This window comes from Oncorhynchus clarkii, chromosome 31 (genome assembly GCF_045791955.1).
Source record: "Oncorhynchus clarkii lewisi isolate Uvic-CL-2024 chromosome 31, UVic_Ocla_1.0, whole genome shotgun sequence".
Classification (NCBI taxonomy): domain Eukaryota; kingdom Metazoa; phylum Chordata; class Actinopteri; order Salmoniformes; family Salmonidae; genus Oncorhynchus; species Oncorhynchus clarkii.
In genome coordinates, this window is record NC_092177.1 from 33,777,198 (window position 1) to 33,921,376 (window position 144,179).

At 43.5% G+C, this 144,179-nt stretch overlaps 1 protein-coding gene across 1 annotated transcript; it reads right to left on the reverse strand.

Moving 5' to 3' along the window:
• Nucleotides 1-13,466: 13,466 nt before the first annotated feature.
• Nucleotides 13,467-110,138, reverse strand: LOC139390646 (protocadherin Fat 4-like). The gene is made up of 17 exons (XM_071137911.1): nucleotides 104,877-110,138; nucleotides 58,793-58,924; nucleotides 54,897-55,158; nucleotides 54,203-54,553; nucleotides 49,211-50,133; nucleotides 48,266-48,440; nucleotides 33,483-33,663; nucleotides 32,231-32,481; nucleotides 27,657-32,003; nucleotides 26,378-26,482; nucleotides 25,796-26,103; nucleotides 23,407-23,492; nucleotides 22,692-22,871; nucleotides 22,175-22,299; nucleotides 21,849-22,066; nucleotides 20,265-20,526; nucleotides 13,467-19,251 (listed from the first exon to the last, which is right to left on the reverse strand). The coding sequence occupies exons 1-17, from the start codon at nucleotides 109,980-109,982 to the stop codon at nucleotides 17,348-17,350; spliced, it is 14,916 nt and encodes a 4,971-aa protein (XP_070994012.1). The 5' UTR covers nucleotides 109,983-110,138; the 3' UTR covers nucleotides 13,467-17,347.
• Between the last annotated feature and the right edge of the window lie 34,041 nt (nucleotides 110,139-144,179).

Below are 144,179 nucleotides of genomic sequence, written 5' to 3' on the forward strand. Positions count from 1 at the left end.
AACTCTGGTCTGCAGAGAGGAACCCAGAGAATGTATGCTGCCCAGAGAATGTATGCTGCCCAAACAGATGGCCCAGATAAGTCTACATCATTGTGTAAAAATAATAGAGAATAAAAAAAATCGAAATTTCCCCTTGTTTTTCACCTTATCTGTCGAGACATCATCTTAAACATTCGACAGCTGTTACCACCTTTTTCTCCACAATTTATTGATATCCAATTGCGATTCAATTACGATCTTGTCTCATCGCTTATCTGTCGAGACGTCATCTTAAGTGTTCTACAGCTGTTGGATTTTTTTTACCCCCTTTTTCTCTCCAATTTCATGATATCCAATTGCGATCCAATTACGATCTAGTTTCATCGCTGCAAATCCTCAACAGGCTTGGGGGATGTGAAGGTCGAGTCATGCATCCTCCAAAACATGACCCGTCAAACTGCGCTTCTTAACACTGGAAGCCATCCGCACCAATATGTCGGAAGAAACACCATTCAACTGACAACCGAAGTCAGCCTGCAAGGAGTCGCTAGAGCGCGATGAGCCAAGTAAAGCCCCCCCATCCAAACCCTCCCCTAACCTGGACGATGCTGGGCCAATTGTGCGCCGCCCTATGGGACTCCCGGTCACGGCCAGTTGTGACTCAGCCTGGGATTGAACCCATGTCTGTAGTATTGAGGAGTAACTATGTTGTAGATCCATCCTCAGTTCTCATATCACAACCATTCAACTCTGTAACAGTTTTAAAATCAACTTTGGTCTCGTGATGAAATCCCTAAGCAGTTTCCTTCCTCTCCGGCAACTGAGTTAGGAAGGAAGCATGTATCTTTGTAGCACTGGGTGTATTGATACACTGTCCAAAGTATAATTAATAACTTCACCATGCTCAAAGGGATATTCAGCATCTGCTTTTTTTATTTACCAATACAGTAGGCATTGAAAAACCTCCCTTGACTTTGTGGTTGAATCTGTGCTTGAAATTCACTATTTATTTGAGGGACCACACAGATAATTGCATGTGTGGGGTACACATGAAGTCATAAAAACACTATATTAACCACTATTGTTGAACATGGAATGAGTCCATGCAACATATTATATCTATTTTACCTTTATTTAACTAGGCAAGTCAGTTAAGAACAAATTCTTATTTTCAATGACGGCCTATGAATAGTGGGTGTTTAGGGGCAGAACAACAGATTTGCACCTTGTCAGCTCGGGGATTCGAACTTGCAACCTTTCGGTTATTAGTCCAATGCTCTAACCACTAGGCTACCCTGCCTCCCCATATTATTTGTTATGCAAATTTTTACTCCTGAACTACAAAGTTCCACTTTGACTGTATGGGGTATTGTGTGTAGATCAGTGACACAAAATCTAAATTTAATAAATAATTTAATTTGGGCTGTAACACGGCAAAATGTGGAAAAAGTAAAGGGGTGTGAATACTTTCTGAAGGCACTGTATACAGTGCTTTCAGATCTACATACTGTCAAAGTAGAATTTTGTAGTTCAGGAGTAAAAAAAAATGTTTCCTCATCAATTGAAACACAATACCCCATAATAACAAATCAAAAACAGGTTTTTATAAAATGGATCCAGCATTGAAGAATGGAAGAAGTTTGGAACCACCTAGACTCTTCCGCCTGACCAAATTGAGCAATCAGGAGAGAAGGGCATTGGTCAGGGAGGTGACCAAGAACCCAATAGTCACTATGACAGAGCTTCAGAGTTCCTCTGTGGAGATGGGGGAATCTTCCAGGAGGACAACCATCTCTGCATTACTCCACCAATCAGGCCTTTATGGCAGAGTGGCCAGAAGGAAGCCACTCCTTAGTAAAAGGCACATGACAGCCTGCTTGGAGTTTGCCAAAAGGCGCCTAAAGGACTCTCAGACCATGAGAAACAAGATTCTCTGGTCTGAATACCAAGCGTCACGTCTGGAGGAAACCTAGCACCATCCCTACGTTGAAGTATGGGGGTGGCATTATCATGCTGTGGTGATGTTTTTCAGTGGCAGGGACTGGGAGACTAGTCAGGATTAAGGGAAAGATGAACGGAGCAAAGTACAGAGAGTCCCTTGATAAAAACCTGCTCCAGAGTGCTCAGGACCTCAGACTGTGGCAAAGGTTCACCTTCCAACAGGAAAACAAACCTAAGCTCACAGACAAGACAACGCAGGAGTGGCTTCGGGCCAAGTCTCTGAATGTCCTTGAGTGGCCCAGCCAGCGCCTGGACATTAACCCGATCTAACATCTCTGGAGAGACCTGAAAATAGCTGTGCAGCGATGCTCCCCATCTAACCTGACAGAGCTTGAGAGAATCTGCAGAGAAGAATAGGAGAAACTCCCCAAATACAGGTATGCCAAGCTTGTATTGTCATACCCAAGAAGACTTGAAGCTGTATTCACTTCCACAGATGCTTCAACAAAATACTGAGAAAAAGGTCTGAATACTTATGTAAATGTGATATTTCAGTCGTGTTTTTTTAAATAATTTTGCAAACATTTCTAAAAACCTGTTTTTGCTTTGGCAATATGGGGTATTATGTGTAGATTGATGAGGGGGAAAAAACTATTTTATCAATTTTAGAATAAGGCTGTAACATACCAAAGTGTGGAAAAAGTAAAGGGGTCTGAATACTTTCCGAATGCATTGTATGTTGTCAAGCATGTCAAAATTCCAAGACAAAGATCTGTCTTCAAAACCCCCTCCATTTCTTGTCGATTTCATAAGAGGTCAAAGGTTAATCCCAGGGATAGAGATGAGAGACACATATCCAAACAAAATATTGATTTACTTGTTTTCACCTCAGAGACCTCTGACTGGCAACATAAACATCATTTAGCATCCCTCCATTGCAGTCTTACTTCAAAAAGTGTGTTGATTTCTGCATTGAATCATTGTTACCCTCTAACTTGTCATTAGAACTGTCTTCGCCCTTGTACTTTTAAATTGTTGCTACTCGGCCAAGGAGATTCTCTCTCCCTCAGTCTGTTCTCCTCACTATGTTTGTCCTTGACTTTTGGGGAGGCTCTAAGGTTTTTCATGTACTCCTGGGAGAATGCCACAGAGCATCAGACAGGGAGGGCTTCTCCAAGGTGAGGGATGTGATGCGTTTAGCAGGAGTGTCAACCTTTAAACTGTAGAACAGAGATGTCGGCCAGAGAGACTACTCCACAAAAAAAAAAATCAAAAACAATGCCTCAAAACTGAATTGGTTGTTTATGTACGGTAAGACAGAGTCATTCAAAGGTCATGCCAGTAAGTAATTCCAATGTGCATGGTTAGACTTCGTGAGATTGATAACAACGTTCATAGGGCCCTGTTATTAAATCGACGTCAAGGTGAGGATCTGCACTCACACATGGCCACTGAGAGTGAGTAACCAGGTCGGCATGCCCAATATTCCTGGTATTCTGTTCTCTCCCTCTTTATGTCTTTTCATCAATACAATGGAACTGTTGTCAGAGAGGCAGAAACCAATAAATCCTATAGAATGGTGGACGAGGCCTTGCTGACTGAGTTTTACCACTTTTTCAGCTTCCATTTATAGTGTGGCAGCGTTTCCTGTCATTGTGTGCCAGGAAAACAGGCCTCTTGGCTGCTCTCAAACTTCCTGCCCCTCTTGTCGCTCTTACACCCCCCCCCCCCCCCCCCCCCACCCCCACACTCACACACACACACTTCTCAGAGGAGTACTTCTTACCACCAACTACATTACCAGATAAACAATCACTTGAACAGTCTTAACCAAGTGTATTCTATCACGGAAAGGCTATGATGTGGGGAAAGTTGAACGGCTAAGAAGAAAACAACTCGTGACAACAGCAGTCCCTTTTCCTTACAGTGTCTTCATGAGGAAACATCTAATTGCTGTGCCTCATCGATGGAGGCTACTGATTCAGGACTTGGGCCTAACAGACAGTATTGACTTGTACACTTTACATGCATTTATTTAGTTATTCACTCTGCAGTGATTATCATGGTGGACATAAGTATGTAGCTTTGAACAAGCGAGCCGGAATGGCTCATAGGAGCAGGAGCCTATCTCCTGTTTGTGTAGCGTGAGGCAGCTTGATGTAAAATTACACCCCCTGAACAGGACGCTAGTGTATTGCAGGACCTTACCCTCAATCTGTCTCCTTAATGCTGAGTGCCAAGCCAGGACGCACTGGTTCCCATTTTCACAGTCTTTGGCATGACTCGGCCAAGGATCGAACTCCCAACCTTCTGGCAGACACTCTAACCCACAAGGTCACTGAGTTGGTTTCATAGTGGTTATATACCACCCCATAGACACATAAACTATAGGGAGCATAACCAAACGTATTGTAGTGTCTAACTCAAGATAACAACACTGAACACCATCATCTAGTGCAATCAGTTAACCTCGGAGCCACTTCCACTAAATCCGAGGGAAATTACAGAGGATGTAAACGTTGACAGACTGATACAGTAATATGTAAATCTCAATTTCTGCATCTTTATGTAAATATGGTGCCATAAATATTTTGATCTAGTCTATAAAAAAATAGCTGAACAGACTCCAAGGTTTACTTGTTCAAAAAAGCATTAATGGATCCCAGTAATTGTATAGTAAGGCAGACATTGTGCGTTTCTGTCTCGTCCGGAACAGTTCTAATGCTGAGATTCTGTACGCTGAAGCCAAAGGCATATAATAAATCACTTTTCCAAACGGTTCAAAATGCTGCTTTCTACCTCGAGACGTCCCCTAAGACACTTAAGTAAGTATCAGCGTGTATTTTATATCTCAAAGAGCTGAAATCAAATAAGAGGAAGATGTGGTGTCCAAAGAAAGCAGATTGTGCAGATGGAATATGAACCAGGTGCAGAGTTTGGAGGCTCTTCACAAGAATCTCACCACTGAATTTAATAGCATGGAAATATTCGGGGTAGGCCTCCTTAACTAACCTGTTGAACTTCGAGACACTCCCTGGTAAACCTCTTACTTGCTCATTGCCACTACGCAGTCATTTGATAATTGCTGTAGGAACGGCTACCTTACAGAACCATACCACAGCCAAAGACAACACTGAATCCAAAATCATTTTCTCGGCTGTACCTGTGGTATCTTTGTTTTAGTACCCCATTTGGTCCCACTTTACATTAAGTGTCGCTAAATAATTACATAAGTATGTAGAATGTAACCACAGCACAATGCAGGTACACATGCCAATGTTATTCAAACCCCAAAAAGGTTTCTCAGTTACAAGCAACAATGTCCACATGCAATGTGTTTACATTGTACCTGCCTCGGTGTAACAACTATATAAATGCACTGTAATTAATGACACTTGCTATGAATTTGGAATTGTTAAGCCATAATTGCTCAATATAAATGTTAGCGAATCAGGGCTTTCTAATGTTGCTGAGGAAATATGAATTGAAATAGAGAAGGCTGTTTCACCTTGCCAAGAGAAGGCAAAATCAGAATATGTTTCAACAGTTCAGTTGGTGAGGGGAGCATTGTGAGGTTAAACACGTCAAACAAGGATTTCACATTGTTAGCGACCATTCAGGTATACACACGGTACATCTTCCTAGCCCTGTATCATACTTTAGAACTCTGTGCAACGATTACAATGCGTTTCTAATTGGGACTTTTTATAACCATGTCTTTGATTTATAGCTCAGCGTACTCTTTTGATAAGAGTATCTCCTTGCAGCACTAACAAAAGACTGATGCTTTTTTTCATGCCATAAAACCTGTGTTATTGAACCATTTCGAGAGGATTTTATTCGTGTGCTGTTTTACGGATCTTCTCAAAGCTGCCCGCATAAGCAGTTTGGACGACTGAGTGTTCACAGCTGGAGACATGAAGACCTGAACCAGGACTAGCAGATTGAAGACCAAGCATCACTCCACACTGTGTAGTCAAGCCTTAACATTAGTGTTGTGAACCCTGTATGGCTACCAAAATCCACAGAAAGCAATGCTCTTTATAGCACGAGTCTCATTAGCTATTATTAAGTAATTTCTTCTGTTTTAGTACCACATTGGATATGCGTTTATCACTCTCTTCTGAAATAGCAGAGTTATACTATGTCTTGAGAGTCATCTGTTTATGTTGGCAATCGCGATGGGACAGATTTGAGAAGATCAGCTTCAGGTCAGCCACGGCTACAAGAGACGCATTGAACTTTAAACATCTATACTAAAGCATTAAGACTCATTTATTCACATTATTGTTTGCCTTCATTGATAAACATTTGAAGGTGCTTGTTACGTTCCCCACCAAAAATGTTGCTCAAAAAGAAGGGGGAACTAACAAAGAGTCACTGACCAACAACCAAAACAAAAACATACTTGGATTTTTAGAAGGGTTTCTGAAATACACTCATTGGGGTGTCCACTGAAAGTTGACTAGCAACAACAACTGGAACCTAAAAGACACCAACCATGGGCTCCCACTTAATTTGCCCAAGAAAAGGCAAACAAAATAAAAACCCACACCAAACTTAAAGACAGGAAGCGAACCAAAAAAGGTGGAGCAGAGAAATCAGACAAAGAAATGTTTTTCTAGAAATCAAAACAGGCGAGCTACCTAAAGGGGCTGACCCTCCATATCTCTCAAGACCACAGGAGCACTGGGCCAGCCACTCTTAAATAGCAACTGGGTCAGCACAGGTGAAACGCCTTCCAACTAACGAGATGGCAACCAGCACATGTGTAACACATACTGACTAACAAGGTGATACCAATTGGTGCGTCCTACGCGCTAAAGAGCTATATGTCCTGAAGTGCAACCTCGAAACATAAATGGAAGAACCAAAACCTGTGACAGTGTCATAGACGCTGTACACAAGGTCTAACTAACCTCTATTCTATTTCTTGGCTCTTATTTCTGACGCAAAACAAAAGCCATTGTTTATCATTTAAACTCTGTAACTGCTTTAAAGTCACCATTGGCCTCATGGTGAAATCCCTGAACGGTTTCCTTCCTCTCCTGCAACTGAGTTAGGAAGCACGCCTGTATCTCTGTCGTGACTGGGTGTATTGATACACCATCCAAAGTGTAATTAATAACTTCACCAGGAACATTCAATGTCTGCTTTTTTTGTATTTTAACCAATCTACCAAAAGTTGCCTTTCTTTGCAAAGCGTTGGAAAACCTCCTTTGCCTTTGTGGTTGGATCTGTGTTTGAAATTCACTGCTCAACTGAGGTGAAGTAAGTTGTCATTTAATCCTGAACGGCTTGTCATAACACATGGGTTGAATACTTATTGACTGAAGTCATTTCAGCTTTTCATTTTTTATTCATTAGGAATATTTTGGAAAAACATAATTCCACACATCATGTGGTATTGTGTGTAGGCCAGTGGCACAACATTTTATCCCTTTTAAATTCAGGCTGTAACACAACAAAATGTGCAAATACTCAAGGGGTGTGAATACTTTCTGAAGGCACTGTATGATATGCATTCTCAACATCCTGATGCAACATTTAAACACATCCCACAATTTAGAAAGGCTTTTTTTTCTCTCTTTTTTTTAACACCACAGAACGACCTGAATTATCATGTCAGTAGAGCAATAGACAACAATACGTTTTTTTTCCCGCCAAAGTTGGATAGAAATCACAATGAAGTCATTTCTGGCGTTTTAATGGCACGGTGACTTCAACAGTGACCAAGGAAAACATTCAAACTTGAGAAAAGAATTACGGTTTATTATTGTAACCTTCCATGCTGGAACTGGTTATTATAAATTGGAGTTACATGAATCGGAGTGTGTAATGAAAACTAAACCAAACCCACAAAAGAGAACAAAAGAGACTGGAAGTCAAAGGCTCAAACTTCAGCTCACTCCATCTAATTGTGTGGGAGTAGACATTTGACCATCTTTTTAGGTTGAGGTTTCAACCGAAAGGCGTCAAAGGAAGTCTTTATAGAACGTAATGCTATTCTCCGCGCTTTTTGAGGAGAGCCAACAATATAGCCCTATCATTAATGATATCCAGGTCAATTAATCATCAGGAAATAGAGCTGTTTTCAAAGCTGTTTTATCCATTTTTGGATACGTAGTTTAGTCTGTAAAAACAAGAGGTTGACTGAGGACATTTACGTTTGGACAGGTTTTTGTATTTGAAAAAAAAACAAACAACCCATCTATTACAATGGTATTTTGGTAATCAATAGAATGGGTATCTTCACATCCCAAACAAGTAACCCTTCATTTACTCTTACTGTCCTCTCCTAGAATGGTCCTGACATCATGCTCAGAACACATTCATCTCAATAGCTGCCTACAATTAACTTCACACCTACTTCTAGTCTACTTGGTAAGAGAGGTATTTTTCCATTGCTCCATATCTATATTTGGTCAGGTCTCCTGTGCTCCATTAATTAATTGGCAAGAGCTACAATCAGGAACATTTATTGAGTCAACACAGACTCTCTCATAACATTCTATAATTGCCTCGATGCTCATTACATCAGAGGAGAAATACATCATAGTCACTGATGTCTCATTGAGGGCTCCCTGATAGGAGTCTAAATCAATACCTAACTTCATATTGTAATAATTGCCCTCGCCGACAGCACTCTGACCATGAATCAGAGAAACAAAATCATCTGGTTTTTGCAACTGAGACAGCATGAGTTGTGTGTCCCAAAAAAACAAAAGCAGACTTGGATATTGCAGTAAAGTAAATATTTACCCACCAGTTTTAATTAGGCCGCTATTTCGCTATGAAATTAAGCATCTCCATGATAACACAGCAAACATTACACCAACGTTGAATTGTTTAAAGTGAACATTAACCCGAAAATTCGGAGAAAAAAAACAAGAACTAATATAAAATGTAAAAATAGCAATAATGTGGGAGCAATTTATGCTAATTAGGCTTTTATTTGCGGTCCAATAATTGGGCACATTTGAATTGTTGATGATGTTTTTTCTCTTCTATTGGTTCTATCGCTGTGTGCTCCCCATTGTTCCCTCTGCGAAGATCAAAGGAACTCCAATTGAATAGATGGTAATGGTGCGTGGCTGTAGTCTCAGTGCCGAGTGGTTGAAGAAAAACAGCCAATTTGGGGTCTACGTGGACACAATTAGCACAATTTATGTGCGCCTTTCACCGAGGTACTTTCACTAAACCCACGGAAGGGGCTAAGCATCCACTTCTGAGCTATGATTTTCATAACCTTAAAACCTCTTGTGTCTTTTCATTACACTGCTAGCAATAGAGTCGTTGTGCTACTTTGTAAGGTGTCATTGAGGATAATGCCAAAAGAAACTGCATGACAGCACTGCCATTTGAACTGACGGGTTTTGTCAATTATGCTAATTCAACCGTGCGTAAATTGAATCCGCATAATATGCATAATCCCCGTCGAAATCCATCCGTTTAAGCTAGAGAGATGTTTTTCTTTTGCATGGGCCTCGTCTCAATCCATTTGCCTATGTAGGCCTTCTGCATCTGTTGTCGAAAGTGGCAGAGCTACAGCGTTGTTCGTCAGACCAGGAGTCTGTAGCATCTGAACCGATTTGGCTGCAAATGAATATGACCCTACTATGGGAATAGGAGACTCTCACTAACACGATGGGGTTCTCTGTTTTGCTCTACGAGTGTCTCGTCTGAAGGTAACGGATAAAGGTTAAAACAATTTATGGAAGTAGTTTTGTGCCAACAATTTTAAAAAAAAATATGTGTCCACAAAAAAAAAAAAGAAGCTTTCTTTTATATAGCATAGACACTTCAAAACCTTGTTTCTTATGATTTATTTTTGGACTGTCTGATTTGCCATTTATGAATGTATTATTCAATGCGTTTCTATGGGCTATAGTAGTAATGGCCAAATGTAATGTTTTATCAAATAATGTTTTAGTTTTTTTATATATACCTATGGTCCTTATATTAAAATTCAAATAGCTAAATGATCCATATTATGACCATCTTAAAACATTTCCATTTGTTATCTTAGTAACCCCCCCCCCCCCGCCATCATGTGTGAATGTTGCTGTTTATATGTTTACTATATATCTTTATCTGTTTCCTATCTGACTTGCCCCAACTGAAGTTCCTTCTGGAGAAATAAAGTAACTCAATTCAATTCAATGCAGTGATTGACTCCCATCCGAAACTAAGCTACCCGTTTCCCTGAAAAACAAGACCCCCCTAATCACGTTTTTATTGTATCGTAGTTTACATCAAACGCTCGGGGCATGGCTTATACAGTCTCTTTCGTCTCCCCCTATGTTCTAATGAGACCGCAAATGGTCCAGTCCAGATTTGAGCTGAGGAAACAAGGTGCATTATGTAGGTGGGAGGTAACCAAACCATTGACACACAATTAGCATGAAGCCCAGACCTTGGAAATAGCATTGAGGCTGCCGAGAGCTCGCTTGACAGAATGAAAAGATTAAGACATGGGGAAAGATATAGAGGGCATGGGAAAGTCCATAGGGGATACGGAGCGACTGAAGTATGCCCAATGAGTGAAGGCCGACAATTAGGCAATGAATGTTATTGTGAAAATGTATGTGCCTGAAACAGCTGTTAAGTGTCTGTGCACTCCTCCATACTAAAGAGAGGCATTTATTTGGACATGGCTTTTGTTTACCCCCCTCTATATATACATGCAAGCCTGTCAAAGAAGGACTGATGAAGTAATAGACAACTACAGAAGTACAAAATTCCCTCAGGTACAGAATTAGGTCAACTTGGGATGCAACCCAGTGCAGTCAAATTCAAACGCAGGAAACAAATGATCCATGGTGGTATTTTACATTATGATCCTCATCCAGAGTACAATACTACAAGTCTATAAAATACAAGTGCACAGGAAGTACTGAAAAGGTCCTCTGGAATAGTTGCTGGCCAGCAGGTCATTGTGTGTAAAATCCCCCTATAGAATGACTTCATAAACATAACAGCCATGCTGAAATATGTGGTAACTACATAGAAGGCAGCTGTTTCTACGTTTCTTACTGTAGTTGAGAGAAGGAATCAGCAACACATAATTCAGAGCTGTCGGGTCTGGGCTTCACAATCACTGAAAAAGGGGAATATTGTAAAGATTGGCAATACACTGAGACTGTGTGCACCTCAACTTAAAACGGGTGTCTTCTTTCCCCAGTGTTAGTGTGGAAATAGTTATGGGGAAATGACTACCTGTGAGTGCGATAACTGACACGTGTCTTTTTCAATTCGCACAACGATTAATGAAATAAACCAATTCCCACAGTGCATTCCGAGTAATTGCTTGACTTACTTAGGGAACTCTGTGAAGCAATTTTTATGGAGCAGTTTCTACAGTTCTGTGTTCTTTGCCAACTTTGGCAGGTCTTGGCACCAGTAGCAGCATTGATTTGGTCTCAGTTGTCTTTCTTTGCTCTATAGAGATTCCATGAAAAGGGATTTAGCATACACTCCATAAATGGAGGAATGACTATCAGTATGCATTCAATGTTATATGATGAGGTGGTGGCCAGCAGAGTGAGTAAACATTTAGATAGGCGACCCACCCACATATGCATACTTGGCAGTGTAAGGACTTGGCCCATGCAGATGTTTGTGTGTGTAGTGCTATGTGCTGTGGCTTTGGCCTGACTGGGGATTACTTGTTGACCATTGCTTGTAGACAATCACTTTTTCCATGTTTGTGTCTTGAAGCTGAGACCATGGATGTCTTGAAGGAGACCTCTCTGTCTGATGGATAGCCGACTCTGAGTAAAACCTCTGAACTCAAACATTTAGGTTGGAGGCACTGTAAATGTCCACTATAGTTACTGGAGTCAAATGTGCCTTTATCTCACCCCAAATCAATGTCAACCAGACTATCTTTCCAAATCTAAGACAAGTGTGTTATTTTTTCCACAGGGGACAGGACACTAGTTCAACCGTTAGCCAAGCACAGAGAGCTAGGCGGCAATTAAGTCAGCATCCCCCTGAATTAGAAAACAAAACAAAATAAAACAAAATGCTGAGCCAGCAGTTTAACGTCGTAACTCATACCAGATGGGAAGTGTTGTCCTTTTAGCGTCTGCAGATGAAACAGGGCGTGTAGTGGCACTGCAACGGGACGTTTGATACCAGTTGATGTTTGCTGCTTAGCACTTATCAGACGCTTCTGGTAGCATTTTCAAGAGGGTGGCATATAAGCAGTGGCTTGTCCAGAACATTTTGAATGGGGTGACCAAGGTGGGGCACAGAACCAGTTTAGGGGGGCCATAACATTTTGAACATTAATCGATGCAAGATGGATTTTTTTCAATATAATTGTTATAGTTTGACGCTTTAAATGCTTAGTTTTGGTACATTTCCCTGTTGAGGTAAATCATAAATCAACTTGAAAAGTCTTGTTAAAGTGTTTGCGTTCAAGGTCAGGATTTTTGTATGAGGGCATTATCATACAGGAGTAAATTCACTTTGTGAAAGTGCCATCCAAAGTGTGAATTCTACCGTGACTTTTTTTATTTATTGGGACCTCCTATGCGTGCACCATCTTTTTTTCATGGGCTTTATAGTAAAGATGTTATTTAACTGTAAAAATGCATGACCTTTTCATGTGTCATGAACACAACCAGTCATGATGTCTTCATCTGATTGTCAAACTAATCACTTCAAAAAGTAGGCTACCGTAGCACCTTCATCTACCTCAAAATAAGTCCAGCATCCCAACAGCGCTCCGTGCCACCGCCATAAGAATGGAAAGGGACAATAATTACGAACGCCGTCAGTGTCACGACGTTCGGGCCTACAAAGTGGCATGTATCCATGGATGCCAAGGGAAGCTAGGCTTCCAGTGAAATGTTTACAACAAAAAAGAAACGTAAACGTAAAAAATGATTTCCCAATGCGTGTGTATCCGTGTTTCATAATGTTCCTTCAATTCGCGAGGTAAACAGTGCCGCTCTGTCTTGGTATCTGTAGCCCATGTATCTGGTGCTGTCTGGCCAAAAACAATATGGCATGTCGTACTCTTTTTTTTAACGCCTTGGTCAAAATGATCAATATATTCATAGACAATCTATCAGATCTCAGAATGCTGGCAGGGGGCACTTGGGTGGCCAATCAGAATTCAGGGGTGGACGTAGCCGCCCTCTGGACACGCCCCTGCATACTGTATAAGCCTACATAATCCTTCCCTTTGGACGAGAGAATGTGCCAGCAAGTCATAGAAACAATATATTATATTCCAAAGATGCAGACATACAAAAGTATGTAAACCATTTCTCTCTTTACCCACAGTTTATTTCATTGATGCTTTCATGTCAGTTGAAAGGCATCGACTTGGCTGCGTTAATGCACAGCATTGAGGAACACTACTGAAGGCAACGACACAGCTTTGATGCAGATGTGAACTTGAACACTCCTCATTATGTAGATCTCTTTTGCTGTTATTTCACGTGCAAGTATTTCACCAGTGAGCCAGCGATTGTCCTCCATTTTATCCATCAAGGCCTTAAGATTCTGTAAGCATAAATGAACACCTGCCTCAAAAAGCTAGTCATTAATGAAGAGTTTAATTGCAAAAAGCTATATATCAATTTTCGGGAAATGTTGGTAAATGAGCTTTTATTGTTTAAATAACCTCACTTTCTAATCGTGGCAATGGGGTTGTTTAATGACAGACATGTATTAGTTTGAAACATATCACTAGATCATTTCATTTCAGAGAGATAAATAATCTATGTTTTGTTGCAAAACGCTACATATATGCCCTCACTCTGAGAAATGTTTTGCACTGATAGTTTTGACATAGTCAGACAAATAGTCACATTTTTAACAAAGACCGGTACAAATGATACATTTGTGACGTCAATATTTTAACAAAATAATTTATTTAAATGAATCAATACAGTAATATGAGTTATGTATGTAAAGTATACAGGAAACAAACATTCCATTCCAGCTAAGCAATGTATACAGCATATAGCGTTTTGCAACAAAATCCATTTTAATACACATTCAAAATCTAGGAATTAAAAATCTGAGAACAGTAATATATTTCACAGACAAAACAGGTACCCAAAAGCAATCATTTCTGATAATAAAACAAACAAATGTGAAAAGTGAATGGATATAGCGTTTTGGAACTAAACTCTTCGTATGATGTTCCAGTCAGTAGATTATCCTCTTGCGCTTTAACTACATGCAAGATAGGCAGGCCACTTCCCAGAATAGATTTTAGGATCAGCCAACAACTGAGTCTTGTTAGTGAATAAGGCTGATGTTCCTCTGACAATGCTTTTAATTAAAAGCCACATCATTTAAGCCTAAGGAAAGCTGTTATAGTTTCATCGTGCCTCATGACGCCGGAGTCTTAGGAATAATCAATCTTTATAAACAAGCTCTGGGAGGATTTTGAACGAACTGGATGATTTAAGAAAGTCAATAATATTGCCACACCACATCCTCTTATAAACATCGAGGACAAGTCAAAGTAAACAGAGTAGATCAAAACCATTGTAATGGCAATTTCATTCGATGACACTTGTTGACTTTAAAATGGTTTCGCTCACCACTAAGCTGCATGGGAAATTGCCTCTAGCTCCTTTCGCGCCTTCAGTCAAGACAAAAAAAGTTTTGGCACGGGGAGATACAGAACATCAGGAACGCCTTGTTGGCATCTCCGTCATTATCACTCGCTTGGAAAACAATTTGTTCCAATTTTAACTTGACACGTTGATAACTTCATGTGGCGAATGTTGATAACTTCATGTGGCGAACGTTGATAACTTAAGTCACCCTGCACTGCTAAACTAACAAATGTAATCATGTGAAGTTGTGCTTGACTAGGGGCCTCTACTAAATCTGTATCTCTGAAGCGTGACGGATTGCGCCTTAGAAATGTAAAGGTCATTTCAGATTGAGCCGACATATATCGCTTACTGTGAACGCGGCCTCCGCTAACGCGGAAATTCAGCCGTAAAGCCCAATTGAAATTGAAAGTCAATGTTCCCGCGGAGACGGCATTCACAGTAAACGCTGCATTCGTCACCTCAATCGGAAATGATCTTTCACATTTCTGTCATGAAAACTGTAACGCGTCAGCGTTAAGGGTTGGAGAGACCCCCTAATTTTCAATCACGCTGTAACGCTGAACTTCTGCGATACGGATTGAATAAAGCCCGACGAGTGTTTGTCCATTTGACTCCATTGAAATAACATTAACGGTGTTTATCCAGTGTTCTATCTTATGTTCCGCAGAAATATACGGTATACACTGTAGCAATTCCATTTCATAACCAGCTAGTGGCAATTATTACGATAAGACAATTCAACAACACAATTTTGGCAACTTTTCAACTACAACAAATCCTTCTACGACAAGTATACAGTGTCTACCCATTTCTCTAGTTTTATTTAGTAGGACAATACTCCCTTAATGCAGCCCTGTTTCCCTCTCACCTATAGGCGTTTGTCTCCCTTTCTAATTCACATATAGTTGGAGTGCATTGCTACGCAATTTTTGACCCCTCTATTCAATTTGATACCCTGCCATGCCAGTCTCACAAACAGTAAAGAGAGATGCTGTGAGGTTCATTTTGAATTCATCTTCTCTTGTATTTACTCCAGGTTCTTTTTCACGTGCTGTCATTGTCATTATGCGTGTTATTATTATTTCAGCATCAGCATGGTACAGCATTCCCAAGCAGGCTTCGTCAACATTGGCCTCGGCAGGACAGAACCTCTCCAGGAGCCCACAGTAATCCACCAGATTTGAGTTGTCACTCCTTGCTTGGTTCCATGGCCTCTCTCTCTCTCTCTCTTTCTCGATGACAGAGAAGATAAGCATGTTGCATACCGGATCACCAGGCTACGAAAAAAATGGTTCTGCTGAATAAGCCAGATGTAAATAATTGTTGAAAGCAATACAAGGGCCCTGCGTCGCAAAGTCCGCTGGATGTTGTGCTTGGCTGCCAGCACCGTGGCTCAGTTTCATTTAGGTACTCAATGGCCTTTTGAAATGTTTTGTTCAATTCAGCCCACAACAGGCTTAGAGTCCTTAGAGTATAAAATACCTTACTACCCACATTATTGAGCTGCTATATAAGCTCAAAGGTTCCTATTTTAAGTTTGCGTTATTTTTAGACAGCCCCCATAGGATTGCAGTGAGATTGCTAACCGCATGGTGTGCTCACCTTGTATTGAAAGAGACCCTTTAAATAAATACTTTTTATTCTGTTATTGGCTTTTTACATTTACAAAGCATGTTATAGTTTTATCAAAAGTGGAAAATATTGATGTTACATACGTAACAAATGTAAAAAATAAGTCTTTGATCTTACTTTCCCTGAAAGTAAGAACATACACTTGAGCAGGTGAACATATCCATAAAACACTGCTTAAGTCACTTAAGTTAATAAAACAGTACAAAAAGTAGAAACCATACATTTAAAAAGAATGGACAAAAACACTGACAACTATAACTTCCATGATTTCCCATGAATAAAAAAAATGTACACAAGTTCATAGTCTTAGTAGGGCGGGGTCATGTCAAGACCGGATGGATCAGCTAGCCTTGTCCAAACCTTTTGGCTGGTCGAATAACACTCCAGCTCGGAGGATTGTGACCCAGACTATTCACCCCAGAACCTTCCCACCCCCAGCCAACAGAACCAACAGTAACCTCCCCATTCTCCATCCTCAAATGTCGGTAAGGCAGGGACTTGATTAATCTTAGGTCTTGGAGTGCTTAGCCGGTCATCTGTGAGCACATACAGCCAGAGAAAGTGGTTACTTGTGCTCGTGTCATAACATTGGCAGGCCTCGATTACCGTGCGAACAAAGTGGTGCGCTCATTTTCGCACCTAGGGCTGTATCTTGATGCTTACAGGTGCAGTGGGATCAAAACACACATGCTTCCTTTTAAAAATGAGAATCGGGACAAAAAAAAAAGACCCCGGCTGGGTTTCTATTGCTATGGCCTTTGGAATTTCTCCTGCAAAGTGTTTCAACGTTATCGCTTATCTCTCACAAGTGAATGTAACAGAAGTCTTGCAAAGGAGTGGCATTATTGGTAATACAGACCAGAAACATTTTGATTAAGATAAAATGGAGCTTTGCAGTACCTAAATTGAATTCAGACACAGGCTCTTTGTTCCAACCATTTGGTGTTAATGTATTTCGCATAATGACGCCTTAAAGAGATGAATGATTGTACAGCTACAGTATGAGGTCTGGAAAGGACTGGTAAACTCTTCCAGGAGGTTTACACTCCGTTCGAAGTAATATTACAGGTGTCCCTTTCTGCCTTACTGCACAAAGACATTAATGGAGACTGCTAGTCCAATGTTCTCTGCTTCTTATATACATTGTCTTAGTTTGTCTTTCAGAGAACATACCATATTGTACGGGATTGTAATAAATAGTCTTATACATATTGCTCGGCCTCCCCTTCATTCAGAATGGTCACTGACCCGTCCCCACTGTTCATCTCAATGTCCATCTCTTTTGCAGCTGCGTTCTCCGGCAACAGGGCCAGGTCCTTGAACACATCCACGTAATGGCCGAAGCCGGGGCCCCAGTTCAACAGGTTGTCCCAGTTGAAGCCCCCGGCTTGCTGGCCCAGTTTGTGGGGCAAAGTGTAATGGTCCGTCATCGGCGCCTGTGCAGCGGGCCCGCCCTCGGCCCACCGGCTAGAGTAACGCCTTTGCTTGAGCCGCCCGCCGTAGTCCTCATCGTCGGCGTCCGACTCGTTGACCTGCGACAGCTTGGGAACCCTGGAGCTGTAGGCCACGGGCTTCTCCCGGTCGTACTCCATCTCGGAGCAGGTGAAGGAGTCGTGCGAGTCACTCTCAGATGATGACTCCGGGGGGGCGGGGATGCCGTCGGCCGGGTTGCGGACCCGCGACATGGGCCTCCGGCAGTCCTCCTCGGATGAGGAGCGGCCGTGGTCGGCGCTGCAGATGCTGGGGTTGCGGGGCCGCGGCGTGTTGAGCCGCTCCACCTCCTCGATGGACAGCCCCACAGGGGGTCCTGTCTCCAGAGGGATCTGCTCAATGGGCTGCTTGAGCCGGCTGCTTGGCCGGGAGCCGTGGCCCGCCATGGTCTGGGGGCTCTTGCTGCGGCGGCCCAGCCGGGTGGCGTAGTTGAACATGGCACCCGGCTGGCCTATCTCGTTGTGGTGCAGGTCCAGGGGGCTTCCATCCCGGCGGGCCAGGTTCAGCTCCCTAGTGGGGGTGTTGCGGTAGAAGGACGAGGGCTTGGTGAAGGGAGCCGGGCTGTGCCTGGAGAGGGGGTTTGGTGTGGGGCAGGCTGAGTGGCTGAGAGGGGTGGACCTCAGGGCCTGGCTGTACTGGGGCTGGTAGTTGTAGCTAGTGGCCCCCAAGGGCAGGGGAGACTGTCTGGCGAAGCCCAGAGGGCTGTGTCTCTGGATGGAGAACTTGGGCGTGTGGCTGCGGAACTGCTTGTAATGCTGAATGATGTCGGCGTCGGACGGGGCGATGCTGCTGGCATTGTCTATGTCATAGTGTTCGATATCTGCCTCAGGCATCTGGCAAGGGGCACACGGGGCGCTGGGGATGGTCTCGTTGTTGTGGGGGATGTCTGTCTCGTCATAGATCAGGTAGGGGTTCTCCCTCTCGATGATGTCTGGCTTGGGGTTGCCCTCAGGCTGCTTCCTCACAGTCATGTCGTCGCCGTACGGCGGGATGTTATCTGGGTCGTCAAACGCCACGTTCTCGCTCCCTTTCTTCTTCTTCTTCTTCTTCTTCTTCTTCTCCTTGGGCTGCTTCTCCTCCTTTGGCACGTTGGTCTTGTTGCGGCCCTTGCAGTGGTTGCAGAGGATCAGACTGAGCACCACCAGGGCCAGGGCTGTGGCACAGCTGCCCACAATGGCCGGTACCGCCCAGATGGGCAAGGTCAGCTCCGTGGCCGTGGGGCTCGGGCTGCAGATGAAGCCGCCGTTGTTGGCTGTCTTGCAGAGTGTGCCCTGAGGGCACTGAACCCCCAGGCACGCCACCAGGGTCTCGCAGGTCTTGCCAGTGTAGAATTCAGAGCAGACGCAGGTGTAACTAGAGTGGGGGCCAGGGACGCAGCTCCCTCGGTTCTGGCAGGGGTTCGAGGCGCATTCGCCGGGCGGGAGGCACTGGTAGGTGTACCACTGGTTGACGCACATCAGGCCGTCCCAGCATGGGCTGCTCTCACACAGGTTGGGCCCTCTGCAGCCGATCTTGACAGCTGGGCTGGTCTTGGAGATGGTGACAGTGCTGTGATCTCCGCTGAAGGGAAGATTTTCCCCATTGTACTTCACATAGGCCAGGCAGCCGTCGAAGCCTGTGGGAAGAATGGGGAGAGGAAGAGGTGTTCAAATAACAGGAAGCACTCCTGGACGACTATTAAGACAACACAGTGATAATTTCCGAATTAAGTTTGAGCGCTTTTCAGATTGTGCCAAGTGGCTGGGATCGCCAACTTGTAAATAACAGGAACTGAAAGCTATAATCAGAACTGGAGGAATTTTGTTTAGTCGGCAAATTGGTTAAGCATCGGCCAAAATCTCAATGAAATGTCCTCATGGAAAACACCTCGACAAATCACATTCTCAAACACGTAAATAAATCGTTGGCAACTCTGAGAGAAGCCAATGTAATTATTTTCAAAAACATTGGAGGTGGATGCCAGACAATCTTCAGACCTCGTATCGCTTCAAGACATCCATCTGGAAGAAATGTTTTGGTGACTAATTCAAACCTTCACTTTCATTTTGCTTCACAAAGTTCCCTCACAGATGTAAACACATGTTTATTGAATTTATCCCATTTTGTTCTATTCATTAGATCCTTACTAGTTGAATGCACACCAGACCACAAATGCTTCTACATGCATATTAAGCGAGGGTCAGTTCCTATTTGGTGTAGTGTGGCCCCAAGAAACCGGGACCAGATAATCTTTGTGCTAGGCAAGTCAGCCTGCCATAGGCATGCACGTTTATTTTGAAGTATATCTTTACCTTATTGTGTGAAAGAAGCCAACAAATCATTAAAATTGCTTTTCTTTCATTTTCTTTCATTTTCTTTCCATTAAAAGTCTGAAATGTACAGTGGTGTATCCCTTCCCCCTGGAAGCCCTCTCGTTCACCCTATCCAAACTATTTTCAAGTCCAAAAATATTTGATATGTGACATCTGATCTGATTTAGAACACAATTTACACTTGCTCCAGAGAGCAGGACTGCAACATCACCTAATATGGTCTGATTCAACAGAATACCTTATATTAATTGAAAAAGGTATTTACCATTCACATACTGTATGACAATAACAGAAACTTCACACATCACCACCTCACCTGATGCAATTTTCTGCTGGGTGGGCCCAGAGGGGACTCCACCGAGGGACATGGTCAGGACGTTGAGACCCCCGAAGTCCTGCGTGGGGTGCTGGATGAGCTTGAGGAGTGCCCCGTCCACGTGGAGGGAGGTTGAAGAGCCGTTCTTGAAGACCTGCAGGACGTGCCACTGGCCATCTGATAGGACCATCTCTCCCAGGGTCCTCTCCACCTTACCCCCCACACCAGCATCAGATATGTAGTGGACATTGCCGTTCTTCAGCTGGGAGGGAAAAAGACAGAGACTGAGTTAGATGGATGGACAGATATGCAGACGTGGACAGACGGATGGATTGGACAGACGGATGGACACAGACAGACAGGAATGCAGGCCCGGTAGACAGACTGATACTGTATTGTACATGTTTGTTGAGAAGGAAAGAGTGGAGAAATGTGATAAGCATGATGATGTGATTGTATGCTCTGATAATTCCCAACTCAAAGATGTTGTTGATGTTTTGTTTCAGTTGGAGAGCTGTTCTTGTTTTGTAATACTAATAATCTATTTAATTTACAGTATCGTTATTATACCTGTTACGTTGATTGAAAACACATTTTCCTTTACAACAACGACTGTTGCGGTGCAGAGGTAAAGGTTGCATATGCCAAATACCAGTATTATTATGATGATCATATTAGGCATGCAGGAACTTTCATACTATTACCTTCAATATGCATAAACTATATCCATACGCAACAGAGTGAATCATATAGAAGTAATTAATCAAAATGACAGTGTGCCAGGCATTGTATATGGTAATCTCATATATTTCAGCCTAAAGTGGAAAAGTAACCTCTTTTGCCTCCCCTTCAAAGAAACAAAACATCAGCAATGGTATGTAGCTTCAGGAAGAATTGATTTTAAAGGCCCACAACGAAAATCTGGAAATGGAAAAAAATAAAATCACACGAGCCAAAAACACAGGAAACGAGATCTGGAGAACCAATTTAACTTATCTCTTTTACATCACGTTATTTATACCCTATGCATATATATATATATTTTTCTTTGGGGGGGGGGGGGGGGTTTGGGCCGTATAGTAGTAATGGTAGGGGGGATTCTGGGGGGACACGCACTGCACCGGAAAACACAACCAGAGAGACCCGGTGTGTCCTAGAGGGAAGGGAAGCGGACTGGGGGAAAAAGGAAAAGGATGAATAAGAGCTTGGGCCCTCGGACAGCTGCCCCGGATCAGTCAAAGCCTTGAACTCTATATCAGCAGAATGAAGGAGCGTATATGTAAGGGTAATGAGAGGAGGTGATAAAGACACAGATCCCCTTATAGCTTTGACTCAGGGGGTGGGGGTTAAAAGGGAGGATTGTGCATACGTGTGACATGTTTAAGTGTGGACCGAGTGGCAGATGGAGAAACAGACACAAATGAACGCGTGTGAGTGACAAATCTAAGTATAGAAGAATGGTTTGGGAAAAGCAAAACAGACAAACACATTAGCACTAGAAGCGCATCTCTGCATGCATACAGTATTTGTACTGTGTGTGGCTTGTTACCCGATAGGGTTTCGCTCCGTGGAGACTTCCTTTACCTTGATGGTGGTGTAGTTTCTGCTCTCCTGGATGTGGAGCAGGGTGCCACTCTTGCTGCGGGTGCGGAACTTAACCTTGAGGCTGCTGGGCCCAGAGAGGTCAGAGGTCAAGCCCATGAGGCTCTGGCGCAGCAGGATGTCCCGTTTGGGGCTCTGGCGCATGGCGTAGTCAAGGCGTCCAGTCCCATCCAGTGAGAGAGCCGTGTCGGCCGTGATGTCTATGAAAGAATGAAAAGCACAAGTCAAAGGAAATGATACCATCTGCCTTCTGAGTGATGGTCAAATTCAGAAGTGTATGACAAAATTCCCCTCCAAATTATTCGTACATTTCTCGCAGTATTTTCCGGTGAAGCCCTCCATGCATTTGCACTGCTGCCAGGACCAGTAGTCAATGCAGGTGCCCCCGTGTCTGCAGAGGTTGGCTGTGCAGGCTCCCTCCAGTCTGGGACATCTACAAACAAACAGACAGTCAGACAGGCACACACAAGTCTGCCCCCCTGGTGGACAGCCGGCCCTCAATAGGACACGGCAGATGAGATTCCCACAATACAAAAAAAACATAAAAGATCCAGGGAATTAGCATATTAAAAGATCTATCCTCGCCACTATTCACAACAAACTAAGAGAAAGAATTTCCATTCTACGATTACTATTTAAAAAAACTGTACATCTGCTATTTATATCAAAGATGGCTCTTCAGCTGTTCTTGAGGGTTGAGAGCTTCAGAGAATGACCAGATATCCTGCTGGGAGAGTTTGGGGTTTTAGGGGGATTGAGAGGGATGGAGGGGGTGTAGGGAAAGACAGAAAAGAAGAAGAGAAGGAGGGAGGGAGGGAACCAGACCTGTCAAGGATGTCATGAGATACCAGGGCCTGACTGGGCTCCAGCGGGCGGCCGTTGACAGCAAACTCCATGATGCAGCCCACAAAGTCGTGGGTGGCAACCTGGCCGGGGCGGTGAAGGACGGGCTCTATTGACCTGACGCCTCCCACCGAGAGCCTGTTGGGCCCAACATCCAGGATCCTGCGAGAAGGAGAAGGAGAAGCCGCTGGAGGTCAGCACCTCTCACAATGACAATGACCTTCCCGGACCATTCCTCATCTGCCAGATCGCTCGCACAGAGTCTCGCATACCCCCCCCCCCCCTCCAGACGGCCTTTCACTCTGGGCATCTCACAATGCTAAACGGTACAAGTGATGTCCATGTACGTGTTTACATACACTATGATTTACACTAGGCTAGCTGGATATGCAAGGGTTCATTGAGAACAGTCAAGGTGATGGATGTGCCCACAGATTGTTCCATTCTTTGCAGAGATTTGAGATATTGCTGCATTGTTTAGATAGTGACTAATGATGACATTTGCATACATTGAAGGTGGTAAGCCACTCTGAAAGTAAACAGCTTCAAATGGAATTCTGTTTTTCTCTCTCATTACTATAGATACAGTATACTATGAACATTTGCATATGGAAATAAATACTTCCTCTATACCCAAATTCTCTTCTGTGTGTACTCTGCCAGGGTGTGTGCTAAGCTCTACTTTATGTGTTCTTACCAGTCAGTATGCACAGCCACGTTGCTCACAGCACAGTAGCCTGGCTCCTGATCGTCTCCACACAGGTCGACTGTCAGGGACGCAGCCTGCATGACGAGGGGAGCAGACACACACACACACACACGTTATTCTCCTTGGACTGTACAGTACATATACTGTAGTAGCACACAACAAATCACCACACACGTTGTTCCTTCCTGATAGTTGTACCAGCTCAGACGGTCATATCTTACTCAGACGAGCACTCCAGTTTACAGATAACTACATGACTGATCTTGTACGTCACAATCAATGTCGTTTGATAGCATACTGTATTTGAAACCATCATTATGAAGATGGGAGGTACAGTAGACTTAAATATTAATCTGAGAATCCCTAAGATATGACTTTCACCCTTAGCCAATGCTAATAATTGTTCTACTTTCCCTATGTGTCTCTGAAGCTTGACTGATGTGGAAAAAAAAAGAGGTGGCAAGAGAAATGGAAAGTGTGTGAACGTGTTGAAAAACCATGACCGCATGCTCCACCTACACCAGGATCTTAGGTAAACACGGAGCGGCCTGCTTGGAGCGTGAGCACAAATCATCCAAGAGATGGCGGAGAGCGTGACCCCTCCCCTTCTCGGTCTCCTGAGGTAATTGCTAACACAGAAACGTTTTACGAAGCGAAAAAGCAACAAGGGAAACAAGAGTAATTTGTCTCTGGGCTTTGTCGCTATTGTTGAAGGGCTAGACCTACACGTCAGAGCCAGATGGGCATTTTATTAATGCCTTTCTCTCAGATCAAAGTCCCTGCAGCCAAACCGCAGCATACACACACTGTCAAGTGTCTCACACGATTGGAAAAGGGTTTTTCTCAAGGAAAAACCCTTTGAAAAAAAAAATAACTACCAGGAGGATTATTTTTGTTTGGTTAACTTGGAAGAAGGTAAATGAAACAGGGTAAACAAAATCAGTGATGTCACTGAACAGCATCATTTTCTCATGACCAACCTTCTAGATGACAAATCCAGAAAGACGGCTGCTGTTGAACACTACAGAAACATGCCATTGTCTACAGAAACACACTATTGTTGGATTATTTGTGTGAAAAGGTCAAGTTTAACACTTGTTGAGGAGGAAAACAACAGAATGTAGATGCTAAAGGGTGTAAACCAGTTGTAGATTTTTTTTTATGTGAGGCCTAAAACCACTCTCATTCATGACAAGACAAACAGAAATAAGGCAAAAATAGCCTTGAGAAGAATGAGACCACAATTGTTGCAGTTAAATTGAGACAGGACTGTATAACAAATGTAAACTACATTAGTGTTCTTAACTTAGTGGTCATACTATTCTCATTGCCATTGCTGTAATAATAAAGCTATAATAACAGAGTAAAAACAATTAAACAATGCTTGTTGGGGTGCCGATTTCAGTAGGGTGATCTAAAATATGCTTCTCATATAAACAACAGTGTCCTTGACTCTCGGTGCGTCATACATTACTACGAACGGTGTCTGGTTTTCATCTGCTCAGAATCCAAAAGTGGAGGATCTGAAAAAAGAAAGGCCTTCACGGGACAACCTCCATGACCCACATCACCTTCTCCAATCACACTGGTCAGGTTCGTTTTACACCGCCTCAGGGACTTGGCACTTCAGGCACGAAACGTGCCCGCTCTGCTTCCATTCTTCTAGCTCGGCTAAGAGCCTCAACATGGTCATTCCTCAACCTACGCGTAATATTTGCAGTGCAGTAAGGGCAGCATCGCATTTCTCAATGCATGTTGTGTACCTTGCCATTCTGTCACACCTTTCCATTCTGTCACTCTGCACATCTCAACGCGGACAATTGAACGATTTTACCAGTTTCCTATGAAATCCCAGTGCAGGGTGAGAAATGACAGATCTGATGTCCAGCAGGAGACTTACATTATACAACTTTGGACAGGCTGCTGATTTTTTCTCTCCCCGCCATTGAGAAACTGGCAGAGAAATTACTAGATTCAAATACAAGGAGTTTCAGTGTCTGACGCTATTCTGGAGGTTATATTGTAAATCACAACAAGCAATCAAATATAATTACAAACTGTGAAAACCCTATACAGAACTACCACTGTGTGGGCAGTTTAATTATCATCTTTTGGTGCAAAGAAAGACGACGAGGCCAAATGTGGACGCTGCTCTCGGCTATAAAAACCCAGGAGGTCATAACTGCTATTGAATCATAAACTAATCTTCTATGTACATCTGGTGGCTTTAGGATTTTCCCCTCTACATTTTTGCAATTAAGGTCCCATCAAACCATTAAAACTTACAATAAAATATATTTTCCCAACCGTTTATGGTGCAAAAACAAATAAAGACAGCTTGGTACAGCCATATACATAACATAGAAATGACTCTCACCATTCCAGCTCTCCTTGCAATAACCGTGTGGAACTGTCCATCTGCAACCTTTATCATGGTCATTAGTTTATAGGTCCCGCTACCCAAGTTAAACGAGAAGCGCATCTGTCCCTCAAAGATCTCCAGAGCCAAGAATTCCGCCTTGTCTCCGGTCTGGTTGTCATGGTTGTACATGAGGAGAGCGTTGCTCTTCAGTGTGGCAAACTTGATGTAGATGTAGTTATTGTTGGGATCCAGGCTAGGAAACTCCATGTAGGACAGCTCCTCAAAGCCGTAGCTGTTGAGTTCACAGTGTTTTCCAAAGACCCCTGAGGACGAAAGGAATGAATACAAATCAAACAGGGAAGTCATGAATAATTCACCATGCTGCATCTACTAAATCAGCACATAGCTAGGAATCTGTTGCCATCTGCCATCATAGGCTAACGCTAATCATGCTAAGAAGAGAGAAACGGTTCAACAACATGTGAATAAATGTGACATGGAGACATACAATAAATTACAATGGGGATAGCAACAGTCATTTTTGCCAATCCAGATAGTTTTCAATCATCTAGCAGTTGCCCCTACGTTAATACTCACCAAATGGACAATGACAGTAATATCCATCCACTCTGTTCTGGCAGGAGCCGCCATTAAAACATGGGTTACACTCACAGTGATTGATGATGGAATCACACGTTTTGCCTGGGTTCACAAAACAACACAAATTCAAATGAACGAGGTGGGGATGACAAAGGAAAATGTGGGGGGGGGGGGGGGGGTCTATGCTATTGTAAACTTAAGGATAATCTATTTGAAACTTAGATGAGTGAAAAAGTAATACATTGGGAGATTATATATATAGATTTGACAACTATAGCCTCTTCATTGGATCTCTGGGGCCAAGAGACATGATGAAAATATGATGACTTAAGGAAAAACAATATTAATAGACACAGACAGAACAAGGTATGCAAGGGGCGAGACTGACAATGACCTGCACCGTCATGTATTTTTAGGTACTGACTCCTGCAACATGAGACAAATAGTTTAAAGGAGATACATTCTTTCACCACAACCAGGCAGGGAAAACAGGAAGTGTGGAGTTCAACGTGAGGGCATGCAAACTACTGTATGTCAATAGGTGCAATTCTTCAGGAGGGCCATTTGTCTTGATGAAACGCAACAGGTTTGTGGTCATTTGTTAAGGTCATAGTAAAAAAAGGCAAAACATCTGCTGTTGATCATTGGAAATGTCTTTCAGCAACTACAGCCAGCAGCTGACCAAACAGACATGATTCAAACTACTGTTCTCATTTTGCTTCTCCATGTGCTCTCCCTTCACTAAGAGTAATATTACTTTATTCATCATATCATCAACTTAGCATTACATTCAAGCAGGGAGGGGGTGATTTACACAGTGGCTAGTACTATTTAGTTCACTTTTTGAAATTAAGGAGAGCAATCTTCAATACATATTAAACCTCTAAATGCTTGACCAACAGAAAGATAGAAAGAACCTTAAACATCTCAAATATGCAGTACTGTAGAAAGAAAGACATGGAGAGGAATATGAGTCTATATGAGACTAAGGCCCTTACTGGGTTCAATTTCGCATCATCCTTTTTATTAAAGTAAACATGACAAGATGATATGCATCAAAGCTGATACCCCCCAACTAGTAATTGTAAAACCCAAAAATGTTTGGCAGTCAGGCCTGTATGCTAGGGTTACAACACCTCTTGCAATCGTTTGGAGGCAAATACTTTACTTGGACAAGCAGGATTCATGTGCAGTGTGTGTATACTTGAGCCTAGCTGAACATCTGTGGTTGTGTTGCTCATAAAATCCAAATGACTCCTAAGGCGTTGTACAGTACCTGCAAAGCCGGATTTGCAGAGGCAGTTGAAGCCACCGGGATAGTTCTGGCAGAGCGCCCCGTTCTTGCAGGGGTTGGAGAGGCATTCGTTTACGTCCCTCTCGCAGGCCATGCCCGTGAATCCCTCAGGGCAGGTGCAGGAGAATCCCCCCACCAGGTTGTGGCAGGTCCCACTGTTGTGGCATGGGGACGGCAGGCACTCGTCTATATCCGTCTCGCACAGCGCCCCCGCGTACCCTGGTCTGCAACTGCAAGCGTATGGCTGGAGGGGGTGGTTTGTGACAAGGATCACCGGGACACTCTCCTCTGTCTTCATATCTGGCCCCACGCTAAGGCGCTTCTTGCAGCTGCCCCCGTTCTGACATGGGTTACGTGTGCAGGGGTCATGATCCACTGAGTCTACCTGCACCCCGCACTGCCTGTGCAGAACTTCTTTGATGCTCTGAAAGAAGGTGGCCACTCCACTGGGGTTGACATACTGTCCATGGCTGCGCTTTATGGCGGCCATCAGGAAAGTCTGGTTGTTGAGTTCAAACGCACCATACAGCTGTACTCCAGTGCCTAGCCCCGCCAGCTGTGAGTTTGCGATGCGAACAAAGCTGAGGTAGTGATTGGTGAGGAAGGTGGTGACCCCCTGGGTACGGAGGCGAATCAGGATACTGTTGTCCACAGTGGCGTTGGTGAACCCCATGAAGAAGACGCGGACGTTACTGCTGACAGAGCCATGGACACCATCACTACTCCGGACAGCTAATTCGAATGTTCCGTCTGTTGAGCGGGCCTTGGAGTTGAGATCACAGGTGCCCGTTGGGATGGTGAACAGACTGGATGAAGGAGGGGTCAAGGAGCAATGGAAGCTGTCCTGGATGTCTGGGTCTTGGGGCTTCACAACCCCGAGGGACCCTCCGGGGAACATGTTTCCGAAATAGTGGACATAGATCTCCACTGAGCGCGGCTCTGACGGGTTATCATTCTGATCACTGACTTTTACGTGGACCGTTCCGGTGGAGGACATCTGAGGGACGCCGGAGTCCTTGATCACCACCAAGAGGTAAAAGTCACTGATCTGCTCCCTGTCGATCTCTCGACTGGTGGTCAGCACTCCAGTGGGGCTGAGGCTGAAGTAGTTGTTGGCTGAGCCGGCGCTGAGCAGACTGTATGAGAACGGACCTTGATTAGGTGAAAGGTCTGGGTCGGTTGAGGTAAGAGTTGCAACGTCTGTCCCGGCTCGCTGGTTCTCCATGACCTCTGCATTCACCGTCATCAGAGTAGGACCGTTATCATTAATGTCCTCCAGATTCACGATCAGGGTTGCACTTCCAGTTGCCGAGGGTGAGCCAGAGTCCACAGCTAGCAGAGTCAGGCTGAACAGAGGAGCGGTTTCTCTGTCCAGCTCAGCTGCAACAGACACTTGGCCAGTCTGGGGGTTGATGTTGAATACATTTTTCTTGAAGTCTGAGACTATGGAGTAAGAGAATCTGCTCCAGCTTGGGACCGAGTCAGAGTCCTGGGCACTAACAAAGGTGACCAAGCCGCCGGGGGAGAGACCCTCACTGATCTGAACATCATACAGTTCCTGACTGAAAACAGGAGGATCATTGGCATCCAGGATGGTGATATTCACAAAGACCTCGTCGATATCCGCCCCATGGATGCTTCCCGCGTTCTTCGCCAGGACTTTGAGGGAGATCTTTTCCTCTTTCTCACGATCAAGCGGACCTGTGACATAGATCTGTCCTGTTTTCCTGTTGATGCTGAAGCCCTTTCTTCTGCTCTTCCCAAAAATTAGGTAGTAAACCACTCCGTCATGTCCTTGGTCGCGGTCACTGGCGAACACCTCTCCCACCACTGTGCCTCTTGGAGCTGCTTCAGAGACTTCAAAGTAGTACTGCTTGGAGACAAAGCGGGGAACGTATTCATTGGCCCCCTTGAGCTGAATGTTGACGTTGGCGAAGCTGCAGCGCTCCTCGTCTGGGACATTGAAGGCCTTCACTGTTAAGTGGTAGACCTGCTTGGCCTCATAATCCAGGAAACCCTGGGTGGTGATTACACCGGTGTTTGGATCAATTACAAAGAGGTCACTGTCTGAAGACTGGATCACGTAAGCCATGACGGCATTGGGCCCAGAATCTCTGTCTGTGGCATTCATTTTCACCACTGTGGTGCCACTGGGAACGTTCTCCTGTACCACAGGGAAATACTCATCAGGATCAAATATAGGTGGGTTATCGTTCACGTCGGTCACATGGATTGTAACCATGACGTAGCTGGTCTTTGCGATCCATCCCCCGTCAGTGGCTGTCACTCTGAGCTCATATCTTTGCTTTTCCTCAAAGTCCAGATGATTGGCCAGAGACAGGATTCCTGTTTTACTGTTCACGGCAAATAGGCCCTTGTCATTGCCCGAAGTGATGTTGTATGCGATGAGCCCATTCATCTCTTTGTCCTTGTCCCTGGCAGAGAGAGTCCTGATGGCTGTCCCCACAGCAAGGCTCTCCGGTATGGTAGCTGTGACTTGGCTTTGGGAGAACTCTGGTGTGTGGTGGTTCTCCTCAGTGACTGCCACTTTCACAGTGGTTCTAGCAGTCAGAGGGGGGTTGCCTTTGTCTCTGGCTGTAACATCCATGAGGAACACCTTGTTCATATCTGAGGTGAGTGAGGTGGCGACAGTGACCCATCCACTCTGCTTATCCAGTTTGAACTTGCTAGAGCTGTTCCCTCCTGATATTATGTACTCCACCTCAGAGTTGAGGCCAAAATCTTTCTTGTCTAGAGCTATGACCATGATAAGTTTGGTGCCAACTTTGACACTTTTAGTGACAGGTGTAAAGTAGCTAGACGATTCAAACTTGGGTGGATTGTCATTACTATCTACTATGTTTACAATGACTGTAGTTTCACTCATCAATGGCTTTGGCGCACGGTCTGAAGCAGTAACGATGAAACTATGACGATTTATGTTTATGTTGCTGCCAGTTGAGTTTTTATACTTTAAATGCTGTTTGATAAAGATTTCTCCAGAGCTTGAATTGATTCTGAAGTATTCTGACTGGGACCTGATGAAATAGAATATTTTGCCATTGAAGCCCTCGTCGGGGTCTGTCGCAGACACCTGAGTAACAAGTGACCCCACATCTGTAAGTTCAGGGTAGTCCAGATAGTAAGATGGCCGACTGAATCGGGGGGCATTATCATTGACATCTGTTACAAATATTGTGACATCCGTGCTAACTGTCCAGCCAGAATCATGGGCAGAGACTTTGGCAATGTAATGGTCAGTGTCTTCTCTATTGAGAGGTCTACTGATTGTTATGTCTCCTGTACTTGGATTGATAGTGAACGGTAGACTTGTGTCTGTGATTGAATACTTGCTTATGGCATTAGCACCTGCGTCCTCGTCTGTGGTTGTAACCCTGGTGACAGTGTACCCCACTGGGGCGTTTTCGGGCACTGTGGCGCTAAAGATCTTAGAGAACCTGGGAGCGTTATCATTCACATCTAGCACGTTTATCAGGACTTTAACAGCCGTGCTTTTGGGAGGGTTACCACGGTCGGTGGCCTTCACTTTAAGGGCATATTGAGCTACTTTTTCCCTGTCAAGAGGCCTGGTCGTTCGGATTTCACCAGTGGCCCGGTTGACGCTGAAGCTGTTCTCCTTGTTGCCGTCGATTATGGCGTATTCCAGCTGGCCGTTAAGGCCACTGTCCTGATCCACAGCAGACACAATGAGCACCCGCTGAGGGGACAGGTTCTCCAGTATCTCTGCATGTAATGGTTCCCTGTCAAATACGGGGTGGTTGTCGTTTACATCCAGCACTGTGATCTCCACTTTCTCATATGAGGAATAGGGGGGGAATCCTTGGTCCCTGGCCTCAATCCAGAGCACATATTTCTGAATGTGTTCAAAGTCCAGTGAATGTTTGATTGACAGCTCTCCAGTCAACTGGTCGATGTGAAAGGCATTATCCAGGTTTCCACTGGCGATGTAGTATGACAGGGCCCCGCCACGTGTCGAGGACCCGGTCACTGTGGTAATGATCGTGTTTGTGGGTTGGCTCTCTGGGAATGTGAAAGTAGTATCCTTCAGCTTGATGACAGGGAAGTCTCCCCCGGTCACAAACCGGACGGTCACGGTGGTCAAGTCTGTTTTGGGATTGGTTCCGCCGTCTTTCACTCGGACAGTGAGGGTAACCTCCGAGCTGCCTGTCAACCTCTCATTGGCTGTGATGGCTCCTCTTAAGGGGTCAATCTTGAACTTGTCTGAGTTGCGGCCAGTTAGAGAGTAGTGGAGCTGAGCATTGGGTCCCGCGTCCTCATCTGTCACTGTCACAGCGAATACCAAGTTGCCTGAAAAATACAAAATGAGACCAAATGCTTCAGAATAACTTGTACAGCAGATGTATGCTTAATCATCAATATTTTCCACAAAAGTAATAATTTCATAGGAGGTAAAATAAATACTGTTGATACTTTAGTTATATAATCACATATTATACAAGCATAATATCATTAAACATATACTGTAAGTACATGAATATTTGAAATGAATATTCATGAATAAAATCTGAACCCACCTGCTGAGATGAAGGCGGGGATGTGTGTGACGTAGGGGTGGTGGTGGAAATGGGGAGGGTTGTCGTTGATGTCTGCCACCACCACCGACACAGTGGCAGAGCTGGACATGCCCAGGGGCTGCCCTCCGTCTGTGGCCACAACTAGGAGCTGATAGTTGGCTCTGGCCTCCCGGTCCAGTAGGGAGCTGGTGATGATCTGGCCTGTGGCTGGGTTGATGGAGAACTGACCGTTGCCTCCAGTCAAACTGTAACTGTAGGGATACATAGAAGAGGACACGTTTTAGTAACACACAGTGGGGAAATTATAGGATTTGTACAGCTTGGTTTTAGATGAGATGTTTCATTTATTTTCAATGGAACATATATGTATATACGTTATACACTACTTCGAGACAATATTTGAATATTAGTTTTAGTCAATACAATCTTAATACTGTTACTATACTGTCGCCAGGAGGAGCAGTTTCCTACATACATTACATTAGATATTGTGATAATATGCAGCACATACTGGTAAGCTTTCTACTGCCTATACATGCCCAGATTCAAATATCTTGTTCAGCATTGCCAAAATAATCCTACGGAGGGCACTGTTTTAAGCTTTAAAGAGGCAGAGAGTATATTTCATTGAAAAACACAGACATAAAATAACTTAATACATTTTCTGTGGTTTTTGTTTGATGAAAGCACCATGTATAATGTATTGGCCAAGCGTTACAATATTAAGATGAATACCTTAAGAATTGGGTATCTCATTCCATTTTCTCCTGTGTTTTGTTGCTTCTCACAGAGGCTTTAATTCAAACAGCTCACAAGAGCACATATTTTGAAAATGCATCCTATAAAATGGGGACAAATTATGGAATAAAGTGTGAACACAGATGGAACACAGACTTATTGGGACCACAGACAACCAAGCTGTCTACAACCAGAAGTGGTTCAGACAGTCCAGAAGCAGAAGTTCAAAAAAAGCCCAAGTTAATGGGCTGTGAGAATGGAAACTAATAACTGATGGCAACTGGTTATGCTCTCCATTAAGGCCTAGAACCCATGGCACCCCTGATACTAGTTCTGTCATAGCCAATTAACATCCTCATTATGATGTTTTGGGAAAGTGGGGCAAACTGACGTACCCCCCTGCGCCTCCCCATTGGGGGTACCAGGGCGAGGGGGGATCCGAACCAAATGTTCGGCTTGGGGTACAGGAGCCCCGCTTATGACTCTAGGGATGGAATAGGGTGGGGGACTGTACCTTACGACACCGTTGAGGCCCACGTCTGCGTCGGAGCTGTTGACCAGGAGCACGTCGGTGCCGGTGGGGGCGTCCTCGGGGATGGTGGTGTGGAAGGTGGCCGAGGTGAACACGGGGACGTTGTCGTTGACGTCATCTACCAGGACAGTGACCGTACCCGTTCCACTCAGGGGAGGAGAGCCTGGTCATAAAAGGAGAGAGAGAGAGAGAGAAAAAAAAGAACGAGGGAATGAGAGCATATCAAAAGACCAAGAGCTTTATTTGAAAGACCTAAGGGATAAGTGCAGACCAACAAAGTACCATATGAGATGACTTATTGTGCGGGCTTATCATTTACATGCTGAAGCAATTTATGTCCTTACAGGGACTCAAGCAAGAGATCCCTGCATTTAATCCAGCAAACGTCTTCGGTCACCACAAGTCCGACTTCCTGAGCCATACTGCCACATCAACACAAAACACGTCAGAAGAGTTCAATAACTCTGAAACAGAATCTTCAGAACGTGTCCTTCCTGGGGTCTTGCATATCATAGATTCAATCTGGTTGCTGAGGTACTGGTATCTATTTTGAGGCAAGCAGCACTCGGTGAGTTACTCTGTGGAATTCGAGAACAGAAAATGCTATTTTCAGCAGAAATCTAACCGTTCTTTCCCCAAGCGAGTGACGAAATAAGGCTCTCTGGGCCCTGAGGGATGGATTTAAATCCATAGCAGATGAAAACGAACTCCAATGCAGAGATTCTAAAAGATTCAAACATCTGCTGGCTTGAAGTGCCACTTCACAAACCCTTCTTTAGATAGCACGTTAATTTAAAGTGTTACCAATGAATTCGCGGCTCACATGAATGTATATTCAGCTGTTAATAGCATCAAATACTTGAACCTTGCCTAATGTGCGGAGGCACAGATGAATAAGAATATAATCAAAGACATCTGGAAAAAGTGACCATGAATAATCTCTCTTGGTCTGGAACCTGTGCATAATCAAAACATCAAGAGACTCCAGAATCTCACGCAGAGGGACAAGATGGAGTTCATCCCTTAGAGCCAGGAGGGGCTCTCCTGATTTGTAAAGATCAGGATCGTTCAAAACATGTGCTCATAAGCTCTTTGCCGCATAACTAACACTTATCTGCTCGTTTGGATGACAAGGGGATTATGGTCCAGTGAAGAGCCTTATATTTAGCTAATGAGCGGAGGGGTGATATCTGCTGTCATAGAACCTTCCTGTGAGAAACAATCCGTTCCAAATAACTCCAAAGACAGAACTTGCATTTAATTCCTGCAGATTCAACTCAATTCTTAATGCATCCAGCTGCAATGATTAGCACAGCAGTTAGCACAAACACACTTAAAATAGTTAAACGCCCCAAACAAAAAATGCATTCCAGCACAAAATAAATGATACATACACAGGGAAAAAGTAAACAGGTTTTTATCCCAAAATACCGGGCTCAGAAACCACAAGCTCTAATCTTTATACTGTTGAGTCATTACAAAGATGAGTCATCCGTTGTTGTCCCTTCAGTAAAGTAGACCATGTTCACAATGTTGTATTCATTACCAGCGATAGGCCTTAGACTTTGAAAGGAACATATGACAAGGTAATTTATGATCATACAGTGCATCATTTGAAGGAAGGTGTTTTAAAGTAGAAAATAAGGCAGCCTTTGCTTACATATTCGCTCATTCAAAGGCAATAGATTTAAGACCCCCCCCCCCCCCCCCCCAAGGCCCAAATGAAATGCATGGAACACTGAATACTATAAATATCATTAAGTTGGATTGTCCTCATTCAATTACATAACCAGTGGCACCAGTATCAAAACATATGAGTCAGCAAACTGCCTAGTAGTGGTGCGATGTGATTGCCATACAACGTGATGAGGACGCGGGACCCAATGCCATACAACGTGATGAGATTAACAGGAATGAGTCATCATTTCGTTTTCGCGGGTTGTTATGGAAGCAGAGGGTGGTGAGTACGGCCCGGTAAATCACTGGAGTCGAGCTCCCTGCCATTCAGGACCTCTATACCAGGCCCAAAATGGTTTTCAAAGACTCCAGCCACCCAAGCCATAGACTGTTCTCTCTGCTACCGCACGGCAAGTGGTGCCAATGCACCAGGCCCTGAATCATCATGTCCCTGAACAGCTTCCAACTCCAAGCCTTAAGACTGCTAAACAAGGCTGCTAAATAGCTAATCAAATGGCTAACCGGGCTACCTGCATTGACCCTTTTTTAAACTGACTCTCATACATTGGACTCCCCTCACACATACTTAAACTGACACCTCAACACACACTACATAAGCCCACACAGATAACATGTGCACACATGCACACTGACGCTAAACACACACACACACACACACACACACACACACACGTTGCTGCTACAGCTCAGTCTATTATCTATCCTGTTGCCTAGTCACTTTACCCTTACCTATATGTACATAGTTGCCTCAATTACCTGGTTTCCCTGCACATCAACTCGGTAATGGTACTCCCTGTATATAACCATATAATTTTGTACTCGTTATTGTTATTCATTAAATCACTGTGTATTATTCCTGGTGTCACTATTTAAATTTGTATTTGGTATTTTTTTAAATCTTTCTTTCCAACTCTGAACTGTTGGAAAAATACCCATAAGTAAGCATTTCACTGTTAGTCAACACCTGTTGTTTACATAGCATGTGACAAATACAATTTGATTGATTGATTGAAGCAGATTAAATGGCCGTCACTCTACAACTGATCCTCTTAATCAAGGAGGTTATTAAGCAGCATTCCATGTCAGACAGTATCTGTATTAGTTTAAGGTAGCGAACGCTGAGCCAATGTTATCAGGCAAGCTCTGTTTGACAGACAACTTGCGAGAAGCCCTGCAACGTCGCCGGCTAAGGATGTTCTGGTCTGCAGCTCCTCGACCGATTTAACGGCTTATAAATCCAATTGGCGTTTGTCTCCGAGTCACTAACTGAGTGAAGCGTGGATATCTGTTTAACCTATGGAGACGTAGTTCAATGCAGACATGTTAAGTTGAAATACACAGTGTTCTCCAAAGCCAAGGTGAGTGCATGTTTTCCCAGCACATAGAATTGGCCCCTGAGGGTCAGAGTGGAGCCACTGCAGTGCAATAGCATTGTTCCCCTTTTGGGAAAAAAACGGAAGACAATGGGGTTGGAGCAGCGTGTTTTTGTTTTTCAGGTGGGATACTTTTGGCCTCCGTCCAAACCTTTCACTTTTTTTGGTAGGATGTGAATTCACAACCTGTTTACTCGCTCGGGAGAGAAGAAAGACTCGGCCTGCCGCCACCGGAGAACCGAAGCAGCCGTTGCACTTGTGTGACCCTTGACCCCATGCCAAGCGCCCAGCGCATCAGGGGCTGGGCGCTAGGGACAGACTCTGTTACCCCAGCTAATCTGTGGGTAAGCCTGAAGGAAGCCCCCCCCCCCTTAAACCCCATGAAACACTCCTCTCTCTGACCCTGACACTGCACTGAACTCACCCTTGTTGACAGCCAGGGTTCAAACCATGGCATTTTCCACATCTTTCTGTGTGGATCAGTCTCACACCATCTTACTCTCTCCAGAGTCTGCTTCTTAACCTCCCGGGGATCATTGCGATCACATAACAAGAGCAGCTGTTTCTTGGATCTGCTGTCAAAATGTGTACATAGTTCTAAATCTCTCTCGTTACATTCTGTGGGCTCACAGATTCAGTCATCATGGAATACAATATCTTAGCCGGTATGCACATGTACGCAAATAATGGTGATTATGCATAGTTTTGGTTAGGAGGAAACGTTCCATGACTGCTTATGTGACATTGAATCAGGGGAGGAAGAGACCATCGATATTACCCACACCCATACTTACAACGCTAAATTCCTAATTCTCACCCATATTTGGTAACAAGGCAAGTTAATAATTGGACTCCATTAGTTTGACTGTGACTGCCGAATAAAACAGCGAGAAGGTTATGCAGTTTTAAAGGAAAGCTCTTTCACCCCAACATTTTTGTCGTTGAAAATATCAGCATCTCACCCAAACAGCCTGCACTGGGATCTAGCAATCTCACTCCATTAGCGTGTAAAGGTCAATGATTTCTTTTCAGCTGACTTGTATGGCGAACGTTACCACCACTTGTGACCAATGGCAGGAGAGATATGGCAGAGCTAGGCATACAGCAGGTTTGGCTGTAAGCAAACCTTGTCTCGCCCACCGACACATGACAAATGCAATCATTGTTCCATGGAAAGAAAGCCGGTGGAAAGTATCACCGGGACGTCTGCAGAACCGGTTGTGCTGCCATGCATTGTGGTTAAAAAGTATTGTTTCCATAGGCAAAACGTGTTCCCAGAAAGCTCTTTCTTCCTGCTGCACCAGCAGTTCTGTGTATTTGACACTATTTACGAGTTAGTATGAAACCGCAACATGTTTTTTCCTGCCATCTCCGGTGATACCCCAGGGTAGGCCCTAACTTCATTACATCCACTGGGAAAAAAGGCATGGTGCATAGTTAGAGGAACACACTGTTTCGGTAGACATGATCCCAAAAATGTCTTGACTAAAGAAATTAATTTAAAAAAATTAAACATGGCTGAAAGGAACCATGGGTACGCTTGAGCAGTGGGAAAGGTGCCTGATAAGGTACCAGATAAAGCCATCTGACACCACTTCTGCTCTATTTGAATCGAGTTTGACTCGTTAGCATAATCTTCTATAGGGGTTCATCTTAGGTTGTGTAGGAAAACAAACTGCTCTGACCCGACGTGCCCCTGTCCTGATGATTACACTTTCATACATCAGTATTTACGTCACACTGGGACATATCAACAACACAGCGACACATTGTATATGCTACATGGGGGACTTTGCTGTGATTACAAAATGTTTTGCCAGCAAGCGCTGACTGGCTCAAAGTGTATATATTTAATCAAAATATGTCTTGAAGATTACAGCATGAGGAAATGGTATTTGGACCCAAGAAATGTGCTCTTTCAATCAGCAAAGAAAATATTTCATCTCGTGGTACCGTGTTTCCAAGACAAAGATTGGCCCCTGAGACTCGTAGTGGAGTCAGCAAGCTCTGCAATAGTGTTGAGACACGATGAACCCAAGCTAAGTCCTGACGAGAGACTTGTCTCCACAGTTAACTTTTTAGTTTCCAACGGAAGAATTCAGACGGATGAAATTCAGATAACCTTGTAGATGCCATTACAGTACGGGAGAAAAAAAGAAAAAAAAAAGATAGAGACGTTGCGTCATTATGGCCCATTTCACACGCAGAAACACGACACCTCAGCTAAATTCCTTAAGCACAAGCGCAGTATTTAATTCAATCAAAAAAAGCAATACCATTTAAGCGTAAAGCATACTCCCCAGGGCTTGTTCACTGACAAAATGTGGGCAGCTGAGACCAAAACATAACTGTCTATTTGATATTTCTAAATTATACCTAATGGTTATGAGAAGAACGATGTTCAGTTCCTCCCTAATATGCAATTATTCCATTTGAGCCTGGGCTCCTTAAAGGTCTGTTATTGGTGGGGTCAAATGAGCGAATAGGAGAACCCTAAATAACCCTAAGTGTCAGCGTTCAAAATAACAAGCTCTGAAGACTCACTGGGAGTGCTGTGTTCCATCTGCTCAGCTTGCTCGGCCTTAAACACACACAGACAGTTTTCCTTGTAAGCCGGCCATAAGCCCTCCCCTGTAAGCAATGTCTAGCATAAACATATGGCCGAGTCTAAGCACCTTATTAGTGTACATTACCAGTGGACAAATCACATTAGCCCTGGAAAAGGTGGCATGGGCCATACTTTCGGGGCTGGAGGGGGTACAAAATACATAGGTAATTACAATTAAACTATCTGAAGATGGTGGGAGAGCATATGCCACACATGGAGATCTGTGCAGGGGGTTGACTTGGAGGAAATGGCTGCAACACCCTGAGAAGTGTTGTAACCTCCAGGGATTGGCCAGTCTGAGCTGTGGTAAGAGAGAGGTTTTGGATGTCTTACTGGCACTGGGGATAATCTCTTCCTTCAATATCATCCAGTGATCTATTGTTGAACACTTCATCAGAAGAATAGCATCGTTGTCCAAACTCTTGGGTTCATTAAAGTTGGAAGTTCCCGGACAGGTTGACTTAGGAAGATGGATGAATGTGTAAATTTATGAGACAGCCATCTGTAGCTGGGAGCTTAAGGCTAAACGGTTAATTACGCTTTATGGACTGCAGCTAGATTGTGTTCTTTTGGGACAGTGTAAATAAAACACATCATTACTCACAGTGAATTGGCCGCCATCTCGCCCCAAAATTGACATTTTTCTCCTTCTGAGAACCTGTTGCTTTGCGACAAAGCTCCTTTTAATGCGCCCGCTCCAACACTCCTGAATGGGGATGGTGAGGCTGTGTGTGTAGGTTGCGAGCTATCCCACCGCTGCGCTTGCCAGAAGTAACAAAGTAAACAGGGATTTTTCTCACAGCTAATGAGTGAGAGAATATTAAAAGGCTATTCCCAGCTATAAAACAACAGAACACGCCACTCCCTGTTTCAAAAACCCAATTTCAATCTCAGACGTATTCATCAGATTATACCTAAAATGTTATAGAACTTTCCAATTATTTATGGAGTGCCGAGTCTGAACGGTTTGACATACTTTTCCCCATATGTTATGGATAGGGTTTGGAGACAGACAGACAGACAGACAGACAGACAGACAGACAGACAGACAGACAGACAGACAGACAGACAGACAGACAGACAGACAGACAGACAGACAGACAGACAGACAGACAGACAGACAGACAGACAGACAGACAGACAGACAGACAGACAGACAGACAGACAGACAGACAGACAGACAGACAGACAGACAGACAGACCATTCACAGACAAATTGCCATTTTCTTCTACTGCAGGGCACATACTAAGAGTTTATGAAGTGGTTTTCCTTTTGTGATGTTATTACCATAGCATGTTTAGTTTTTGCTGAACTGTTCAATGGTTCTGACATTGTTGTCGACCAGTAAGCCCGTACAAAGGTCCCCCCCATTCTATTGTAACACAACCTTACCAAGGAATCTTAGTGCAAATGACAATGACTGTTGTTTCCAAAAGTAAAAAAGAGTGACAACAACTGAAAAAGATTTTGGCAGCTAATTGCTCATTTGAGATGAACTGATTCTTTATTTTTACCCTTAAATTTACCAGTAAGTTGACTGAGAACACATTCTCATTTACAGCAAAGACCTGGGGAATAGTTACAGGGGAGAGGAGGGGAGATGAAATGAATGAAGCCAATTGGAAGCTGAGGATGATTAGGTGGCCATGATGGTATGAGGGCCAGATTGGAAATTTAGCCAGGACACTGGAGTCTTACGACAAGTGCCATGGGATGTTAAGTGACCAGAGTGTCAGGACAACCGTTTAACGTCCCATCCGAATGACGGCACTCTACACAGGGCAATATCCCCAATCACTGCCCTGGGGCATTGGGATATTTTCTTAGACCACATAACACAAACTGTGATCACGGTTGAAAAGACCTGCTCAGGGTCACAGAGAGCCAGAGTTTTTAAAACATGGATCTCCTGGCTGCCGCAGAGCACAAATTATTCAACCCACACCATCTCTTTAAGACTCTTATCAGACACGAAAGCTATTTTGCACAAACATTAAGTTCCAGAAATTGTTAAGCGGACCATAAACCATGATTGGAAAAAGAGGCATAGGGAAAAAGCTCCTCCACATTATTACTGCGCTGGTTTTTAACAGTTGATATAGAATGTTACAGGTCTGTTAAAGTTCATTTGGGGGGGCTGATGTTTTATTTGGCCTCGTCTTGTGTTGCCACTAGTCTGCATGGCTGAGGACTTCAGAAATGGTCCCATTAAAGATTTATTGTGGCAAGATTTGGACAGTGATTTGGCAAGGTCCCTGCTAAGCTTTTACAACACCTATTACTTATCAGTCATTCTCAAGACTTTGTCAGCTTCACTTTCTGTTGAAATCAGTCTAAGGAGCTAAACACTAATGCGGTCAAGCAAGGTAAGGACAAAGGTGAGGATATTTAAAAAAAAACATTTTTAATAAAAAAAATTAAAAACATCTCGAAATAAATCCAAGATGGAGATCATTTTTAAGACGACCAGACCGCTCATTCCTAATGGATGAATCCTATGCTGGGACATAGTATAGAAACCTAAGAAAATGTACAGACCAGATTCATGAGAAGCCATTGAACAACATAAAAGATCCTGTCTTCAAATGGGATGGCCATTACAATCCTTTATCTACTAAGGCGTCATTTAGCCCTGAAAAGGAGAAAGTAAAAACACTTCGGCCCTAATGGCGAGATGTGAAAGAGGGGATCTCTATGCGACGGTAACCGCCACCACAGGCATGGGCCGGGGGATTTACTGTGCCTCTTTAATAAACGGGACCAAACGTTGTGCATGTCAATGTTCCTCCGGGACGTTTTACCACACGCACATGCACTAGACTAGTCCAACTCCCAGCACGGTTGCCCCCACTGACAGCTTGATCCTCAAGGCAATGGAGATATTCTTGAGTATGAGGGTGAGCACAACTAGCTAACTTCCAACATCATACAGCATTACACAAAGGAGGTAGTCTAATGGGCATTATAATTATTGCTATAAGCATTCATAAAGGAGCATGGCTCGATGGACAGCCTAAATGAATGCATGTACAGTGCCTTCAGAAAGTATTTACACCCCTTGACTTTTTCCAGATTTTGTTGTGTTACAGCCTGAATGTAAAATGTATTAAATTGAGATGTTTTGTCACTGGCCTACACACAACACCACATAATGTCAAAGTGGAATTATGTTTTTGGAAATGTTTACAAATGAATTAAGACTCAGTCAACAGGTATTCAACCCCTTTGTTATGACAAGGTTAAGTACAAACGGGCAAGACTAAGTAAACATGTGCTTAACAAGTCACATAATAAGTTGCACTGACACTGTGCAATAATAGTTTCACAATATTTTAGAATGGGTACATCATCACCTATACCTCACATACAATTATTTTCAAGATCCCTCAGTAGAGCAGTGAATTTCAAACCCAGATTCAACCACAAAGACCAGGGAGGTTTGCTAATGCCTTCCAAAGAAGGGCACTTATTGGTAGATGGGAGATTTTTTTTTTTTTTTTTAATAAACAGACACTGAGTTTCCCTTTGAGCATGGTGAAGTTATGAATTATACTTTGGATGGTGTATCAATACAACATTGTAGTTACACCACAATACAATTGACGGAGTGAAAAGAAGGAAACCTGTACAGAATACAAATATTCCAAAACATGGATCCTGTTTGCAACAAGGCACTTAATTAATACTTCAAAAAATGTGTCAGAGCAATTCACTTTTTGTCCTGAATATAAAGTGTTACGTTTGGGGCAAATCCAATACAACACATTACTGAGTACCACTCTCCATTGCATAGTGGTGACTGCATCATGTTATGGGTATGGTTGTAATTGTTAATGACTGGGAAGTTTTACAGGATAAAAGGAAACAGAATGGCACTAAATAAACTTCAGTTAGTGCTAAATACAGCTGCCAGAATCCTGACTAGAACCAAAAAATTTGATCATATTACTCCAGTGCTAGCCTCTCTACACTGGCTTCCTGACAAAGCAAGGGCTGATTTCAAGGTTTTACTGCTAACCTACAAAGCATTAAATGGGCTTGCTCCTACCTATCTCTCTGATTTGGTCCTGCCGTACATACCTACACGTACGCTACGGTCACAAGACGCAGGCCTCCTAATTGTCCCTAGAATTTCTAAGCAAACAGCTGGAGGCAGGGCTTTCTCCTATAGAGCTCCATTTTTATGGAACGGTCTGCCTACCCATGTCAGAGACGCAAACTCGGTCTCAACCTTTAAGTCTTTACTGAAGACTCATCTCTTCAGTGGGTCATATGATTGAGTGTAGTCTGGCCCAGGAGTGGGAAGGTGAACGGAAAGGCTCTGGAGCAACGAACCGCCCTTGCTGTCTCTGCCTGGCCGGTTCCCCTCTTTCTACTGGGATTCTCTGCCTCTAACCCTATTACAGGGGCTGAGTCACTGGCTTACTGGGGCTCTCTCATGCCGTCCCTGGAAGGGGTGCGTCACCTGAGTGGGTTGATTCACTGATGTGGTCATCCTGTCTGGGTTGGCGCCCCCCTTTGGGTTGTGCCATGGCGGAGATCTTTGTGGGCTATACTCAGCCTTGTCTCAGGATGGTAAGTTGGTGGTTGAAGATATCCCTCTAGTGGTGTGGGGGCTGTGCTTTGGCAAAGTGGGTGGGGTTATATCCTTCCTGTTTGGCCCTGTCCGGGGGTGTCCTCGGATGGGGCCACAGTGTCTCCTGACCCCTCCTGTCTCCGCCTCCAGTATTTATGCTGCAGTAGTTTATGTGTCGGGGGGCTGGGGTCAGTTTGTTATATCTGGAGTACTTCTCCTGTCCTATTCGGTGTCCTGTGTGAATTTAAGTGTGCGTTATCTAATTCTCTCCTTCTCTCTTTCTTTCTCTCTCTCGGAGGACCTGAGCCCTAGGACCATGCCCCAGGACTACCTGACATGATGACTCCTTGCTGTCCCCAGTCCACCTGGCCGTGCTGCTGCTCCAGTTTCAACTGACCTGAGCCCTAGGACCATGCCCCAGGACTACCTGACATGATGACTCCTTGCTGTCCCCAGTCCACCTGACCGTGCTGCTGCTCCAGTTTCAACTGTTCTGCCCTATTATTATTCGACCATGCTGGTCATTTATGAACATTTGAACATCTTGGCCATGTTCTGTTATAATCTCCACCCGGCACAGTCAGAAGAGGACTGGCCACCCCACATAGCCTGGTTCCTCTCTAGGTTTCTTCCTAGGTTTTGGCCTTTCTAGGGAGTTTTTCCTAGCCACCGTGCTTCTACAGCTGCATTGCTTGCTGTTTGGGGTTTTAGGCTGGGTTTCTGTACAGCACTTTGAGATATCAGCTGATGTACGAAGGGCTATATAAATACATTTGATTTGATTTGATTGGAGCTGAGCACTGGCAAAATCCTAGAGGAAAATCTGGTTCAATTTGCTTTCCACCAGACACTGGGAGATGAATTCACCTTTCAGCAGGGCAATAACCTAAAAGGCAAATCTACACTGAATCAAGAAGACACTAAATGTTCCAGTGTGGCCGAGTTACAGTTTTGACATAAATCTATGGCAAGACCTGAAAATGGTTGTCTGGCAATGATCAACAACCAATTTCACTGAGCTTGAAGAATTTTGAAAAGAATAATGGGCAAATGTTGCACAATTCAGGTGTGGAAAGCTCTTAGAGACTTACCCAGAAAGACTCACAGCTGTAATCGCTGCCAGAGGTGATTCAAACATGATTTTTTTCATAAAAACTTTTTTTTTCAATAGATTTTTTTTAAATGTTCGAATTTTTCTTCCACGTTCACATTCCAGAGTATTTTGTGTAGATTGTTGACAAAAAGTGACAATTAAATCCATTGAATCCCACTTTGAACAACAAAATGTGGAAAAGGTCAAGGGGTGTGAACACTTTCTGAAAACACATTCACGTTATATCGATGGTTAGAAACTGCTAGCATCCAACCCCGCAGACGACACAGCTATAGTTTGATGTAAATTACTTTAGGAGATGTTTAACATCTGCAGAGTTAATATACGTACTGCACTGTAAACATATGGCCTTCTAAAATATTTTTTTTGTGAGACGCAATGCTATGACAGTTCACGATGCATGCACAAGGCCAACATGTCATACATTAAATGTTCATTTTATTTGGTGTGTGTGTACACGTGTCACGTGTGTACCTCCTTTTTTACGATTTTCTATTGTCCTACAGCCTTCTATGTGGGGGAATTACTTGTACAGGTATGCTGGTAGGCAGTGGGTTACAAATCGGATTTTCCTTCAGTTGATCCCAGATGTTTGCCCCATATAGCTATTACAGTTGCCTGAGACTCAACAGTTCTATTATCTCTCTTTTTTTTGGTCACACTTTTCCCTCAGAAATTATGCCAACAACTTTCCACTGCAAGCGGATCTGATCTTCAAGTTTCCCTTCAACAAGCCTCCTTGTAAAACACCTTTATGCAGCTTGTATTTGTGCCACATTTCATGCCGGAGCGCAGATTTCCAAATAATGACAGGAGCGTGCCAAACTCCCTGCTCCCCGGCCAGGAACCATTATGAGAACCAGGACCAGAGAGCTCTTTTGTTTCCATCCATTTCATGACAGATTTCACTCAACAGAGTCAGGCCTGAAACTCCACTCAGCCACTGGTTAACGAGTTTACCTTCGTTGAAACCCTCAGACAGGCCCTGGAACAGTGGCAGCCACAGGATAGAGCAGCAACACAAGCCCTTCCAAATAAGTGGAATTCATTCCATGATCCATGATCCACATCAACCATATTTCAACTACACAACTATTATTAGGCCTACTGTGTGTCACCCAAAAACATCATTGATTTGACAAGAAGGCTAGCTCTGAAATGTGCAATAAATTTTTTTTTTAAAAACTACTAAGTATTTACTTTTCTTTTTACTTTTTCTTTTTCTTGCAGTAAATAAAGTGTTAAAATGAGCTGTACTTGACAGTGATAACATGGGATAAAGTCTTCAACATCTACTGTACCTTAAAGATGTCCGGCCAGATAGTAAATGGGATAACAATTTCCCTCCGTGTCTCGGCCTCAAAAATGTGAGGGTAATTTAGACTGCACTATGATTATGGGTTTTTCGATATTTTGATATTCTAGTCAAATCCCTCTTCATGCATCATTTTTTCTTCATGGGGAAACTTCCAAAGTGTTCCATCAAATATTTTGGATTTGTTGAGTAATAGAATCTTGTGGAGCATTCAAAAAGGACCACAATAATTGCCATAATTCATTTAGAATTGTCTATAATTGAATCATAGTATTCAATGTCTCTGAATTTGAGAGTAAGTCACAAATCAAACAAAATCAGCAAGGTTGTGTTACATTTCGTGACTTTGACCATTTTGACTGGAGATGAAAGGTACAGATTGTGCTTTTAAGCCCTTGGCACTTCCAAAACAACCATGAGGGCAAGATGCCACCCAGGTCTGACACCATATATAGGAAAGGAAAGCCCCTTATTATAATCCAATATCCCATTACACGCATATTATCGCGGAGTACAGAGAGTGAATCTCAACCTTAATTACTCACCAAAGTCTACACCAAGTCAAAAATATCCAGCATTTCTGCTGGTCACATGGTCAGTCCAGGGATGAAACAGAACAACCCTTTGACCATGATGACCATGCCAGAGTAGCCCAAAGAAACATATGCTTAACTAACCATACCATGTGATTTGGCTCCAACAAGGATACACATGTACCAACTCAACTGCACATTTACTGACCTCTATGGAATGACAACCTGACTTTTATCTGGATAAAACAAGCTCCACCACCGTATCCAAACAAACAGAGAAGGGCCCTGTTCTATCAAATGCAGGATATACACTGAGTATACCAAACATTAGGATCGTACCCCAGTCCTTTTGCCCTCAGAACAGACTCATTTCGTCGAAGCATGGACTCTACAAGGTGTCGAAAGCATTCCACAAGGATTCTGGCCCATGTTGACTCCAATGCTTCGCACAGTTGTGTCATGTTGGCTGGATGTCCTTTGGGTGATGGACCATTCTTGATACACACAGGAAACTGCCAGACGTGAAAAACCCAGTAGCGTTGCAGTTCTTGACACAAACCGGTGCGCCTGGCACCTACTACCATACCCCGTTCAAAGGCACTTAGATATTTTGCCTTGCGACTTCTGTGGCGGGCCGGGCGCAGTGCACGCTAACCAGGTCGCCAGGTGCACGGTGCTTCCTCCGACACATTGGTGCGGCTGGCTTCCGGGTTGGATGCGCGCTGTGTTAAGAAGCAGTGCGGCTTGGTTGGGTTGTGTTTCGGAGGACGCATGGCTTTCGACCTTCGTCTCTCCCGAGCCCGTACAGGAGTAGTAGCAATGAGACAAGATCGTAACTACTAACAATTGGATACCACAAAATTGGGGAGAAAAGGGGGTAAAATTCAACAACAACAACAAATATTTATATATATATATATATATATATATATATTATTTTTTTTTTGCCTTGCCCATTCACCCTCTGAATGGCACATACACAATCCATGTCTCAATTAAAAATCCTTCTTTAACCTGTCGCCTCCCCTTCATCTACACCGATTGACGTAAATTAAACAAGCGTCATCAATAAGGGATCATAACTTTCACCCGGATTCTCCTGGTCAGTTTATGTCATGGAAAGAGTAGGTGTTCCTAATGTTTTGTGCACTCAGCGTACATAAAAAGCCTGAAAGAATGCATGTTTAGATGAATTTACTCTGAGGGGAAAAAAACAAGGCGTAGCTTCTAGTGTGAAATCCAGACTGTTCAGATATGTGTTCTATGTCAGGATATTTTGCTCTATGACCATGTGATGCAACACAGATGCATCCTAAAGAGGAGCGCTCATCCTTCGCCAGATATATGCTCCCTTTTCAAAGAGATGATAGACACTAACATGTTGAATATGGGATGCATTTGCACAGGAGCGCCATACTTCAGAACACCAATGAGACGTAATAAAACATTGCGGCCGCTATCCATCTTCATGTTGTCTTGTTACTAGACACATTTCACGAGGATTTTGCTTTGACCTCCCCTCACAGGTTTCTCTGCTGTGTTCTTACCCGAGTCGGTTGCCGTGATGACGAGGGTGTATTTTCCCTGCGCCTCGCGGTCCAGGGTCTGGGTGAGGATCAGCTGACCATTGGACGACAGACTAAAGGCTCCTTCCTCGTTCCCACCGCTCAGCATGTAATTCAGCTGGCCATTGGAACCCAGGTCATCATCCCTCGCCATAACCTAGAGTAAAAATAGACACTATTTCAGAGATTCCAAAAAATATGACAATACCTAATATTGCCTGACAAATGGGACCATTCAAATCTGATATTGGTCTTTCCCAACCCCCGCTCCTATTGCTGCGAGTTTGGGCATAAATCTTGAGACTGAAAGGACTCATTAGTGAGTGCCAGCGCAGTATGGGCGCTGGCTGCCGGGGCACAGATAGAGGGCCACAGCCAGGTTGGCACAGGGATGTGTTCTTGGGTGGCGACCCACCCCACTGGAGCTGTTCCCACATAGCTGCAGACTCATTTCCTCGTAGGTACTGTACAGTATACAGGCAAACTACACTTCATTTTTTTGTGGCTGCTCACTGAAGTGGAGACAGGTTGTTTTGAGAACTAATTTAGTTCAATTTGGTTTTTAGATCGTAATGGGTCCAACAGGTTAACTCTGTACAATTTCATATACCAATGATATTTTCTTAAGCAATTATTTTTTTATCTCAAAAGAGTGAAACAAGAAAACTGATTGGTATCATATATCATGTATTTAATTCGCATAAACAGGACCACCATGCTTGATGTTTTTGTAAATGGATACCATACACATACTTATTGGGTTAATACTACTACAAATGTAGTTAAGCCATTAGCTCATTGAAGGTCTTAGGCCTGGCATATCAATTAGTGCTTTGTTTATGGCTCAAAAGTCCAGTCCAGAAATGTGAATAATGTTTGACCATAACAGTTTAGAATGGTTGACTGAAAGTGAAAGACCACACTGACCTGTAGTATGTTCCTGGGGAGAGTCCCCACATTCTCCTGAACGCTCACAGAGTAAGGAGAGAGCTCGAACACCGGCGGGCAGTCGTTCATATCCAACAGCACGATGTTGACCGTGGAGCGGTCCACCCTTGGGCTGCTTCCCCGGTCGGCCGCCTGGACCACCAATGAATAAGACGACTGCACCTCGCGGTCCAGCTGTTTGGCCACCGAGATCACCCCGGTGACAGAATCAATACGGAAATTTGAGTTGGTGTTGCCACCAGCAATGGAGAAGCGGATCTGCCCGTTGGTTCCATCATCAGCGTCGCTGGCAAACACCTGGATGACGTCGGTGCCCGTCAGCATGTTTTCCTCGATCTCGATGTCGTAGATGTTCTGCGAGAAACTGGGCGTATTATCGTTAACGTCCAGCACCAGCATTGTCACATCCATGGCTGAAGACAGCGGCGGCTCGCCCTTATCCGTGGCTACCACCGTCAGCGTATAATTCGACATCTCCTCCCGGTCCAGTTCGCCCACCAGCCTCACGTCTCCATCGATAGTTCCTATGCTGAACGTATTCCCAAAGGGGCCTTTCAGGGAGTACTCCACGTAGCTGTTGGGCCCGCTGTCTGCATCGATGGCATGGGCTGTGAAGACCACTGTGTCGACTGGCGTATTCTCCTGGATATAGGTCCTCTTCTGTGAGGTGAAGGTTGGCGGGCAGTCGTTGACGTCCAGCAGGATGATGGACACCTGGGCCGTGCTGGTGAAGCGGGTCATGGGGGCGAGGGCCAGGTCATGGACAGTAACCACCAGGTTGTAGAAGGACTGGGCCTCCCGGTCCAAGGCCTTTCTGGTCTGGAGTACCCCCGCCTTGGTGACGTCAAACTGGCCCTGAGGATCTCCTGATGCAATGGTGTAGAGTAGCTGGGCATTCGGACCTGGAAGGCAAGCAATAGCAATTGATTTTGAGTCATTGATCTTGAAGTTACTTGTACTAGAAAATGTGAAGTTCTGAAGAAGCTTTGTGTGCTTGCTTCAGCTGTTTTTGATGGTAGGGGGGTCGTTACAGTATAATGGACCCTTGTGTTTCAAGACAAAGTATTCATCTGGAAAACGTGGGATTAGACTATTTTAAAATAGACCCAAGAACATGTCACGTGATATACTGCGCTGTTCCTAGAACATTTTGAATGGCATCTACTGATATTGGGTTGCTTAGATAGGACTGTTACATACTGTATGTCTGGATTAGAATTGTATATTTAAGCAATAATCGATAAGGGGGTGTGGTATATGGCCAATATTCCACAGCTAAGGGACTGTTCCTTAAGCACGACGCATCACGGAGTGCCTGCATACAGCCAATAGCCGTGGTATATTACCCATATACCACAAACACCCGAGGTGCCTTATTGTTATTATAAACTGGATAACCAACGTAATTTGAGCAGTAAAAATATTTTGTCATAACCATGGTATAAGGCTTGATCTACCACGGCTGTCAGCCAACCAGCATTCCGGGCTCGAACCACCCAGTTTATAAATGCTATCGACATGCATTTCCACAAATTGTCTTCACACAAACAACTGCTGCTCAGTAGCCTTCCACTTTCTTCCTCCAAACAGACAATGCTTTTATGCAGCGTGAGACACAGCACAGCAACTAAAAATCATCTCCTTTACTGAAAGCCCGCAGCATTCTATAATTTCAGATTTTCCTCACAATCTAAACATTCAATTTCAATTACATCATTAACTACAGTAACTGCACAAATGCAAACTATCAGACCTTGAAATCTAGTCTAATCCTCAGTCCTCCCCTGGAGCCGGGGAAAACTGAACTTAAATTGAGCGGCTGTAATTCAAGTCATTGGGGTATTCATGTGGAGAGCGGCCTGGCACCTTCCCACACTCCAGCTGAGTTTACTGTACACAAGCAATCCCTTATCAAAAGGCCAAGTCCCCAGTTTACAACCACGTCTACAGGGGGTCAAGGATGGAGGAACTTCAGGAAGTGCTAACAATGACGTTTAGTGGTGCTGATAACACAGAGAGAACATTGAGAAAACACCGACTATCAAAAGTGAGGGTCAATGAGAGCGAGTGGACAGTGGAATAGAGGAAGCCTGACATTGGGAAAAAACAAGACAGACTTCTGCCCCAGGAATGTGGGTTACAGTAACCACATTAGGCCTGGTCTGGTTGGAGCGGTAATTGCAGTCGGAGAGGGACGGTAAGGGCTGTTATAATAGCATGAAGCAGCCTAACCGTAACCACCTGAAATGGACGAATATCTCAAGCCACTTATAGGCCTAATGAAGCATATTTCACAATGTGATTCTAATGTGACAGGAAGTAAAGATGTCAAATAAATGTACGGCGAAGATTTTGTTTAGTGAACTGCCCTATCATCACAGCATTATCATTATAGGTGTTGATGTCATGCAAAAAGAGTTGCGGGCCTTGCATAGTATATGCAATTGTGGTTTATACATTTCCCCCTAGAGTGGATGAAATTGCATCCTCAAAATGTTGTAACACAGCTACAATGACCAACATGCTGGAAAACCATTTGAACCTTACAAAAGCCGAGACCATAATGTGGACACAAAACTCATTTACATTTTTAATTACTCTGCCATTTTTAAAGTCGTGCTCCCCTCCGCCCTTGACTTTTCATAAATACGTCTTAACATCTTGCAGTTTTTAGAGGTCATTGTTTTTAGAGGTCATTGTTTTCTGCCCCTCATTCAACACCAGTCATTCACCGGGCAGTACGCCTGCACAGCTGATGGCTCATCGAAACTAAACCTAAACTATATCGACACCTGTTTCACATATATAATATTAGTAAGCAGAAAGGAAAGAGGCTCTATTCAATCTGTATAGCCGAAGTGTTATCGATTCCCACGATTGAAATTTGAAGGGAATTTCAGATTGAGTTGTCATATTCTAATTTTATTTAACTAGGCAAGTCAGTGAAGAGCAAATTCTTGACAGCCTAGGAACAGCGGGTTAACTGCCTTGTTCAGGGGCAGAATGACAGATTTTTTACCTTGTCAGCTCGGGGATTCAATCTTGCAACCTTTCGGTTACCAGTCCAACGCTCTAACCACTAGGCTACCTGCCGCCCACATTCAGTGTTCATCGTGAATGCAGTCTCCGCTAAAGCGGGACCATTGCCTTTAAATGTCAATCATCACGCTGTAACGCTGACCATCCGCTATGTGGATTGAATAGAGCCCAATAATAAATTGACAATTGTCTGATGGGTGACAATTTGTCAATGGTTTGTTCTCAGGGCACTACTGACAAAGAGACCCTGGTCTCAATTGGGCTGCCCTGAATAAACAAAGTTAAATAAATAAAGAAAATATATATATATATATTATCAATTGTCAAATTGTATATGAAGAGATGGGCGCTGCTTGGAATTGACACAGTGGCAGAAAACAGAGCACCACAAATAAAAAATGTCAAATCCTCCTACAGAGTCAAATGCAGGTAAGACTCTGAGGTCTAAATAGCATAGGAAAGAGCAGATTCTGCAATCCCTAAAACACTTACCTGTGTCAAATGCCAACATCCAAGAGGTGAGCTCTATTTCAGAATATCATTTCCAAGAATTACCGCTGTTCCATGAGCATGCGTCAGAAAATACTAGTGATGTAATTAAACTCAAAGGGGCAGTCAGCAGTTGCTACATCTATTTTTGGACTTATAAATTCGTTTTTTTGTGCCCCATTGATTCTTGAAGAAGATAACATATACATGCCTCATGAGCTGACATCAACTGTCGTACCCCATCAGAACACAAAATATAAACTTGTTTTACTCCAATGTTCATCCAAAAAATAAATAATAATAATGTAAACAAACACTGTATAGCCTAACAACAGAATTTGGATACCGTGGATGGTCAGTCCTTGCATCCATAGTCTTTGAATTTGAGAGTGATTACATTTCTCCAGCCCCATCCCTCTGTTTTGTTTTTGCTAGAATGCTTTGTTATTGTTTTAACTGCCGAATGCCACTTTAAAATATGCTACTCTGTTCTTCTGAAATGTCCAATTCCCATGTTTCTCAAAGCCCCCATGCTGTCTTTGTATGTTTAAATCATAACCGCTCATGAAAATAACAAATATATTTTTTATCATTTATTTCCCCGAGCTTCCTTGGCCATTGAAATACTCAGTTTGATCGTGTGGGCGTGTTGATACAATTGTAAATATATTGACATACAAAGCCCAGATAGAATTGTCTAGACTCTAGGGCCTACCCCCCCCCCCCCCTTACCCATTCAAAGCAGGATACACATGAAAATAAAAGACGACTGGTCATTGGTAAGAAAAACATAGAATTAGGAATGATAACAATCAGTCATTTTATAGGACCTCTATGCAGAATAATCAGATCAGATTGTGTTTTTTTGCTGTGGGACAAAAACTCCATTCCACCTGAACAGGATGAAATTCCAAGGCATTTTTTTTCTCCAAAAAGCTTTTACACTTAAAGGTCATTATCATAGTTTTCACAATTTCTGAGTGTTATTTCGACCTCAGAGAGGAAATATCATCCCAAAAAAGGGGAGGGGAATCACGTGTTTAACTGCACTGCCCCTTTAAGACCTGCCAACATTAAATTATGTTTTCTTTGTGATGGATTTAACCTTTGAATTGTGGTGTTTTTAGTGTTTTTTTGTTTTCCATATAACCTACAGTAACATAATCTAATGAAAATACTGTATTGTAATTGTATTTCTGTAGTCCAATGTCACCTAAGACTTTCATAAACACAACCAAAGGATAATTTTTCTGATAGCATATATGCCATTTATTTATTAGACTGTTAGAATGTTGACTTCCAAAAGAAGCATAATTGTCTCGAATGGAGGTTCCTCAAAGGCCAGGCTTTTATAGTGTTTTCAGTGAACCATCCATTGACGTCATTGCTGTGACAAATTACCCACTTGTGGACATTAGCAACTGACACAAAGTACAAACATACCATCATCTTCATCACTGGCCCCTACAGTGATGATACTGGAGCCAGGGGGGAGGCTCTCGGTGACCGAGGTGCTGTAGGCGGTGGTGTTGAAGACGGGCGGGTTGTCATTGACGTCCAGGACGTTGAAGTAGACCCTGACTGTGCTGGCCTGACCACCGCCATCCTGAGCCCTCACGGTCAGGATGTAGTACTGCTGGGATTCGTAGTCCAGGGGCCGCGTGACGTTGAAGACCCCCGTGACGGGGTTGAGCAGGAAGGTCCTGTACTCGTCGTCGTCCTCCAGGGAGTACGTGATCTCACCGTTCACCCCCGAGTCCGAGTCACTGGCCAGGATCGCCGCCACGATGGAGCCTGACAAGTCAATATGCAGTCAGTCAGACAGTGAGGATTTGAGAGGGCTTTTTGAATGACTGGATTGGGATTCCCTCACGTTTGCCAAACAACCCCTTCAACTGCCATATTGGGAAAAAAATATATACATATTTCATATTTCAAAAGTGCCACATTTTGATTCCCTGTTGACCTAGCTAACTAGAAAACGTCCGGCATTAAAAGCCTTTTGGATAAACACATGGCATTCAAGAGGAATGGCATAAAGTTTCGCAGGAATTCATTTGGGACCTTTCACAAGCTGAGTAAGCATGAAATAACCTGGTAGTCAACAAGCAACGCCATGTGACAGTAAGCCTTTTACCTGGCGCCATATCCTCGGGAATGTCGAAAGAGTAAGTTCCACGGGAGAATTTTGGCGTGTGATCGTTGACGTCACTGACGGTGATGTTCAGCTTCATATCCGAGGATTGCTTCCCGTCGTCAGCTCGAACCAGCAGGGAATACTTGGAGCGACGTTCCCGGTCCAGCCTCTTGGTGGCAATCAGGTCCCCCGATTCCGGGTCGATCCGGAAACTGTCATCAGCACCGCTGATGATGGTGTAGGTCACCAGTGCATTAGGACCCTGGAGAAATACAAACGTGAATTATTCTTTCTAAGAGTATAAAGACGCCATATAGACTTTATATTTGACCTTTATTTAACTAGGCAGCCTAGGGACAGTGGGTTAACTGGCTTGTTCAGGGGCAGAATGACAGATTTTTACCTTGTCAGCTCGGGGATTCGATCTAGCAACCTTTTGGCTTTAACCACGAGGCTACCTGCCGCCCCTATATTATGACGTTTTAACGTGAGACTTTTATGATTAACATACGCTTTGGTTAGTCAATGTTCAGTCCTAAAGGGAGAGGGACATCATATGATGAATCTTAGTGAGAGTGAAATTCATGTTCACAACCACCCACTACTTGCTTTCACACTTGAATCAAATACTTTATTCTAGGGATAAATGCAGAGTAGACATTCTAATACTATACATCGCAATGAGTGAAATATTATTATTTTTTAAACACTACAACATTGTAGTTGTAGCTTCCACTTAGCATGCTCCCCTCAGAATACAATGGTCATACTGGTGAGGAAAGAAAAACTCACAGGAGCTGAATGGCAGTATTCTCTTGGGGCCTTACTCTTTGAACTCTGGGGCTATAGGGTTCTTCTATAAATGCAACTAATAGATCCCTTGATACTTTAGACAAGTACAGCCCAGTACACATGTGAAAGCCATAGCGGTCCTTTGCAATTGCAGTAGAGGACTGAACGCGATATGAAAACCTAATAACAGCGGCGACAGATCTTGACATTTAGGTTGGCGCTGAGGACAATACCAGAGCAGACCACCATCTCCTGATGTCTGATGCTAAGTGAGGGGGGGGGGGGGGGGGGGGAGTCCACTTCAAAAGCTACTACTTTTCAACAGAGGTCTTTAGTTTCGACTGGTCAAAAGCTAAAAGCATTTTTAATTTCATGTATACTTTTGATCTTGCCAATATACTAGTTTATACAATATACTAGATTCATTTCCAGAGAGCCCATCCTCAGACCCAGAGAGTGTGTTTTGAATTTTTAACCCGACACCCTTCGTCTGCCAATTAATTATCGTATATGATTCAAAAGGAGAGAGAGGAGGACAGGGGAAAAGAGGAGGAGAGGGGAAAGGAGTAGGGGGTCCATCGTCTCCCCCTGACGCTGACCGCTCCCCTGACCTTCCCTAGTAAAGACTTTGACTAGTTTACAGCCATCCCAAGGCACAGTGGGAAGAAGGGGGGAGGGGGAGGACCAACCAATTAAAGAGCAGGGTTCCGGGCCAGACTTGGGCACAAGGAAACTCATTTAGCAGATGAGTTTCAGCAGCAGCAGCTCAGGGGAAGGTGAGAGGCTCATAGAGCTGTCAGGAGACTGAGCTTCCTGAAACACGACTAGGCCGTTTGAGCCAGCCACAACACAGGTGTTAAGTCTGACTCACAGTAACGTGTTGAGAGGTGATGTGTACTAATGCCCCTATTTACAATCGCATCAATCTAATGATGTACATATAGCATAACGATGTACTCTGAAACTGTTGTTTTAGGAAATGAGTCTTCGTATATTTACATTTTGGGGTGCATCATTCAAGGCCACAGTAACGGTGTCTTGTAGCAACCCACTTCAGTCACACTCATTTGTATTTTCAACAGACTTTTTGGCTGTTCCGCTGTTGTTTTGCTTCTTTAGCACCCATTGTTCTAGATACTTTTCTTAGTTAAGCTCGCTCCTGGTACCTGCATATTTTCCACTATGTCAGAATGCTAATAAAACGAGAATGTTCTCTCTCTCTCTTCTTCTCCTAGAGAGGCCTCCACTATGGGAGCGAGCAAAGCGCTCACATTTTTTTAATTTTCCAAACTGAATGCAACCCAGGGTGGAAATGGGTGTAGCAAAAAAAACGGATGCGTAGAAACAGCATTTTAATACGCTCACACATGAATCCCACATGTAGCACTGTTAAATTGGATGGGATCATTATGATGTCTGAATTCAGCCAGTCAGCTGGCCAACAGCTTGCTGCGCTTGGCTACGCCTCCGTGGATCACACATGTGGCTTTCTGAATCGGGCCCGAATGCATTCCGTACGCTTAGTGTCAGGGCAACTTAAGTTTCCTGCGTTAGGATGTGGGCAGAAATTGGCCGGCCCTATCTGGACCGAAATAGCTGGAACCGAAATGTTATGTTCCTACTATTTAGTGACCTATTCATTTCTGTCTTTAAGTCCAGGATAAACGTCTCTTTCGCCATAGTAAGTCCATATTGTATCGAAGTTTGTTTAATGATCATATCGGAGTGCAACTACCTCGTCCGAGGCTGCGTCCCAATACTCTAAACTAGTGCCTTTTCCTTTCTATAATTGTCTTAATGACTCATAATAGGTAAAAAGGACTGGATAGGTTTCATCATATTGCTTTTCCCTGAAGATACTTTTGGATCAGTGGTCGGGAAGGAGAGGAAGCAAGGCAAGGAAGCTATTCGATACTACTGAAACGCAGCTCAAGTCCTTCTTCCCCTTTGATTTTGACTATGAGGAAAAAGTGAGAAGGAAACGCACAGAAACCGGCCGTCCAATTCGATACCATATATCACATCCTTCAAGATCAGAGCTCTGAGGTCAAGTTCACTTGAGTCCAAAACAATGTACTCAAATGATGCCCTTAAAATGCCCTATTAGTCAAAATATTGACCTAAATCTAGGATTTACAGTCAATGTTATATTCCGAATACAATGACCATTCCAGAAATGGATTGTGCATGATTTGTCTCACATTCTAACTGGCGAGGTTGGTGAGGTAACAGCTGTGCAATAAAAACGTGTGGCCTCATAAGTTAACGTTAAGTATGAGTCCATATTCTCTCACACACTAATCCCTCCTCACAATGGCCCCAGTTCTTTCCATTCAGTTCCCTTGTCTCATTGGCAGGGCTGAGTAACCGCAGGCCTTGGAGATGCTGGGAGGGCCTGATTTTCGCTCAGTGCTGGATTTTATGTCCACATCCTGCCTAAGCTGCGAAAGATGGAGCCTTTTTCTAATCGAGGGCGAAGCCAATGATGTAATGTGAACTACAGAGGCCGTGGAGGGACAATCTGCCCCTTGTGAGGAGACAATCTTTAGCCGCTCTCCTCAGGGCTTTGTGACACTCGTGGCCCCTCTGAGGTAACGTCAAAACTCACGATCACTGGGGGCCGTGTGTATGTGTGTGTGTGTGTGTGTGTGTGTGTGTGTGTGTGAGAGTGAAAGCAAAAGTTCTCCGACTGCTTCAAGAGAACTTCAAGCCGTGGTCAAATACTTGGTAGGAGAATTGCAGAGCGCATGACTTGGACTGGAAAAAAAAAATGATGGGTATCAGAAGAAGAAAAAGAATCTTCCTGCAGCCACTTTCTTTTGTCTCTTTGACCTCTTTGAGGTCAATACATGCAGATAAGAGCACTGGAATGTATTCGGGAGGTTGAGCGCTGTAGGTGTAGGTACGCCACCCATGCACCCTTAAGCCCTGGTTGTCTTCACACACTAGTCGCAATGTACATCAGAAAACACATGCCGATGGTGACACAGAGATACCGATGGTATCGCTGTGTAAAGGGGACAGAGGGAACGTATCTCCCAGAGTTGTACTCAAACAAGGAACAGACAGAATATATATACAATTTTTTTTTGAAAAGGCTTTACCTCATCGGCGTCTGTGGCTGTTAGCTGCATTATCTTGAAGCCGTCGCTGACGTTCTCTTCGACGGTCACGTCAAGAAGATCGTTTGGGAAAACAGGTGGGTTGTCGTTGACGTCCTGGAGCGTAATTTCCACCTGGAGGGAAACGAAGAAGAGTATGAATGGACTTATCAATGCGTTCGACTGGGACAGTTCCATCCAGAGTACGCAATTGTGTGTTCGAACACACCATAGACGTCGCGGTTCGAATTCTAAAATCGGACAGGTCATCTTCAGTTGAAATCAAAATCAAACTTTATTTGTCACATGCGCCGAATACAACAGGTGTGGACCTTAACCGTGAAATGCTTACTTATACAAGCCCTTAACCAACAATGCAGCTCAAGAAAGAGTTAAGAAACATATTTACCAAATTAACTAAAGTACAAAATAATAAAAAGTAACGTTAAAATGACAAGGACAAGGCTATATACAGGGGGCCCGGAATCGAGTAAATGTGTGGGGTTACAGGTTAGTCGAGGTAATTTGTACATGTAGTTAGAGGTAAAGTGACAATGCATAGATGATAAACAGAGAGTAGCAGCAGTGTAAAAGCAAAGGGGATGGTCTGGGTGGCCATTTGATTAATTGTTCAGCAGTCTTATGGCTTGGGTGTAGAAGCTGTTAAGGAGCCTTTTGGACCTAGACTTGGCGCTCCGGTACTGCTTCCCGTGCGGTAGCAGAGAGAACAGTCTATGACTTGGGTGACTGGAGTCTAACAATTTTTTGGGCCTTCCTCTGACACCGCCTAGTATATAGGTTCTGGAAGCAGGAAGCTTTGCCCAGTGATGTACTGGGCCGTACGCACTACCCTCTGTAGCGCCATACGGTCAGATGCCAAGCAGTTGCCATACCAGCCGGTGATGCCCACCAGTCAGTACTTTTTGAGGATCTGTGGACCCTTGCCAAACCCTACTTTAGTCTACACAGTGTACAGACAGTGTCTAACTACTGCCTGGAGACACACTTCTTATTTGCATCTACCTCATTTGATCAGAGAAAGAGAGACAGACAGAGACAGACAGAAAGAGAGACAGAGAGAGAGAGAGAGAGAGAGAGAGAGAGAGAGAGAGAGAGAGAGAGAGAGAGAGAGAGAGACAGAGAGACAGACAGACACAGAGAGACAGACAGAAAGAGAGAGAGACAGACACACATAAAGAGAGAGAGAGAGAGACAGAGAGAGAGAGAGAGAGAGAGAGAGAGAGAGAGAGAGAGAGAGACAGACAGACAGACAGACAGACAGACAGACAGAGAGAAGACAGAGAGAGAGACAGACAGAAAGACCCAGATAGAGAGACAGACAGAGAGACAGACAGAGACACAGACAGAGACACAGACAGAGACAGACAGACGACAAGAAACAGACAGACGGACAGAAACAGAGAAACAGACAAAGACAAAGAGAGACAGACAGAGAGAGAGAGATGGACAGACAGAGAGACAGAGACAAAGAGAGACAGACAGAGAGAGAGACACGGAAAGAGACACAGACAGAGAGACAGACAAAGACAAAGAGAGAGACAGAGGCAGACAGAGAGAGAGACACGGACAGAGAGACAGACAGAGACACAGAGAGAGAGAGAGAGAGAGAGAGAGAGAGAGAGAGAGAGAGAGAGAGAGAGAGAGAGAGAGAGAGAGAGAGAGGCAGAGACAGACAGAGAGAGACACACAGACGGACAGAGACAGCCAGCCAGCCAGAAACAGAGAAACAGACAGAGACAAAGAGACGGACAGACAGAGAGACAGAGACAAAGAAAGAGAGACACAGAGAGACAGACTGAGACAGAGAAAGAGAGACAGAGAAAGATAAATAAAGATAAGAGACCTACACATTACGGTGTCAAATTGTGTCTAGCCCAGGAATACTGCCTTTCCACTCATACTCCGCAATCACATCTAATCCCCTAACCCAAATATGCATTTCAACGCCAGTAAACAGTGTTTGCTTTAAATCACAACAGACATTTGCCTTTGCATTTTTGTTTAGGGCTTCTATAAAAAGCCAGGTTTGAATTCTCCAGCGTTGCAATCTCCATTAATGTTGACAGTGATTATGGTAATTATTCGCTAGACATAAAAACTCAAACGCGAGTTGCTTTCTCCTGAGCATGCCTATTCAGTCTTATTCAGTCCTCCAGTTGGTTCTGCCGCTATGCGGGTTGATGTGGGTTGCTGAGGCGCAATAGGAAATGGGAAAAGGAACAGCTGTGTCACGTCCACAATGGGACTGGCCAAGTTTTTTTTAACCAACCCAAGTTTCCCCTCACAGGCATTTACCGTGCAGACAATGAGCTTCAAGGCCACAGGACCACCAAGAGGGGTGAGATACAGGAGTCTATTCAGGCCTGCCATTGACAGGAAAAACAGACCTCACGTGCTCCTGCAAATCCACTCTGAAACAAGCAGCATGCTGGAACTACCAACAAATGCCAACATCCAGACCCTTTTCAAACGCGGCAGTCCATTAAAGGTGACCCAGTAGGGAAAGCCATTGAGACGCCTAGAGAGAGAGAGGGGATTCATGTATGGCAATTGAATTGAGAACCTTCTTATTGATGACTTAAGCGCTATAATTGCTTTTCTATAACTGTTTTCATTCCCAGCCAGATGAAAATCATTTTTTAAAGTCTGAATACGTACTAACACTGTCCAAAACCAAGAGCAGCTTTCATAAGCCTATGATTACAACGTGTCTCCACGGTGACCGCTTACTAATCTGATCCTGAATCAGTGGTTAGGGCTGTTCAGTGGTCTCTGTCTGGGATGAGGATGTGGTGGATCTGACCCTGGATCCAGATGATTAGGAGGAGAAAAAAAAGACGGATCAGATTTAACGCTGGGCCTTGCCGGCCATCCCGGTCGGGGCGCTATGTACCATGTAAAAACAAGACGGAAAACGACAGCACTTCCAGAGCCGAGGGACTCGGCAAAGTCAACAAACAATTAATATTTATCTTCCAACCCGTGTCCTCTTGATGTGTAAAAAATGCACGGCCCATTTCTGAGGAGTGAACTAATTAGAGAAGAAGTGCGGTTATGAGAAATAATTACGCCTTGCGCTTATAGTTTACATTACCCAAGCTCCCCTGGGGGAGAGATATCAAAGAGGCTTGGTGAAACATTTCATCGGAGGAAGAGGAAGCAAGGTCAGGAGGGAGGGAGGGAGGGAGGAATGAGTTTTTTTTGTTCCCTTGCTCAACCTGTCACTCAGGCCCAGACGCCCCAGTGTGGTGCAGGTGAAACACATTAGTTTACAGGGGAAAAGATTGTGTTTCAGGCCACTACTGTTTCGAGTTGCAGCTGCTATAACTGGCTGATAGGCTCCATTATTTATGCCTGACATGAATGATTCAAAGGCCGAACGGCTCCTGAGTGCTGTCGATTATGATACCTTAAGTGATCAAGGACTATTTGCCAGGGTCTAAGCCTGTCTATGCCTGCAACATGGCCAGAGGATTTCTTATCCGACAGGAATTGTTCACAAAGTCTAGTCTGTCAAATCGACTAAGATACTGTGAGTGGGATGCCTACAGTTGAAGTTGGAAGTTTACATACACTTAGGTTGGATTCCTGGCAAAACCTTCCAGCCCTCTTCCAATTAAAAGTGAGGAATTGCACACACGTCATCCATTGATAGTAGGAACCGGCATTTGTGGGATTGAGACCCTTCACAAACTCAGTTTGCCATCTCAACAAGCCATATCTTCAAGCAAAAAAAAGGCTCAGGCTGCAGACACTGAACACTCCCAACTGTTTCACTTCTCTTCCCCTAACAGTGACAGAATGTTCTGAAACGGCCACTCCCTCCCGGTACACATACCCTTTCCCTTATTATCGTCCTCCTATTGTAAAAAGGTGGAAGCACTGGCAGTGATTCGCGTACACTTTCCCCCAATCATACTCGCAGTCATGCCAAGATGACTGCACGAAGATGGGGAGATGGGGGGGGGGGGTCATGGAGGAACGATATGCAGTCTTTGAACATGACCCCCTATAGTAAGCACATATTTAGTGAGTTACTGAGTCAGTCAGCATTTCCTACCAGTGGGTAGCGCCAATTAATTAACTCAATGCTGGTCTGCATTAAAGATGAAGTAATACACGACACAATTTCTCCTACTCATTGCTGTGATCACGAAGACTCCACTTGAACAGAGTAAATGAAACATCAACAAAGTATCGTCTCTTTTCTAAGAGAGAGTTCCAAAACCAAAACACATTATAACCTCTGATGCAACATGTCGGGAAAGCTAAATCTGGTTCATGTGATCATAAAAAATGGAAAAGGGTGCGTCTCATGCAGAGAATAATCATTTCCAAATGATTACATGTGTCATTAGACCTGGTTGACGACTTGAGGTGAAAGTTCGGGGAAGTATCAACTTCCAACACTAATTATCTATTGGCCTTTTGAAAATTGAACAATTCCATTCTGCATCACCAAAAAAAGGATTTCGTAGCAGCAGAGTACTTGGAACTCATGTGTCAAAACCAGGATCACCAGAGCTATTTTACTGTAACACTTCATCATAGCATAGGGACAAAATCACGAGCCATTACAAGAAATGACTCAGACGTTGGCTCGGAATTAAATAAAAGAATACAAAGAATGTTTGTAACGCCAGAAAATGAGCTCAACACTAAAACCATTAAAACATGCTGATTCTATAAAAAAAAAATGATTAGACAAAAATGATAGGCAGAATGCACTATTTATTTGCAGGGAAACGACATTTATCCGCGATCACATTTGGCCAATCATTGGATAGGGCCTTGAGTTAGCTGGCGTACGGACAGAGAGCATGTTGGGAAAGATTAATACTGGGTCCTCAATCTCAGTGGTTCCCAAACTGTGGGGCATCTCCACTGGGAGGGGGGCGCGAGGGGTTGGCGGAAGACATTTATATATATAGTCAAAAGTCAAAAGTTTGGACACAGCTACTCATTCAAGGGTTTTTCTTAATTTGTACTATTTTCTACATTGTAGAATAATTGTGAAGACATCAAAACTATGAAATAACACATGATGCAGTAACCAAAAAAGTGTAAAACAAATCAAAAAATATGTTATATTTTACATTCTACAAAGTAAGCTTTGCCCACTCTTGGCATTCTCTCAACCAGCTTTATCTGGAATGCTTTTCCAACGGTCTTGAAGGAGTTCCCACATGAGCCCTTGTTGGCTGCTTTTCCTTCACTCTGCAGTCCAACTCATCCCAAGTTATCACAATTGGGTTGAAGACAGATGATTGTGAAGGCCAAGTCATCTGATGCAGCACTCCATCACTCTCCTCCTTGGTCAAATTGCCCTTACACAGCCTGGAGGTGTGATGGGTCATTGTCTTTTTGAAAAACAAATGATAGTCCCACTAAGTGCAAACCAGATGGGATGGCTGATCGCTGCAGAATGGGGTAATAGCCATGTTGGTTAAGTGTGCCTTGAATTCTAAATAAATCACGACAGTGTCAACAGCAAAGCACCCCACATCATCACACCTCCTCCTCCACGCTTCATGGTGGGAACCACACATGCAGAGATCATCCGTTCATCTACTCTGCATCTCACAGAGACAAACAAAAATCTCAGATTTCAACGGTCCTTTCCTCGTGTTTCTTGGCCCAAGTAAGGCTCTTTATTATTATTGGTGTCCTTTAGTAGTGGTTTCTTTGCAGCAAATCGACCATGAAGACCTGATTCACGCAGTCTCCTCTGAACAGTTGATTGTGAGATGTGTCTGTTACCTCTGCAGCAGAGGTAACTCTGGGTCTTCCTTTCCTGTGGTGGTCCTCATGAGAGCCAGTTTCATAATAGCGCTTGATGGCTTTTGCAACTGCACTTGACGAAACTTTCAAACTTCTTGAAATTTTCTGGATTGACTGACCTTCATGTCTTAAATTAATGATGGACTGTAATTTTTCTTTGCTTATTTGAGCTGTTCTTGTAATAATATGGACTTGGTATTTTACCAAATACAGACATATTCTGTACACAGTACCACCCCTACCTTGTCACAACACAATTGATTGGCTCAAACACATTAAGAAGGAAAGAAATTCCACAACTTAACATTGAACAAGGCACACCTGTTAATTGAAATGCATTCCAGGTGACTACCTCATGAAGCTGGTTGAGAGAATGCCAAGAGTGTGCAAAGCTGTGGCTACTTTGAAGAATCTCAAATATAAAATGTATTTTAATTTGTTTAATACTTTTTTTGGTTTCTCCATATATGTTATTTCATAGTTTTGATGTCTTCACAATTATTCTACAATGTAGAAAATAGTAAAAATAAAGAAAAACCCTTGAATGAGTAGATGTTCTAAAACGTTAGAATTTTTAAAGAAACTCAGTCCAGCTTTAAACTTACTCTTAAAAGTTGCAATAGTAGATTGCACAAGGTGCAATTGGATAGTGCATCATCAGTTCCTCTTTTCATGTTAGTTATTGCATACCTTAGAGAGACATTTATAACTTGTCAGAAATGTCCAGATCAATTAGCCCATGTCAGCTATCGATTTTCTCCTTTTCCTTCTTCTTTTGAGTCACTCAAATATCACATAAACACACATTAGACATGGCAAAATGTGTAGTATTGCGAGAAATAAGCTCCAAAGCTGCAAAAATGTGTGGTGCGGGACGTTCCCCAATGCTGGTGGAGGGGCCCTGAGTGAATAAGTTGGGGAACCACTGCTCTATGTGACAAGTAGTCCCCAGGAAAACACATTACAGAGAAGGGATCCAATTTATTGCCATGTTTCCCAGAGGGAGAGGAAGGAGCCATCACTGGAGCTTCTCACATTCACTTCAGTAACTCTAAGACCTTCTAACTATACCACACCCATCACTAAGGTCTACCAGGACACTTATACAAACAAAGTTGTTCATTTCATACAATGGATAAACCTTCCGAAGCTCTAAGCAACCCTATGCGTGGGTAAAATCATACTCTTCTATGAGATCCAGTAGTGTTTAAGAGGCACTGCATTGTTTAAAGGGATCTGTCATCTTCCTGATTCGAGGAATGGATGAACCCTCTAGAAAACGCCAGGCCCGATGTCTATGTTTGCATTGCTTAATCTGAAAAGCGTATGGCATGATCCGTGCAAGTCTGATGAATGTCCTGCTATAGCTCAGAGAAATGTAAAGGCGGACTGGGGTGATATAACGGCACATTCAACATTATTCATTTCCTGGGGCTCCTGAGACTCGCTTACAAAGACCATCTTTATCTCTCTCTCTCTCTCTCTCTCTCCCTCCATCTCTCCTTTACTCATTTAACTGTTTAGATATAACGTCAGGGATTTTTGGGCCTCAGATTTATGGTGATGCTGGCTTAAGAACTCCAAGTACCATTCCAGTCTCTGTTTTTAAGAGCAAAAGGAAATGTAAGCAAAAAAAATAAAAGGCAATGGGATCAGGTATAAATTATCTGATCCACCTGCTTTTTTTTTTTTACACATACGCAATCATTGAACCGTTTGATTTGTCAAACAAAAGCCCCCGCAACAATCAATCTTCCTGACCGCAGTCGGCAGTGTGTGCTCTGGAGAGGAGAATTTGACCGTGCTGGGATGGGGAATGTGCTCGGGAAAACCTAGACAAAGCTGGAACACTGCCAGACCCCAACGAACAGTGCCGGAGAGAAGTCAGGATAGGGTCCTGTCCTCCGAGCTTCCAAATCTTCTCCAGCCAGAAAAAAAACATACAGAGACAAAACTAAACATAATAGGAGTGCCTGCAAACGATCACAAAGCACCTAGTTCTTATGAAACCAACGGGTGGAGGAGAGACAATGCCGGACAAGTGGTTTTAATAAATAGGATCACAGTCCTCTCAAAGGAGAACTGCTAAAAGATAGTTTGTCTACACTTGGTCCTCCAAGCCCCCTGCAGCCTCTGTCAAGCAAGGTCGCCCTCAATGTGTTCAGGAGGAATATATAACCCTGCAAAACTAATAACCCACAGTCTGTTTGGACCAGAGTATTCTTCACGGAGTTGCTGGACTCGTTGTTGACATCTCCCCACATAAAGCCTTGAAACAAATCATGATGAATTGTCGTTGTATTTAATGTGGTAATATTTCTTCCCTCTTGTTGACACCAGGAAGAGTTGGGTGGAAAGTTGAATTATTAGTTGAGCTATAGCAGAGCTAATGGAACAGATGAGAGACAATGTTCACCTCTTCAAGACTCCAGCCCAATACAAAGCAATCCTCATAACCACCATAGCCCACTAACTACTATATAAAGTTTTAGAGAATTTAAGAACATCAAACAAGCACACCTCATTTCTCCCCAAGAGAGAACGGTAAGGTAAAAAAAAAAAGAAGTAAAACAAGATTTGCTTGTTTTAAAGTATGCTTTGACAAAACGGAAAGAGACCTTTACGGGAGTCCATCTCCATCTTGGAGCTACAAGTCCTGCGTGAGTCTATGGCCTTATCACAACAGCGTATCCACCATTACCGTCCATTACTGCATTTAAACCACGTCGAGCATGCAGGAAATAGGGGTAATCAAGTCAAAATAGGGCTAATAAAACACTATGCTAAATGATCATTTAAAAAGACTCACAAAAAAAACTATTTCTGACTGGTAAGAAAGAACGAGAGAACAATGCAATTGTCTTTTCCATTGCCAACTGATGTGATTTGTATGATTCAGAGTCATCATAAATATTTAAGAGTGGAAGATAATACTGAGTGCCCCTGCTTGCAGTTTGAAGTTCAACCCAGGGGATTTCAACAAGAGAACTACTAAATCTAAGGGATACAGATACAAGGCTTGTCTCTTTCAAGCCAAAGTTGGTCTCCAAGTCTTCTGGAAGGAGAAGGCCTGGCTTTAAAGACTATTCCGGCATCCATTTAATAGTAGCTGTCCACCAGTGATTAATGTGTACAACTTTAAGGCACAGGGAGCAGAAAAGGCACTGGTGATATGCTCATCTGGAGTTGGCCAAACTACGCATGAAAGACAGACAAATCTGCAGAGGTTGCTTATTTCTTTTCGGTGACGTACACCACTCTGTTAAACTATTAAGGAAGAAAAGGTCATTCAAAAGTAAGGGCCCTGATGAGGCTTCGAGGGCACCAGGGGAGGCAAGAGTTGACCTCATGACCTTTCCATGGACAACTAACAGAACGTGATTGAGAAGGTGAAAAGGGACAAGGGCTTGGGGTGGGTGGAAGGAAAGACAGCCTACTGAAGTCTTGTGTGCATTTTATTCTACACGGGTGAATGGAGGGCAGTGTGTGTGTGTGTGCATTAATGTGTATGTGTGTGTGTTGTGTGATTAAATCTAAAACAGGACCAACTCTGTGTGAGAACAGATCTGGGAACCCCCTGCAGCCTCTGTTTATGTGAAAACCGAGAAAACAGTAACAATGGTCGGTACCTAATCAGGAATGGTTGTGCATGCCGGCGACACTCCAAGCTCCCCGACTGTTTAACAGCCTTAGAGGGAGGTCGGACTGAGCAGACACACACACACACACCACACACACACACACACACACACACACACACACTCTCTGGCCAACAGTTTCTCCAAGAACAGAAACATGCACCTTTATGTGTTTACTAGACACGAACAGGCAGTGGTTTAAAGTTCTTAAGTAAAAATACTTTAAAGTACTACTTAAGTAGTTTTTTGGGGTGTACTTTACTTTTTATATTTGACTACTTTTTTCTCCATACATTTTCCCTGACAACCAATACTCGTTATATTTCGAACGCTTAGCAGGACAGGAAAATGTTCCAATTCACGTACTTCTCAAGAGAACATCCCTGGTCATCCCTACTGCCCCTGATCTGGCAGACTCACTAAACACAAATGCTTCATTTGCAAATTATCTCTGAGTGTTGGAGTGGAGAAAATGGTGCCTTCTGGTTTGCTTAATATAAGGAATGTGAAATTATTTATACTTCTACTTTTGATACTTAAGTATATTTTAACAATTACATTTACTTTTCATGTTTAAGTATATTTAAAACCAAATACTTTTAGACTTTTATTCAAGTAGAATTTTACTGGGTGACTTTCACATGTGTCATTTTCTATTCAGGTATCTATACTTTATGACAATTGGGTACTTTTTCCTCCACTACTAATGGGTTGTAGTAACTGTTGATGAAATACAGTTCTGAGAGACAGGCTGCTAACGTTTTGGTAAAGAAATACCACTGAAGTACATAGCATTCATGTGTGACAGTATTCTCACACTATACTAATGTTGCACACAGCAGTAATAACATCGAGAGCTTGGGACACTAAGGTAATATCTGCAAAAAGATGATTCTGAGATAATTGGCTTGAAAGTTCCCGAACCCTCACTGTTTCAATGGTGTCAGCAATTTTTATCGAGTATTCTTATGAACTTAAAGTGGCAATCAGCAGTTACAACAACACACAAAGTGTTCTCCCCACCACTGTTTCAGTAAAAAGAAAGGTAACCACTCTCAAATTCAAAGACAGAACTATGGATGCAAGGATTGACCGTCCATGATATCAACATTGCAGTTTTAACCATGTTTTTAGGCAATACAGTCTTACATTTGCTTCGTTTACAAACATGGAAGTAGAACAAGCTTGTTATATTTTGTGTTCTGATGGGGTACGACAGTTGAACGAAGCTCATGATCCATTTGTAAGAATCAAATGGGTAAATATCTTTAATGTATTTATTCATTTCCCCTTTAACATCATCAATTGGGGTACTTAAGAGTACTACACAGGTACAGAACATTGAACGGAACAAGGCTATGTCGATAACTGCATTTTGACAAAACTGCAGATAGAAATGTGCACTGAGGGTTGAGATTTTTGTTTTGGAGGGAACATTAGTCTACTACTGCAGCTACGACTGAAGAGCTAGCGCGAGTTGAACACGGCTTCGATCATAAACTCCCACATTGTCATTTCTGATCCAAAAGAATAACCCATTTTTTTCTTTCTCCTCTTCCGTGGCCATGCAGCTATCATTCATTTCGCGTCCCATACATCTGTGTCGGTCATTTAGAAACCTGACAGGAAACATTTGGCAAGATGGCCTGATCCAAAGACATTTTGAGAGGTGCAAAAAAAAGGAAAGAGAAATGTTGATGCATTTAACATGAGGCTGCGTAAAATATATATATAAAAAATATATTAAAAAAAGACTTCTGCCAAATAACTTGACAACAAGAGATGGTTCCCCCCCCCCCCCCCCCCCCCCCCCCCCCCACCTAGACCATTCATAGCAACAGATTAAGGGTTGGAGCTAGCCTCTCCTATCCACTGAAAACTGCTTTTCAACCTCCCTCACAAACCTCCCTCACAAACCTCCCTCACAAGGAAGATTTGTAAGCTTCACATGTTTAATATTCACTTGTTTTTTAAAATATTTTTTTATCATGAAGACGGACTCGCTCGGAATACCATCCGTCTTGATTAACTTTCCATTTGTATGCACATCAGCCGCAGTGAATGCTAGCATGGAAAGCAATTGACTGGCTAAAGAGGAGCTCTCAAAGCACGGAGAAATTGTTACCGGATTAAAATGTATACGGCCCCATCATGTTGCCTGTGCATTTCATTATCTTGTTTTGTTTAGTACTATCAATAACTTTAATTATACATAAGCCTTGTAAAATGTAAATCCTTGTTCCTATAAAGACACAATGCACATCTTCCACATACTGAAACACTACACTATACCATCCATTCTAAATTATTCTGAGTAACCCTAATTTGAAGGACTCTCCTTTTGATTTACTGTCTGTAGCATGAAGGGCTCACTGTCTCTATAGCATAAATAAATCATGTACACCATGTCCTGCAGGAACCCCTCAAATAGGTAAATATAATTACTGTCTGTTTAGAATAAACATGTCAGACTCAATTGGACCGGTTTCAAACCAGAAAACACGGTTTAAGAAGCCAAATGTTGGATTATTTGAATTAGCATTCGTTAGCATGTTGAGTTTGGCATACATTTAGCCGACTTGGTCACTACCGCTGTAGGGGCTTCCCTTTGGGCCTGTCTGAGGAACAAAAAGGAAACGTTTCAAAAAAGATCCAGCTTCACAGACACCCTGTTTTGTCTCGTGGCGTGCTTGACTGCAGCCAAATGGCCCCAAGACAATCCATCTCAATTCCCATTCAAGAAACGTATATAGACGATTAATTGTGAACTCATAAACCCACAGAACAATCCTTAGGGGAGGAAGCCACCCATACGTTCCATACGTTCCCACTGAGCTTTAGCTAGCTACCGCTCTCCTCGCTATGTCTTTGCTATCATCCCATAACACCTATGGGCTTCCTGGGGGGTTTTGGGGTCACTTCAGGGGGTCAGAAGGTGATGATTAATCCCTTGGAGCAGTGGCATTGTGGGAGCTCCTGGGTAGTTGGGGGTCAGGACCCCCGTTTAGCGAAACGCTGTCATTTGTTAGTTGACCTTCAATGCCGACCCTGACATCTATATTGTGTCTCTATTGTGCGTCCACTCCTCCATTCTCCAGTTTTCCAGAGGATGGAGGAAAAGGGGGGTGGGGGACTGGTTATGTTCATTTGTATCGCTATTCACCAAAACCATCCCCCTTTCTTTCAGCATGTAGACAAACTACACGAAAGGAATGGTTTGTGGTTTACAGAGAATTTGAGCAGAAATATTCAGACAACAAAAGACTCATTCCAATTGTCCCTCTGGTGACTCCGTAGCGGGGAGGCTAATCCGTCACAAATAAATAAAGTTGTGTTTAGTAATGAAGGAATTGTTTAGTCTGGCAACAAACACGGAAAGCCATTATCAATGACAATGACAGAGAATGTTCCTTGGGATATGCAATCCAAGATATAGAGAAAGCATATCCCAACATGCACTGTTATGTACACACCCCACACAAACAAATGGACCACGGTCATTTACTTATTAATTCAACATTTACTCAACCTGCACGGCAGTACACACAAAGGATGACCAATTATTGTCTGCCCCCAACCTTTGTGAGTTATGTTTAGTCTCCGGTCTTAAGATAAGACAAAATAAAGTATGTGTCTTTAGAGGCTGGACAAAGGCTGGGGTATTCCCCTACATTATATACTGTAAAAAAAATATTTAAAGAAATCAGGTTTTTGAGATACTGTGAGAAAACTCCAAATCAAAGATGGCTACCATGTTCATGTCGCGTTACAACCATGACTGTACTGACACAAAAAGGACTTTTGCAACAATTAACACCATATTAATATCTATTTAACCCAAAGTTATGGACACTAAGATGCAGACACAAGCAGAAAGTTGCACTTCATTCATTCAAGGAAACAAAAAAAAAAAGGTTTGGTTTAATCCGATCGTCTGGTCGCTGTCAATCAGTCGAGGGCAGAGGGTTTAGTAAGAGATGCGCTGGGGTAAAAGAGCTAACAGTGTCACATATGATCTAGTCAAAGACAGGAGCAATCACCACTTCCACCTCCCCCACACCGCGGCACGCAAAGCCCGAAACCACTACTTGGCACTGGCCAGAGAGAGAGAGAGTAAGGGAGAGAGAGGGAGAGAGGCCCAGAGACACATTTACATGGGCCCTCCTCCTCTTTCGTTCCCTAGCCTCCTTTCTCTTTCCTCCCCCCCTACCCCTCCCCTCTTAACCCTTCTCATTATTTCTTGTCCTTTCGCCTTTTGTGTCCTCAAACCCTCTTTTCTCCTGTCTATTCCCTCTCCTCTCAGCTGTCTCCTCCTCTCCTTAATAGTGTCCTCTCTTCCTTTTTACTCTTCATCCCCTTCCCATCTTTAATAACCCTGTACTATTTTCCACTTTAGTAGATCTCCGCTTTCACTTGGGATATCCCTAGCAAAACCTTCACTTTCACAACAGCAATGGAGGGCCTGGTTTTTTCATCCTTGGTTTAACAAAATAGCTGGTAATGCATCAAAATAATGTGGAAAGGTTTTTCATTACATGTTGACAAGGAGGTTTGCATAACTGAACGACAACGTACTATTACGAAGGTTTGCATACTAAACCTACTCTTGAAAAATAACATTTATTTAACATTTTCACTGTTGGACATTAAAGACTGTAAAAACACCAGGAAATCAGCTCCAAGTTATTTTAATTTTTGAAACTCGGTTCCCAATTATTCCCATGCTTAATAGAGGGACATACCGTATGTGATCGTATACAAATAGTAACAATTCATAATATATTTATTGGATTTAAATCATGGTTTTCTACCAAATTAGGTACTCAAAGCACTTTACATAGCAGGGGGAAACTCACCTCATCCACCTCAGTGATGCACGGCAACCATGTTTGTCCCAGAATGCAAAACATCAGCTATCATATGGAGAGGTGAGGAGTGACATATGCCAATTAGGCATGAAAGGGATGATTAGGTGGCGATGATGGAGATATGGCCAGGTTGGGAATTTAGCCTTAACATTGGGATTTTGAATGACCACAAAGAGTCAGCACGCCCGTTTTAACGTCCCATCTGAAAGACGGAACCCGCCGCAGTTCAATGTCCCCAAATGTAATCAAGGTTTGAAATGATGCTTTAGTTGTCACGTATACTCCCTCTCCGGCCTCTAGGTCATCAGGCTGCTGTCGCCGTCGTCAAGCGCACCAGCGCCTCATGATACTCACCTGGACTCCATCACCTCCTTGATTATCTTCCCTACATCTGTCACTCCCCTTGGTTCTTTCCTCGGGTGTTATTGACTCTGTTTCATGTCGGTGCGTTGTTTGTGTTTCGTGTTTATTTATTAAAACACTCACTCCCTGTACTTGCTGTTAGATATTGCTGCATGGTCGGAACTAGAAGCACAAGCATTTCGCTACACTCGCATTAACATCTGCTAACCATGTGTATGTGACAAATAAAATGTGATTTGCTTCCCAACTCGCAGCGCACTCATTACATTATTCAAATAGTATATCTCTTTAGGCTTAATGCGGTGAAAATGCAGTCTAAAAATCTATTTAGTATTATGTGCCAGCCATTCGCTCAAAAATAAATGGACCTGTGGCTGAATCTAGCTGATGATCCTATGTAGGAAAGCCAGGGGCACACTCCAACACTCCCACATCATTTACAAACGAAGCATGTGTGTTAAGTGAGTCCACCAGATCAGAGGCCGTAGGGATGACCAGGGATGCTCTCTTGATAAGCAAGTGAATTGGACCATTTTTCTGTCCTGCTAAGCATTCAAAATTTAATGAGTACTTTTAGGTGTATGGAGTTAAAAGTGCATTATTTTCTTTAGCAATGTAGTGAAATACAAGTAAGTAAAAATAGAAATAGTAAAGTACAGATACCCCAAGAAACTACTTAAGTAGTATTTTTACTTAAGGACTTCAGACCACTGGTAACCAGCTACATATCCTAATGTTATCTTAAGTTAATCTTTCACATTTTCGGTAGAAAAGTAGGCTACACTGAAACGTACTGGAGAATAGTCCAAGTGATGTCTGCTGATAATATGCTTGTTCGTGAATTCTCATCCGAGTGTACAAGTGCAACTGAAGCACAAAATGTGTCAGTTGCCGAGCAGAAATTACAATAAGAAGCATTCTAGATCAGCGTTTACAAATGCAGAAAGATATTTCTCATGCGTTTTACGCAACCCTGAAGTTTAACTTGCTAGTTGTTTAAGTAAGTGGCATAAATTATATATTGTTTGAGGTATTTTCTCCCCTTTTTCTCCACAATTTCGATCTTGTCTCATCCCCACAACTTCCCAACGGGTTCGGGAGAGGCAAAGGTCGAGTCATGCGTCCTCCGAAACATGATCCGCCAAACCGCGCTTCTTAACACCCGCTCGCTTAACCCGGAAGCCAACTGCACCAATATGTCAGAGGAAACACCATTCAACTGACGACTGAAATCAGCCTGCAGGCGCCCATATCGCCACAAGGAGTCGCTAGAGCATGATGATCCAAGTAAAGCCCCTCCCGGCCAAACCCTCCCTTATCCCGGACGACGCTGGGTCAATTGTATGCCGCCCTATAGGACTCCCGGTCACGGCCGGTTGTGACACAGCCTGGGATAGAACCCGGGTCTGTAGTGACGCCTCAAGCACTGCGATTCCTTAGACCAGTGTGCCACTCGGGAGGCCAAGTGGCTGAACTTAATAAGGTGACGGGGCATCATATTGTGTTATCTTTCTGCCGTGTTTGAGAATTCAAAGCCATTTGGATTCGTTATATGTAAAGCTGCCACTGCTTTCTTGGTTTCTTTTCGTTTTATCTCCTCTCCGTTCTCGGTCTGTCTGCTCCTCTTCCCCCCTCTGTCCTCTTTGAGCAGAGCAGGAAGGCCCGTTGCCCTAGCAACTCAAGACTACACACAGACACAGCGTGTACACATACTGCTCCAGAGCCAGTACACATACTGCTCCAGAGCCAGTACTGTTCTTCCTTCTGACAAGCACGTGTCCAAACTTGGTTCATTTGACAATGTCTCTTGTTCACATTGTCCAAACTCACCAAACATGACATTCGCTAGCTCCTACCTATGTATAACTTTATGAGCTGGATTGCCTTTCTTTGCAATTTGTTTATTTTCATTTTGCGCTAGCAGCCTCCATGGAAATTCGGTATTACTTGTACTAATTTTGTTAGCATTCTGGTAATAGACGACCAATGGTGTTTTTTTTGTGTTTTTTGGCTCCCCTTTGTGTACTAAACCAGTAATACCATAAATCCTGGAATGAGAGAAGTACAGTATGACATTGTGAATATCTGGATACCGCCAAACCCTAATATAATGCCTAAAATGCATAAAGTGGATTTAATATGATGGCTAAACTGCATAAAGTGGCTTACCTCGTCTTTCTCTGAAAGCTTATGCAGCTGTTGGCTCTTTGCAATACCTTGATACAAACTCAATAAACAACATGCTTTTCAATTAAATGGGAAGCTACTACAGTAATCCAAGGAAGGAAACGACTAATCCAGATTAAGGTCAGCCAGACGGGGAATGGAATTGTCAAAAGCACCCACCTTGAAAGCAGCATACATAGGAAACCTTTGAGATACACTCATTACTGATATTATTGGTTGAAGCTCAATGTTAAGTTGAAATATACCTACCATATCTCTGCCAATATGACAGCAGTGTCGATGGAAATTTGAAAAACAACTTGATTGGAGGCACACAAAACAATCTCCAACTCTCGTCAGGAGCCGTCCGGCTGTTACCGAGAACCACATACCCGGATTTTTAACGGGGTCGTTAGCAATTTCGTTTTCAGAGTATTTTCTGCACCCACCTAACTCAAATACACACACACACACACACACACACACACACACACACACACACACACACACACACACACACACACACACGTTTGGGGTCACTTAGAAATGTCCTTGTTTTTGAAAGAAAAACAATTTTTTTGTCCATTAAAATAACATCAAATTGATCAGAAATACTGTGTAGACGTTGTTAATGTTATAAATGACTATTGTAGCTGAGTCGCCTCTTCACTGTTGAAGTTGAGACTGGCGTTTTGCAGGTACTATTTACTCAACTAGTCTAAAGAAGGCCAGTTTTATTGCTTCTTTAATCAGCACAAGAGTTTTCAGCTGTACTAACATAATTGCAAAAGGGTTTTCTAATGATCAATTAGCCTTTTAAAACTATAAACTTGGATTAGCTAACACAACCTGCCATTGGAACACAGGAGTGATGGTTGCTGATAATGGGCCTCTGCACTCCTATGTAGATATTACATTTAAAAAAATCAGCCATGTCCAGCTGCAATAGTCATTTACAACATTAACAATGTTTGCAACGTATTTCTGATCAATTTTATGTTATTTTAAATGGACAAAAAAAATTGCTTTTATTTCAAAAATAAGTTACCCCAAACTTTTGAATGGTAGTGTACACACACACACACCGCATTCAGAAAATATTCAGGCCCTTGACTCTTTCAACATATTGTTACGTTCCAGCCTTATTCTAAAATGTATTAAATAAATGTTTTTCCTCATCAATCTACAATCTACACAATACCCCATAATGACAAAGCAAATACTAGTTTTTAGAAATTTTAACAAATGTATTCAAAGTACAAAACAGAAATACCTTATTTACATAAGTATTACAACCCTTTGCTATCAGACTCAAAATTGAGCTCAGGTGCATCCTGTTTCCATTGACCATCCTTGAGATGTTTCTACAACTTGATTGGAGTCCAACTGTGGTAAATTCAATTGATTGGACATGATTTGGAAATGCAAAAACTTGTCTATATAAAGGTCCCACAGTTGACAGTGCATGTCAGAGGAAAAACCAAGCCATGAGGTGGAAGGAATTGTCCATAGAGCTCCGAGACAGGATTGTGTCGAGGCACAGATCTGGGGAGGGGTACCAAAAAATGTATGCAGCATTGAAGGTCCGCAAGAACACAGTGGCCTTCATAATTTCAGCTCCAGAGCTCCTCTGTGGAGATGGGAGAACCTTCCAGAAGGACAAGCATCACTGCAGTACTCCACCAATCAGGCCTTTATGGTAGAGTGGCCAAGCCTTAGCATTCGGAGGAAGAACCTGGCACCATGGTGGTGACAAACGGAAGTCTTAGCTTTCAGACGGAAGCCTTAGTACAGAGTGATGTTTGATGAAAACCTGCTCCAGAGGTATCCAACAGGAAAATGACCCTAGGCACACAGACAAGACAATGCAGGGATGCATTGGCGCAGCCAGAGCCCGGACTTGAACCTGATCGAACATCTCTGGAGAGACCTGAAAATAGCTGTGCAGCGACGCTCCTCATCCAACCTGACAGAGCTTGAGAGAATCTGCAGAGAAGAATGGGAAAAACTCCCCAATTACATTTGTGCCAAGAAGACTGAGTAAAGGGTCTGAATACTAGAACCAAACAAATTGATAATATTACTCCAGTGCTAGCCTCCCTATACTGGCTTCCTGTTTAGGCAAGGGCTGATTTCAAGATCTTACTGCGAACCTACAAAGCATTACATGGGCTTGCTCCTACCTATCTTTCCGATTTGGTCCTTCCGTACATACCTACACGTACGCTACGGTGACAAGAGGCAGGCCTCCTAATTGTCCCTAGAATTTCTAAGCAAACAGCTGGAGGCAGGGTTTTCTCCTATAGAGCTCCATTTTTAATGGAATGGTCTTCCTACCCATGTGAGAGACGCAGACTCGGTCTCAACTAGAGGTCGACCGATTATGATTTTTCAACGCCGATAGCGATTATTGGAGGACCAAAAAAGCCGATACCGATTAATTGGCCGAATAAAAATAAATGCATTTGTAATAATGACAATTACAACAATACTGAATTAACACTTATTTTAACTTAATATAATACATCAGTAAAATCAATTTAGCCTCAAGTAGATAATGAAACATGTTCAATTGGGTTTAAATAATGCAAAAACAGTGTCGGAGAAGAATGTAAAAGTGCAACGTGCCATGTAAGTAAGCTAACGTTTCAGTTCCTTGCTAAGAACATGAGAACATATGAAAGCTGGTGGTTCCTTTTAACAAGAGTTTTCAATATTCCCAGGTACAAAGTGTTAGGTTGTAGTTGTTATAGGACTATTTCCCTCTATACCATTTGTATTTCATTAACCTTTGACTATTGGATGTTATTATAGGCACTTTAATATTGCCAGTGTAACAGTATAGCTTCCGTCCCTCTCCTCGCTCCTCCCTGGGCTCGAACCAGCAACACAACGACAACAGCCACCACATCGAAGCAGCATTACCCATGCAGAGCAAGGGAAACAACCACCCCAAGGCTCAGAGCTAGTGAAGTTTGAAACGCTAACTAGCCAGCCATTTCACTTCGGTCACACCAGTCTCATCTCGGGAGTTGATAGGTTTGAAGTCATAAACAGCGCAATGCTTGACGCACAATGAAGAGCTGCTGGCAAAATGCACGAAAGTGCTGTTTGAATGAATGTTTACGCGCCTGCTTATGCCTACCACAGCTCAGTCAGATACTTAGATACTTGTATACTCAGTCAGATTATATGCAACACAGGACACACTAGATAATGTCTAGTAATATCATCAACCATGTGTAGTTATAACTAGTGATTATGATTGATTGTTTTTTATAGATACGTTTAATGCTAGCTAGCAACTTACCTTGGCTTACTGCATTTGCGTAACAGGCAGTCTCCTTGTGGAGTGCAACGAGAGAGAAGCAGGTCGTTATTGCGTTGGACTAGTTAACTGTAAGGTTGCAAGATTGGAACCCCGAGCTGACAAGGTGAAAATCTGTCTTTCTGCCCCTGAACGAGGCAGTTAACCCAACATTCCTAGGCAGTCATTGAAAATAAGAATGTGTTCTTAACTGACTTGCCTAGTTAAATAAAGATTAAATAAAGGTGGAAAGAAATATTTATAAATAAATAAAAATCGGCAAATCGCCGCCCAAAAATACCGATTTCCGATTGTTATGAAAACTTGAAATCGGTCCTAATTAATCGTCCATTCCGATTAATCGGTCGACCTCTAGTCTCAACCTTCAAGTCTTTACTAAAGACTCATCTCTTCAGTGGGTCATATGATTGAGTGTTGTCTGGCCCAGGAGTGTGAAGGTGAACGGAAAGGCTGTGGAGCAACGAACTGCCCTTGCCGTCTCTGCCTTCCCCTCTCTTCACTGGGATTCTCTGCCTCTAACCCTATTACAGGGGCTGAGTCACTGGTTTCCTGGTGCTCTTCCATGCCGTCCCTAGGAGGGGTGCGTCACTTGAGTGGGTTGAGTCACTGACGTGATCTTCCTGTCTGGGTTGGCGCCCCCTTGGGTTGTGCCGTGGCGGAGATCTTTGTGGGCTATACTCGGCCTTGTCTCAGGATGGTAAGTTGGTGGTTGAAGATATCCCTCTAGTGGTGTGGGGGCTGTGCTTTGGCAAAGTGGGTGGGGTTATATCCTGCCTGTTTGGCCCTGTCTGGGGGTATCATCAGATGGGGCCACAGTGTCTCCTGAGTAGTTTATGTCGGGGGACTAGGGCCAGTCTGTTATCTGGAGTACTTCTCCTGTCTTATCTGGTGTCCTGTGTGAATTTAAGTATGCTCTCTCTAATTCTCTCTCTTTCTTTTTTTCTCTCTCTCGGAGGACCTGAGCCCTAGGACCATGCCTCAGGACTACCTGGCATGATGACTCCTTGCTGTCTGCAGTCTGTCTCCAGTCGTGCTGCTGCTCCAGTTTCAACTGTTCTGCCTGCGGCTATGGAACCCTATCCTGTTCACCGGATGTGCTACCTGTCCCAGACCTGCTGTTTTAACTCTCTAGAGACAGCAAGAGCGGTAGAGATACTCTTAATCGGCTATGAAAAGCCAACTGACATTTACTCCTGAGGTGCTGACTTGCTGCACCCTCGACAACCACTGTGGTTATTATTATTTGACCCTGCTGGTCACCTATGAACATTTGAACATCTTGGCCATGTTCTGTTATAATCTCTACCCGGCACAGCCAGAAGAGGACTGGCCACCCCTCATAGCCTGGTTCCTCTAGGTTTCTTCCTAGGTTCTGGCCTTTCTAGGGAGTTTTTCTTAGCCACCGTGCTTCTACACCTACATTGCTTGCTGTTTGGAGTTTTAGGCTGGGTTTTTGTACAGCACTTTGAGATATCGGCTGATGTAAGAAGGGCTATATAAATACATTTGATTTGAATACTTACAGTACCAAAAGGTTTGGACACACCTACTCATTCAAGGGGTTTTCTTTATTTTAACTCTTTTGTACATTGTAGAATAATAGTTAAGACATCACAACTACGAAATAACACATGTAACCAAAAAAGTGAAACGAATCTAAATCTAAAAAAGTGTTCATTTAGCCACCAGCTAAAGCCACAGCTTTGCACACTCTAGGCATTCTCTCAACCAGCTTCACCACGAATGCTTTCCCAACAGTTTTGAAGGAGTTTCTCCATATGTTGAGCACTGGTTGGCAGCTTTTCCTTCACTCTGCGGTCCAACTTATCCCAAACCATCACAATTGGGTTGAGATTCAGTGATTGTGGAGGCCAGGTCATCTGATGCAGCACTCCATCACTCTCCTTCTTGGTCAAACAAGCCCTTACACAGCCTGGAATTGTGTTGAGTCATTGTCCTGTTGAAAAACAAATTGTAGTCCCACTAAGTGCAAACCAGATGGGTGGCGCATGATACTGTGGTAGCCATGCTGATTAAGTGTGCCTTGAATTCTAAATAAATCACAGACAGTGTCACCAGCAAAGCACCTCCACACCCTCACACCTCCTCCTCCATGCTTCACAGTGGAAACCACACATGTGGAGATCATCCGTTCACCTACTCTGCGTCTCACAAAGACACGACAGTTGGAACCAAAAATATCAAATTTGTACTCATCAGACAAAAGGACAGATTTCCAATGGTCAAATGTCTATTGATTGTGTTTCTTGGTGGCCCAAGCGAGTCTATTCTTCTTATTGGTGTCCTTTAGTCGTGGTTTCTCTGCAGCAATTGGACAATGAAGGCCTGATTCACACAGTCTCCTCTGAACAGTTGATGTTGAGCTGTGTCTGTTACTTGAGCTCTGTGAAGCATTCTGAGGTGCAGTTATCTCTAATGAACTTATCCTCTACAGCAGATGTAACTCTGGGTCTTCCTTTCCTGTGGTGGTTCTCATGAGAGTCAGTTTCATCATGGAACTTGATGGTTTTTGCGAGTGCAATTGAAGAAATGTTCAAAGTTCTTGAAATTTTCCAGATTGACTGCCCTTCATGTCTTAAAATAATGATGGACTGTCGTTTCTCTTTGCATATTTGAGCTGTTCTTGCCATAATATTGACAATCACAACTGATTGGCTCAAACGCATTAAGGAAAGAAATTCCACACCTTAACTTTTAACAAGGCACACCTGTTAATTGAAATGCATTCCATGTGACTTCCTCATGAAGTTGGTTGAGAGAATGCCAAGAGTGTGCAAAGCTGTTATCAAGGGAAAGGGTGGCTACTTTGAAAAATCTCAAATATAATATCTATATTTATTAGTTTAACACTTTTTTGATGGTACTGCATGATTCCATATGTGTTATTTCATAGTTTTGATGTCTTCGATATTATTCTACAATGTAGAAAATATACATAAAAATAAACCCTGGAATAAGTAGGTCCAAAACTTTGACTGGTACTGTATCATTTTCTCAAAGACATGTATTGCTAAAATAAAGGTTTAAGGAAATACAGGTAGGTATTACATTACTACAAGACAAAACAAAATTGGTGGAAAAAGTACCCAATTGCCATACTTGACAAAGGTACCTTAATAGAAAATGACTAAAGTAAAAGTGAGTCACATAGTAAAATACTACTTGAGTAAAAGTCTGAAAGTATTTGGTTTTAAATATACTTAAGTATCAAAAGTAATTGTAATTGCTAAAATATACTTATATACTACGGATAGCCAGGGGCACACACCAACACTCCAATACATAATTTACAAACTAAGCATTTGTGTTTAGTGAGTCCCCAGATCAGAGGCAGTAGGATGATCAGGGATGTTAAGTTTGTGAATTGGACCATTTCTTGTCCAGTTAAGCATTCAAAATGTAACAAGTACTTTTGGATGTTAGAGAAAAGTATGAGGGAAAAAGTACATTATTTTATTTAGGAATGTAGTTAAGTAAAAGTAGACAAAAATATAAATAGTAAAGTACAGCTATTCCAAATAACTACTTATTATGTCGTACTTTAAAGTGTTTTTACTTAAGTACTTTACACCACCGCAAAACAGTTCGCTCAATCAAGGATGATGGTCTTGTAAGTATAAAAGCAAAGCTTGCTTTCATATAATAAAATAAAAAATGAAAAAGTAGTGGAATGGGATTAGTGTGGTGTGTGAAGAGTCCAATACTTTAACTTTCAAGCGGAACAAGTCACATTGCTGTGGGAGCGCCTCCTGCTTGAGAAGGTTTGAATCCTAGGCTGTTTGAGAAGGCTTGAATCCTAAGCAACGTTGTTTGAAGTACAATAGATCAACATAGCTACTGTAGTAGGTCAAAGCTGTGTGCTGGAAAACCTTGGTAGAACATGGGTGGAGTAGGCACTGTGGTGCTCATGTGAATTGCCTTTCTTTTTCGGCTTCAGACAAATACCTACTTCGGACATAAAATGTAGGGCCAAACAAGTTTGTAGGAAATAAACACCAGAAAATTGAGACGCATGTGAGCACTGAGGTTCAGCAATTGTTTGTTTGCTGGTGCACAAAGGCGCAGTGTGCGAAAGGTTCTGGGTGGACAATGTGTGACTGTATTCATTCATGAATAAAAGTCTATTAGTGATTACTACACACAAATTGTTGGATTGAGCTGTTGTCACTAACATTGCCAAACTCTGTCAATTAATAGCGCCAGAGGCAGTGATACAAGCACATTTAGACACAGCGGTATCAATTTCATTCCAAGACATAGGCCAAGACAGCTGTGTCCCTCTGTGAAACGCACATAAACATGCACACACACACACACACACACACACACACACACACACACACACAAACCTCACTGCGAGAAACACACTTTGCTGACTGACATAGCACCGTAATAGTGCACCCTTGGTCTGGCGAAAATCTGTCTCAGTGAAAATTACAGGCTTATGTCATTTATGTTCATGGATGCAGTGCAAACATGGGACATCTGGAGAGACTTACGCCATGTTCTTTGGACATGTGTGAGAAAATAAAAATGTGTTAAGCGCATCAAATAGGTCCTCTGAACCGACTGCAACATGCAGAGAGAGACCAATGGAGGACAGTTAGAGGAAGATGGTCTTAAGACCATAACAATACCATTATCTGTCGAAAATTTCATTTCGGAGCTTTTCACATAAACTCTAGACTACTGTGTAGTAATTGACAGATCAGGAGGTCAAAAAGTGTTAGGCAGGTGGACACGGACGATAATACTTCCCATACTGGATCGTCTCTCTCTCTCTGCGCTCCACTGAATGTTTTCAGGTGGGATGCTAACATTTATCCAACTGCTTCTTTGCTTTCGTAGAAGGGATGTGAGGGAAGGAAAAAAATAAGCCAAATTCAGTGAGCCAGCTGTGTTTGGAAAATAAAACGTTTTTTTTTAAACTGGGAGTGATATATGGCGTTTCTCCGCTCTAACCTGGGTCCAGCTAGCTCACGTTGTCTCGTCAGCTCTGCTTGCAGAGCTCCATCACTTACCCGGTCCGAGACAGCTACTCTGTAGCTGTACTTGGCAGCCGGGAAGCCCATGAAAACGGCTCTCGGGTTCCCCTCCATCTTCTGTGTTTAGAATAGACTCCACACCGCTAGAAACTCTGGCGAACTAATGAATTGTGTCTAGTCACTGCCAACGGAGACATGTCATTGAGGCACAATGGCGCAAGGGAGGGAAGGAGAATGGTTATGGTGATTTCACCTACTGTATGGGGTGGAACGTGCTGGAAAAAGGATATGAAGATGTTGTCTTTTGCAGGTGTTCATTATAGTTTGGCCATTGTAAATACTGTAAAAGAAGCAGTCGTGACATTTGTCTTTGGCCAATAGATCATTTTCTGAAGCCTCGACCAAATTTCATCACTATCCATTGTAGTCTCTACCCAAAGTTGAATAAAGCACAGCGGTGAATGTTTGCCAATGACCGTCATACCTCAAAGTTATGCTTGGCTTGTTTTACAACTTCTGTCCATTACAATGCTATACACGTTATTTATCCAAATAACAAAATCTATTAACACTCGAGGCCGCAATGGGAATGCTGAGAATCATTTGTAGTCTAGAAATGTTTTTCAGCTATCCAAATCCCCATTCCGTAAGACAACACAGAATTTGGATCTCTCAACATGGTTCCTCCACCTAATCTGAGTTCTCAGTCTAGAAGAAGTCTGCATTATCTCTGACTCTCTCCCCCAGGTCCACTCCCCATTGTTTACAGGTGCAATTACTCTTCTATAAGTCAAACCGAGGTCAAATATACACACATTGTAAAACATTAACTCTGAAACACACAAGATGTCAGATATGGTTTTTAAGAGGTAACTCTAGACTCTGTAAGTGAAAAAGATGAGATAAACGGAGCTTTGCCACAACCATTTCACACAGTGGAGCCATCGTGATTGAGAACGCGACAGAAGGAGGAGACATTTCTTGGTGGAGTTCAACAAAGGCTATAATATTATTCTTTTTTTTTTTTCCCCCAGCGAGGAGTTCTCCCTCTTAACTACAGACTCCCTCGTTGTTATTCTTGGCGAACACCGTTGGACTGGCAATCGAAAAGAGTGATGCTATTTCCTGTTGAACGTTTTCTTCTTGCTTTTTTCCCCTTTTTTTCCTCTCCTTCTATTCCTGAAACGTTATACAGTGAATATGTTGATTCTTTGGTCAAGAGTGGGCCTGTAATCAGTTTTCCAAACCCTCTCCGCCTCCGCTTTGCCAGCAGCGACCGTCTATTTCCAGCTTGATGACATTGTCCAACGTTGCTTTATGTTTAAGTATGAAACATTAGGCCTCCCCAAAAAAAAACTTTTGGGTTTCGTATTATGATTAGAATACCGAGACGAGTGAGCCCGCTGGTAACAACATTTAGAGTAAGATAAACACAGAGAGAAGAATTAACTCGCTTCTGCCAGCTAATCAAGGAGGGTATACTCATTTGTCTTGAGTGTGGGGATTCCAAATTACAGGGTAGTGCATTCTGGTCATTTTCCACAAGTGTAACACTTGTTATTTGCGTTACGCACTATGCCACACTTAACCTCTGACATGAAAACAAATGGAATAATGAAACCACTATTGATGCTAATTAAAGCAAAGCTGCATCCAAATCAGGAGAATAAACAGGAGTGAGTTTGGCTTAGTTCATGTTGTAACCAATGCTACCAGTCTGAGATTGTGGGGTTCACTATACATTCCCCCTAGTGTCTTTGTTATTTCAGGCTTGCCCATGATGAGTATGTTGACACTACATCATACTTGATTTCTATGCCATTTTAGACCCAAATCTGGGCCTATGAAACTGTATCGCACTGGATAAAACAATAAACAATGTACAATGCAGCCTCCTGTCAAAACATCTAGACCACACCTTGAGACGTGCATTATTTGACAACAAGGATATGAGTCTATGGAAGTCCTAAAAAATAAGCGTCACCACAGAGACAGAAAGGAGAGAAGGGGCGGGAGAACTACCACGGTTGGGATTGTTGGAAATGTTGCAGAGCGGCCTGCTTTCCTGTTATTTGTTTTGTAGTAAATGCTGATTCCCTCCAGGGGGATTAGACTGACCCTGCATGTCTGACACCAGTCACCTTCTGACACCGCCTTCCCTCGAGCTTTACCAGGAGGAGTGTATTAGTAGAAATGTGTGCACGAGGGTGTGTGACTTTTACAGGGCTCGAAGTAAATGCAACGACAACAAAAAAGGTATACAAGTCAAAACATACAGGCCCGGGACATTCCTCGCCCCATTATCTGGTTCCACGGGTTCTGTTACTTCTCAGCAGTCAGAATGCCAGTCAGAGGGAGAGAAAGAGAGAGAGAAAGAAAGAAAGAAAGAAGAGGGTGAGGGAGGAAAAAAATTAAAAGAGAGAGCTGGCAGGCAGGGCTTGAGCAGACTCTGCGGCGTGAGTTTTATTGTCTAACTACTTAATTGTAAATAACAGGCCCGGGGATGTGAGCGGCCATTCATTCTCCAGACAGGGTGATTAATCCATGCTGGGGCTTTGGGAGAGTAAGAGAGGCTTTTCTCCTCCATCCCTCTCTCTCTCCCTCCCTCGCTCTGTCTATCTTCCCTGTGCAGATTCTAATTGACTAATTTCATAACCTTTTTAAAAAGAGGCCTCAATGAGGCTTCCTTTTAAAAAGGCCCTGCTTATAGCGAGGGCTTTGAGGGGAAGCAAAGCATCGCTACCTGCAGTTCCTTGGGTCTTTGTTGGAGGGGGGGGGGGGGGGGGGGGGGGGGGGGCAGTCAGACAGAGACCACGGGGGAGCCTGGAGAGAAACAGAGAGGATATAATGGCCAGAGTCTAGTTTCACAGGCCAGACGGGGAAGTCTGTGTGGAGTCTGAGCTGGTCACTTCCAGTGCTTTGTCCAGGGGCAAGACCCCATTGCCTTACTTGTCATTTCAGCCTGAGGTGACACCATGGGTTCCAGGGAGTGGGTTGGATGGATGGATATGAACACTGCAATGGAAAATTTGCATAGCCTATGTGCACACAAGTCTGTATCTTTGCGTAGTATCATTTCCAGTTATATTAAAGTCTGAATATTTGCTTGGTATCAGATCAAGCTATTTCGTCCATGTGGGTACTGGAAGAAGAGTTAATATGCTTGAAATAACACATGATTAACAAACCATGGCTGTACAGTGTAGCACGAAGGCAATCCTTCTACAACATATAATTGCTTGATGGCTGCACTTAATGCGCGCCTTAGAAATTGGTGCAGCCAGACAGCCGCTCGTCTACATCAGTTAGAGAGCGCTCTCGTAAAGGAAGCATAATAGAAACCTTATCGCGGCTCGCAATCGGCGTCTGAAACTTGGAGAAGTGTTTTCCCCTGCTAGAGCCGAACCGCTGTGAGCCTCAGATGATGTTTACAGCCCTCGCCATGGCAAAATGCACGGTGCGTGCATGTGTATGTGTCCAGAGCGAGATACCAATCGAGCGTTTCGTCCCGTGCGGCATTGTTTCCCCCTCCCTCGACCTTGTGATTATTTATTTATTTATTTATTTATTTATTTTGCTTGCACGGTATCCGCTTTACGAGGCGAATTCCAGCCTTTGTACGTTGGAGGGTCGTCGCAGTCGAAAACGGGAGATAAACCCAAAGTATAAACATGATCCCATTAGGCTCTGGCGGCCAACCAGCATTACCTCAAAGGGATCTGTGTTATCAGTCCAGCGCCTGGATCTGCACTGGACTGATTCACTGCAGGACTTCTGTTATGTTATCCCTTGACTTGGGGCCATTGTGGCAGGCCATCGTCAGCCATAGTCACAGCCTCTCAGGCCAATCCAGTTTCATAAAAATGACACCAAAATAACATTTTAAAAATTGGGGTGGTAGAATTGGTTCAGCCGTGTGTTCTTCCTTCAAGTACCACATTGGTGCGTAATACATTGTAGTTTGAGAGACTTACAGGAGAAATTTGTTAGCTCTGGGACTTGAACCAGCAACCTTCCGGTTACCAGCCCAACGGTCTTAAACGCTAGACTACCTGCCACCCTGATAGTATGTGTGCTAGATACTGACTGCATTCAATCCACACTAAATCAACCAGGTCTGTGTCAAGCGCTACACTGAAGATGGTCTGCTGCTAGTCTAATCCATCAGCATCATTGGACCAGTTTACAGTTCTATAAAAGTGTTCCACGGTCTTTGCCTGTCTGTAAATCAGGTGTCTAGGACCCCAGCTCATAAGTTACATAAAACTTGCAAACTGCCAAGTAAAATGTAAGGACTTTCATAAATAAAGTAAATGAAGAAAGCAAGATGGCCATCAAAAAAAAAGAGAGCAATGTGCCATGGGAATATCTCTTACAGAGCCTGGCTCGTTTTAATTCTCCTAGCATTACAACAGCAACTTAAAATGTATTATTGAGAGTCTTGGGCATGAGGTTTGCAGTTGTTTTGACTATGACCAGAAGATGCTTGGATTGTGGTCCAGCAGAACCATGCACACACAAAAAAACTAAAACCTAAAACTAAAGTTTGAGCATGAACATTTAGTGAACTGCAAAATAAGTTAGGAGTATGAAGTGGGCTGTGTACGTACGGTTGAAAAATAGAAATCTCACATCCGCGACTTCTTTCATCTCAGCTTTTCATGCCGTTAGCCATGACCACTGTTCACATTAGCATTTTACATACGACTCCCTCTGCAAAAAGACCAGGTTTTATTTTTGCTTACTGAGAACTTGCTTATCAGTTACCGTTCTCCACCCAGCATAAATCCCGAGGATTAAAGGACTTAAAAAAAATAAAAATAAATTTGGGGTTGGAAAAAAACACCGACAGGATGAAAAGAAGTTGGGGGGCCCATAGAAATGCTAAGGAAGTGGCTCTTTTTTTGTTGCTCGGGGGTAGGAAGTTCCCAGCTCCTCCACTTCATTAATTCATGCTATTTAACAAGCAGGATTGTGGGGGCTTCTTCGGCCCCCTTCACACTGGAACCAACAACAGTGCCATCAGTAACTGACAACCCCCTGGGCGGCAGAGCTATGGCCTCTGGGGTCCATGCTGCAAACAGAACCCCGGGAAGCAGAACCTTGCCATTCAAGAGTTCAGCTTTTATTTGTCATCCCTGTTCCCCTACCCAATCACGGGCCCAGGGGAGGAGGATAGAATCCTCTGTTCCTATTAGGGGGCTTGTCAGCATAATCAGTATGCTCATCCATAACTTCTAACTCTCGCTGACCAGAGCGGTGGTGGGGAGGGATGGGGGGAGTGCGTGAGAGGGTCTGGGTCGCGGACGAAAAGTGTCAGAGCAACAGAGAGGAGAAATGACAATATCCCCCTCACGCTGAAGGCAGAACAGCTTTTAAAGTTGTCGTTTTTTTTCAAAGAAAATGTCCCAAAAATCACACGTGTCCTTGAACCGAATCGCGACAACCAGACATGAAGGCACTACCCCCATAAAAGTGAGACTGTTTTAAAAAAAGACTGTTTAGCTCACGTAGACATAGACACGAGGGGAAAGACTGGTCAAGAGAGTTATTCACCGGAGACTAAGCCAAGGGGTCACCATGAGTGTAATGTTAGACACGCACTTTGGCTCACACAGCTAATGTACGTGACGTTTACCAGGGGTTTGAGTGCAACAGAGTAGACTTACACAAAAGCCTGAGCATGCATTAAGCCTGCGAGTGATCCTCTTGCAGATTTAGCCAACGTTAAAATTGTTCAAGTTACTATATTGAAAGAATGTTACCCACAATTCCACAAAATATCCCCTAGGGCCAAAGAGTTCATCGCTCATGGTGACTCCAAGTGTTGAAACAGGGGGTTGAAGATATCAACTCTCACACCCAATTTCAATATTTCATTCCACCACCCCCCTTCGTACATAACACTCCCCAATCTATGACTGAAGTTGACTGAAAGAAAACAGTGCACATATCCATTATCACAGTGAATGGACATTATCTATTGTGCATGGGTTATCTGTTACGGAGAGAAAAGGAGGGAGTGGTACACGGGATAAAGTCTTCCCACAGCTCATTAACCAAATGTGTGTCTCCCGGAGGCGAGAGGAGCGTCCGTGGGGGTCTGTCCTTTAATTACTAATATAGTTATTAAGGGGTGCCAATGGGGGGACCACCGGGGCAGGATTGTCCCTGCATTATCACAGTTGCCATTCAAGGCCTTGGAAATCCTCGAAAGCGGTGGCTCAGTGTCACCAAGGAGCTTTTATCAGCCTCCTCTCACCACCGGGCCCCCGGGTGGATCCCAGCCATAGCCCATAGGACCCATGCTGTTCCGCCTTACACACGTACGTACACGCCACACATCATACAAACATATGCATCCCACACGCGCAAACACACACAGTGGTCGTAAGGTAAAACAATAGGACCACCACAAGACTGTGGTGGTGCAAGTATCTATAGTGTCTGTATGACCGGGAGACTGAAGGAAGAGCACTCTCGCTCTCTTTGCGGTGAAAGTGTGTCTGCGATGGGGTGGGGGACGTTCAGTCCAGGAGATAAATCGGCATGAGCGGTTCTCGTAAAACGGATGGACCATCAAGGGATCCTGTAAACAAAACGTTCAGCCTTTGGTCGGATTAATAATGCTATTTTGTTTAAGAGTGGTCATTCATCTCAGTGCTTTAGAGATATAGGCCTGATTGTATCAAAAGTACTGTTTATTTCTAAATATACACAGAATCCAAATGGAAACGCTGGGCGATTAACGCATACATTTCCCAGTCTGTGTAAACCGTATTCCCATTACCAAGAGCTAAGTGCATCGTGACAGACATCAAAAAGACTACGCCATTTAGATCCGTCTCTTCTTCGCCATGTCTCAGTTTGAAACATTTCCCAGGATGGATACGTCCTTTCTGAATGAAGTAATGAGCATTAAGGATTGAGCAGAGCAACCACAACCTCCTTCGTCCCCCCCCCCCCCCCCCCCCCCTGTTCCGTTGATGATTTAAACACACAGGGATGAAGCTGAGCATTTTTTTCCCATAGCCAAACAAGGGGGGGGGGGGGGGGGGGGGGGGGGGGGGAATGCTTGGGAATTACCTGTTGGACCTGAGAGAGCTTGGCGAGCCCGTGCCAGGGCACAGGGGCCGTGGTGGAAGACATTCACTTTAACAGACAAAGAGAGAGGCTAGGGGGAAGGGCCTCCTAAGGAAAAGTCACTAATGAATTCCACTTACAGTGCCTCCATTTTGCATGGTTTTCAGTGCTTATTGGATGGCAGAAACGGCTCATGAAGACAGCGTTAAGACGTATTCTTCTTTGCTACACAACACGCGTAATGCTGGGTTTTGTAAACCTTATGTTGTAGACGCAGTAAAAAGGTGACTCTATAGTTCCATTTTGTCTTGGATAAGTTTTTCCGATCCAGTTCTGACAATAACGATTTAAGTTAAAATAAACTAGCCTTTAACACGTTTTTTTTCCAAATGAAACGCAAACTACCGTGACATCTGCTTGCAGAAACAAGCGTCGCTCAGCTGGGTCGCGTTAACCATCAAAACGGGTCAATGACTTTTAATGCCAATGCATTGCCAGGAAGGACAGCAGCACTCATTTAACTGTCAGAAAGAAAGCGGAAATCCTGCAACAAAAAAGAGCTCCTAGCTGAGCCCCTGTCTACGGCCAGTAACAACAAAATGAATGGAAAAAATGAATGAGCATGTCAACTGCAGTTGCACAGAGGTTGCACGTCCATGATGCTCTCTCTTTGGCCTTGTTGTTCGTTCGCCTCATGCTGATGATAATGAATAGTGCAAAAGAATGACCAAGTTTCCCTTGGAAGGCAACAAAAGCCCCCATCACCTTGTGACATCTCGGCCTGGTAACACATAATCTGGGCCGTCCCAGGCTGTGCCACTAGCGCGGGCAGCGCCTGAGCACAGAGCTGGCCTCTGTACTTACTCAAGCCCTGGCTCGTCTGACTCCCATCAGACACTGGAAAAGGGGAGAAAAAAAAACAGGCTAGACTCAATACAGACGCACTGCACCGCAACAGCCTGGCTGGCAAACCTGTCACCATTCAGGACGTCCAAATCGTCTGCGGAGATAAAACAGCTACGAACACAACCCGGCTGTGACTTGAATTACACCCATAGCCGGAGGAGGGATAACAAAAAAAGAGAGGTGATCTTCGATTAATGGAATTTGATAAGAAGAGAGTAATAGTGTTTAGAAAAATGGGCCTCGTTGATAACTCAAAAGGGGCTTGAGGTTTAGTTGGAATGGTATTATCTAAAACAGAGTCCCTTTTTTCTAAGTAAATGGACAGAGCGAGGAAAGTGAAGGTGGAAGGTAAAAGGAATCCCTCGTGTCCTGGGAAGTTTCACATCTTCCTGATCAGTTTGGGTTTGACCCATTTTTAGCTTCTCCCTCGGACTGCTTGATTCATTCTGCTTTCGTGCCCCCCCCCCCCGGAGGGTTTAACCTTGGGTCACCACCAACTTCTTAATCAGTCCAGCACATGACCAGCCCTCTCAAATCCTTACATACCAGAGGGAAGCACTCCCTTATACAGTATATTATGATAAAGAGCTCACGACCAAATAGAGAGAACTATATCACCATTTGAAAGCCAGGCTCAATACATCAATCGACAGATTGGGGGGGGGGGGGGGGGGGGAGAAACACTTCTCCATAAAATCCACACTTCAAAAGAACCCCCTTCTTAGACAGAGTGGGAGTGGGAGGTGGGGGTAGGGGGGATGTGTGTGTGTGTGGGGGGGACGACAGTGTCCTTCAAGTCCACAATGCCACTGTGGTCCTCAGATCTAAAAAATCTTACAGGGACTTAGGATGTTGAAATAGTATGTGGTATGTTCTCTCCCAAACTATTTCTCTTTGAAAATGTGACTTTTTGAATGGCCTCTAATTGCTATCAGTTGGGTCGTAATAACTTTAACCAAATGAGTGAAAGGGAAGCAAGGGAATAGGGTCTGTGTTGATTGGTTGTCAGTGGGAAGGGCAGTTTCCCGGGTTGGCCAGAGAACTAAAAAGGTCAAAGAGTGTCCCGAGAGGTCGGAAGCCCTGTCAGGGAGGGTCAGAGTTCATCCCACACAGTCATGGTTATTTATCCTCCTCAGTTAAAAAACACAAGGTTTAAGCCCTTCGGTTTAAACCCCACCGCCAAAAAAAATAAATAATGTGATCTCTTGTCATCCTCTATCATCTCTTATAATCTCAGAACTCTCCCCGTTTGTTTACTGTAACACCATTATCCTAATCTTTGTTTGACAAGAACAAAGATGCAGCTTTGTTAATAGAAAACAGCATGCAGCCGATCATTTGTGAGAAGAGTAGACCAACTTCTTACAATTGTATCGAGTTTGTACGCCATTATAAAAAAAGGTATTTTTCAATAATAAAGTAATTCTGATTGCCTACAATATATATTAGAGCTATTAGAGAATATATGTAACCCTTATCTTGGTATCAGATAAAGATACTTCCTAAAACATCAAAACATTTACTAGATAGTATTTCATGTATCGCAAGTCCTGCCCCACAGCCCCGAGCCAACCAATGTATTTATCCAGGGCAAACAGAGCCACCAATTAACTTCAAAGTCTGGCCTGATAAACCTGAACTGATAACCCAAACTATAATATAGCCACGGTGAGCGGTGGCTAACAGTAACTCGCTGGAAACTAGTGCCAGTGTCTGAGAAGAAGAACTGATACACATACGGCTAGTCTAGCCAGAGAACAGTACAACCTCGTTAAAGAATGCCAAGTTCCCTATAAACGAGGAAGGCAAACACAACCTCTGCACTCAGTGTCAGGGAGAGCGACTGCAACACCTCTGCAGCCACTTGACAGAGTGAGTGAAAAAGGAAGGGGGGGGGGGGGGGGGGAGTAGCACTTCAGCCGAATGGGAGACACAAGCCCCGGCAGCAGTCAGAAGCGGGGACACAGGGGCTACTGTTCCCATTGAGCGCTTTGTCTCTGGGCCTCTCTTGTTTTTCATCAGCAAACCATGGTACAATGAAGGCGGCGTGCTCCCCTCCCCTCTCCGAGGCTGTCAATACTGGACCTATCAGGCCCTGAATGGCCGAACCAGCCTTCCCATGAAAATCAAGTCAATGACCTGCTTCCCTGCTCCCCTTGTGAAGTGGATGACAGCCATCATTTCCAACGGAGGGAACCAATATAAAATGCATTAATTCCTTCTCTGTGAGCTCACCGTAAATGATTTGATTGTGGCTGATTCGACATAGTTTTTCCTCTTCTGGGGAAGCCAGGAAGACTAAATGCAGGGAATGTTAAGAAGATTTTCAACCAAACATTCACTTCAGCCTTACGACCCAATCAAGTGGAAGAGAGACAGCTTTTGTCTACCTTTGGCCGACCAAGGAAAGTGCAGTAGTGAGAGTGAAAAAAGGAAAATAAATGTAAAGATTTTGCCAAGCTTTTGTCACGCTTTAAGGGCTGGTTTAGTCAATTGCTGTCAGATCAAGAAGACAGAAAGAAAAACAGCCGCGGTTGCCTTATATAAAAAAATATTAAAAAAAACACTTTCTCTCGCAGCCAAGTCGGGAGAGTCCCCAATACACAGAATTACACAGTCACTTTTAAAGGATTTGCATTTAAAAGATGGCATAGATGCCTGAATGCAGGTCGTTCCCCTGTGACCATAGAAACATTCGAAAAAGGTGGGAAATTCAGTCCACTGAACTTTAAACGACTTTATTAAAGTGTCACTAATCAGAAGTGAAAGACACAGGGTTTTAGTGTTTGGGCAAACTTACAGAAAAACTCTCAAAAAGCTTAATGACCTGCTAAGAGCATTACTTTGAAAAGCCTTGTTGACGGCAGAGTTTAATAAAAAAAAAAGAAAGAAAGAGAGTCGTATAGCTCACTTTGAGAGAGAAAAAATGATTACCCTGAAAATGGCAAGAATTTGACTTTCCAAGGAATTCCATTTTCAGTCTGGAGTGAAGCAAATTATCCATTCCCACTGCTTTAAGAATAATAAACAAGGTCTTCTTATGTCAAGTAAGAGACTTACAGCTAATTCTACAATGTTTAACTGCCAGTCGATATTATCATATATTACAAATAAAACATATTTCATTGGATTTGGCGGAAAACATGCAGGAATACTGATGTCTATAACTGGAAACAAAATAATGACTTATGAATATCTAATCCTGCTATTTATTTACAGATTGTCGATGACATATAAATGATTCAAGAACATTCCAGAATTTTTTGCTCCCCAACAATCTCTGGATCCTAAGCAGAAAATAGCTACCATTACAGTGTTTAATGGGATAACAACTCAAAGAATAATCCCTGGCTAACAATAGTGATGTTTGAAAGGACTCCTGTGAGTCCCGTTTGGTGTCTGCCAGGGCGTCCGGCGTTTTACAACCACCGGCTGGGCTATGTAATCTCCTCTCAATGGCCTACGAGCCACAGGCCTGGAGAGGAGACCTCCAGATGAGTCTCTATCCATCCATCCATCCGACCAGCAAATCCCCAGCGACGGAGAGAGCCAGCCTCATTTCCATCCAACTCCGATGGAGGTCTAGTGATCGCTAAGAATAAAAACCAGACCGCGGAATTGACTATTATGAAGCTATGGAGAGAAAAGGCGGGGGTTGAGGGGGGAGGATGAATTAACATTGGTGCTAAGGATTAAAAAGAGCTTCTGATCTTTGCTGCTTGTCCTAATCATACCACCCTCAATGAATCATCCTGGGATTATTTTATTAGAGCTGATTCGGGTAAGAAATTAATTAAAGTGGTACTCGAAATGATGTATGCAGAGTGGAAAAACAACAACAACAACAACAACAACAACAACAACAACAACAGGATAATGATCCAAGAGGCTAATTTATGTAATAATGATATGAATAGGATATCCGAAGACTAGCATGCTTAATGAGCAGGAAAAATAAGTATTTTTGAAGATAAGTGGATCTAAAATGAGGTGGAAGGTTGCTACTGTATCCACTGCTTGTTCTTTGCATAATCTTTGCATAATCTTTGCATAATTTATACTTCGCCAAACATTGTAGTAGCCTACATTGCAACAGAGTTTCGTACCGAATGCTTTTGTCACAATTCCTTTTAAAGTCCTATTCAGTTGCGTAAGTGAACGGGGTGAAAACATCACGACAACAGCATAGTCAAAAACACATGTCCAAGATTAGCACTGATAAACATTTCCCGTGTTAGTTTTTGCAAATCTTAGAGGCAGGCACGTTTACAATCCCTGACCTTAAGAAGCACCACAGTCCCCAATGGCTCTAATGCCAAACAGCACAGTGTCTTTAAAGCTGTTATGAAACCTACTGCAGGGGTCAGACAGGGCATTTGACAGACAGAGGGGGAAAAACACGAGCCTTCTCTGATTGACTCCAGATGACCGATAATGCCAAGACATCAAGATAGGGCAACCACTTGTTGGCCTGCTTACGAGAAACTTGACAGTAGGACGGTATATTAGGTTTTAAAGATACATCTGAATCTGATGTGCGTTTACTATTGTGGCCAGACCTCATATTCGGAAATAGACAGCCAATGAATATGAATGATATATGGAGTAGCGACCTGGGGATAACTTTGAGATAACTTGCCTTTCACCGCGTGTGCGCTATTTAACCTAGCAGTAACACACATTCCAATGATTAAATCTACAGAACGTACAAACAATTGTAATACTTTAAGTTGTCACACGCTCAGAATGCAATGTTGAAAGGTTTGAAGACTTAGAAAGGTGTAAAAAACTGTGATTTGACTCAATCGAAAAGGGAACTTCTGCAAATGCCTCCACAGGCAACCCTAAAGAAAACAACATAGTTGAAACACATGTCACGATGACATTGTCAATGTATAAGGAGTAGGTCTTTATAAAGTTCATAACGTTTCCGCCCAGCACCTGGGCCTGAGTATGAGCATAATGTAATGTGCGTACGACAAGGTTACTTGCTCCATGGGCAACCAATCAGAGACAAAAGGAGCACACGGAGCTGTTTCATAGGCCTGCCTGCAGCGAGGCATGATGGGAACGTAATAACCACATCATTATTAACAACGTCTCAGCCTTGTCACACGTCTCAGATGCATAAAGACGCCATGGGGAAGTCAGGGTCTCCAGCACTGTAGGGCCATGTCACACACACACACACACACACACACACACAGACACACACACACATGAAATGGATGCACATACACACAGATGCAAGACTGACCACACACACACAGCTGGCGCAGTGGTTCAGCTGCCAAGGGACATTGCTTCCGCTAATTCTGCAGGCTCTGCCAAGGGCAAGTCAAACGTCGCTACGTTCACTGGCAACCTGACCCTTTGCGGTGTGAACGTTCATCACCTTCCCTCAGGGAATTAACTCGTTATCAGACCAAGACTGAGCCAACACATACGTCTCTCTCTCATTTATGCGTGACCAGAATCATGTTAGTGAAAAGTTTTACGGAATCCATTTCAAGCCAACACGCGGAATGAAGACTCAACCGCAATGGGGGTATGTGTCTGTTTATACGGTAGAGGAACAAATATGGAAGGAAATCCCATTCTTGGCCTGATCTTAATAAATCACTTGGCTCCAATGGAGAGGCGGCTCCATTGCAGAGAAATGACACAAATTCAATGCACCAGGACTTGTAGGTTTTTGCTGTGTGTTCTACCACAGAGCAAGTTCAGCACAGACCTGTAGAGTAGATCGAAGTACATACAGTATGGGTACATAAGTACATACTTTTAATGCATGACTACAGTGCATGATGTTCAGGGAAGCTACTCCCATTAAAGAGCAAACCTCATGAGGACCTCCCTATCACCAGGGGGGTGTCAGAACACAGTGTTTCAGTATGAAGTAGCCAGCATATTTTCCATTTTGCTTGTTGGACATTGTATGCACCTTTGGCCAAAATACAGGGGAATCTTGACTTAACCACACAACTGCACACACGCACACAGCTAAATGGCAAATATGACAACATTCAACGTGAGACTAAATTACGCCAAAGGAATCAGCTACAGCACAGCTGGTCTAATTAGGCCACTCCAGCGATTTGCATAGGAGAAACAGATGAGAGGGGGGAAAAAAAGAAGTAACATTTGCACAATGTCAACGCGTGTAATGGCAACCAGAGAAACTGTTTCTGTGTCCCGATGTACGGAGCACAAACAGCTAAACGTTTTCCATTGCTCTTTGAGATATCGTCCGGTTTAATAAAAGCAGAACTTTTGCCTGACAACAAAGCTCAGAGAGAGCTGCTCAGGTACCCAATCAAAAATGAGAGCTTGAGTCACGTTGGCTGGCCAGAACATCGCTGCCCCCAAAAAAATGTACACCCAGATGTTTTCAATTAGGCAGCCCTACCAGAGGGGGCCGCACTCACCGAAATGGCCAGCTAAAGAGGAGAGCTCTTTTTCTCTCTCAAACTGGAGACTTCAGTTGTTGGAATTGTGTAAACAAAAAGTGTTGTTTTATTATTAAAGCAAGTTTTGTTTGTTGCCGTGCAAACGCAATACATTTGTTTAGATTTAGAAAAATGTAGATGAGACTATTTGAATGGAACTCGTGCTGCCATCCTTAACACGCAAGCAAATCCTTTTCAGTAACTCTTGGACACCACAAACTTGAGAAAAAGAGAAAAGCTGTCGGAATTTGAAAATATCTCATGAGCCAAAGTTGCCTGCTCAATTCAGTTGACTTTGAATACTGCATTATGTAAGATATGATATGAAAAGGCCAACATATTTTCAAGACAAGTTCCTCTTTTTTTCAAGTGCCAAACAAGGCACAACTATTCAGTTACACGCTGGTGTGCATGTATAATGAAACCTAATAAAAAAAGTGTTCTCCGGAGTTTAGAGAGATGCTTCAAGGCACTCTAGAGACACACACACACACACTACGCCATACATAATTGAAAATAAACAGGTAAAACATAAATCACACTTCCTGTCAAAACCGTTTGACCAGCCAGGATACAGCAGGCTCTGCCCTTTTTCTCCCTCTCTTGATGGAAAACTCATAAAATAAGAGGGAAGACAACAATAACGTGAACTTTCTTCTCTGGTGCCAATCTATCCCTCCTTGTTTCTAGGCCTGATGGTGCTGAAGCTCGCTCTGACCCTCTCCCACAGCTCAAACCTCAATCCCCCCCTCCTCCTCCTCCTCCCTTCCCTCCTCTCTCTCTGCTCCTCAACTATCTGCCTGCCTGTGGGAGATAGCCTTCTTGCCTTGGGGTCATCTCTGCTAACAGCAGGCTCAAAGAAAAGAGGAGGGGGTTTAGACTTTGCAGAGGGCGCAAAAAAAAAAACGCACATCCCATTTCCTGCAATTCCTTTAATGGCACTTGGTGCTGATGATACAGGGTGGTGATATAGGGTCTGTCAATCGAAATCCCTGAAAGCGTTTTTCTTTCCAGATGAAATGAAGATGTGCCTAAAGGTACTGCTGCAGTGTACTTTTGTCCAGAGAAAACAATAGAGGCTTCGGGGGAGCTGTATACATTTGGTGTGTGTTGTGTGTGTGTGTGTGTGTGTGTGTCACGTGTAGAACAAATCATTCCGTAGCTGGGATCCATTATTACTGCAGTGAAAATGTGCCAAAATCAACTCCCCTCTCGACTTTCCCCTCCTCCCAATCTCCCAAGCACACTCTGGGTCTGACTCCTCTAACTTTTTACTAGCCTAAGTAGTGGAATCTTTTTGCTGGAAACAAATTTGAACCGTTCCTTCATAGACCAGGCAAGTTAGCTGGACTTGAGCAGCACAGCTATTACAATACCTATATTGTAGATGACTAGATATTGTAGATCCTAGTACTACACAATACTAACGTGAATGCAACGTCAATAAAGTAAACAACACCCGACGACAGCCTATCAGCTTGAACCCGTTTCTATGTCGGCTGGATGCTAACAACCTGTAACACCTACGCCGGAAAGCCAGTCAAGACATTCTACTCAAAGTCACCCAGTAAACCGGAGTTCCTGGACTGCTGGCCAATCAAATCAGTGGAGGCTTCTGGGGGGGGGAATACTTGATACCATTCCACCTATTCCACTCCAGCCGTTACCAAGAAGCCGTCCTCCCGATATTAAGGTGCCGCCAAACACCTGTGCACTCGATAGGAGCATTTCTCATCAAGGTTCCGGTCAAGAGAACAAACTCATTAAGCCTCCGGTCCTGTTGTTGTTTGATCAATTGTCCCAGAGTCCAAAGCAGCAGGGCGTCCCCCAGTGGGCCTGATACTAGCTCAGCCTCTGTGTTCAGACCACATATGCGAGGAGTGATGAGGCCTGACAATCAAATCCACAGAACCAGAGAAATGTATCTCTGAAGTTAAAAATAAAAAAGGCCATATGATAGCTCTTTGGAGCTCCCGCCACATTCATTTCTTATTCCAACTGAAAACGTGTGCTCTCTCTCCGGAAGACGACCGAGTCAAACAGCAGAGATAGGCAGCAGACAGAGAAGGAGAATGATTATTGAAGACCGTTTTGAAACGTTAGGCCAGTCTGTCGTCTGAGGTTGACTCTTGGTCGACATTAGTTGACCTAATGTGGTGCTCAGAGCGTTCATTACCAATGACATTTCTTTATTGACTATTGAATTTATGTAAAAAATATATATATATATTTGATTGATGCGCTGATTTGTTTGCAAATGTTATGCTGTATATACTGTAGAGGAAGAGGGAGAGAGCGAAAGAGAGACGGGAGGGAGAGAGGGAGGAAGAAAAAATAGGAAAAGAGGGGGAATATTGTGGAGGGGAGTGGGGGGGGGGGGGGGGGTGTCATGACGTTAGTTGACACAACTTGCCTACATAGTGACACATGGTCTGGATAACGACCCCACAGCCTTGTTTTTCAACCTGAGCCCTGAGGGTATCATCGTGGCTAAACAAACACTCATTGTGAGCCGTGATGGCCGTTAGCTTTGAAACCGGCGAGATAGAGAAACAAAAAGTTCAACATTTCAGAAAACAAGTGAGGTCTCTGTACAGAGACAGCCACGGACGTGCCCCACGATGCTATCACTGTATCAGCATTGATATTGTAACAGTTAGAGTCATTCTTCCAGGGGAAGTGCTTTAAAGTGGTAGCATGAAAACTGGAGTGTTGCTGTCCTGGCATGGAAGATACTGTGTGTGAACTTGACCTCGCGCCTTGTAATCCAGCTATTTAATTGTGAACATTAACAACAAAATAATAGGGCAGCTGTGTGTGTGTGTGTGTGTGTGTGTGTGTGTGTGTGTGTGTGTGTGTGTGTGTGTGTGTGTGTGTGTGTGTGTGTGTGTGTGTGCTTTTCCTGCTGCATGCATGTGAGGAAGGGTTTATAGGTTGTCTCGTAAAAGACACAGGCACTTAGAGAGAATCCTCTGTTGGCCTGTCTGAACTTTGAACTCAGACGGGACCACCATGGGAGGACCAACATATGCATCAACTCCATGAAGACTGTGAGGAACCCTGGTGATGGCCGCTACAAAACACATATCCAGCCAATTTACCCCGTGAATTTACTGTCTCGCTCGCCTCAGAAACCCTTCATCCCCCCCACGCCAACAAGCATATCGTATGGTATCAGGGCAGCGCAGCCCTCACTCTACCTTGTTGACCTGCCTGTAGAGGTTTTGTGTTTCATAGTGCTTCTACACTACATCAAGCACTCCACCGGCCACTAATGCCCTACTCACATTTCCTCAGGGTTCAAGGTAGAGGAGTTTATGGGTTCAAATAGCGTTTGTTTTCTTTCAAATACGTTGAGCGTTTGACCAAGCCTGCCGGGAGAGCCAGGTGGACGGGGTTTGTACTTTTTGGTCTATTCCATTGGTTCCATTGTGCCAGGCAGCCTCAAACCGAACACAGCTAAAGTATTCAGAGTATTTTCAGTGACGCCAACCGTGGTAAAGCATTTTAGGTTGAGTCGCAATCCATTCAACGCCCAATAAGCTTGCTTAAAACAGCAGCATAACATAAATAAACCGTCTTTCCCCAACTGTCTCATCGCTTACAAGAGGGTAGACGGTTATTTTCAATAATTTAATTTTGCTTTGGAGTGGCTAGTTTTCTGGACAAAATGTACTTTGCAGGGGGGGGGACAGAACGTTTGAGGGAGCGAAAGCTGGGAGAGAGAGAGAGAAAAGAAAGAAGTCGGTCAACTCCGCTGTCTAGAGTAAGATAAGCACTAATAAGAGGCATCTATCTAGCCATCTGTATTCCCCTGTTGCTATGTCCAGTCCAAGAACACCAGGCCAGCGGGCAGAAGGCTGATGCTCCCCTCCTCAGTTTGTGAGATGATCCGAAACTTCTCCCAAGTCCCCCCCCCCCCCCCCACTCCAACTCCCACTTCCCTATTCCTCTGTCAGAAAGGAGGGGGTCCCATACACAACCCTAAATCTGTCAGTGAATGATGCTGGCACAGACCATAAGACAACAGAGCCCACTGAACCAATGCCAGAGGGGAGCAACACTATATCTGTGAAGGCAAAACAAAGGAAGGACTGTTGTGAGTCGGCAATGTTTATTTCCAGAAGGAACAATGCTTTCGAGGGGAAATAAGTGATGTAGCACTTCAGGCTCTCTCCTAAAAGCTCCATTATTTTTCACCAGGAGCAAAATAAAACAATTGAGCTGGAGCTGGAGAGGGAGTGGTTTTGGGAGTGGAGAGAGAGAGAGGAGGGCAGAGGGTAAGGGAGGGAGAGGAAGAGCCAGAGAATGAAAAGAAACAGAGAGAAAGAAAGAAAGACAGAGGGGGGAGAGGGGGGGGGGGTTGGCAGACGGAGGAAGATTCAGAGAGTGAGTGAAAGACAGAACGAGAGAGCGGGCCAGACACCCTGAACAATATTGGCTGACAGGTTAAGAGCTAGAGCAGGTTGTTACATCATGTTCTGCTATCAAAGCCAACTCCAAATCCCAAAAGACGGAAACCAATCAACAATCAATGGTATTTATACTAACTTAAATCAGATACCAAGAGGCATTTCCAAAACAAGTCAGCGGCAACTTCTGTTTCAGCGGCAACTTCTGTTTCATAGCAAGCTCAGCGCCATGTCAGGTTGTTTATGATAGCAATCATTGATAAGGCATACTCAACAGAATTCTGTTCCGTTTAAGTATTTCCTAAACATTGTACACAGTGCAAAGCACAAGAAAAGTGACGGTCAACATTTTTTTTACAATCAATACGAAGACCCTTTTGAAAGGGCCCTTAAATATTACGTTTTGATTTGAAATGTGTCAGTCTAAACCCAAAACCTTAGCCTTTCCTATGTCACACTGCCGAGCAGTACCTGAGACTGCTTTAAAGTAGGGCAAATCGAAAAGGCCATTTCACCCAAAGGAAAGTTCGTTTAAAACCATCAAAGTGGCTTTAGCTATTACACTTAAGACTGAACAATAGAGCGTGACAGTCATAGGGTATGTTAAAGTCATCGCTCAGGCGACTGAAAAGGTGAAAAACTTCACTGGACTTTGAGAACAGGATTTGTACAGGGAAAACTTAAGAAATGTGACGTGTATTATTTCCCTCCATTGAAGAGATTTGTATCTGTGGTGCTGCAGGCAAAGTGAGAGAGCATATGACATCCCCATTTGACCCTACTAACATTAAGTGAAATGACAGCGCAATTCTTTGCAAATAATCTCTGATTTGAATCATATCTGAGTTTGCCTCCAAATCACCTATTATTGGATTGGATTTCAATTTCAGTATTTGTAATGGTTGAAATGGTATCCACAAAAACTGTCAAAAGCAGCAGTGGGCTCCTTTTTGGTTGCACTCAGAAAACTCCAATTTATAAACCTGTGTCATCAAGCCTGTAATAACATGAATTCTTGGTTCCAGTTGAAATTTCCCAAAACACATATACAGTCTATAGAATCACATTTGTTTTTCATTTGAGGGGTGGCTAGAGCTTAGCCACCCAAAACTGGGTCTCGGGTTTTAGCGCTCAACTTCAGAGGATTTAACTCCACCCCCAACGAAACGAAGCCCAAGAGGTGCAGCATCACATAATGCATACGAAATAGAGAGCTTCGGTTTCAGTCTTCCAGATTTTTCCCCCTTTCTCCTCTTCCCAAAAATCTTTTCACAGAGTCTTAAGAGGTCACTCAATTTTGATGGTCACTTATTTCCTGCAGAGCCTGGCCCAGTGGTAGCGGAGAGTACAACAGGACCATCCTTAAACCAAAACTGCCTCAGGCTCCAAACACCAACGTAATACTGACCCTGGTATAGTATAGTCTACATGCACTAGGTCATCCGGATATTTCTCATTATGTGTTCTATTACTATCTATAGAAACCGAGAACAATTTATCATGGAAGCCCATCATAAGAAGCAACCCAGCGTGATTAACGCCAGCAATGAGCAGCAACAACAAAAAAGTGTTCGATTTGGATTTGTGTCGTTCTTATTCACTGATAAGAATATCAAAGTTCATAACAGCACGAGCACAGCAACAACACAGGATACGCAGGCCCTTTCCCAGAAAACACAGACAAAACGCAGGACGGATTGTTATGGCCAGCCCTTTTTGGAACTGAAACAATACAATTATCTTGCCAAAAAAACAAGGCCTACTTATGTCCAAGGCAATTTAGATGTAATGTAACACAGAACTTTTAGCAATATAGTAAAAAAAAAAAAAAAAAAAGGAATGTAATTAATGTGCGTACGAATGCACTAGGTAGACTAGGTGTGACTTGGACACTTTCCTTTCACCCCTGGGTTTTCCAGTCGAAAACTTGATCTCATTTCATTTAATCCCACTAAACGACTTCAACATCTGTACGGGTTCAATTTATGCTGTCTGGCAGCAATCGACCACAATGCGAAGGAGCCATTGAACTCTATTAAGTGAAGAGAAATAAACAGGCTACTAACCTCAGCTCTCTGTGTCCTGGGCTGACTGGCGTCTGTCTCGATGGCGTACACATCCACCAGGTAGAGGTCAGAGCCCTGTTCCCGGTCCAGCTCGGCTGCGGTCTGGATCACTCCAGTATGACGGCCTATGGTGAACAGGCGTCCCACGGCCTTGCCGCCGCCGCGGACTGACACTATGAAAAACTCCACCTTGGTAGCGGAGCCTCTGGGGCTGGAAGCGTCCAGGGAGATGACGTTGGTACCCGGAGGCTGGCCCTCCTTCAGGATGGTGATGTACTTGGGTTGGGAGAAGACGGGCCCATCGGCGCCCTGGAGGATTATGGTAAGCTCGGTCCTGGAGGTCTTCCTGTCCGAGCCGTGGTCGGTGGCTGACACGGTCAGGCTGTAGATAAGGCAAGACGGCACCAGCTGGGAAGCCAACCGGATATCCCCGCTATAGCGGTCCATGATGAACGTGTCCGAGTCTCCCTTCACCAGCTCATACTCCACCTCGCCATTAGAGCCCTCGTCAGGATCGAACGCCACCACCGTTGTGAGAATGGAGCCGATGACGATGGTGGACTCTGCGACCAGAGCATTCTGGGAAACGAAAGTGGGGACATTGTCGTTCAGATCTGTCACCCATATTGTGACATTCTTCAAGGCAAAGCGCCGGAATTCTACAGGAACTGCCTGGTCGGTGGCTTTAACTGTCAACTCAAAGAGATTTGAGAACTCTCTGTCAATCTCCTTGTTTGTGCATATGAGCCCACTGCTGGGGTCAATGCTAAAGTGACCTCCCCTGGGTGTCTGTTGAACTATGGAGTATTCCAGCTGTCCGTTAATGTCTGCATCCGTGTCATGAGCAGTGATTGTCATTACTGATGCAGAGAGGGGCATATTTTCAGGAATGGATTTAAAAATGTCACCGGGGGTAAATATAGGAGGATTGTCATTGAAATCTCTGACATGGATGACCACAGGAATTGTTGAGGACCTTGGTGGTCTCCCATTGTCTCTTGCAGTGATATTCAGTTTGTAAAAAGACTGAGTTTCAAAATCCAGCTTTTTCACAAGGAAGATGCTCCCTGTGTTGGGGCTAATGCTAAATGTCCCGTGGTTGTTTGTGGCTGTGATGCTGTATGTTATGTCAGCGTTATGACCCGAGTCAGAGTCCGTGGCTGTCACAGAGGCCACCAGCTCTCCAATCCTCATATTCTCCAGAACATCCACGGCTATGGCAGATTTGGGGAAAGAGGGAAAGTTATCATTCTCATCCTGTATGCTAATGCTGAGCATACAGGAGGAAGAGAGGGGCACGGTTCCAGAGTCCACAGCAATCATTTTTAACGAGTAGGAGGACGTCGCCTCATAGTCCAGCTTTCCCACTAGTGTGACCTGTCCAGAGCTGCGGTCGATGGTGAACTGGCTCTCCTCGTTGCCCTCCTTTATGTGGTAGAGGACCAGTCCGTTGTTGCTCTCATCCACATCGACGGCAGACACCCTCAGTAGCTGCGTCAGGTTCTGGGCCGACTCGGAGATGGAGGCCTGGTAAATGTCTTTGGTAAACTTGGGCGGGTTGTCATTGATGTCTTGGATGTAAACCTGCACTTTGGCCTGGTCTCTCAGGGGCTTGGGGAGCCCCTGGTCTGAGGAGATGACCGTAAAGCTGAACACTGTGGCGCCTCTCTGTCTCATGAGAGACTCGCGGTCCAACTGCAGAGTACTGGTCAACTCCCCCGTGATGGCGTTCAGCTCAAAGTTGGGCTGTGGAGTCTCAAACGCGTACCTGACCTCACTATTGGGGCCAAAGTCCTTATCCACTGCAAACACTCGCCCTACCAGTGACCCTCTCTTCTGCTCTTCCTCAAAGTGGAACAGATAATTAGTGCTGTTAAAGAGGGGACGATTGTCATTCACGTCGTCTAGAATTACACTGACATTGACACTGACACTTAGTGGCTCCACTGCCCTGTCTGTGGCCACAAGCACTAAGTCATATCTGTCCTGGACCTCTCTGTCTAGCTCAGCTTTAATATACAACTGCCCATCCGGAAAGATCCCAAATACATCGCCTGTGTTCCCGCCAACTATGTCATACATCACTTCCCCATTCAGGCCTGAGTCTTTGTCAGTGGCCTCCACCTTGAAAAAGCGACTGTTGACAGGTTCAGACTCTAAAATAATGACCTCGTACGAGAGCTGATCAAACACGGGAGCGTTGTCGTTGACGTCGTACACGCTGACTGTTAGCAGTAGACGGGATGTGAGCAGGGGGACCCCCAGATCAGAGGCCAGGACCTCCACCTGGTAGGAGCTGGTGGTGAGCTCCAGTGGCCCGGTCAGTGTGATAAGCCCATGTTTCTCATGGATGTGGAACAGGCCTTTGGGGTTCTGCGTGAGGCTATAGAGCACCATGCCATTGGTGCCCTCGTCAGGGTCTGAGGCTTTGGCCTGGAATATCAGGTGCCCTGTGCTCCAGTTCTCCACTGCACTGACATGCTCGGCGGCGTGGATAAAATGGGGCGCGTTATCGTTTAAATCCTTCACTGTGACATTGACGAGGGCCTCGCCTGTTACCTCCCCACCTCTGGCAATGACTTTGAGTTGATAAAAAGACTGCTCCTCTCGGTCTATCGGACTGGATGCTTTGATTTGACCTGTTGCACTACTGACAGTAAATAGCCCCCTCTGGTCCCCTGAGGTGATTAAATATGTGATGTTTGAATTCAGATCGACAGTGGTGGCAGCTACAGTGCCAATAACTGTGCCAATGCCTACATTTTCAAACATGACAAAACTGTAGGCGTTCTGACTAAAGGTAGGGGGGTTGTCCTGTGTGTCTATGACATTAATGGTGACGATGGCCTGAGTGTGTGAACGGAGTCCACCGCCATCTGCTGCTGTCACCTGCAGCTGGTAGGCGGTCTTCTCCTCTCTATCCAGCGGCACCTGGGTGGTGATTTGACCTGAGTTGCTATTAATGTGGAATTTAGATGTGTCTCCAGCAGTTATGATATACTTTACAGTGCCATTTCTCCCCAGGTCAGGGTCTGTGGCTAATACAGTGGTTACGAATGAGCCAGAGGGCTCGTTCTCTTTCACATTGGCAAAGTACTGGACTGGGTAGAAGACTGGCCTATTGTCATTGATATCGCTCAGAGTTACGTTTACTTTACCAATGGAGTGGAGAGGGGGACAACCGGAGTCTGTCGCCTGGATGTAAAGGAAATAACTCCCCTGGTCCTCCCTGTCCAGTTCTGTGGCTGTGCTTAACCTGCCTGATACAACATCCAGGCGGAAAAACTCTTGTACATTAGATGGGGTCTCCGGGTCAAAAGAGAACCTGATAGTTCCATTGGCTCCAAGGTCATCATCTGACGCTGACAACAATAGGAGCTCAGCACCGGCTGGAGAGTGCTCCACCAGGGACACATGATACGTGCTCTGTGTAAATGTGGGCACTTGGTCATTCACGTCAGTTATGTTGACTATCAATTTAGTGTAGGAGATTTTGGGTTGCAGCCCCTGGTCTTTTGCACTGATGTTGAGCACTATTTCAGATGCTACTTCCCGATCCAACAAAGCGGCGCTGGTAACCAGACCACTGTTTTCACTGATGGCAAACCAGCCCAAACCGTTTCCAGACACCAGGGAGTAGCGAAGGTTGGCATTCTGCCCGGAGTCGCCATCTGTTGCAGAGACCCCTTTAATGTAGCTGCCTTTTGGAATGTCTTCACTGATATCTACTCTGTACAGGGCTTCCTGGAATATGGGCGGGTGGTCATTGATATCATTCACAAAAATAACCAGGCTGGCAAAAGAGGACCTGGCCATGGGTTTGCCATTGTCTGATACCGACACAGTCAGGTTGTAGGAGGAAATGCGCTCCCTGTCTAGAACACTAGCCACTTTGATCAAGCTTAGGTTGGGAACTGGGGAAGTGTGCACTTCAAAGTGTCTCTGCTCATTACCCCCCAATATTGAGACAGATATATTACCATTAGCTGTGGGCGAGTCTGAATCGGAGACTGTCAATAAGGCTACCACTGTACCAATCTGAGCATTTTCGTCAACAGAGGCAAACTTAGATGTGGTGGGGAAATATCTAAACTTCACAACTGGGTCATTATCATTGACATCCAGTAGTTTGATAGTGGCCTCTGACCTACCTGACAGAGAAGGTACCCCGTTGTCCATAGCATGAATAGTCAAAGAGTATTCTTTCTTACGCTCATAATCCAAACTTTCTTTTATAATGACGGTCCCTGCTTTGGGGTCGATTTGAAAAGGTGTTCCCTCGTCTAAAAAGTACCGGATGTCTGCATTTGCGCCCTCATCTCGGTCTGATGCTGTTATTTGCAGAACACTAGAACCAACTGCTGTGTCTTCAAAAACACTTGTTTGATATTGATCATGATCAAACATAGGGGGGTTGTCATTGATATCTTGGATAGTTACATTTACTTGCATGTACCCAAACTTCTTAGGGTCTCCTTTGTCCTCTACTTCAATCAAGAGTTGGAAGAAGGGAGTTACTTCCCTGTCCAAGCCTCCAGTTGAAACGAGGTGACAGAATGCCCCCTCTCCACTAGGATTGACTGTAATATCCAAACGGAATTTCCTTTGCTCGTTGCCATTCACTATTCTGTAGGTGGTGTGATCCACTCCATTACTCCCAATGTCTGAATCTGTGGCGGTGTCCAGAATCACTTGTCTGCCACTGCTGGCGTCCTCTTTGAACGAAACTACAATTGATGAGTCGGGAAACACTGGCGAATTATCATTTATATCCAGTACAACAATCCTAACTTCGGTAGGATAAGTAGGTTGGCTGGAGAGGACCACCACATTGATGACATTACTTTGCAAAATTTCCCTGTCAATCACAGAGGAGGTGTAAATGACTCCAGTGGTGCCATTAATTGCAAAAAGTTTGTGGTTTTCACTGAAGCGATAGGCGAAGCTGGGCTTCGTCTCTATCGTCCCCACGTAGGTACCAATCGGTTGCTCCTCCAATACCCGAAACTCTTGACGGATTTGACTGGATGAAGAATATTGCGACAAAGTCCATAGCATTAATACAATCAAATGGAACCGGCCTAAGCCCCTACCTGTAAACGCCATGGTCAAAATCCCAGTCCACCTTTATTAGAAAAAGTCCATGACGAAGATGCATCAACTTTATTCGAGTTTGGCCAACACTAAAGCATTGTATTCCAAAATGCACTAATTATTCATAATTCCAGCGATGATTAAGGATATTTCCACAGTTTGAGTACCCTGAAGTAGGACTCTTATTTTGTCCCGTGTTAGAATATCTTGATGTAGTAATTGAATCTGCAGTGCTCTGTCCCCTTGCTTGTCAATGAAGTTTCACCACTGCGCTCCCCTGTAGCAAAACGCTCCCCTGTAGCAAAACGCATCTGTGAGCGGCAATTCGTGATGGTTAATTTGCGCAATAAAGTTCCCGATGCATAGGAAATACAAAAGTGAAACATACATGTGAATATCTCCTCTCAGTTGTCAAAAGTGTATCCAAAAGTTTAAAGTAATTCAATAATTGTATTGATAGAATACGGAAAGCCAGGCACAAATATCTCAGCTGTAGGCTACCAATGCAATGTCCCATGGAATAACGGTGCAGGAGCTTCAGCCATACGCTTAGGTCCCTAGTAATTTAGAACAAAACTAGAGTTAGGCAAACTCCCTCCCACCTGTAATCCCATTGGATAACAGTGCTTCTGCTCGCCCTACTTGCCATTCCTTTCTATTGTAAACCGGAGCCCTTGTCGTGGCTTGTGGAGGAGAACGTCAATCAAAGCAAATATCAGTCATTATGGCATGTGAGACAGGTGACAGGTTTAGGATAACTGCAACACAGGTCTACTTAAAATGTGTTGTAGAAGTATTGTCTTAAAAAAAAATGTATTTCCTTTTAATATAGTTACTTAAAAATGTGGTCATTCATCAAAGTAGCCTAAATGTAGGCCTACATTTTCTTACATTGTTCTGACATTATCACGTTCCGGTAACTTGATAACAAATGCAGCCTATAAGGTTTCAATCTGGAATGTATTTACCCACCTAAATCCCATAGGCCAGGTTGATTAGAAAGGTATCTAGTTTAAAACTCTGAATAGAAAGATTACCAATAGCCTTTCTCATTGTCACACGTTTTAAACAGAGATGTTCGTAATGCATCGCAAACGGTTTTATGTTTGTTGTTACTCCTAACGATGAAAATGCGAAACAGGATTGCAATTTGGAAATGTATCAGTGTCATGTGTCTTCTTATGATGTGTATTTTACATGTGGGTACGTTGCGCCCTCTAGTGTCTTAATTTAATCATCAAGCAGCCTTAATGTTTTGGACAATGATACTCCACCTATGGGTGATGATACAAGGCAAAATGCAGATAAAATATCGCCAATACTGCAGGTTAATAACGTTCAAATTGTATTCTTAAGTGACGGAATAGATGTCTCCAATAGATTAATGACTGCAATGACTACAACACGTAAATGGTGTGTAACCGATTTTTTAATTAATTTAAAAAATGAGCTTGTCAGTGACTAAATATATCTTCAAAATGTCTGAATGACATCTAAAACATTTAATTTTGAACCATAACTGTCTGCTCAATCGTGGCAGTCGTATGTGACCAATGACCATTTGCACAATGAGGTCGTGATCAGGACATCGCTGTGCAGCAGAATCAGAAAGGACATGACTCAACCATCTTAATTGAATTACAGACAGGGGAAGGTTGGCACAGACAGCATGGACTGACAGCCAATGCACGCACCCATTCAATGTTCCAGTAGCCTAACAGACAGAGACTAACCGTATCAAGGCAGATTAGCTTCCCACGCTGTCTTTCCTGCCTGCCAGCCAGCCAGTTAACTTGATTATGCTAAACCTGAAGCTTGCAGGATGCTTTTTATATTTTTAAAAAATCATCTTGTTATTGTGTTTATTGCAAAACATTTTTAGCTCGGATTGATGTGTTCATCTTTTACTTCAGAGTTGCCGGTTTTCAATCCATATGGGTCTTCAAAACCAGATGACCAATTGACCCAAGTCTTACCTCTTGTAACAATCAGATTGGATCTCAAACTGAGTTACAAGTTTAAAGTTCAAGGAAATACTGTGTCAATATTAGAGCAACAAAAACAAAACAGACAAAGTGTTATGAAGAGCAAAATAAGCATATTGTCACCAATCAGAGTTTCAGACAAGTAAAACATGCAATTAAAAATTAGAGTCCAAAATAAAGTTCATAAAGTTCAAATCTAAAATAAATAAATTAGTCTAAAATCCAATCAGAGTCTAGTCCACGATCAAAAAAAAGACTCCAAATGCAAAAATGTGCGATCCTCCTTCTTAATATAAAATACATCTCAATCCAAAATGGTTGAGACCTCAATGGAACATAGTAGAATTGGAAATCCGGTCTAGCAGAAATGCTTCAGATGGCTCAGTGTTCAAAGACCCAAACAAACCAACAAAAATGTACTCCTTCGACAATATATATTACTATTTGGCTACATTTCTTGGCAGCTAAATGCTTTTAAACACCTCAGCAACATTATTATTTGAGCGTTGACTTTGGCTTCTGTGACTTTTCAATCCAAATGTGCACAATTTATTGTGTACTTTTTGTAAAAGCACTGGCAATATCATCTTATCACAGTGATAATTTGTTTGATCGTTATGGCTATTGAATCTAAACACATTACCACCATATTTGTAGACATCTTAAAACAGATGTTTCTCCAGCTATCGTCTCAGAATCAAAAGTGAAATCCCTTAATCTGATTACCTTGGACCCCCTCAAGGACTGGAATACTGTAGCCTGTTCCCTTTAAAAAAAAGTGCATGAGCACAACCCTGCAGTACATGTAATCGTAAAATCTGTCAACATACTGTAAAGCCAAGGCCCAGTAATAAAGATCAAATGCAGCAGTCAATGAGAGGATGAAAGAGTGCCGTAATCCAAAACAGACATGTGCCTCATTGAAAACTGCAGACAGAACGGGAATGCAAGCGAGGAGTTAACTCAATGGGAGAACGACACATACAGTGCAAATGTATTGTTCATAAGATTCTATTCACAGTATTTCCATTCAAATGAATGGAACATAGTTTCAAGGCTTTCTTTCAACTCAGTCTTTAAGTAGACACAGTCGTTGCACAGTAGAATAATCTATTTTATTATTCAGGCAAGGGCCGAATAAATTCAAGTGAAAGTCCTTTTAATTGACTTTTTGAAGCACTGTATGACAAAAAAAAAGATTGTTGTACAACCAGGAAGTGCGAGCCAGTGAAACAGCAGTCCCTCTTTTCAAATCCGTTTGTGAATGGCAAGGATCTAACGCTGACAGGGGATCTATTGCGTGTCTGTATTTGTTTACCATGCCTCCAGGTTTTAAATTGTCATCCAGGCTCTATCAGGGATTTTCCCCGGACCCCTCGTTGCTAAGTAGAATGTAAGGGCCTTCTGTTACCCAAAAAGCTCGGTTTCTCCCGTTGCGTATGCACGACCATGAATTTCCATCTCCCTGGCCGGTTGTGCTTAGCGGGTCTCAGCACCGAGATATACTGTACGTGTGAATGTCAATCAGCCAACTCGGTGGAATACATGTGCGTTACAGGTATAAGAGATCATCAGCCACAATATCGTGGTCATATTTTGGAGAGATATCCCACTTGTGTTGTCTAACATTGCACAGACATTTGTTCTGTGGACTGGAGGAGATATGGAAATGTGTCGATATTTTGTGTTTGTTGCAAGAGCCTTAGTGTCCATTCATATATAAATGTTATTGATTAGTAGATCTCCCTTGATGTAGGCTTACATATCTTAAAGAAAATCCATATCGTACCAAAATCGGCAGTGGTTAGAGCCCTGGGCCAGTAACCGAAAGGATGCTTGATTGAATCCCAGAGCTGACAATTTAATAATATGTTGTACTGCCTCTAACCCACTGTTCATAGGCCGTCATTGTAAATACGAATTTGTTCCTACCTGACTTGCCTAGGTCAATGCATATGTATTTTTTAAATCACTATGTCTGCATTTACCCACCAGATGTCACCATTGTATCACCATGCAAATCAAACTTCATGCTTCCACAAACAATAACGGAGAGGGTGGTGTGCTTGGAATGTTTTTGTCATCTTTATCAGGCCTCCATCCATGCACAGAAATGTAATTTTAATTGCTCCGTTCACAAGAATGATCACATTTCCAGATAAGATAATGACAACGATTATACAGATCACAGTATGTTATCCATTTGAATAATCATCTGAAACTTTAAAGCCAGCCTCAAAGGATTTTGGAGGACAGTGACAAATTGCTTCAGTTGGAGTGGGGTTCTGTTCTTTAAGCACGTATCCCTTTCACACTCATGTTGGGGGGTGGATAATATGGACTCCTCGGATGTCCTTTCAAACTTCAAACCCCGAGTAGAACTTCAGTTTAAAAAAAACCTGAGGTGCAGCGTAGGGATTAGCTTTACCGACTGTCATGTTCAAGTTCTAATGTGTGCAGCTCCAGTGACCAGGCACACGTTCTAAATAAGGTGTAGACACTTGAGAGACACACTGTGAACTGATTTTGATGTAAAAACGGGCACGATCAGGACATAATCGGGACAAGATCAGAATGAAGGACGCACGTTAGCGGGCAGGTGTGAACGGGGCTAGTGGCTTGATAATGAGACGAATGGGAATTGTATTACAAAGTCAATGGGACAGAAAAAGAAGGAGAAAGTAACATTTTCAAAGGCACCTCACAGTAGGCGCTACAGACGAGAAACTGTACACGGAGAGCTTGTACATGGAGAGACATTGTCTTCCCAGTATTCTCAATCCAGTTGAGAGCGTGATAATGCTTCCTTTAATGTGTATTCATTTTGTTTGAGGATAGTATCTGCAAATTGAATCAGTTGTTGGAGATGTTGAGTGATCGCAGGAGACATGTAAATCGATTTTTAAGGGTCTTTTTTTTCCCCCCATCTGTAAGTAGGTTTCAGGCTTCGTCGCAGCTCGTAAATGCTTTACTTTGCAGGAATACAAATTAGTTCTTGGTGTCATAAACCACCACCCTTACCCTCCACTACCACATATATTTGATATGAAGAAAACTGCAGTGGACCTGTAGTATGCCAAGTCGAGGGCATCATTTTGCAAGCCATAAAGATATTGCATTAAGGGGATTTCTTTTAGGGCTGTTTAATGACACATACAAATCTTTGATTGTAATCTTAACGCTGCGTTTAGTTTCTGATTGAAATGTGGCAGGGGACCAGGTTATGATTAAGGCTGCTATAGTTATAGTGTATAAGTCTGAGCAATTATGTCTACAATTCAACTGTTGATGATAGAAGTACAGCACCTTTGGTGTTTACAGCACTTTTCATTCATCAACGGCAGTGAGCTTGAAATATTTCATTCTCACCCAGATGGAAGCGCTGTGTTGTTTGTGTCCATATTTCCACCTTTTCAGTATTCAAATGTGCAATTCGTATTTTTCTATGTGGGTGTTATGGTGGTTAAAAGCCTTCACGTAATTCAAATATTGCCTCATGTTATTTTGTGCTTCATTTTATTCCACCATTTTTCCTTTTCATAATGTCCCACAGTTCTACAATCACCCAACAAATGCATTACATATTTCTCGAGGAGGAATATAATATCTTTGATAATATTACACCCATGGAAAAGCTGTGCCCAAGAGCCTTATTTTAATGTGCTGACTGTGGGGGCAAGCACACAAGTCTCATAGGAAAGAAAGGATCCTTTGATCTGTCTCCCCTGATTCAGTGATCACATATCCTCACTGGTGGCAGAGTGAAAAAGCGCTGGGCTAAGAACTGATCCCTGAGGCACTCCACTGAGCCATGTTCAACCACGTAAGCATTTTTGGAGTTTCACCGGTGTCAAATGTACTGCAACCCAACACATTTTTTAAAAGATAGAATGAACGGGACATTCTGCCAACATCCCATGAACTTTAAAAGTGCCATTAGGATAGAAATACATTAATAAGATCAAATTTGGCATGCTACTGTACGAAGCAAAATAAATATCACATTTCTGGTCAATAAGCCAATAATAATGTCTGGACAAAGCCCTCTATTTACCCAAATGTGAAGGAAACAGGAGTTTCAGTGAGTCCAGGAAGTGGGTCCAGGAGTTTGGCAAGCGCATGCAGAGTTCCATTGAGGTTGGGAGATGTTCTGTAATTTCCGACCCCCGGCTAATGTGTTCAGCCTGCAGTGTGGTGAGGGTGTGATTTCCACTTCAGATGACAAACTTGTGCATTTAAACTCCCTCATGTCCTCCTTGTCATGTCTCTAATTAAATACATGCTCCACAGAAGTCACTGGGTAAGGTGCAATAATGGCCTCTGTGAGGGCTTCCTCCTCTTTAGCTTCACTTTATGTTTGTCGACATAGGGACAAACCCCTGGACATAGAGAACTTATGTGCACAAAATCTGTCTCTACGACTGCCAAAAGCTATATACTGTAGAGTGCGGGCTATAAGGCTGAATGCTTAGTTGAACAACCTCATGTCTATTCTGAACTAAATGACGTTGACAGACTGACTTCACTAGCTAATGGAGAACACTGTGACTCAGAACAGGTTCAGAAGGTGAATTTGGGTGAATATAATTCAATGCTAATGACAGCCTGTTTTGTTTCGTTTGGAAAACAGATAAGAATTTTAAAGAGACATTTCCACCCCTGTCTGTGAAAGAAATGCATTTGGTTTGGGGGCAATAATATGCAATACTCCCACCATAACGCAGATGGGTATCATGTAACAAATCTCATTTTATCTCTCTCACATTCCTTGGAAAAATCCCTAAACTGCGATTCAATGTCACTGTACAAACACAAAACCCTCTAATCACTTGAATGCATTGCTTGTGCAGAATCTCTTTGATCAAAGGTGTAGACCCTCTTGCCTTGAGTGTATCTCCAGTCCCATTCTTCATGTCCAACAATGTGAAAACAGCTGTGCTCTATCAGATGCTTCTTCGCGCCTCAGTGATGCAGCAAGATATCTTACCTCGCTGCACTATTTTCATAGTTCATTTCATACAGCTGTAATCTTGTAATAATAAAGCTGTTGAAGAAAAGCGCTTTCCATAGTAATTCAGCTTTCATGTCCCGCTTCAATAGTACTAAGTATCAGATGTAAGTTCTTGTTGCGCGTCTTTGAGAAACATCTGCATGGTGATATGTAGCTACATTAGTGTGTGCATTATGAACTGTTGGGAAATATCAATGCCATCTATGAACATTTGAACATCTTGGTCATGTTCTGTTATAAATCTCCACCCGGCACAGCCAGAAGAGGACTGGCCATCTATGAACATTTGAACATCTTGGTCATGTTCTGTTATAATCTCCACCCGGCACAGTCAGAAGAGGACTGGCCACCCCTCATAGCCTGGTTCCTCTCTAGGTTTCTTCCTAGGTTCTGGCCTTTCTAGGGAGTTGTTCCTAGCCACCGTGCTTCTACACCTGCATTGCTTGCTGTTTGTGGGTTTTATGCTGGGTTTCTGTACAGCACTTTGAGACATCAGCTGATGTAAGAAGGGCTTTATAAATACATTTGATTTTCAGCTATTGTTCTTGAAACAAGGACGTTTATCATATTTGCTCCGATGGAGTCTCAGTAAATGATCCCTTGTTTATTAAACTTCTTTTGAGGGACTAGGGTTTGTGTAGCATTATATGTCAGCGTAGGTTAATGCCAATATTGTACAGTATGTGTAGTATGTAATTACTGGTGAAATGTAATCCTAGTATTATGTTTATTAGGTTGTTACCTGTTTATTAGGTTGTTGCCGTGACATTTATACCTTGACACACCCCTCACTATTGTGGTTCAAGCATTCATGACATAGCCCTGAAGAAGGCACAGTGATGCCGAAACGTTGGTGTTTTACTCAATACATTACTAGGAGTTTCTATGTATGTATATATATAGTGTGTGTGTGACTCTCTTTATTGATTTTATACAGTGACATTTATAGTCAGCATTTTTCTTGTTACCCCACACATGGATTTTAGCAATTGCAATCTGAAGAAGACCACACAAATGAAATGGCTAAAAATATGTCCTTCAATGCATATCTTCTGATACAGTGTTGCCATTCTACAACATTTGCCTTTGGGAGTCGATTAAGTGACTTAATCACTGTTTAAGTGACTAGCGTTGAACTCATGGCATGGCATTGTTTTCTTCTCTCTGTGAAAGAAGGATGTGGGTTATTATCAAGATGGTGTACTCCGGAGAAACACTATTGTATTATCATTTTTCCATTACAGAGAACAGAGAGTTCATAATTGTGTAAAATAGACGCATTCGGGCCATCAGCCAAGCAACTCATTTTTCCTCTGTGAAATTACTCACAATTAGGTCCATTGAGCCAACTGTCATCAAGGCAAATCAGGCTCCTTTGCTAATTAAAGGAGAGATTTTCCCATTGTTTACACAAAACATGATAAAGTATTCAGGAACAGTGGCCCCTGTGAATAGCAGGAAAGTGTTCTTTCATCCCTAAGGCCGTTGTGCGGGTCCTTAGGCATCAACATTTGTCAGAGCTTTTGATTGAGGACTCAGAAAGACAAGTCTCCTGCATCTCTCGTGTTGTCAAGAGGAGCGATGAGAGACACACGTTGTCTGAAGTGTATGACGCGCAGTTGCCTCTGTGTGTGTGTGTGTGTGTGTGTGTGTGTGTGTGTTTGTCAGCCCTCCGTGACTAAGATAGCCTGAGGTCAGCTGGCAGCCCAGGTGAGCGGGGTGGTGGTGACGCAAGGAGGAGAGAAGGGGAGGCTGGGTAGATGTCTGTCGGATTACCTTACCGCAGTCTGAGGCTGTCTTTGTGTGGATGACCAAGGGAGACCCGGGCTACCTGTGACTCACTAGGTTCAGGTGTCAATCAAAACCAGCTTCGCTGCAAGTGGAATGTGGTGAACAAGACTGTGTGGTCTCTGGAACCCGGTGTAGAGATCATTTCTGCCCTCAGCGCAACAATGTGACACCTCTGCACTTCTGCTAGCATGGCAGCAACACCTAAGGTTGAGAGAGAAAACGCAGCCCATCTATTAAACGAGTGTAATGAAATGCCAGGTGCATTTGCCCGGAGGCAGCGTGAACAGAGGTAACTATTCAGATATCGAACAGTGCACCTTTTATCCTGCTCATGTTCCTTTTTAACATCCTCAAACATTGAAGGAATCAAACACAGTTAACAGGCGTAGGGGGAAAGCAACATTGATATTCCTTCTGCGCTATAGGTGGGCTATATGTCTTGATTAAAAAGGACATACATTTGGACTGGACTACCATATTAGCAAACTCCCTTCTGTTTCACACAGAATGTATTATTTTGTTCCTTATCTGAAGAGAACAATTTCACATATGCATTGTGCAGGCCCACACAACAGGCCTACATTGTAGAGTGTTAGCAATAATCTACTCAAACACAAAGTGCTCATTTCAAAACAACAGCACATACATTCCCTTTGTCTCTTATCTCACTAAATGTTGAATGTTCAGATTCAAGCCTACTCAAACAGCGGCCAAAAGCATTCCTCTTTCAGAGTGATGGAGAGTGGTCTAAATGAAGTGGATGGTGTGTGTGTGTGTGTGTGTGTGTGTGGTGGTTGACTAGGACAACACAGCATCCACCATTTCTCTCTTGCGGTGCTTCATTGTGGACACTTGTGTGTCAGTTTGTATATTCAAAAGCTTCCCGACTGCTGCGTACAGAGAGATGCACAAATCCTTTATTCATTTGTCAAGGATTGCCCATCCAGTACTCAGCAGCACGTACCTCGGGCAAGACAGCTGCTCAAAGACTTCCCTTCTTAAATCAGCCCCTAACGGCATCCGATTTTTCAGTCCTTTCGCAAGATTGATGTTGCACGCCTGTTACTAGAGACGAGCAAACAGCTGGATTTGATCAGAACAGAGCCCATTTTATAACTGACACTCAGCTATAACACCAACTGTCTTGTCAAGGAGTCGATTCACAGGGAATAAAATGACTAAGGATGCTGTACATGCTCCTATGATGTTAAGGCCTTCTCTTGCCTCTTTACCAATAATGAATGTCTCCTTTGATCAATTCTGCAATATTCCAGTAATACACTTGTCAGTGAAATCACGTTTGCTAATGTCACCAGCTATGCTTCTCTCACACACACCTATACACACATCCTAAAAGACATTAATACGGACAGACATGTTGTTTTACTCTCATGTGACCTAGCTGCCACCAATCTATCGAATCTCTCCCAGCAGTTATTTAATTCGCTAGCATGTCTCATCAGTCGCAGCAAATAGTTCCGCCCGTCCATGTCAAACCCACAGCTTCCTGAGTCCATCTTGCCTCAAAGACACATCTTTAAGTACCTATTGAAGAGGATCAATACGTAAGTGCAGTAGTAGAAACTGCCTCGATAGACCGCCCTCCTCGTTAACTCATAGAGGGAGGAAATCAGAACGTCGAAATGAAATTACAGTTCCCTTTATTGGAGACCATTTTATAATCCGAGAAATGTTAAGTTATTATTATTATTTTTTTACGTTTTATCTCATAATTCACCAATCATCCATTAACCATCCTTGACATGTTGCGGTTGCAGTTGTCTCATAGTTTGGGGTTTACACATACTTCATAAATGCACCGAAACATATGATGATATGATACGTGTTAAACTGTGAGCTAATTGAAACTTGATGTTGTCATTTGTCAACAGTATTTTTCGTGAGATTTACTATGATATCAACTCAGATGTTCTAGAAGCTCAGTCGATAGTGTAGAACGCAGGAAGTATACAGTGCCTCCAGAAAGTATGCACACTTGACATGTTTGTGTTACAGGACTGAATTTAAAATGAATAACAAATATTTTAAGAATCCATTGGCCTACACACAATACCCCATAATGTCAAACTGGAATTTTTACTAATTAATTAAAAATGAAAAGCTGAAATGTTTTGAGTCAGTAAGTATTCAACCCCGTTGTTATGGCAAGCCTAAATAAGTTCAGGAGTAGAAATGTTCTTAACAAGTCACATAGTAAGTTGCATGGACTCACTCTGTGTGCAATAATAGCATTTACCTTGATATTTTAATGACTACCTCATCTCTGTACCCCACACATGCTGCTCATTCGAGCAGTGAATTTCAAACACAGATTCAATCACAAAGACCAGGGAGGTTTTCCAATGTCTCTCAAAGAAGGACGCCTATTGGTAGATGGAGGGGTGTAAGGTACTTAAGTAAAAGTACTGTAATGTACTACTTAAGTTGTTTTTTGGGGGGATATCTGTACTTTACTATTTATGACAACTTTTACTTTTACGCCTCTACATTCCTAATGAAAATAATGTACTTTTTACTCCATACATTTTCGCTGACATCCAAAAGTACCCGTTACATTTTGAATGCTTAGCAGGACAAGAAAATTGTCGAATTCACGCACTTATCAAGAGAATATTCCTGGGCATCCCAGGTCATTTTACTGGGTGACTTTCACATTTACGTGAGTTAGAGTTTAAAGACTGTGAGAGGAGAAAACTGAGAATGGATCAACAAAATTTTAGTTGTATTGTTTTTGTATTTGTTTTGTAACCTTTATTTAGCTAGGCATAGTTAGGCATAATTACTCCACCATACTAACCCAAATTGACAGAGTGTAAAAGAGGAAGACTATGCAGAATAAAACATATTCCAAAACATGCATCCTGTTTGCAACAAGGAACTTAAGTAATGCTACAATAAAAATTGGACAAGGAATTAACATTTTTGTCCTGAATACAACGTTTTATGTTTGGGGCAAATCCAATACAACACATTACTGAGTACCACTCTTCATATTTTCAAGCATAGTAGTGGCTGCATCATGTTATGGGTATGCTTGTATTTGTTAAGGACTGGGGAGTTTTTCAGGATAAAAAAGAAACAGAATGGAGCTAAGTACAGACAAAATCCTAGAGGAAAACCTGGTTCAGTTTGCTTTCCACTTGACAATGGAAGATGAATTCATCTTTCAGTAGGACAATAACATAAGGCCAAATGTACACTGGAGTTGCTTAACAAAAAGACAGTTTTGACAAAAATCTACTTGAAAATACATGGCAAGACCTGAAAATGGTTGTCTAGCAATGATCAACAACCAATTTGACAGAGCTTGAAGGATTATGAAAAAAATCATGTGCAAATGTTGCACAATCCAGGTGTGGGAATCTCTTAGAGACTTTCTCATTCAAAGGTTGTTTTTAAAAAAAATTTTTTTTACTGTTTTATACATTGTAGAATAATAGTGAAGACATCAAAAAATATTAAATAACACACATGGAATCACGTAGTAACCAAAAAAGTGTTAAACAAATCAAAATGTATTTTATATTTGAGATTCTTCAAACTAGACACCATTTGCCTTGATGAAAGCGTTGCACACTCTTGGCATTCTCTCAACCAGCTTCACCTGGAATGCTTTTCCAACAGTCTTGAAGGAGTTCCCACATATACTGAGCACTTGTTGGCTACTTTTCCTTCACTCTGCGGTCCAACTTATACCAAACCTCAATTGGGTTGAGGTCGGGTGATTGTGGAGGCCAGGTCATCTGATGCAGCACTCCATCACTCTCCTTCTTGGTCAAATAGCCATTACACAGCCTGAAGGTGTGTTGGGTCATTGTCCTGATTAAAAATAAATGACAGTCACACTAAGCTGCTCCAGAGTGGCGCAGCGGTCTCAGTGCTTGAGCATCTCAGTGCTTGAGGTGTCACCACAGACACCCTGGTTCCAATCCAGGCTGTATCACAACCAGCCGTGATTGGGAGTCCCATAGGGCGGCGCTCAATTGGCCCAGCATCATCGGGGTTGGGCCGGTGTAGGCCGTCATTGTGAATAAGAATTTGTTCTTAACTAACTTGCCTATTTAAATAAAGGTAAAATAAATCAATAAAAAGCAAACCAGATGGGATGGCGTATCAATTAAAAATGCTGTGGTAGCCATGTTGGTTAAGTGTGCCTTGAATTTGAAATAAATCACAGACAGTGTCACCAGCAAAGCACACCATCACACTTCCTCCATGCTTCACGGTAGGAACCACACATGCAGAGATCATCTGTTCACCAAGTCTGTGTCTATCAAAGACACTGCGATTGGAAGCAAAAATTTCATATTTTGACTCATCAGACCGAAGGACAGATTTCCATTGCTCATGTTTCTTGGCCCAAGCAAGTCTCTTCTTATTTTTGGTGTCCTTTAGTAGTGGTTTCTTTGCATGAATTTGACCATGAAGGCCTGATTCACACAGTCTCAACAGTTGATGTTGAGATGTGTCTGTAACTTGAACTCTGTCATAAAAGAAAGATACATATTTGTACAAATAATGCCAAAGCAATGGTACTGGCCTGATCTACAGAGAGCACACCTGATGACGTCTTCATTTTCCTAGCATTTCCTTTATTTCCCAGAGGAAGGCTACTGTGGGCTCTGTGCATATGGGGGGTAGGGACGAGGAGAGGATACAGATGAGTGATTTATTGGAATGGCTCTTTTTCCTATCTCAAAGGAGCTGTATGTCTGATATGTTTACGTTCAGCCTACTAAACATGCTAAAGGATTTTGACTCTAGATACTTGAATAAATACATTTTGAGGAGGACACATGACTTCTTAGAGCAAAGAGAACTGCTTGTAAAATATATTTGATCCATAGGTTGATGAAATAGTCATTAATGACACTAAGAATTAAGGCATTTTTCGAGCCTTAAAATGGGTTTTGCGTTCAAGTTCATTGTTCCTGTACAGCACAACAACGGTGAGTTGGAGGGGTATACCAAGTTGTGTAGCATGATGAAAGAAGATACCAGGTGCTGTAGCCACTGGAGAACAGGTGAGACTTCGAACAGTTGAACAGCGGTCTAATAGATAATTGCGTGAAAAGAACAGCTGTGCCGATCTGGTTGTTACTGGAGTAGCTGAATAAAGAGCCACCCTGCAACATAAATATTGCATAATCAAACATGGAGACATGACATGGTTATCATATGTAGAACTTTTATTTGATCATTTACGGATGTCAGATTCATTTCCTATGCTCTCAGGATCAGTTGGCTTCCTTCGTGGGTTGTTTCGTTGCTGTGAAAATAAACAGATGATAATTTACACTGAGCAAAACTATGAACGCAACGTGCAACAATTTCAAAGATGTGACTGAGTTACGGTTCATAGGAAATACATCAATTGAAATAAATGTATTGGGCCCTGATCTACGGGTTTCACATGACTGGGAAGTCACGTAGGCTTGATTACCAACGATGAGGAGACAGTCTACAGGGAGGAGGTGAGGGCTCTGGGATTGTGGTGCCTGGGAAAACAACCTCTCACTCAACGTCGACAAAACAAAGGAGATGATCGGGGACTTCAGGAAACCGCAGAGGGTGCACCCCCCTATCTACATTGACGGGACAACAGTGGAGAAGGTGGAAAACTTCAAGTTCCTTGGCGTACACATCACTGACAAACTGAAATGGACCACCCACACAGACAGTGTGGTGAAGAAGATGCAACAGAGCTTCTTCAATCTCAGGAGGCTAACAAAAGTCCTCACAAACTTTTACAGGTGCATAAATGAAAGCATCCTGTCGGGTTGTATAACCGCCTGGTATGGCAACTGCAAGTCTCTCCAGAGGGTGGTGCGGTCTGCACAACTCATTACCGGGGGCAAACTACCCGCCCTCCAAGAAACATACAGCACCCGATGTCACAGGAAGGCCAAAAATATCATCAAGGACTACAACCACCCGACCCACTGCCTGTTCACCCCGCTATCACCCAGAAGGTGAGGTCAGTACAGGTGCATCAAAGCAGGGGCCGAGAGACTGAAAAACAGCTACTATCTCAATGCCGTCAGACTGCTAAACAGCCATCACTAGCACATTAGAGGCTGCTGCCTATAGGCATAGACTAGGAATCCCTGGCCACTTTAAGGGACGGAACACTAGTCACTTTAATAATGTTTACATACAGTATCTGGCATTACTCATCTCATATGTATATACTGTTTTCTATACTATTCTACTGCATCTATGTCCGTTCCGCTCTGACATCGCTCGTCCATATGCATATAGTCTTAATTCATTCCTTCTTAGATTTGTGTGTATTGGGTATGTGTTGTTTAATTTGTTAGATATTACTGCACTGTCAGAGCAAGAAGCACAAGCATTTCGCTACACTCACAGTAACATCTGCTAATCACGTGTATGTGACCAATAAGATTTGATTTGATTTGGGAATACAGATATGCATCTGTTGGTCACAGATACAGTACCTTAGAAAAAAAGGTAGGGGCGTGGATAAGAAAAACAGTCAGTATCGGGTGTGACCACCATTTGCCTCATGCAGTATGACCCATCTTCTTCGCATAGAGTTGATCAGGCTGTTAATTGTGGCTTGTGGAATGTTGTCCCACTCCTTTTCAATGGCTGTGCGAAGTTGCTGGATATTGGCGGGAACTGGAACACGCTGTCACACACATCAATCTAGCGCATGGATCCAGTGGCATGTCTGGTGTGTATGCAGGCAAGATCTGGGACATTTTCAGCTTCCAGGAAATGTGTACAGATCCTTGTGACATGGGGCCGTGCATTACCATGCTGAAACATGAGAGGATGGTGGCGGATGAATGGCACGACAATGGACCTCAGGATCTCGTCACGATCTCTCTGTGCATTCAAATTGACATCGATTAAATGCAATTGTGTTTGTTGTCCCTAGCTTATGCCTGTCCATACCGTAACCTCATCGCCACCACTGGGCACTCTCTTCACAATGTTGACATCAGCCCACACGACATCTGACATCTGCCAACTGTAGAGTTGAAACCGTGAAGAGCACACTTCTCCAGCGTGCCAGTGGCCAACGAAGGTGAGCATTTGCCCACTGAAGTTGGTTATGATGCCGAACTGCAGTCAGGTCAAGACCCGGGTGAAGATGACGAGCACGCAGATGAGCTTCCCTGAGATGTTTTCTGTTTGTGCAGAAATTCTTTGGTTGTGCAAACCCACAGTTTCATCAGCTGTCTCAGACGATCCCGCAGGTGAAGAAGCCGGATGTGGAGGTCTTGGGCTGGAGTGGTTACACTTGATCTGCGGTTGTGAGGCCAGTTCGACGTACACATTCTCAAAAAAAAACATTGGAGGAGGCTTATGAAATAACATTAAATTCTCTGGCAGTCAGCATGCCAATTGTGCACTCCCACAAATGTTGAGACATCTGTGGCATCGTGTTGTGTGACAAAACTGCACATTTATTGTCCCCAGCACAAGGTGCACCATGATCATGTAATGATCATGCTGTTTAATCAGCTTCTTGATGTGCCACACCTCTCAGGTGGACTGTTTATCTTGGAAAAGGAGAAATGCTCACTAACAGTTTTAGAGTAAGCTTTTTGTGTGTATGGATCATTTTGGGGATCTTTTATTTCAGCTCATGAAACATGGGACCAACACATTACATGTTGAGTTTATATTTTTGTTCAGTATAGTCAGCAACAAGGACACTCAGTTAATAATTGACAGAGTAAGTGTTTTGAAATATCACAACAAAGCAAAAAAGCAACCATGGTTAGTGTGACTAGGGCTTGTTTTGGGTGGGGTGGTGGAGGCCTGTGTGTGGTCGACCCTGACAGGGCATCTCATCTGTTGATGGGGGCCAGGCCTTTTCATTTCCTCAGAGCTAATTACATACCAAGCCATGTGATAGTAGTCAGATGGGACACCCCCAAAAGCACAGTGAGAATATGTTCCGACCAGACACAAAAAAAGAAGATGGTCCCAATGCATGTTTTTCTTAGGCAAAAGAGCATGGGGACTTTTGCAGCATGTCACCTAACTGCTTTGACGTTATGTCAACTACTGCAAAATTATTCTCCTGTGTCTATAACCTTCCTCCCTGGCACAATATTGCCTTGAAGCTATCCTAGAGTAAATCTACTGGTGCACATACTGTGCTACCTTAGCCCTTCAAACGCCCCATTTCCATCAGCTGATAATATTGATCATAGTCATATTCCTCGGTGCATCATTTATTGACATTGGCAGCCATATACTTCATAAAGTTCATTCCCTAATCAGAGTGGAAGGTGATGAGTTCTCCCATCAGAGTCTCATCTGTAGGACTTTGAAGCTTGGTACATTCTCCTTGAGAATACTTTTCAAATGGAAAGCGACGTGGGTCATGCAGGTGCTGACCTCGACATCTTTAATGTTTCTCTTGATAGTCTGGAGCAGAGTGAAGGCAATTTAATATGTGAATATGGCTAGCAAGCAAACTGAATTCTAATTCACCTCATGAAGTTGCAGAATTGGAAGGAAATGAACCGTTTAGCCGGTCAGGAGAAGTCTAGCCAGTTTGACCAGCCCTCTAGTTTCCAACAAGTCAACGTCTCAAAATGGCTGACAGAGGGACGGCATGGTAGCAGCTAAGTAGTATCTTTATGGAGCTATTTGGGACAGCTGTGACCGCTTTCACCCAGCCTAATATATCTCTCATCTGGGTGCATGAATAAGCAGGCTGAAGTTGATGAGTGGCCAGGAGTGGCTGATGGAGATAAGGGGAAATGACTGGGCCCAGAGACACCATCGCTCAGCCTGTCACAGCACGCCGCCCACATTAATTAGCCCGTATAACTCACAGTTGATCTGGCACAGCCGCCTACTTTACCGGTAGCTAGGCAAAATCAACCGAAAAATGGATGACCCCTGATCATACCACTTTGGTATGCTACAGTTTTCCTCCCAACCTGTGATGAGAGATGTATAGACTGTTACACTTCGCTCATCCGACCATGAGATAGTCATTAGATTTGCATGGCTAATACTTTTATGAACACATTCTGTTACAGGTAGGTATCTTTCATTTTCTTAGCAAATTAACAAAATGGCGACCAACAGATTACTAAAAAGGCAACAGTGTCCATTCCTCTTAAGCCAGTGGCTGTGTGTCAGTCCCAACCTTGAGATGAGGACATATAGACCCCAGAAGAGGCACAAAGGGGGTCATTATCATTTTTGGCAGCCATCCCGTGTAAACCCAAAGGGTCCTCTTCCATATTCATCAGGGTGATTATGGGCTGACCTCCGTGTGCTATTAATTCTCAGCTGATATACACCTACCACAGCCCACAGAGGAGTGTAAGCAAACCTGACACCCAGCCAATTACATTTCCCAGAGGTGAGGGAGAGAGTGTCGGTGGGGTGTTGGGGAGGTTGCAGTGGTGGGATCAATTCACTGTTTGCTTGGACACGCCACGTTAATAAGATGGCTAACATCCTGCACCAGCAATCCAGTTTGAAAGGAAAAGCCTTGTGGTTCTGTCACAGAGAATAACACCGCATGAAGCAACTGCCCTGAATCAAATTGACTGGCCAATATCTTATTTAGAAGTATTGTATAATTAAGAAGGATTAAGGTTCTGTTTGTTTTCCACAATCAATTTAGACTTATTCTCTGTGTGAACGTACGAAGAGTGACCATTTCAATTAAATGCTCAACAAAAATGTTAATCCCCTGACCCCCCTAAGAGTTCAGCCCGTAATTATAATTATATCCAATTAAAACATAGCTGAGATACCTCATTTCCTAATCGGTGAGTTAGGCCAGGCTCCTCATTTCGAGCCTTTCACATCCAGACCAGGATTAAATTGCCATTTTGAAGATACTAAACAACTCAATTAAAACTGACAGACACTATCAGCGAGTGCCGAGTTGAAATTCAATCGAGTGAGGTCTGGCCTTGATAATGCACTGTGTGAGATGTACATTCATCTCTACAGTACGTGCCTGGTCCTGTGGTGTCTGAGTCCGGCTCATTCATGATGGAGCTCAGCAAAGAGCAGCAGGTGTAGACTCTAGAATACAAACCCGGGTTCCCTTAGTATTCCAATGGCTTTTCACTAGATGCTGTTGACTTTATGGCTCATTATAAAGGGGAATAATACATAATAAGTGCCATGTATTTACATTGCGGCATTTGAATTTTGTTTTATGTCATTGCAACAATGAGATTCTTGAATGTTCATCTGACAAATGCCCTGGAGCGGTTTTCTGAGAAGAACTGGATCCGTTTGTGGTGGAAAACACAAACAACTTGCTGAATAGTAGAAATCTAACGATGAAGATTTGTTTTGGTCCCAGGGGAGATTTGGAGCTGAATGAAATCTTCCCTGACAATGACACACCAAGACTGTTTATCATAATAAGAGTTATAGCAGGGTGTCTGAAAAAAAAACTGGATACTGCCAACGTTTTATTCTCTATATAGAGTACAACCGGAGGCAATGTTGATATGGAGGCTCATACTAACGTCCTGTATTGGAAGCCAGCAATTGGCTGTAGACATGTGTTCATATACAGTTGAAGTCAGAGGTACGCGCTTAGCTGAAGGACAGAGATACCAATCACAGGGCAATCGCAGCCAACCCCTGGGCTACGGCTGTGGACACAAAAGCGTACAAAAAGTCCCGCTACGACCCTGGAACTGAACACCTCCCTCTGCAACTGGATCCTGGACTTCCTAACGGGGCCCCACCAGGGGTGTGTGCTTAGCACCCTCCTGTACTCCATATTCACATAAGATGATGTGCCATGCACAACTTCAAATCCATCATCAAGTTTATTGATGACATGACAACGGCGATGAGACAGGGGGGAGGTCAGAGACCTGGCAGTGTGGTGCCAGGACAACAACCTCTCCCTCAAGACCATGGAGCTGATCAAGGAGCTGATCGTGGACCACTGGAAAAAGGGGCAGGTGCACACCATCATCCACATTGACAGGGCTGCAGTGGAGAGTATCAAGCGCTTCAAGTTCCTTAGTGTCTAAATCACTGAGGACTTAACATGGTCTTCTCACACCAGCACACTCGTGAGGAAGGCACAGCAGTGCCTCTTCTCCCTCAGAAGGCTGAAATAATTTGGCATGTCCTGTCAGATCCTTAGGAACTTTTACAACTGCACCATGGAGAGCATCCTAACTGGTTGTATCACCGTCTAGTATGGCAACTGCACAGCCCTCGATGATCCTACAGAGGGTGGTGCGGATGGCCCAGCGCGTCACTGGGGGTGATCTCCCAGCCATCCAGGACGTTCTTTCTCAGGCCGTGTCTGAGAAAGACAGAAAAATCACAACATTTCCAGCCATCCGAGACATGGATTGCTCTCCATGCTCCCATCCTGCAGGCGGTACCGGTGCAAAAAGGCTCAGACCAACAGACTCTTAACCCTGGCCATAAGACTGTTGGCTAAGAACTACTGCTCCCCCACACACATATGTTGTTGCTAAAATGATTATAGATGAAATGTATTACTACCACTACACTGATGTTCGTTGATTCTTGACATGTAGTTATAGCTACTTTATATACATGTAAACTTATATTTACATGTATATAAAATATATATATATATTACCATAAGTATTTGAATTCATGTTAGTTGACAACTCAACCAAATGTAAATCAAAACTAGATATGGAAATTATGTCTGCGCCAAGTGGGTAAACCATTAAAAATGCTCTCCCCTGTAGTCAAGACAAACATCAAAACACTCTCCCCTGTAGTCCAAACAAACATCGTGCTGAGGCACATCCAAGGTTGAATGGCAATACTGAAAGGATTTAGAATGTATGGCAGCCAACAAAGATTTCAATCACTATAAAGCACTCTCACATATCTATGTTGAAGCTGTGTTTTGATGTACAGTAATTTCAGTATATTCCCTATTCAGTCAGTTTGGGTGGTTCTTTACAGCATGGTCTACATTTGTTCTCCCTGGGCCATCACGGCTTAAAGAGGCATCTAAAATAGAAACAGCATAGCCTGCAATTATACAATTCTAGGCATGGAAATATAGATCACACAGACTGGCAAGACCAGATCACGATCTGCATAAATAGACATCAAAGAGGCATGAGTCACGCATTACAGATGTTGGATCTTAATATGACCCATTTCATTGCAGGAGGAAAATAGTCCTGCAGCAGGATAATTCATTTTTAATATTTAGAATCGCTGCCAGGGAGCAGCTGGAAGCAGTGTTTGTGGGCTATACAATGCAGTATCGTCCTTATGGGGCTATGGTTTGGGGAAGGCTCTGCAAACCAACCGACCTCATACCATCAGGTGTCATCAAGTATTCTCGTGGTTTGCAAGAGCATTGTGAACTGCCATAGTGCATCGGTCTGAGCAGCACGCTTCGGAACTGCAGTCACCAGATACCCAAGCCTCAAAACCAGAAAAATGTGGAGACATCAACAGTTCAACTATTTTAGAAATTAAAATATTTGAACTGATTTTCCTGTATCTGTGCATTAGTCCTTAAAACACAGTCCATTGCACAAAATAAGTCATTCCCAAGTGAGGTATATCAAGGAGATCAACCTTGAACATTCATAAGCTTGTTCGGTACATGAGGCACAATTTTATCATGACCAGCAGTTTTCTTTTAATAGACAGGACAGGAGTTAACAGGTATTTGTTCTAGCCCTTCACTAACACCCAATTAAACTAATTGTGGTTAAAATTGAAGACTTGCACACCGTGCAATCCCTGGGACAGAAATAAGGTCAGTATTTTAGAATGAATTTAATAAGTTACAATGTCCTGACAAATCTGCATGATAAACAATAACATGGGTGAATCTATTTCTATCTAACTTTGTGATGTTGATGCACATTCCTGAGTAATATCCTGGGATTATCCTGGTGGCGGCGAGATTCACAACAAGTTGTTTACATCTACAGGGTGTCAGGGTGGGACGTCCTTCAACCTGGAACAAGCAGAGACAAGGGGAGAGAAATTCACTTCAGTGCTCAAATTTCAGTGCTGGTTGAAGTTGCTGAAGCCACAACTACCTTTACTAAGTTTCAATCGTTTTGTTATCAGTTTTGCATATTTTTAGGCTTGGTCGAGTTGTTTACAGTAAGAGTAAAATAATTTTGCCTCTAATTTGAACTAGTAACACCAACTCGAATGGTGCAATATAGACAAAAAGACCTGGCTGGATTTTCCATGCACCGGCAGAACAGAGACGCTACCCCTGGTAAGACGAAGGGTGGGGGTGTGTTATTTTGTCAATAACAGCTGGTGCGCGATGTCTAATATTAGAGAAGTGTCAAGGTATTGCTCGGTAGAGTACCTTATGATAAGCTGTCGACCACACTGTCTACCAAGAGAGTTCTGATCTGTATTATTCGTAGCCATCTATTTACCACCACAAAGCGAAGCTGGCACTAAGACCGCTCTCAACCAACTCCATAAGGCCATAAGTAAAGAAGACAATGCTCATCCAGAAGCGGCTCTCCTACTGGCCGGGGACTTTAATGCAGACAAACTTAAATCAGTTTTACCAAATTTTTACCAGGGCAAAAAAAATCCTAGACCACCTTTACTCCACGCAAAGAGATGCAAAGAAAGCTTTCCCCTGCCCTTGATTTGGCAAATCTGACCATAATTCTGTCCTCCTGATTCCTGCTTACAAGCAAAAATTAAAGTAGGAAGTATCCGTGACTCGCTCAATACGGAAGTGGTCAGATGGGATTGAGGAATACATCACCTCAGTCATTGGCTTCATCAATAAGTGCATCGATGATGTCGTCCCCACAGTGATTGTATGTACATATCCCAACAAGAAGCCATGGATTACATGCAACATCCGCATCGAGCTAAAGGCTAGAGCTGCCGCTTTCAAGGAACGGGAGACTAATCCGGACGCTTATAAGAAATCCTGCTATGCCCTTAGACAAACCATCAAGCAAGCAAAGCCTCAATACAGGATAAAGATTGAATCCTACTACACCGGCTCTGACGCTCGTCGGATGTGGCAGGGCTTGAAAACTATTACAGACTACAAAGGGAAACCCAGACGCAAGCTGCCCAGTGACGCGAGCCTACCAGATGAGCTGAATGCCTTTTATGCTCGCGTCAAGGCAAGCAACACTGAAACATGCACGAGAGCACCAGCTGTTCTGGATGACTGTGTTATAACGCTCTCGGTAGCCAATGTGAACAAAACCTTTAAACAGGTCAACATTCACAAATCCGCTGGGCCAGACGGATTACCAGGGCGTGTCCTCAAAGCATGCGCAGACCAACTGTCAAGTGTCTTCACTGACATTTTCAACCTCTCCCTGACCGAGTCTGAAATACATACATGTTTCAAACAGACACCCGTAGTCCCTGTGCCCAAGAAAGTGAAGGTAACCTACCTAAAGGTTTACCCCCCCTGTGGCACTCACGTCAGTAGCCATGAAGTGCTTTGAAAGGCTGGTCATGGCTCACATCAACAGTGTCCTCCCGGGAACCCTAGACCCACTCCAATTTGCATACCGCCCCACAGATCCACAGATGACTCAACCTCAATCTCACTCTACCCTGCCCTTTCTCACCTGGACAAAAGGAACACCTATGTGAGAATGCTGTTCATTGACTACAGCTCAGCGATCAACACCATAGTGTTCACGAAGCTCATCAATAAGCTAAAGACTCTGGGACTAAACACCTCCCTCTGAAACTGGATCCTGGACTTCCTGACGGGCCGCCCCCAGTTGGTAAGAAAGAGTAGGCAACAACACATCTGCCATGCTGATCTTTAACATCATTAAGCTTGCTGATGACACAACAGTGATAGGCCTGATCACCGACAGCGATGAGACGGCCTATAGGGAGGAGGTCAGAGAACTGGCAGTGTGATGCCAGGACGACAACCTCTCCCTCAATGTGAACAAGACGAAGGAGCTGATCGTGGACTTCAGGAAAAGGCGGGCCGAACAGGCCCCCATTAACATCGACGGTGCTGTAGTGGAGAGGGTCGAGAGTTTCAAGTTCCTTGGTGTCCACATCACCAACGAACTATCCATGGTTCAAACATAAAGAGGGCACCTGTTTGTTTGTTACCTATGCATAGTCACTTTGCCCCCACCTACATGTACAGATTACCTCAACTAGCCTGTACCCCTGCACATTGACTCAGTACCGGTGCCCCCTGTATATAGCCTCGTTATTGTTACTTTTATTGTGTTACTTTTTATTTTATTTAAGCCTACTTGGTAAATATTTTCTTCTTCTTTAACTGCACTGTTGGTTAAGGGCTTGTAAGTAAGTATTTCACGGTAAAGTCTACACTTGTATTCGGCGCATGTGGCAAATGAAGTTAGATTTGATTTGCAACACAATAGGGGAAGGGAAAGTGGCAAGAGAAAGTTAGCTAATGTTAGCTAGGTAAACAGATACTGCATGCAGCTAGTAAAACAGACACATCAACAGAATGCACAAATAATAAATTGGCTAGTAAGCCTAGATTGAACAGAACACAGCTGCCTGCATTTCCTAAGCTTTTCATCAGATGTTGTTTAAATGTATTACCTAAAACAATGAGTGGGGTAGGACTGTTTTCTCCCACCAAGCCAATGCAATAGAGTGAAAGGCGATCAGGTGCCGACTTTAGTCCCTGAAAACAAATGGGGAAAAAACTATTTGCTATATGTCTTTAGCTGGCTAGCAAGTTCACTGATTCATGATTTAAAAACTGTCCGGGTCTTGACAATTGACACATTGCAGAAACTCTGATTAGTTAGTTTAGTTGTTCATCTGCAAAAAGCCAATTTTCACGATGAGATTGCCTAGCTTGGGAACGGGCTGATTAACACCATTTGCTCAACATTTGAATTCAAATTTCATACAAAAGTAATTTGAACATAATTTGGTGAACAAATACGCATTCTGCTTACATTTCACAAAGTTATTCCTTATTCTTCTGGAAAATATTTCAGCATTTTTGCTCCGCCGCCAGGTGTTATGGGATAGCCTAATCGGCAAAGGATATATGGGATTATGATATGCCAATTTTGACGTCCTGTCTAGAAATTTGAGAAGTGTGCAATTGCCTCCAGCAATTTTGGGCATTCCTGCATCTGCAGGAGCCCCTCTTTATACTCTATTGGTCCATTTTTAAGCTAGGACTCTGGTACACAGGCTAGAGGCAGGGGTGCTCAAGTACAGTAGGTGGTGGTAATGCACCATAACATTGGATACCAACCATGATAAATCCCACACAAGAAGAGGCGGGGCGACAACGATAACTAGCTAGCTAGGACAACGGTAAACAGTGTTCTTCGCTCCCACTGTTGGTGAGGGCAGTAGTTTGGCAGGCTTTTAGGACACTGAGTTCTACCTAGCTAGTGAGCAAGATAGGACTCAGGTACACAGCAGGCGGGATAGGTAAATAGCTAGCTTCAAAACTTCTTAAGGATCCGCCCCTTTTTTTACATTTTCGACCAAAATGACATACCCAAATCTAACTGCCTGTAGCTCAGGACTTGAAGCAAGGAAATGCATATTCTTGATACCATTTGAAAGAAAACACTTTGAAGTTTGTGGAAATGTGAAATGAATGTAGAAGAATATAACATATTAGATCTGGTAAAAGATAATAAACTCAGCAAAAAATGAAACGTCCTGTCACTGTCATGTTATTTTCAGCAAACTCAACATCTGTATGAACATAATAATACTCAACAACTGAGACATAAACTGAACAAGTTCCACAGACATGTGACTAACAGAAATGTATTCCTGAATAAAGGGGGGTCAAAATATTTAAAAAACTGTCAGTATCTGGTGTGGCCACCAGCTGCATTAAGTACTGCAGTGCATCTCCTCCTCATGGACTGCACCAGATTTGCCAGTTCTTGCTGTGAGATGTTACACCCCCTCTTCCACCAAGGCACCTGCAAGTTCCCAGACCTTTCTGGGGGGAACGGCCCTAGTCCTCACCCTCCAATCTAACAGGTCCCAGACGTGCTGAGTGGGATTGAGATCTGGGCTCTTCACTGGCCATGGCAGGACACTGACATTCCTGTCTTGCAGTAAATTACGCACAGAACGAGCAGTATGGCTGGTGGCATTGTCATGATGGAGGGTCATGTCAGGATGAGCCTGCAGGAAGGGTACCACATGAGGGAGGAGGATGTCTTCCCTGTAACGCACAGCGTTGAGAATGCCTGCAATGACAACAAGCTCAGTCCGATGACACTGTGACACACCGCCCCAGACCATGACGGACCCTTCACCTCCAAATCAATCCCTCTCCAGAGTACAGGCCTCAGTGTAATGGGCATTCCTTCGACGATAAACGTGAATCCGACTATCACCCCTTTTGAGACAAAAACGTGAATAGTCAGTGAAGAGCACTTTTTGCCAGTCCTGTCTGGTCCAGCGACGATGGATTTGTGCCCATAGGCGGCGTTGTTGCTGGTGATATCTGGTGAGGACCTGCCTTACAACAGGGAGGATGATCAGCTGTCCGTCCTGTCTCCCTGTAGCGCTGCCTTAGGCGTCTACAGTACGGACATTGCAATTTATTGCCCTGGCCACATCTGCAGTCCTCATGCCTCCTTGCAGCATGCCTTCACGCAGATGAGCAAGGACCCTGTGCATCTTTCTTTTAGTTTTTTTGAGAGTCACTAGAAAGGCCTCTTTAGTGTCCTAAGTTTTCATAACTGTGACCTTATTTGCCTACGGTCTGTAAGCTGTTAGTGTCTTAACGACCGTTCTAAAGATGCATGTTCATTAATTGTTTATGGTTCATTGAACAAGCATGGGAAACCATGTTTAAACCCTTTGCAATGAAGATCTGTGAAGTTATTTGGATTTTTACAAATTATCTTTGAAAGACAGGGTCCTGAAAAAGGGACGTTCTTTTTAGCTGAGTTTAGAAAGAAAAAAGCAACAGTTGTTTGTGTTTTTTTTGTACCATTATCTTTGAAATGCAACAGAAACGCCATAATGTATTATTCCAGCCCAGGCACAATTTAGATTTTGGCCACAAGAGGGCAGCAGTGTATGTGCAAAGTTTTAGACTCATCCAATGAACCATTGCATTTCTGTTAAAAATTTTGTATCAAGAATGCCCAAATGTGTCTAATTGGTTTATTTATAACTTTTCAAGTTCCTAACTGTGCATTCTCCTCAAACAATAGCATGGTATTTTTTCACCGTAATAGCTACTGTAAATTGGACAGTGCAGTTAGATTAACAAGAATGTAAGCTTTCTGCCAATATCAGTTTTGTCTATGTCCTGGGAAATGTTCTTGTTACTTACAACCTCATGCTAATCGCATTAGCCTACATTAGCTCAACTGTCCCACTGATCCTGTAGAGGTTTTAATTAAATGCAAGCTGGTCCATTACTTTCTGGTGTGCTGCCCATATGTTGTATTATGTTATCTATGTGATGCATTGCCCGTACCATGTAAAAATAGTATGTTCAATATTAGCGTCTAACGTTAAGAGACATGTTTTTTCTCCCTCTGAACAACCTCAATGAGGAGGCAGCTGCAGCGTTTCTCATGGGCACTATCAGTAGATCTGAATTAGTTAACCCCTGTTTACAGCCCAGTCCTTCTGATCGAGAATGTGTCAGCTGGTGGACCTCTACTGCTCTTCATTTCCCAGCACCATGCTTATCTCGACTCGGACGTTTTGTTTGATACTCACTGCAGCCAGCCTAGTTTGACACAAGCTAACTTCTGAGAGCAGACGTTTCTGAACTTCTGGAACCGATTAGACATGCAAGAATTAGAGTGGACAAGAACATATAGAGTAAGGCTTTGTGCTGGTGTTGCAGGAAGAGAAATGCCAAGGTGGATTTGCTTCCTTACAGGCCTAGTGTGTTTTGCTATGACTCTGGCTTACAGTACTGGCCTAGAAAATACTCTCGGAGATACATCATTTCAGATTTTGGACCAAACCAAAAACGTTACTTCTGCCTGTAAGCCAGACCAGTGTTTTTTTTTTAAAATGTTTTGCTTCCTGTTGCCCTACTTCTGTCTACTGTCCGTAATAGTGAAATGACAGAACACAGAGAATGCCCTTAATGGCTATGAACTTAGCGCGCGCACGCGCACACACACACACACACATACACACACAAACACACCACCCTTTGCCTGACAGGATGGAGTTTGATTCAGAGCTGGATGGAGAGAGGCAAACTCCTGTCCTCCAGTATACTGGGGATTCAGTGGAAACCTAATAGCTTTTGTCTGTGGGAGATGGACGCCTTTGGCTCATCAGCAGAGCAGCAGACGAGATTTAGAGCCTTCGACAGCGCTGGGTGGTACTGCTGCAAGCCAGGTTGGGAAGGACGCCTGCAGACGGCCACTGACAGGGCTCTGCTCTCATTATACAGCCATCCATGATCCCCCTATTAGTGAGCCAATGACATGCTTCATTGCTGTCTACGGTTGATGGGCATGTATCCAGAGACCACCTGAAGACTACTTTTATACCTGCACACTGAAGAATTTTATAAATACTGTATGTAGGAAATATAGAGAAAAAGGACACATATTGTGAAGTGGGAGGCAGATAAACTACATGACCAAAAGTATGTGGGCTCGTCGAACATCTCATTTCAAAATCATGGGCATTAATATGGAGTTGGTACCCCCTTTGCTGCTATCATAGCCTCCACTCTTCTGGGAAGGTTTTCCACTAGATGTCAAATCAAATCAAATCAAATCAAATTTTATTTGTCACATACACATGGTTAGCAGATGTTAATGCGAGTGTAGCGAAATGCTTGTGCTTCTAGTTCCGACAATGCAGTAATAACAAGTAATCTAACTAACAATTCCAAAACTACTGTCTTGTACACAGTGTAAGGGGATAAAGAATATGTACATAAGGATATATGAATGAGTGATGGTACAGAGCAGCATAGGCAAGATACAGTAGATGGTATCGAGCACAGTATGTACAAATGAGATGAGTATGTAAACAAAGTGGCATAGTTTAAAGTGGCTAGTGATACATGTATTACATAAGGATACAGTCGATGATATAGAGTACAGTATATACGTATGCATATGAGATGAATAATGTAGGGTAAGTAACATTATATAAGGTAGCATTGTTTAAAGTGGCTAGTGATATATTTACATCATTTCCCATCAATTCCCATTATTAAAGTGGCTGGAGTTGAGTCAGTGTCAGTGTGTTGGCAGCAGCCACTCAGTGTTAGTGGTGGCTGTTTAACAGTCTGATGGCCTTGAGATAGAAGCTGTTTTTCAGTCTCTCGGTCCCAGCTTTGATGCACCTGTACTGACCTCGCCTTCTGGATGATAGCGGGGTGAACAGGCAGTGGCTCGGGTGGTTGATGTCCTTGATGATCTTTATGGCCTTCCTGTGACATCGGGTGGTGTAGGTGTCCCGGAGGGCAGGTAGTTTGCCCCCGGTGATGCGTTGTGCAGACCTCACTACCCTCTGGAGAGCCTTACGGTTGAGGGCGGTGCAGTTGCCATACCAGGCGGTGATACAGCCCGCCAGGATGCTCTCGATTGTGCATCTGTAGAAGTTTGTTAGTGCTTTTGGTGACAAGCCAAATTTCTTCAGCTTCCTGAGGTTGAAGAGGCGCTGCTGCGCCTTCTTCACGATGCTGTCTGTGTGAGTGGACCAATTCAGTTTGTCTGTGATGTGTATGCCGAGGAACTTAAAACTTGCTACCCTCTCCACTACTGTTCCATCGATGTGGATAGGGGGGTGTTCCCTCTGCTGTTTCCTGAAGTCCACAATCATCTCCTTAGTTTTGTTGATGTTGAGTGTGAGGTTATTTTCCTGACACCACACTCCGAGGGCCCTCACCTCCTCCCTGTAGGCCGTCTCGTCGTTGTTGGTAATCAAGCCTACCACTGTTGTGTCGTCCGCAAACTTGATGATTGAGTTGGAGGCGTGCATGGCCACGCAGTCGTGGGTGAACAGGGAGTACAGGAGAGGGCTCAGAACGCACCCTTGTGGGGCCCCAGTGTTGAGGATCAGCGGGGAGGAGATGTTGTTGCCTACCCTCACCACCTGGGGGCGGCCCGTCAGGAAGTCCAGTACCCAGTTGCACAGGGCGGGGTCGAGACCCAGGGTCTCGAGCTTGATGACGAGCTTGGAGGGTACTATGGTGTTGAATGCCGAGCTGTAGTCGATGAACAGCATTCTCACATAGGTATTCCTCTTGTCCAGATGGGTTAGGGCAGTGTGCAGTGTGGTTGAGATTGCATCGTCTGTGGACCTATTTGGGCGGTAAGCAAATTGGAGTGGGTCTAGGGTGTCAGGTAGGGTGGAGGTGATATGGTCCTTGACTAGTCTCTCAAAGCACTTCATGATGACGGATGTGAGTGCTACGGGGCGGTAGATGTCGAAAAATTGCTGAGGGGACTTACTTCCTTCCATTCAGCCACAAGAGCATTAGTGTGGCCAGGCACTGATGTTGGGCGATTAGGCCTGGCTCGCAGTCGCCGTTCCGATTAATCTGAAAGGTGTTCGATGGGGTTGATGTCAGGGCTCTGTGCAGGCCAGTCAAGTTATTTCATACCAATCTCAACAAACCATTTCTGTATGGACCTCGCTTTGTGCACAGAGGCATTGTCATGCTGAAACAGAAAAGTGACTTCCCCAAACTGTTGCCACAAAGTTGGAAGCACAGAATTGTCTAGAATGTCATTGTATGCTGTAGCATTAAGATTTCCCTTCACTGGAACTAAGGGGCCTAGCACGAACCATGAAAAACAGCCCCAGACAATTATTCCTCCTCCACCAAACTTTACAGATGGCACTATGCATTGGGGCAGGTACGATTCTCCTGGCATCCGCAAACTCAGATTCCTCCGTCGGCCTGCCAGATGGTGAAGTGTGATTCATCACTCCAGAGAACATAGAGTCCAATGGCGGCGAGCTTTACACCACTTGAGCCGACGCTTGACATTGCGTATGGAGATCATAGGCTTGTGTGCGGCTGCTCGGCTATGGAAACCCATTTCATGAAGCTCCTGGCGAACAGTTCTTGTGCTGACGTTGCTTCCAGGGGCAGTTTAGAACTTGGTAGTGAGTGTTGCAACTGAGGACAGGGGATTTCTACGCGCTACACGCTTCAGCACTCGGCGGTTCCATTTTGTGAGCAAGGCAAATCAAATCAAATCAAATCAAATTTATTTATATAGCCCTTCGTACATCAGCTGATATCTCAAAGTGCTGTACAGAAACCCAGTCTAAAACCCCAAACAGCAAGCAATGCAGGTGTAGAAGCAAAGGGTGGCTACTTTGAAGAATCTCAAATATAACATATATTTGGATTTGTGTAACACTTTTTTGGTTACTACATCCATTACTACATCCATATGTGTTGTTTCATAGTTTTGATTTCTTCACTATTATCCTACAGGTTAGAAAATAATAAAACATTAAGAAAAACCCTTGAATGAGTAGGTGTGTCCAAACTTTGACTGGTACTGCATAGTGTAACATTATTGGGCTGTAGCTGGCAAAACATTTTAGAAAAAATCTATATATGTGCATTATGGTGATTCGATACCCTCGCCACGCTTTGTAACACAGGGGACAGTCTCAGGTGAAGCCTGACCTATTGCACTACCAGTGGGCGAGTATGTTTGTTGTGACAGTGACGGCCTGTGTGCGTGCGTCAGGGTTGGGCTCAATTCATAATTGAACTGAGAATGCCTCATAAATTCAAACTAAATTCTATAAATAACGCATTTTCTCCAAACGTGGTTTTGTCAAAAATAGGAGATAACCTTTTTATTTGACAACTGTCACATTTTATGATGTAGAGTGCTAGCTAGATATGCTTCTTAGCATCAATGATTTGTTTTTCTCATATCAGTATGCATACTGTAAAGTAAACAACAAAGTGACAACAGACTAAATAAGTGTGAAAGCGTTAAGTTTCTAACCTCGACCGGCGCTGACAAGGACAGCTCACAGGCAACCCTGAGGCTACTATCAAACATTTGTTGGATCTGTTGTGTATCTGTCTCAATTCCAGGATGTATTTCTATACTCAACAACAACAAAAAATAACAGACTCAATCATATTTCACAACTGTTACAGACAACGTCGGAAAACGGCTTTTTGATGTTAGTAACAAGCATGATATAACACCGAATTATACAACAAGCAGATAGACAAAAGCACATTAACATAATTGGCAATGCTGAAAAGGTCATGCTATTCCAAACTGTCCTCTGGCTACTCAGTCAAACAAACATCCTCTGACTCCATCATCCACACTTGGGCTGTAGTTAAACAATACACACTTGTGAGCTCGACGTCCACTTACGGCTCCCTACAGATCCCTACTTCGTCATGCATAGTTCACATGCCTCCGAGATGTGACGGATAGCTGGTGAAACTTGGCTTCTTTTGTACTGTGTCAATATTCAGCGCTGGCGCTAACGCACTCCTCCAGTCGAGGCGACCTCTTGCTCCACATTCATGTGACACAATGTTGCCAACTAGTAATGACGTGTGGACACCGGGAAAACGTCTACGCTTGCTTAAGATACAATGACGTTATTGAACGGTCATCGTGTGGCAAAACATGAAAATGATCTTCAGTTGAAGCATTTGACATAGATTCGGCCACATTAACTCTTTTCGGGGAATTTTGTTGGCGTGTAGCTAGATGAAGCCTGGAAATCAAGTGATCCATGAACACGATTTGCATTTGTTAACTCTTCACAGCACCACAGAGAACAAAACAACGATGACAAATCCTTCGTTAACCCTATTTTCCACCTCTTCTCTCTTTTAACGAGCAGGAGAACATGTTTGAGTAGGCTTGAACGCCTGACATCACAGCATTCATAGACCCCCATTGGGGAGGTTCACAAGCCATATGTTCTCTTTCTTCCACCTATGCAGCAGAGCACAGCCATACGTCTGGCTTCCATGTATCTCCAGATGGTCCAGAGAACAACATGGATCTAGGATCTCACTTCCTCTGCCACTTCTTCTGGCTTCCACGTAGTCATGTTATGTTCCACAGCTTTGAGGCCCCCCTATCCCTTGTCGTCGTCTCCCACTCAGAATGGACGGTTCCTATAAATGAGGGTGATCGGTTCTGCAATAAGTTATTCTAAATGAATAATAAAGAAAAGCATGTTTGAATTAAAATGACTTTCTGTTTTACGTGGTGAACACTGTTTTGTTGAGTACACAACATTTTATAATTAGACATTTTCCTCACACAAGCAAGATGACAGAAACCACCCTTCTTTCACTCTCAATGGAGACCATTCAACGACATGGCATGGCCATCTGGACATGAAGCGAGCTTTTCTGTAGCCAACATGCTTTTGCCCCTTTTGAGGGGGAGGTAAATAGGTGACGGAAGAGCTCCAGTAGAACTGGTCCATTTGTCAACACGCCATTCTTGACGCCACTGTACAGTGAAGTATTGTGCCAGGGCCAGATAGGTAGCCTACACTGTGAATGCAGTTTGGATCTACTGAGATAAAATGGCATGGATTCATGGCCACATTCATGACGATATACAGTATGTTCATCCATGGCCTAACAGTGCATTTAGAATATTCAATATGACCCTTTTTCAATGGCTTCAGCTGTGTTTCGTAACCTTTATCAATGACAGAGATCCATAAAAGGCCTGGAAGGGAGACAATAATGTTGGTATTGCCTGAACGGATGGAATTCTTGCCAAACACACAATTTCCAACAGAACCTGGTAAGGCTTCAGACAGAGCCCAGTTTAGTAATTGCATAGTAATTGCATAGTGAGGAAGGGAAATCAAATGCCACCCTGTGAATGGCTACCTTACGAGGGCCTGACAGTGTAATCTCCTCAGCAATACTGAAACCACTGTTGAAGGTATGTTGAAACATGGTTAACGAGAGAGAAGCGATGTAGGCATAATTGTATGTTTCTGAAAACACCGACAACACTAGTGCGGAGCCTTGGAATCGTAGAGGGTAGAATTATGCTATCCAGGTAGTGATAAATAAACACTCCATACCCTAACAGTGTGAGGATAAGTCTACATTGTTGAGGTGTAATTGAAGTGTTATACACATAACATTGCAAATCAACAACTGAATCTAAACATTTTCCATTGCTTTGTGTCTATCATGTAAATTTTATTGCAGAGGCATTTGGCATGCTTAAGTTTCACTCCCAGTGGAGGGCAAGGCAATGGTTGTTAAACCATCAAATTAGTCACAGGTTCTGTTAAACATATTAAGACTTCTCCAATTGTGGCAACCTTTGACCTATTGGTGTGTGTGTGTGTGTGTGTGTGTGTGTGTGTGTGTGTGTGTGTGTGTGTGTGTGTGTGTGTGTGTGTGTGTGTGTGTGTGTGTGTGTGTGTGCGTGTGTGCGTGTGTGTGTGTGTGTGTGTGTGTGTGTGCGT

What these genes read in the sequence shown, in the direction of transcription:
- LOC139390646 (XM_071137911.1), bottom strand. Translation starts at nt 109,982, where the DNA reads ATGGCGTTTACAGGTAGGGGCTTAGGCCGGTTCCATTTGATTGTATTA. An exon ending in TTGCAAGGAGAGCTGGAATG is followed by an intron (nt 23,493 to 25,795) that starts GTGAGAGTCATT and finishes CTCGTCATGCAG; the next exon opens with GCTGCGTCCCTGACAGTCGA. An exon ending in CGGAAAATACTGCGAGAAAT is followed by an intron (nt 22,067 to 22,174) that starts GTACGAATAATT and finishes ATTCTTTCATAG; the next exon opens with ACATCACGGCCGACACGGCT.